The following is a 144,179-nucleotide window of genomic DNA, read 5'->3' as shown; positions in this document are numbered from 1 at the left end:
GCCTCCCCCTCTTGTGGTTTGAAGCATTATTACATTGGTGTGCAGATGCAGCTCTTATCTGTGCCCACTCATTAGCAGTTTGATCACTGAGTTCAAGCTTGAGGAATACTTCAAAATGTGTAATTTGTGATAAAAATGCATATGCAAGAAAAGAACGGCATGTTCGAGGAACACAACACATCCTTGACAATCATAGTATAATGTGGAGTTATGACTGCCTGTGATCATGTAGACAATGTTTGAGAGGGGCGAGAAAGAAATCAATGTCAGGATTGAAGTGGTTTCCTTATTTCCTTTGGAGTGCAGTGTATTGCTGATTGAGCATTCAGACCCATTCAGAACCAAGATTGCCTCTCCTTTTTATAGGCAGCTCCAGCTCCGATTGACTCTCAGTCTCATGATGCTGGTAAAAATAGCTTTATTCTCAACTGGCTCGATTTAATTTAGCAGGCCTGTGTCTCCGCTGTGATGTCTGATGGGGAGAGTAGATTCATAATAGAGCAGTCTATGGATCAGAATCTTATGAAAAATGCTGGTTTCTGTGTATGAAATGTCAAAAAAGAAGCACTTTGCAGCATCAGGGTTGTACTCAGTAGAAAGCAAATATTTGTATTGTTTGTATTTAGATGCAATGGAACAATTCCCCCTACCTTGATGTGTCATTGTGCATGACGTTTTCCTTTGACGGTGAAGACGAGTGTTCAGAGTAGCGATTGTTCCTCCATGCGTTCAGAATTTTCTCCTTTAATCTCCTCCTAGGAAGCTGCTGGGCTCGGCTGTAAAGCATGGATGACTGTGTGAGTTATGGCGTGCAAGCTTTTCAGGAGGGTTTAGGGAAAAAAGGATGAAAGAAATAGAGGATCTCACCCAAGAAAACGCTAATTGTGAAAACTTATCACATCTCTGTGCACTCCTCCCAGATACTTAGCTGATATGAAAAAGCCGTAATATAGGACAGACAGGATTGAGCACAAGGGAGCATTGGTCCCTGGGGGTGACAGTAAAAAGCCACAGGAAAGTGTTTTCTCTGCCAATGAGATGTTGAAGAAGTGAGCCTGGGTTTCTTCTTCTTTACCCTCCTAAAGGCTGAATTCATGCCTCACTTTCTCTTTTCTGTTTATCGTGCATGCTGCACTCTTATGTGTGTGGCGCGAGTGTGGCGGGGCATCATTGGGTGTGTGCCGTGTGGAATGGAATTTATCAAAGTCAGTGGAGCATTGTGATGAAAGCTTTGTGAGGGAATTTCAACCACAACTATAGCCAGGGTCCATGCAAAGTGGTTAGCTTTCTCTTGCTTTTTAATGAGAATTCTCCCAGGCTATTTTGGTCCACAGGGCCTCACCATGGCTTTAACCTTTTGCTGTTTATATAGGCAGCTGGTCTGGCCTAAGAGCAGGGTTGTGAGAATGAGAACCATCAAGTTGTTAGGTGTGCTGAGCATCTTACCAAACATCTATCTGCTCTTTCCCTGGAGACAAATTCGCCATATTCAATTTGTATTTTTTCCATTCTTTTCCCATTTAGAAGCTGATTGACTCACAGCTTCCCCAGCCGCCATAATCACCAAATAATTTACCTTGCTGTTATCAAGAGGCACATAATGGAAACGGAAATAAATCCCAATCTATACTTTGTTGCGCCAGAACGCTGAAATCAAATCCCAGAGTTGTTTGTGGGGAAATGAAAAAAGGATGAAAATGCTCTACTTGTTTACGTGATTGCTTTTCTGCTATATTACCTGTGCTCTTTGTCTTTGTGTCCAAATGATTTCACACACCTAAGGCCAGTCATTTCTTTATAATAACCCAGCACATTAGTGTAAATGGCACGGCTGAGACCAGCTATGATGTCCCCTGCTCCTCGCACAGTGAACACAGCCCATTGCCTATGCATTTACAACCTCCAGGTACAGCAGCAGCATGATATACAATTGACATTAACTCACTACCACTGTCAATGGAGCACGGTAAACACATTCATGATTGCAGCACAATAGCCTTGCGTCCGACTGTGATGGATGATTCGCCATCAAAATACCTTTTGATGACAGATTTGCTTGGATGCATTTTATGCTGTAGGTTTGACAGTGTCAGGAGGCAGACAGCAGCTAACATGAAAAACAAAGTACACATCGACCCTACTGTGAGCACCCATGTGTCAGTGTACATGATTTAGATTTGCCCTTTTTCTGCAGTATTTGATCTGTTGCTGATGCATTGCTGCTCAAAGGCAATGTCTTGTATGCACTGATGTGGAATTTAATATTCAACTGAGGAGAGTTTCAAATTATTTTCAGATTGGTAAAAGAAATGCACATCAGGACTCCAGATATAATCAATTTAAAGTAATAAAACTGCCATATGCATGTGGGGAAAAGAGCTGTCGAGAAATATCCTGGTTCCTTGCTTTGATATGGCTCTATTGTGTTATTTTGTTTTTATCAGAATTTTATGTCCTATCCTATGTTATGTTTTAAAGATGTGCCACCTTGTTTGAATGTATTAATGTGATTCACATTATCAGAGTCAATGCTAATGACAGAGGTTTTAAAATGGCTCGACAGATAAATGCAGTTGTAAAATCCAGTTTTTATCATCTTCGTCTTTTAACCAAGGTCAAGTCCTTTTTATCTTTTAATGATTTTGAGAAGGTTATGCGTGCTTTTATCAAAACTTGTCTCGATTATTGAAATGCACTTTATTTTGGTGCCAGCCAAACCTTTCTTAATCGTTTACAGCTTGTTCAAAACGCTGCAGCTCGTCTTTTAACTGATCGACGTAAATATGACCACATCTCCCCCATTTTAGCATCTCTTCACTGGCTTCCTGTGCATTTTAGGACTGATTTTAAAATTTTGATATTAACTTTTAAGTCTCTAAATGGGATGGCTCCTCCCTATCTTTCTGACCTTTTAAAACCCCATATTTTATCTCAGACTCTCGGATCCTCTGATCAGTGTCTTCTGACCGTCCCAAGGTCAAAGTTGAAGATCAGGGGTGACCGAGCCTCTCAGTAGCTGTGCCAAAGCTCTGGAACGTTCTTCCTCTTCATGTTAGACTGTCTCTGCCTGTCTTTAAATCAAACTTAAAAAGGCACTTTTAATCCTTGGCTTTCAGCTCTGCTTGAGAATGTGGCTTTTAATCCTTTCTGTTTTAATTGATCCATATATGTTCTCCAGTTTTAACATTTGTCCTGCGTCTGTGTTTTATTGTTTGTTTTATTGTTTTTAATTTTTACCGCACAACACTTTGGTCAGCATTTTGTTGTTTTTAAATGTGCTTTATAAATACATTTGGTTTGGATTGGATAATGCCAAAGTAAGAATACTTGTATTTAAAAAACATCACAGATACCATGAACTTAGCCCAGGGCCATCATATATCTCAATTTCAGACTGCACATACATTGCCTCTGAAAAGTTTTCACCCCCTTGGATGTTTTATCCTTTTGTTAATTTTATAAATCAATCACGGTCCATACAATTGATCAGGGTTAAATAAAAAAAAAAAAATTAAAGTATAAATGAAATCAGATTTCTACAACGTAATGTCAATCAAATAAAAAAATATAAGGTAAAATAAGTGACTGCATAAATATTCACCCCCTACAAGTCAGTGTTTAGTAGATGCACCTTTGGCTGCAGTCTCAGCACTGAATCTGTGTAGATAGGTCTAAATCAGGCTCACACATCTGAACACTGCAATTTTACTCCTTTCATCTTTGCAAAACTGCCAGGTTGTATGGGGACCAGGGACAGCCCTTTTCGAGTCCAGCCACAGTTCTCTTGCAGACTGAACAAGATTATCCTCCAGGATTTTCCTATATTTGCTGGATTGATTTTACGATCTACTTTTATGAACCTTTCAGGACTGACTCCCAAGAAGCATCCCCACAGCATGATGCTGCCACCAATGTACTTCACAGTGGGGATGGTTTGTTTGCATATGACTGATGATACCCAGGCAAAGATTGTTGTCTCCTCCTTGCATGGTCACTCAGTTTGTGAGGACCATTTGATCTCAGTCCTTGGATGTTTTTTGACTCCACCCCCTGACTTATACATTTCCTCTGAGTTACTGGGAGTTTTCTTTTGTCTTCATGGTGTAATGGTAGCCAGGAATACTGATTAACCAGTGACTGGACCTTCCAGACACAGGTGTCTTTACACTACAATCAATTGTAACACATTCCCTTCACTCAGCTGATCCCTGTTTCACTAATTTTGAGACTAATAGCACCAACTGGACTGGACCTCTGTTGACTTATATCAGTTTCTTTAAAGGGGGTGAATATTTATGTGACCACTTGTTTTACCTTATATATTTTTACTTTTTTGTCAAGAAAGCCAAATTATATTGACCATGACTGATTAAAAAAATGAATAAAAGGGTAAAAAAAATTTCAGGGTGTGAGTCCTTTTATACAGTAGCCACTGTATGTATGTCTGTACATATGTCAGTCATTGTTACTGCAAAGACTGCTGCTATTCAACTAAAAGACAAACATCACTAACACACCACATGTCAAAGCTAACCACCGATTTGTCCATACACCTGTCAATCAATCTTGGTGTGCTTACTGACAGGACCTGCTGCGTCACATCAAGAATGCTTTCATGCTGAGAAGGAAGTCAGTGTTTTCCTCAGAGCTCAGAGATACAACTTTCTTCAGAAAGTAGCAGGTAATGAATTTGCTGTGTTATGCACACTGCAGGTGTCCATTTTTAGTCTCCAGCTGCGGAAATGCTGTCATACAAACCACAACAAAACTCGCAAACACAAATGATGCCGAGAAGTAGTACTGTTACGACCTACAGTATTGTAGCAAATCAGTTTTCTTGCAGCTGATCACTGGTCGCCTATGAGTGAGATCAGCTGATAACCAATACAATACTAATCATATGTTGTGTTTTGGTCAGCCCATTTAGCTCTGTAATGTACTGGGACATCCTACTGGGACTTCTGAAATGAGGAGCATTAAGGTCATGCGTGTTAAGTCACAGCATGCTTTTATTGATTTTGTTCATCAGAGCAAACATTAAAACACACCCTGTGATTTTGACTTCACGTATCAGTCATTTTACCATCTAGCTCTCAAACCACGGCCTCCCATAAGGGAAGAGCTTTCTGGGCCCAGTCAAATGGGGGGGCCTATGGTGGTCAGATCATGGTCTATTGTAAAGTTAAGCTGTGATAACCATATTTTATATTTTCAACCTGAAAAATAACCACTCTTATCAAAGCAAAAACAATTTTTAAAAGGTATTCTGTAGTAAAACATGGCCTTTTTAAGAGCATAAACTCATTTTCTTAAAACATAATTACCTTTATACTGGTTATGTTAACAGTGTGGATGGGCAAGTGGGCAACCAAATGCAAGATGGATTCGCCATTGAGAAACATGGAAACGGGCAAATCATCTGCTTTGCAAGGTTAGGGAAAAGTGGTGACGGGGCAAAAATGGGCAAAGACTGGTAAAAAATAAATAACAGGGTCTGCAAGTGCAAAATAGGGCAAAAAGTTGCAAAAATGGGTAAATAGTAGAAACAAGGGTGACAATAGGCAAAAGAGGCAAAATGTAGCTCAACTTGTTTAGAAAAGGCAAAATAAGGAAAGAGGCTTCACTAAGATTAAATGTGGCAAAAAAACAGGTGACAAGTGACAAAATTGGGCAAAAAGTGGCTACAGACTGGCAAAAAAATGGTCAAAAGCAGCAATAGTGGGAAAAAGGTTGCTATTTCTGACAAAAACTCACAAAAATGGGTTAAAGGGGGCAACAGGTTGGTATAAAATTGCAAAAAAAAAAAGTGGCAAGAAATGGGAAAAAAAATTGCAAAATAGGGCTAATGGCTGCAATGGGTGGGTTTCAATGTGTGAGAAGTAGCTAAAAGAAGTGGTAAAATCAGGGAAAAGTGGTGTGAAAAGGGACAACAATGGTCAAAAAATGAGTTTAAAGTGGCAAAAATGGCTGGGAAAATTAGTGAAGGGGAGTTTAAAGTAGCACAAATAGTTTTTACATCAGAACCCCATAACACCTTCACACACTTTTCAGGTCCAAACTGAGGGGACTGTTAGCCAGGGCGAATGCTAGCACCAATGCTACTGATCTAATGTATCAAATGCATCATAGTTTTTGATATGGTAGCTAACATGCTAACAGCCATAGTAAATTATCTATGGCTTTAATCTACTGGTTCAACATGGGTCAACACAGATTTCAACAATGGATGAAACTCAGCCATGGATGGAACTCATAAAGTTTTTGGGGGGTTTAACTCAGGTGTATTACACAGGTGATCAGATTATTGACTCCAAGCTTTACAGATATTTTTGGGCATGTATTTTTGATAAACAATTGCTGATCATCACTGACTGCAAATCGTAGCCCATAGTATATTGCAGGGTGTTTTTCAGTCTCCATGGAGTGTATCCACTTCAAAATCTAATAGCCTAGGAAGGCAAAGGTAACAAAACTCATCTGAGAACACTTCTGCATTGCTTTGTAATGCAGTACACCCAACACTGCAGTGGAATTTAGATACTTTAGTGAAAATGTATAATCATTTTATTGTTTTAGCCTAAAATCTAGTGGTGATGGTTAAATCTGTTCTCTTTTAGCTGTTATAGTCATAATGATCTTTTCTCTTTTCTCTGAAGCAGCAGAAATTAAGTGACAATGTTCAAATACTGCAGCTCTGTTGTAGTTGAACTAAAAATCCAAATTGGGTTACATGCCTTTGTCTATAACAAACTATATATTCTCTTTGGTTATATTTGCCACAGTAGATTTCAAGGCATACCCTTAGTCTGTGTTGGAGAAAAAAAGCTGTTAAAGAATGTTTCACAGTGCAGGTCACTGATCACAGTCTTGTGAATCAATATGATGTAGTACACCAACACAATCCTTTTGTATCGTTCTGACTGTGATTATTAAATTACATTTTTCAAATAAAGCTGTGGTGTATATAGAGAGACATGATCTTTCATCTGCTGAGGGACTTTCCATGGTGTTTAAAGGTGCACTGATGAAAATTTAACCATGAGCTCACACATAGGAAAATATGGCCACTGTTAACCTCCTCTTACTCGAGCAGGTACAAAAAGCTGGAGGCATGTCTACAGTTTGGTGGAAGAGAAAATGATGGAATTGTTAGCCACATATGAAAATTAAATATTTCCCAAGAGCTGTTAAACAGAGCAAGGGATTTCAACATAGCATTTCCAAACATCCTAGTTTTATTCTGGATACTTACAGTATTTTACTTTGCACAAAGAAACATAATTATTTTATTGGATAACAGACTACAGTTGTAGTTTTCAACAAGTCTCAGACACATCTCCTGAGGAATCCCAGCCCATTCTTTGGCAAATCTCTCTAGCTCTTCCAGATTTGAGGGCCCTCTGGCATGGACCTTGGGTCTTCAGTTCCCCCCACAGATTTTTAATGGGATTGAAGTCGGCTTTGTGCAGGCTAGACAATAACATTTACTTTTGTCTTCTGGAGGTAGTTCTTCACCAGGAGTGATGCATGTTTTAGGTTGTTGTGTTGATTAAAAAGAGGAGGGAGAATGGGACGTTGTTCAGCTTATATTCATTACAATTGAATGTCTGTGGTAGCTTTTGAAAATGCAGCTTCATAAACATTAACATCTCTATTAACATTTTCCATCAGGATCCATCATGAGGATCCATACTGCCCATGAAACACATCATCAGGCAATAATAATCAAAATAGTTGTCACTTTTCAGCTGAAAAAGCCATTTACTGCTTACTCTCTGCTGATTTCAGTCAGCATGCTCATTCTGCACTCAGCAGCTGGAAATGCAGTGACTCATGCTGACTGTGACGTCACATGTGTACCTCACTTTAACATTTCTGATAATGAAGACAGATGTCATGCTGATGTTGTAGATAAACCATTTGTAAATGGGCAGGTCCCCAGCAGCAGGCTGTCGATGTCTATGATGACAGAATCATTGTGTTTTATAATTGCAGGAGCGACTGAGAAAACTGATCACTATTACTCTAGCATTAGCCACAGTGATGGCAATGAAGAAAAAAGGGTGTAATTATAGCAGTTTAACCTAAGCAGTTCTTAAATTCACTCTAACATTTGAAATAATAATGTATTTAATGCTAATAATCCGTTGAAGGATCCAGAGTCTGGAACAGTCCAGAGGAACCTATGAGACATTGAGGCACAGGAGCTCAGAAGATAAATGATCAATGAATGAAATGATTTGCTGTGCATTCAGAAAGTATTCAGAACCCCTCACTATTTTCAGTTTTGTTATTTTGCAGCCTGATACTACAGTAAAAACATATTTTTTTCTCATTAATCTACACTCAGTACCCCATAATATCAAAGTGAAAATAGAACTTTTGCAAATTTATTAATAACTAGAAAAGCACTCAGAGAGCGCAGACCTCCACCATTAGCCCTATCTCCCAATAGTGACGAATCTTTTAAAACACATTCCTGGATCCAGATGGTGATCCGGATCACTCCCAAAATCTAATTCGCCAATTACTCCCTCCCCCGGTGGGGTGGAGACACAGTTAGGCAAAGCATTGGCTTTGCTACATGTGGACTGTCATGGTGGAAGCATTGCCTGCCGGTGCCAACAGATGCACTGGCAGTCTAACCCATGGTGTCACTAGACGACTGAAAGTCATGGCAGAGGGTGAATATTCCTCTATTCCTCCCAGCGTTGTGAGTATTCTCTCCACAATTCACTGTCTTTCTCTCTGTTACGCTCCGACTCGTCTCCTTGACCAGGCATGCATCTTTCAAACTCTATAAACTCCAAAACTTTGAATAGAAACACACAAAAAAAAATGCTGCTGGGATTGAAGTTACTCATGTCCTCCATCTCCTGGTGTAAAGTGGTAACAGTGCAGACCTCCGCCATTAGCCCTATCTCCCAGTAGTAAAGAACCCTTTAAAAAAATTCCTGGATCCAGACGGTGATCCGGATCAGTCCCAAAATCTAATCAGTTCTTCCTTATGCCATTTCTGACATTTCCTGAAAATTTCCTGAAAATTTGTCCATGACTTTTTGAGTTATGTTGCTAACAAACAAATGAACTATCAAACGAACAAACCCTGTCGATCACATAACTTCCTTAGCGGAGGTAATAAAAAACTGAAATATCAAATTGACATAAGTATTCAGACACTTTGCAAAAACATTTGGAATTTCGCTTAGGTTCCTCCCATTTCTCTTGATCTTTGATGAGATGTTTCTACACCTTGGTTGGAGTCCACCTCTGTTAAGTTAGATTGATTGGACATGATTTGGAAAGGCAAACACCTCTCTTTAGATGGCATCACAGCTGAAAATGCATATCAGAGCAAAAACCAAGCAATGAGGTTAAACAAACCACCTGCAGAGCTCAGAAACAGGATTGTTGCAAGACACAGCTCTGGGGAAGGCTACAAAATTTCATTTGCACTGAACGTTCCCAAGAGCACAGTGGCTTCTAGAATTATTCAAAAGAAGAATTTTGGCACAACCAGGATCCTTCCAAGAGCTGGTTGTCTGACCAAACTGAGCAACAGGGGGAGAAGGGCCTTAGTTGGAGAGTTGACCAAGAATCTGATAGTCACTCTGACTGAGCTCCAGAGATCCTGTGTGGAGATGGGAAAAAGTTCCAGAAGGACAAACATCACTGCAGCCCTCCACTAGGGATGGGAATCATACATTTTTATTGAAATTGATACTGTTATCGGTACTCCTTTTTGATCCGAGTCCTTATCAATACCAGTAACAATACTTTTCAATAGTTTGGGGTAAAGACAAAATGAGGACAAAGACTTACAATAGAGGTGGTAAAAACTGAGTTGTGTAAGAGTTAAAATGTTATGATTCAGTCTGTAACATCTATTTTATATCTCCAGATACAATTTCCTCATATTCACAGCTGCGTTTATTCAAGTTTCTCATCAAAAGCTAAATTTTCCTAATTTGTATGGGACATTTGAACATATAACAGATAGGATACAGTCGTCTAATTTACTGAGGTTACCTGAATGCACCATATTTTCTGTCTTTCAGCTAGTAGAGTTCACTAATTGACTTAAATTCTGTCGATTTCAGCACAGATTTCTACCTAGGATTAATATTTTTAACAAACAGGACTTGTTGCAAAGCCTTGGAGCACTTTTCAGCATTTATCTGAGCACATGAAGAAAAAAATGTCTTAGAGCAGTGCAGGCAGAGTCTGTCTTCCTGAGGCAGACAGTTGAAGGTACATTCTGGTTTAATGTGATGCACAATACTGATGTGCTTTTAGTTTATTTTCCCTCCTTGCAAAAACTGATGTAAGTCTTTACAGCAGGCATATCTTAAAATGACATTACTTCATGGAGCCTGTTAGACTCGATAGCAGTATCGACGAGCCAAAACGTTGATTTTCAGGTTTTGAAAAATACAGAACCGGTTTCTTATGGACCCGGGTGTTGATCCACATCCATACCCTCCACTGATCTGAGCTTGGCTTTTTAATTGGAGTTTAATGCAAAATCTAAGAGGTCTTTCATGTGTTTTGCGCTGAGAGGAGGCTGTAAGTAAGTACTTGCACCTGGTTTGTAAAAATCGGCATGAATGCATCCCTAATGCATTTTTGCGTTGTCTATTTATATTAACATATTTGATACTCTCTGTTATCCATCTTCCAGTTTCTAACACACAGTACACAAACACCATCAGATCTGCAGCATGACAGTGCTACATTCTCACAGCAGGTAAATGGAACACTTTAATACCAGCATCCAGACAGATTCCACAACCCGTCACTGACTGTAAAGTGAAACCCCAGTAATATATTTATATATATTTTTTTTCAAATTTATGTAATACTTGCATAACATGATGGATTTCATTGGTAAAAATATACCTGTCAGGACTTTTTTAAAAGGTACAAAATGTACCTATCATTCCATGCAGCACTGTTGACTCTCGTAAGCATTTAAAGTTAAAGCATGATTTCAGTCCTGCAGCATATATACTTGTTGTCCTAACGGTTACAACAAACAAGCTCTGACATTCGTACTGCTTTCTCCCACTCATACCTCTGGCTATTGTATCTGTAATTGAACTCTGGTCCACTGCTACTCAACATTCCTGACCACTCTGCCTGTGACAACTTTGCATTTCAGTGCAGGGAAGGTAGGAAGGTCAGAGCAAGAACATACTGCAGTACTATCAGTGAGCTGACCGCCGTTTCTGCTGCTCCTCATGCTTATCTTTCTTATAATTACACCAAATTTCACCCACTTTAGCATATGCAAGAAGTATCAAACTCAAATTTTAAAATTTATAGGATTTAATCCAGCAAAAATGCTAATTTAATACACAGATAACAGAGCTCAAGATGCTGTTCAGGGTTCAAAAGTCCAAATAGAAAGTCTATAGGCGAACTAAGTTATTACACATTAAACTCAATGTTCTCAGGCGTACCGCAGGCCTCAATGTGTTGCCTCACTTTACTCAGTCAATACAACATGTATTTTTAATTATGCATTGTTTCAAATAACACTTGCCAAGTTAATAGCACTGCAACATAATTAATACATGATGACTCTGTAGACAGCCACACTCTGGAAAAACACAAGCCTCATGCTTCACTTACATTTACACTCAAGCACATGCATAAATTTTCATCAACAGAACTACACACAAGTGGAAAAGAGGAAATCGATTCCAATCAGCAGGAACCTGACCTTATGCTAACTATGAGGCACTGACACAGTAACTGTGTAAAGCTGTGGCTGACCACATTAGGGTGGAAATGAATACAGTTTCTAACAAGGCTTTAAAGAGATTTGCAGCTTTTCTCTCAAGTCTCATCAAAAAGACCATTCTTATTCAAGGATATACCCACCTAGCATCGATTGATATCTTTCACAGCAGTGTATAGACAAGATCTGACACACAGGATGATGTTAATCCGTATGTGTCATATGCTAGCTACGCCAAATGTCACCTCCCAGCAGGGATTGTACATAAGACCCCCGGAGTAGTCGCCACCGCGGTTATACCCTAACCATTGTGTCTTTGATCTGTGAGAGTATTGTAAAGAAAATCAGCACAGATATTGTGAGGATTTGTAGTCCTGGCACAGAAAATGCTGCAGCAACATGATAGCATAAGCACTGATTCGGTGGTGCTCTGGGTTCCTAGGACCCACAGGGAATGCTATGCATCCTTGATGCCAGCATACATGAAACACTGATATGAGCTCACCCCCAGCATTGTTAATTTAACATAATCCTAGGCTCATAAAAGCAAGAAATTATGATCAAAAACAAAGATGCCTGGCAATAATACCGTTTTCCCAGCTAACAGCTGAGAAAGACTCCAGTGTTTCTATGACTGACTGTCCCTGTAACATCCTGCTGCTCAAGAATGGTAATAGCCAATGATGCCTGTAAACTCATCCTGGTGCTAACCTTCGGAGGCAGATGGAATGACCAGGAGCCATGTCTATCATCAGGCAAATCCAAAAATGGGTCTGTCCAATCAGAATCATTTTAGGAGAACAAGGTGGTTGCTAGGGAGGGTTTATTTATTCTGTGAGCTAATAGCAATGGCTGCAGCCCTTAGCAGCCAGCAGTTAGCTCAGATGTAGCTTAGCACAGCAGCAGTTTTTTCAGACCTAGGACACATTTCTTTACAATATACAAGATCTACAAGATATACAGAATACAAGATCAAGAACCACACTGAAAGCTTCTCTTTGCACAGATGATGTTTTCGCTCTTCTCCCGACCAGCGTCTGGATCCACATCATGCTCTTCTGGTCATAAGTTACGAGACGGTTTGCCTTTCAAGCAAAGACTGGAGCTGTGCATGTCTGCTACCACCTTTCGCCTTGTTGCTCTGATTGGCCCTAATGAATGTGACAGGCAGAACGTTCATCCGGTCACCTTCTGAGAAATTTTTGAATAGCCTTGCCCTTCCCAAACACTTTCTATGGGAGCTTTCCCAGGTGAATGTGAAATGTATGTAGTGAAACAGTCTATCTGGCGTGTCTGGTTACATTGGCGCTACCATTCTTGAACATTGTTGCTATACTGAATAGTTACAAGTTGTCAAAAAATGAAGCTTAGTATAAGCTAAAGCGTGAAGCTTTCATTACCATTCATCCTGTTTTTGATTAATAATCACTCACCTACGTGTCTCCCTTTTCCCGCTCTGTTTCCTGCTCTGGTAATCAGCTGGTTTGGATGTCTGCTTACTGAAGCCAATGCTTTTCTGCCACGCCTCTCTTGATCCAATCATCCTGCTGCTGTCATATTTTAAATATTTCCTCCTCTCCTTCACAGTCAGTCTGCTGTTTTAGTGCGACTGCTGCAACCCTCCTCCACCCCAGCCATCTCCATTACATTTCATCAGTGTTCAGGTCCGGCTCCGTCCGTGATCTCATAAGTGTCTAGGTCAAGCTCCTCTGGGGGGAGTTTCCTATCCTCACTACCCCTTTAAGTTGAAAAAGACATCACAATGGTGCTTCTGACCAAAGACATTTCACATTTGAAAATGTGTAAATAAATCACTGTTAAACTAGAGCCTTGATGTCATGGCAGACCAATCCATTAAGCACACAGTTACAAAGGGAAACACTTAACTCATCAAGGATTGTTGTGTTGATGTAAGAATAACTGAATTTAACTGCTTCTGCTTTTTTCTTTTGTAATGACACTAAATGAGACAAATAATGAACCAGTAATGTTGAGGGGTTTTTATGGGTTCCAGTAACTGAGGAGCAGCACTTTTCAAGATTATTACTCAATTTATTTTCCTTTAAAAGAAAAGTAGGTGCCATCTGCACAGAGGTGTAATAAGTTAGTTAAAACAACAAATAGGTGTTAAACAAGTTATTTCTCAAAAAATGGGACTGAGGATTAAAACCAGCCCAGAAAAGTGGTTTATTGAAACACTTAACCTTTTGAACCCTGAGCCTATTTTTCTATTTTTAGGTTTCTGCTCGAAAATTGCATACACATAATAAAATGGGTATATCTCTGCAACCACAAGGTCGATTTGAATAATTTTGGTGTCATAGTAAAGGGGACACATGTGAGATTTGTTGAAATGTGTTAATATGAGTATATGTGATACTGAGTAAATGAAGATGGCACACAGCAAAAATTTAAAAAATTTAGGTTTGCCTAAAAGAAAGCATTTTCAGGATGAATATCCCTTTGAAAGTGATGCAGCTGCAGCTCTAAACCTTTATCAGACCATAGTACAACATATGAGTACAGAGTTTGATATGTCGTAATTCATTTAGTTGTTATTTGAGTTGTGTTTGAGGCATGTAAAAAAGGTTTATAAAGTCTTGTAGTCCGGGTTCTGCTGTTTAATTTGATGTGCAACATAACTTTATTATTTCATGATTAGTGCATTATTTCACACTGTGTTTGCCAATGCCACCAATTGGGGGACCTCCAGGTTCACAAGGTTAAGCCTTATTCCCATCAGGGGGGTCGGGTTTGATTGAGAACAGTTTGGTACGCTAAACCCCCAAATAGTTTGTGTTTCCAACACAAAAAATCACATGCAGCTCGAGTCAGCTGGTCCAGACGCAGCGTTATAGAAAGGATGAGTGGCAGAAATCAGTAGGGAATAAGCAGTAAACAGCTTTATTTCAGCTGAAAGTGCTTTTTTAAAAAATTACTACGTCTTAACTATGTTAACAGCGATCAGTAAAGATTCTCAGCAGATGGAATTTGTGTACAGTTTTGAGTGGTAACGGTGCATTAATATGTGAAAATATCTAGTCTAGAACAGTTTATACGACAAAAAATGAGAGTTTAGAGCTGTACAATGAGAATTCACCACATTAAAAATAAAGTAAAAGTTCAGCTGTTGTTAAAATCAAACTAGATTAAGTTAGAAATCCTGGGTGCACTGATCTCATTTTTAAAATAGGCTGCAGCCCAAAGTTTTACAAACTTTGGGCTGCAGAGCGATGTTTTCACAGGTTACCTAAAGTAAGAAGTAGATTAATAACTAGTTACAGTACAGAGAATCCACTGATTTAAAGCTTCGTATTCACAAAACATTAAGCGTTAATTTAGTTTCACATCCATCGCAGATAGACCAGGCTGATGTGAGCCTTCGAGCTCTGCTTTGTGTTCTTAAAATCAGGTCCAGACAAACGTCAAGAAACTTGATTTGTGGCCAGATATTAGTATCCACGGACTAGGAAACAGTTTGGATCTTTGTCAAGATCAAATATCACTGATTAATGCAGATTTTAGTCTGTTTAGTCCCCCGTTTTCGCTGCTCCTCACAGAGCAGACTTCCGAGCTTACAGGACCTGCAAATCTGACAGCCAACTCCAAATGTTTACAGGTGGCTATAAAACACAGATTAAAGTGTGGTCAGCTGTTTACAGTCAGTTGACTGTAAATGCTGCATTTTACACATGAAAAACAGAACTTAGCTTCTGTCAGCTCTCATTTAGCTCGCTAGCACATCAGCTACTACCAAAGCTAGCAAATAACATCCTCCAGAGAAAACAAAAACAAACTATTACAAAAAATCCCTAACCAGCAACTAACCGAGTTTTATCATCCAATTCCTCAAAAGCTCATGAACTCAACAGCAGCTTCTGTTTAAAACTATAACATTTTATAAACTTCTGGTTTATTTGGAGTGGTGGAGGAAAGAGAGAAATGCCCACTGTGGATAGTTTGGTGCTGTCCTCTGGTCGATGAGTCTTCAGCTGCAGTCAGGCTGCTTTCTGTTTATGTCTGCAGTCCTCTAGGTTTCAGCTTCATTATAGCCACCATCCATGATTAAATCAAACTCATCTATATCGTAATTTTCTTGCATGTTTTCAGTAGTTTTAAACACCAATGAAGGCAAGTTTTACAGCCTCAATCTCACAAATATTAGTGGCCTGAATTAGCCCTGTGCTACTTAGCCTACATGTATAAACCATAAGCTGGCTTAAACTGTACAAATACTCCTCCAATAACAATCTGCTTTCACAAGCAGATTGTGGACACTCCTGTACACCTCTCTGATATTTTTGAACACTTTTTTTCATATTCAATGTATTTGTACTAAATAATTTTTTGATCTTGCATTACTGAAGCATCAATAAAGTAGTTCTGGCTACATTTACTGTTTCTTTTCAGCTGTCCTATCAAATAATCATATCAAATAATCACCCCCAAAATAATCTTTTCAAAAAATTAAAAGTTGGCTGGTTGATCCACTGAGCTGACATTGAGTACAGCTCAGGAATACTCAACTCATTGCTAATGGTAAGCTTGTCACTGGTTTTCACTGGAACTTGTCCTCTGTTGTAAATAATTAAAATCTTTGGAGAAGGCGTCCAGATGGTCTGGAACTTTCAGATGTGAACTGACCACACGCTATTGCCACCAGTAGGGCTCTGCCCACATAATACATCATCACACAAAAAAAGACAAAAATGGTCCATGCTCACTACTGTCGTGGTGTAGAATTAGACATTATACAGTGCAGAACCTTGTGGAAATATTGCAGTAATTTATGCAAGTCAGTCATCACTTTTTCATCACATTAGGGCTGTCTTCTGTGATTCACAGTTTTTGATACATAATGTGACAACAGGAATTTGACACAGTTGTCTTGTGAATGATACTAACAGACATCATACTCGTAATTTTTGGAACTTTTCCAATGTTTCATGTTATGATCAAGTTTTGACAGAATTTGAAGGACAAAAATGACAAAAGAATTAACTAAGACTGGAATCTGTCAAGAGAATTAAGTGTTCATCACTTTTTTCATTAAGAGATTAGGAAACAGCTCATCTTTCTGTATAGAATGGCATCTGCTGTGGAGTGAAGGGCACTTATTATGAAGAATGTGTTGACTCAATCCACCGGCTCAAAGGACGCCCACACCAGCCTTCCCACACATTCATGAACACATGCTACAGGCATCCTCATTAAAGCTGGTCATATTTTTGAAGAAACAGTGAACATGTCAGTGTTTTTACACAGGTACTACATGTACAGTGTCACAAACACACACAAAATGTAAGCCAATAATTGAAGTGAAGAACAATAATGCTCCATCAGTATGGAGCCATTCTGGCTTCTTTTATATTTTAGTCCAATATTTGATAGACTGTTCTTGGCTCTAGCAACTCCTGAAAATAGCAGGGTATTAAGCTGATATGTGCACATATTTTTCTCTATTTTAATGACAGATATTCCCACTATACAGTGCAGAAAAAAATGTAAACTCTCATACCAAAACAAGGAGCTAAAAAAGCCTAAAACATCAAGAGCTGAGGCTTACACACAATCATTGCCTGCACCCTGGCATACAAGAAAGGCTGCCTACTGCTGTACACTGTAGAGAAGTTGGCTGCCATTGGGTACACTAACTGACGAGGAGACTGGATTTTACAGTGCCTATAAAACGTACTCACCCTCTTGGATGTTTTACCCTTTTTTTTATTTTATAAATCAATCATGGTCAGTGTAATTTGGCTGTTTTGACAATTTCAGCAAAAAAATTTCCAATATCAAAGTGAAAATAGATTCCTACAACATAATGTTAATTAAATAAAAATATGTAAAATGAAATAAGTGACTGCATAAATATTCACTCCCTTTAAGTCAGTTTTTTTGTAGATGCACCTTTGGCTGCAATCACGGCACTGAATCTGTGTGGATAGGTCTCAATCAGGCTTGCACATCCGGGCACTGGAATTTTACTCCATTTGTCTTAGCAAAACTGCTCAAGCTCTATGAGGTTGCACGGCAGGTTTACACATGTTCATTTCTTGAGGATGGATTTAATTTAACTCAGTGGGTTGTTCAGTGCCTTGGAATTTCTATGGATCCATCCCCTGACTTGCGCTTTCAGTCACCTTATGTCTGAGTTGCTTGGAGTGTTCTTTTGTCTTCATGGTGTAATGGTAGCTAGGAATATGGATTAACCAGTGACTGGACCTTCCAGACACCGGTGTCTTTACACTACAGTCACTCGAGACACATTCACTGCACTCAGGTGATCACCATTTCACTACTTGTGAGACTACTAGCACCAGCTGGCTGGACTTCTGTTGAATTTGGTCGGTCACTTTGAAAGGGGTGAATAGTTATGCAGTCAGTTATTCTACATTACATACTTTTATGTAATTGACATAGCTTTGTAGACATCTGTGTTTACTTTGACATTAAAGACTGTCATTTAACTAACATTACCAGAACACTGACAGACAGCTGACAGTGATCTGGATATGATTGCTAGTAAGTACATTTTAAATGAACATCTCAGTTTTTCTGCAGAGATGGAGAATAGAATGCTGGTGCTGCAGTGCCATGTAGTGTTTAGTGGTATCTGCCGTTGCAGATACTTTTGTTTTATTTGAAGTAACATTTATTATGTTTAAGAAATTGAAAGAATGCTTTCATTGCTTAATATTTAAAATTGCACACATGCACTATTATCGTCCATTTAGCAGTTTTGCAGCTATGAGACTGGGTAGTTTTGATACTAATGGCTTGTAATTATGCCAGAAACGATTATCTGGGAGTCAGTGCTATATTCTTCAAACGCAACTCTATGCAAGAGATAGATTGCCTTCTAATCAATTCCCTGTTGGCTTAGATGTGTGTTACATGGCAGGGGAGGCAGACCTAGACATCTGTCGGGATAAATTTTTAATAAGGAAGCCCTCCTTATGGGCATACCCCTCCAATAGTGTATGAAAAATTTACCATAATCAGTGGAATGAAGCTGAGCAATCAGCAAGAAATGAGTTGAAGGTGCACTCTGTGGTCTTACATGTGAAAAAAGGGCAGACCAAAGCTCTTTGACACACATGCAATGGGTGATCTGTTGCTGCAACACCCGGCCTGGCTGCAGATTTCTTATTCCTGTGCTTTGATCACTGCCTCTTCTTAACCAGGTCCATTTCTCACTTTATGTTTTTTCCTTTTATTCAGCACCTCAAAACCCATTTCCTCCTCCTGATTCTGTAAAAACACACAGCCAGGTCATTCTTCTCTCTCCATTTTTTCCCTCTCATCCTTCCATGCCTGGTGATGAATGGTTTCATTACACTTAAGAGAACATTAGGACACATTTTTGGATAAGCTACACAATATTTGTCACAGGATGGTTATATTTTCTCACTCTTGTCTCTTGTCGCAAGATAACCTTGGCATGTAAAATGAAGCAACAATAGCTCTTTCACAGATGAAACTGCTGTGTAGCAACATTGGCTATTATCACTTTGTCTAGTCTTCAAAGACATGTCAGAGCACGAGTCAACTGAGGTTTAACCCCAGGATTAGTTTTTGCTGCCTTGTGCTTCCTACTGCTGTGGAAATGATTTTACAGAGAGGATGTCAGCTATGCCACACAACACATTAACTGACAGGGTGTGATCAGGCTTTTTTATGGACATAAATCGTTGGCAATTGCACACATCCAAGCCTAATTGGTGCTCTTTTCTGTGAAAGTTTCCTCAATGAAAGACCACTCAGAACCATGGCATTTAACCTATCTGTATACAGTTCAACATTACATAAAAAATAATATTAGATTTGCAAATCTGAGCATTATTTACACAATTAGAATTTTGTTCAAAGACAAAAAGTATGGCTCATGGTCTGACAGATGATTTCTCTTCATCTGGAGAGCGTATCCAATTACAAGTTTGAACAAAGCACCAGCCCATCATCACCTTTCAAGTTTGTATAGAGAACTGTGTCAGTCATCAGTTGTTTATTTACACATCCATCTGATTTTCAGTCTCTTTCAGCTGGAGCTACTAACTCTTGAGGGAAATATCTGTCTCTTTAGCTCCTGAATGCTCCAGTATTTTTACAACTATGTGTTTGGCTGCTTTTTCAAACCTCAGCAGCTGTTTTACAGTGTGCTTATTGGTGAATACCGCAACCTACTTTTACCTTTAATTGACGCCAGAGAGCAGAGAGTGAAGCTGACTACACTCTAGACCAGTGATGTCCAACATTATTTCCTTGCCTAGCCCCTAACTACTCGTATCTAGGATAAGCTGAATAGGACATACAGTAACTATTAGAGTGACTTTAATGTCAAAGTGAAAACAGAGGTCTACAAAGTAATGCCAATTAGATAAAATGCACAATGTAAAATAAGCACCATATTCCTTCCATTTCTTGATGATGGATTTAACTAAACTCCAAGGGATGTTCAGTGCCTTGGAAATCTTTTTTTCCATCCCCTGACTTCTGTTTTTCAATGACCTTTTCTCTGAGTTACTTGGGGGTGTTCTTTTGTCTTCATGGTGTAATGGTAGCCAGGAACTAGACCTTCCAGACACAGGTGTCTTTATCCTACAATCACTTGAGACACATTCACTGCACTCAGGTGATATCCATTTCATTAATTGTGGGACTACTACTCATCTACCTCACCCTACCTGACCCTTGGCTAAGCCCCTCCCTAAAACAGCCACTGTCCAATCCAAGGTTAGGAGGCTGACACGCCTTCAGCAGACGTTAGTGTACCAAAGCACCGAGCTTTCAGGATCTTTAAATCTTTATAGAGAGGTGTTGATTTTTTCACTTTCACCTAGCCAAAAAACAAAAGGAGAGATGTGAGATATGAATAAAACAGTGTGGAAGACTGAGACTGCATGAACAGCAGCAGTAATCCAGTTTAGTTAGCAAAGGGCTAACATTAACACATGTAAATGCTAACTCAATGTTAGCTTAAAATATCATCAAATCTTAAGTTACTCTGCTGTTCAAGAGTTGTTTCACTATGTCCCATTGGGTCAGATATTTTTCTCATATTCTGTCTGAAAAGAAAGCCTGAATGACTCATAATGGAGAGAAAAAGACACAGAGAGGCTGTGATTTTTCCCTGTGTCACTGCAGACATGAACTGCTTTGAATAATGACTCAAATTCCCAAAAGTTCAAGAACTTTCTTTTGTAAAAATGAGAATATTTTGAAGATGTGTTTCATCATAGAAGAATACTTTTTACCTTCTTGGACCCAAAGAGTTGGGAGAACAAGTTTTGGGGGAAAACCCTTAGTCATTCATGTTTACTGCATACATAAAAATCTCTGAGTTTTAATCTCTGCTTGCTCTCTATCTTTTGTCTTCATAATCCTATAACTTTTTTAAAACTTAAGTGACATTACTGCAGCACACATATTCTTAAAGCCCAGGCTGTCCCAAAAAAGAAAGTTCAGAGCCTGTTAGTGCACCACAGGGTTGATGTTTAAAAAGCTTTTAAAAACAAAATGTCCAGGTGAGACACAATGGTTTAAAACTAGCATAAGGCTCAGAGAGTTAAAGACAGATTTTAGGCCTGATAATTTTTTTTATCACTGCTCTTGACTGAGTCAGAACCTGCTTGACATTTGAATCAAAAACTAAAAGGTCAGGCTGGCTCTGACGGCATACCTACAATAGCCAGTGAGACAGAGAAGACATCCACAACCAGATGTTGCGTACTATAACAGCTCATGCACTGAGCTGTCATCTCAGTCAGGATTTGACTCACATTCTTCTCCTTTATTTTTGGTTGTCATTGCACAATGTTACCCACACTAGAGCAGCCAGCTTACAACATCGATCACCTTTCAAATTTTTCTCCTGAAGTCACGTTCATTCATGTGAGATTCAGTGAAATATCATGTCTGTTGAATCTCCTCTGTGAAACTGTTACTACAAACAGCTGGTTTGTGATCCAGCTGAATTATTTAGAGTGTGATTTTGGATGATTACAGTGCCTATAAAATAGATTTACCCCTTTGGATATTTTACCCTTTTATTGATTTTATAAATCAATCATGGTCAACATATTTTTTTTTTGACAAAAGAACAGTTACAAAAAACAATTTCATTTCAAATTGGTACAGATTCCTACAAAGCAATGTCAATTAAACAAAAATGCATGAGGTAGAATAAGTGACTTCATAAATACCCCTTTAAACTGACCGACCTAATTCAACAGGGGTCCAGCCAAGTGTTCATAGTAGTCTCACAGTTAATGAAATGGGGATCACCTGAGTGCAGTGAATGCAACTTAAGTGATTGTAGTGTAAAGACACCGGTGTCTGGAAGGTCCAGTCACTGGTTAATCAGTATTCCTGGCTACCATTTCACCATGAAGACAAAAGAACACTCCAAGCAACTCAGACATAAGGTGATTGAAACTTTTAAAGGAGACTGACAAAGAGAAAGCCAATACTTAAGTATGTTTAAATTAAATCTGGGCTACTGTTCACCAAAAGGCATTTGGTCGACTCCATGGTTAAATTTGGAGATAGTTCTTCGGTCTGATGAGACCAAAATTATGCTTTTTGGCCATCAGACAAGACATGATGTTTTGTGAACACATCACCACAAACAAATTGCCCCCCCTGGAAAGCATGGTGGTGTTGGCAACGTGCTGTGGGGATGCTCCCTGGCAGCCAGCCCTAAGGCTTGCAAAGGTAGAGGGCAAAATGAATGTAGCAGAACATGTGAAATCCTAGAGGGCAATCTTATTCTCACTGCAAGAGAACTACAGCTTGAGAGAAAATTAATTTTCCAGCAAGACTATGATCTGAAGCATACAGAGCTTGAGCAGTTCTGCAAAGAAGAATGGAATAAGTGTTCAGATGTGTAAGCCTGACTGAGACATATCCACACAGACTCAGTGCTGTGATTGCAGAGAAAGGTGCATCTACTAAAAACTGACTTAAGGGGTTGAATGTTTATGCATTCACTTATTTTATATGACATCTTTTTCTTTGATTGACATTACTTAATAGAAATCTGTTTTCACTTTGACATTTAAGAGGGGTTTTTGCCAAAAAAAAAAGCCAAATTATATTGACCATGATTGATTAATAATACCAAAAAGGGGTAAAACATCAAAGACTTTTTAAAGGCACTGTATAATTTTGAAAAATGGCTTAAACCATTATGCATGTGGTCTCTCAATTTTCTTTTGCAATAGGTTAAGATTTGAGAATCATCTAGTAAATGGACAGCCTTAACAAAAACACCATCTCAGGTTTAGCCAGACAGCTGATCAGTGAGCCAAAATAGATTATTAGGCTCTATAAAGTGATGAGAGCTGCAAATTTGGAGGATGTTTCTTTGCAGTAAGCATTTTTATTGTTACATTCTAATCTGAAGCATTATGCAAGATTAATTATTGACCAAGGACTGTTTAAAGTATCCCAGTAGCTGTTGTGCCTCCGTCTCTGTGCCTTACATGCATCTGAATTGAATCAATTAGTCAATCAAGAGGAAAAAAGACCAAAAAATGATCAGCAAGTTTCTGATTAATTAATCATTTCATTTTTCATTTCCAGGCGAGTGGAAAAAATTATCATTGTTTGAAATAATAAAAAATCTTCCTTGATCAAAAATGAATAGCTTGAGGGTTTGCATGATTGTGCAAAACAAGACGTTTAGGATTTCAATTATCTTAAATCCTTAAGAAGATTTAAAACGTCATAAACATTTAAGACCTCACTGCAGGCTCTTCAGGCTTTTTATGGGCAATTTATGCTTTTTTCTGCATAAACCAAGGGATAAGTGCAGAAAATGAAGCCTTTTTTTAGATAAAAAATAACTCTTCATTGCAGTAGGTAAGAAGGAGAAAACAAACAAGTGGCAAACCTTATCACTTTTACTTGGTTGATCAAATAAGGAAATCTTGTGTTTAAATTCAGTGAATTCAATGTGTTCAGTCTTAGAAACCAGCCCATTGATTTTATGCTTTAACAGAATATATCCCCTCTTATGAAATATTGTGAAATTTTGATAATAGACGCATGGGATTCCCTGTTATTGGCAACATTGACGTGTCAAAATAGAAATCCATAAACCTCTCTTGACAGTGCATTAAAGTGGACACATCCTCATGATTGATTGGACATCGAGCTGACAGATCCCCAGCGATTGTTTACTGTGGTGGACCCTGGCAACGACTGGGCGTTTATTGCTGTCTGGTCCTGCAGTATTTCAACATTGCATCTCACTCCTCAGAGCCATCAGCATGCAGCTTCTCTGCAAGCACACACCTCCAAGTAAGCAGCTTCCACAGAGCTGATTTGACTCACAGGTACAGATAAAGTGGAGATAATTAATGTGTAATTATCCATCACACTTTGATCAACAGTTTTCTGAATTCCCTTTAGGTTTGGAAGTACTCTAGAGGAGGAAAAAAGGCCTGTTTACCATGAAGGTAATGGGAAATGGATCATCACTTCAGTAGCACTTGTAGTTTGTGTATTTTTTATTGCGTACAAGATTTTTGCATATCAGTGGATCAGCTTTTCTTCAATGTCGTATCCATTATTCAAAACACAGCTATTTTTGCAAGAAAGGTCTCTTGAATTTTAAAGCCCTGAAGGGTGGAAGATGCCTTTTGCTGCAATCAGGTGCTGCCAAAGAAACTTTTCTCCCCACTCCTAAAGCTTTATTATCTATTCTAATCACAGCCACACTTCAGGTATGAGTGACTGACAAGAGCTCAGGATTGAAACCATAAATAAACGGGAACACTGGTGACATCCTCCCCACCAGGAGTCCTTACATCGGAAAGAATCAATGTCAGACTTGAAGGAGCATCGTTTTCTCTCGCTACATTTTCTCTGATGTGCAAAGATTTCATGCTTTCAATGACCCATGCTTTGCACCGTATCAAAAGCGAGGCATGACCGAATGCACAGAAGGAACAACATCACTCTCCTTTTTTGCTCCTCTGCTGTCTGGAGAAGGAGGAAGAAGTGGTTAAATTTGCAGCAATTTTGATTCTGCATTGTGTGGTGGATCTTTTTTATGCAGGCCAGTAAACAAACAAGTGTTTTGGGAGTATCAATTCTGCTTGAACTATAGAAAAGAGAATAAAAAGGAAAGAGCATTTGAAAAAGCTATCATCAGCTGTGTGACGAGTGGGAGGATGTGCTCATTGAATTACTACACTTGTGCTTCTGCATTAGAGTGACTCAAGCTCACAGAGTGGTAGTTGGTTTGAGGACGTTTTTATTAAAGTAAATATGATGTATGTGGAGATGTGGGTGAGCTGGTAATCTGTTCACCGTCACTTTTATTCATTTTCTTTGATTCACATGGACAGAAACAGGCCCTGATGATGTCACCGCTCTCTGCGTCATTAATATTGAAAGGTCATTTCCCCTACTTGGAAGTCGTGTCCATCACGTGCTGGGCTCAATTTCAAATTTGCCACAAGACTGCCTGGGTCAGCCCTACTATTCATCATTGTACAAACTACCTAAAAGTGTTATATAATTCCTCTGGAAATTAGCTGACTACGTGCTTCTTCTGTCTTTTCTGATGAGCCTCTAATGAGTTGCGTAATGTATCAACTAATGAGACCATTTTCAGAGAGCAGAGCTTTGAAATTGAAAAAATACTTTGAATATCTAATTCATAAGACAAGCAAGTAAGGGGCAGGGAGGATTTTACCCAGGCACAGACTCTGATTCATAAAAAGGCACTTGTTTTTTTTTTCAAAGCTGAATAAATGTATGCCTGCATGACAACTTTTATAGCACTATTAAATCACCATTAATGTATACAGTGTAAACACACAGTCCCAGGATCAGACACCAGGATCATTTTTAAGCCTGTGTACAGGTGATAGCCAAGGCTGGAGACAATCTGTTTTTGGGTTGCCCATATATACGTCCAGACTATTCTTGTGAACACGATATCTCAAGAACCCTTCAAGGGATTTTCTTTGAACTTTCACAAATGTCCACTCAGACTTGACTCCACTCAGATAAACTGATTAGATTTGAGAAGTCAAAGGTCAAGGCCTGCCCTGAAGCCTCACTTTCATCCCTTCCTTGTAATCATGATATCAGAAGAACACTGATAGAGTGTCTTTAGACTTTACACTGATGTCCACTCTGCCTCAAGGATGAGCAAATTAGGATGAACAAGGATGTACCTTGTAATGCCAATAGATTTACCAGATTTCATGTCTATCATCAGGCAGGTCCATCTTCCAAAATGCTAAGCTGAAACTCCTTCGTTGATGACGTACAATGAAGAGATTAGTACAGATGCAGCTGGGCAACTTTTCTTTATCAAAAGAAGTGCAAAGAACTACACTAAAAACTTCTCTTTGCCACTCTCATAAAAGCTTTGACTGGCGAAGAACCAGGGAAACAATTGTTGTATGAAGAGTCTCTACCATCTCAGTTGTTGAAGCTTGTAATTTCCTCAGAGTAGTCATAGGTGTCTTGGTGGCCTCTCCCACTAGTCTCCTTCTTGCACAGTCACTCAGTTTGTGTAGGCAGATTTACCCATGTGCCATACTCTTACTCCTCCTATATATCCCCTACATCCTCTTTCTACCAGACGATCAAAAACTTTCCATCACTGTTCAGCTTCTACCCCCAAATCTCCAAATCTAACCTTTTTCCTTTTATATGCTTTCCCCAAAGGAACTGTTTGTTCTAAATTTAGCACAAAAAGTAAGAAAATTTGTGTGTGGTAGATAATTTTTTGTTGGATGATTGACGTCTGAAGAAACAAGGCATGTTGGCAATTTAACAGTTTAACTGTTTAACAAACAGAAGCCTCAGTAGTGTGTGGAAGGAGAGTACACAGCCACAACAGCCTGGCACCTCCTCATGCTGGTCACCAACCTGGTCACACACTGCTGTGGGATGGCATCCCATTCCTTAATCAGCATTTGTAGCAAGTCAGCCAGCGTGGTTGTGTTGGTCACTCTGGCACAGGGATGGCCAAGCTAATACCACAAGAGTTCAATGGTGTTGAGGTCGGGGCTGCTGGCAGGCCATTCCATCCTCTCTACTCCCAAATTCTGGAGGAAGCCTCTGTTAAAGCCCACTCTGAGTTTGTCCTAGACTGTGGAGATATAGGATTGCTGCTGGTTGCAGAATCTCATCTTGATATTTCTGTATTGAAATTGCCTCCAATGATGACAATCTGGCACCTGACTGACAGCACCTGGGGTTACCAGAAGCTCAAACAAGAGTCGGTAGCAACAGCAGAATAAGCTGTTTGGCTTTGACAGAGAAGATTTGGCAAATTTTTCATGGGCGAAACCCACATACTCAGTTTGGCTGACCCACATTTGCATGTTTCTTACAAAGGTGGCACTATTTAAAGGTGAAATAAACGAGCTTTCCAATGGTATACAATATATTGCCAAGACACATTGTTACAACAAAGAAATAATCTACCAAACACAAATATCTTATGCAGATATGTGTCTGATGTATAAGTTGATTCATGATCAGGCCCTACCACCACTTAAACAATGTGTGTTACTCTGCAAGAACAATCTTAGGAAGACCAGGGCATCAGCAAGAGGAGAGTGTTTGGCTAAACTTACGAAAACTGCATTTGGACAGTCTGCATTTTCAGTCAGAGCAGCAGAAAAGTGGGACTCAATTCCTACCCATATCAGAGACTGCTCAAGCTGTAGTGCTTTTAAAAGTAACCTGCAATCATGGCTAAAGGAAAAACAATCATGTGATCACTCATTTAATCATCTGAAGGCATCAATCTTAAAGACAATGAAATGTAATTCTAAATATGTTGTTTTTGTGATGGACTGTTGTTGAGCTTGTATTGTTTTAGGTGCTAGTTTGCTTGTTTTTTATCATTTGTATTGTATATTCTTTCACATCTTCCTGCCCAGGGACCACAGATGTGAATTAACTTTATAGCTAACTCAGGCTTAACAGTTTTGTTTTGCATGGACCCTGTCAAATAAAGTAATAAACTAAACTAAGCTTAACTTTTGTGCTAAGTTTATCAAAAAAACAAAAATATTGGATGGCCTGCAGACCATAACATTATGCCAGGCCTCTGATAAATGTAAATCAATGTGAAGGATGTTTAAGTCGAGTTTAGGCTTCAGCTCATAAATTACAAGTCATGAACTCTGAAGTTTCACTTGTTTGATTTCTTATGTAAGTGTCATCGTCTGCTTCAGCTGTTTTAGCACAATAGCACAAGTCTCAGCCAACAACACTCTGAAAACTTTCAGAAAGAACCAACTCCAAAAATAATATTTTTTCCTGCAGCTGCTTTGTAATGTTCTAATTAGGAACCTGAGGCTACAGCGGTACTGTTTTAGGCATAATTAGTTCTGAATCCTAAAAGAAGTCTATCCCTCCAATGCTTCTATGTATTCAGTCTTATTCTATTTGCAGAAAGGTTTTACTTGAAAATGTGTCCTGACTTTATGACACTCCTTAAAAGTCTGAGGACATAAGATGATGTAATGTGTTGAAAAAAAGCTCCACAGAGACATTTATGTCAACACATGTGCTCTCTATGTGTAAAAATGTACCCAGCTTCAGATATTAAAACATTTAAAAAGCCTGTGGCTTACACATGTCCTCAGAGCTACTTATTAAAAAATGAAAGCCATGGAGTAATGTAGTGCCTGATGTTATATAAGCTGTCTTCAGCTTCTTATTTTTGAAGCACACAAGCATTGCTTCCATACAATTTAAACAGGCTTTGGACCTGTGAGTCATTACAGATTTAAAATGCATTATGTTTCATTTCAGGGCTTCCTTCACATTCTTCACCTTGGATTTAGCCTGAATCCCACTCGGAAATCAGGAAATTGGGGCAGTAGCTCCCAGTAGAATTTAGGAATAAAACAAGGTTTCTGGAATAGTGTGTGCACTGTGAATGACAGGGTGTTTGCAGCCGGTAGTCTGCTGGTAATTGCTTTTCTGTATTCAGTTATAATTGTATATGTAGAAATGATTATGAACATGCTTTTGTCTCTCCATCTGTGAAATGTATCCACCAACAGCCGAGGTAATACGATCACAAAGAGCTCCACAGGCAGAGAAATGAAAGCAAATCTTCCACGCTTAATATTGTCAGTATCACTTCTTCAAATAGAAATCCTTCTCTGCACAAACACTGGTGTGATTTTGAAGCTCTAAAAATACCAAACTTGAGATAGGCTCCTCCAGATTGAAGTTTCATAATCTTCACTCACTAAAAATAGCTCATCTGGGGGAAATGATTCACCATCATAGGTAGCTGTGATGTCCAGCAGAAGCATGACACTAACTTCCTGCTTTTCAAACCAAGGAGAGGAACTATCTGTACATGAGTAGAACATAAATGTCTGATACAAAAGTCCGAACCAGCAGGTGGAGCTAAACAGACTACATGTTAGAAGCAGCTGAGTTATAAAAGCTGTGACCTTCTCCACAGCCCAATCAGAGAGAGAAGCTGCCATGTGAAGTCATATCATCACTGTCCTAACACCTAACTGTGAACATGTGTGAGGTGTCCTCCCAAGGGACTTTTGATAATTCACTCTGATAATGTATGTTTCTTTTCACCTCTGGAGGAAAGTCACACTGAATGACTGCTATGGAGGATAATCATTAGCGTTACTAGCCTGTTGACTCTCCTTTCCTCCCCTTGAGTACTGCTGTGGAGGAGCGACGCCTACATGGCAGCACCACACTTGTCTCTAATCAGGGAGGTACAAGGTCTTTTATCAGGAAGGGAGAGCCTGAAGATGACATCATGCAGCTCTATGGACAGCTGTCAAGATGAGTCAGGTGAATGTAGGCAGACTGAAAGTCGCTGTGTTCCTTATGTCAGGAAAAAAAATCCCCCCGCTTTGAGGGACCTTCCAATTCAGTCAGCATCAAAGTATGAGTAAATGCTTTGACAGGATGCTTTAAAATACAGTAACGGCCATGACTGCAAAACAATGCATGACAAGAGGATTGTGAAAGAAGCTTATCTAGGGCTGCAATCAGGAGTGTATTACTTATCAGCATGGAGCAGAGCCAGGATCGTGATTCGATGAGATCAGCTCTGTAAATAAAAACCTAAAATAAAACTGAGCAGAAATCAAAAGATTGAATTCAATACCTTGAACACAATTCTCACATTCAAATAAACTGATTCTCTTCTTTGAAAAACAATGCAAAAACTCCTGTAATATCACTTATCTTTATTTGGAAATGGACAGTGTAAAAAAACAATTCTAACAGAACTGGGACATTGTGTAAAATGTGAATACGGAACAGAGTGATTTGTACAGTACATATATTCAGTTAAATGTGACACCAAGACAAGATAGTTCAATCTCATAATCCTCATCGTTTAGCATCCCGACAGCATGATGCTGCCACCACCATGCTTCACGGTAGGGATGGTGTGTTTGTGGTGATGTGCACTGATTGCTGTCCACCAAACATAGCCTCTTGCATGATAGCCCAAAAGCACAATTTCTGTCTCATCAGACCACAGAAATTTCTTCCACTTGACCACGGAGTCTAACACGTGCCTTTTGTTGTATGCAGTGTTTCTCCCATCTCAGCTGCTAAAATTGTAACTCCTTCAGAATAGTCATAGATGTCTTAGTAGCTTCTCTCACTAGTCTCCTTCTTGCACAGTCAGCCAGTTGTGAGGGTGGCCTGATCTAGGCAGATTTACATATATGCCAATCCTTCCATTTCTTGATGGATTTAACTGAGCTCTGGGGGATGCTGAGTGCCTTGGAAATATTTTTTGTATCCATCCCCTGACTTATACTTTTCAATAACCTTTTCTCTGAGTTGCATGGATTGTTCCTTTGTCTTCATGGTGTAATGGCAGCCAGGAATACTGATTAACCAATGACTGGATCTTCAAGATGCAGGTGTCTTTATAGTACAACCACTTGAGACACATTCACTGCACCTTTGGTGATCTCCAGTTCACTAGCTGTGAGCCTACTAACACCAACTAGCTGGACCTCTGTTGAATTAGGTCACTCTGCAGGGGCTGTAATGTATTTCTGCATGTTATTTAATCATACGACAGCGTTTAATTCATTTCAGCAAAAACTGTTAAATATAATTTCAAATCATATTTCATTGTTTCAGGCTTAATCTAGCACATCTGAGTTCTGCTGAGTGCAGAATTAAAAATTTTATCCTGGCATATATTCAGTGCTCTGGATTTGCTACGAACAAATCAGAGATGAAAACACTTTGCTGAATGTTAAAATCTTCTTAAAAGTGCATGTGTGTTTTAAGAACAGTTAGTGAATGAGTCCAGTTATTTACAAAAACAGCAGATCACAGCACACCATGATCACTTCAGGTCAGTCCATCTCAGATGAACTCGGGCCCAAAGAAGTCAGCGATGCTTGTGGATGTTGCAGGTGTGTGTCTTTTGCTTTGCATGGTAGAGTCTTAACTCACATTTGTCATTGCAGAGACATACTGTGTTAACTCATAATGGTTTTCTGTAGTGTTCCTGAATCCATGCTGTGATTTCCATCACAGAATAATGTTGGTTTCAAAAGCAGCACCATCTGAGTGATCAAAGCTCATAGGCATTCAGTGTTGGTTTTCAGCCTTACTCCTTATGTGCAGATTTCTCCAGGATCTCTGAATCTCTTGATAATATTGTTGACTGTAGATGGTGAAATCCTTACAACTGCATGAGGCTATTTTCCCATGCAGTCTTCCAAGAAAAGAATAAGCTCACACTGATTTTGACTTTGAACAACTGAGCTTTTCAAGAGTGCTTTCCCAGTGTTGTCTTGCTCCTGTCCCATGTTTTTTGAATGTATTGCAAAGATCAAAATAAATACAATAAAGTTTGTCAGTTTGAACATCAAATGTTTTAGGTTTGTGTTGCATTTAATTAAATATAGACTGAAGGGGTTTTCAATTACTGAACCCTGTTTTCATTCTCATTTAACGCAGCATCCCAACTTTTTTAGAATTAGGGTTTGCAAATGAACTGCACTAGAACACGACTAGATTGTGCCAGATTTTAGTTGAAGGCTATTTACCATCTTTTTCCCACTGTAGACGTTGCTTAAAAACATGAAGAAAACACATTCAAAGAGGCAAACTGCAAATTTCTCAGAAACAGTCACATGATCTTACTGCTGTAATTGGAGGTGTGTCTGTCTGTCTTGATTTGCACGCCAAACCGTTGCTCTAATTATCCCTGATACCTCCAGGAGACTTCTTGGGTGTACTTGTTTGAAACTTGTGCCATAAAAAAAATCGTTACGTACAATTTAAAATGAAATCCAAAATCGTTGTGCCTTTTGCTTCAGTTTGCCCTCCTCCCTTCCCCCATTACATGCCCTGATCTCTTCATTCTGACGTGCCGGCACATGGTGAACATATTACATCACTTCCTGTTCGAACACTCGCTGTGTTCCTTGTAATGTTAATCAAGCTTAAGTTAAATTAGTGACTCTTTTCTACTTATAATTACGGTTTTTTTAAAGCTGGTGTGCATTTAAAAGTACATATATTTAAAGGGGACATATTATGCAAATTTCACTTTTCAGACTTTTCTAACAAAAATATGTGCCTCTGGCCTCTCCACAATCCCCTCAGGTACCAGAAAAATCCATCCCTGCCCCCCTCCCTTTCTCCACCTTTAAGAAAATGTGTGCTGAAACAAGCCATTCTCAGATTTTCCCTTCATGATGTCACGTTGGGAGTTAGCCCCGTCCCCAGGTTCGGATGGCCCTCCCTGCTTGGAAGAAAGTTCTGCCCTCCTGATCCTCCACCTAGCTGCCAGCTGAGAGAAGGATCATCCATGAAGGCACATCCATTTCCTGAGAGGGGTGTGGTTGGGGAGTCAGACAGCTCAGTTACATTTAAAGCCGCAGACACAGAAACAGCTTGTTCTGAGCAGGGCTTGAACGGATGGGTTTTTAGACATGCACAAATCCAATACTGGAGTGTTTTTTTCAGCGACAAACTTCAGAGGCCTGTTTTGGGGACATCTGAGACCAATGTAAACTTGTCTTAAAAGGGTAAAATATGTCCCCTTTAACAAAAAGCACCCTCACTGTAGCGGCTTTGCTCTTAGCCTCCTTTTCCTTTTTGATGCAACTTGACATTGCCTAGCTGAGCTTCAGCTTAGCACTTAGCCCAGCGATGGCTTTTCACTCTGCCCCTCCTGTGCTCTCTTGCCAAATGTTTCATTTTTACCCAACATCCTTTACTGATAATGGTATACTTGTCTCATGAATACATGCAATCTTACAGTAAGCATAACAAATAAATCATCAATTACCATGAAACAAATCTTAAAAAGTAACACTGCACAAAACATGCAAGTTATTGTGTGTGCAAGTCTGGTTTGACTTTAGCCACCCTTTTAACAGAGCTTTAAAAGTGCTTTATGTACTATTATTTTTCATCCACTGTGCCACACACATTTGCATGTGCTCAATTATACATTCAGTGTGTGACAAACATGTGCACTTTCCTATAATGAGAAGGAATTATTTATAGCATGCTGTGCTCTTATCATTTGTCGGACCCAACAGGTACAAAAAAGAGTGAAGGTCAAGGACACCCAAAACTTGTCCCCCCTAGCAAGCTGTTACTCGAAAAACATTCATCATTCAAGCACACAACTGCAGCAACATGCAATTCCTTTTTGGCATTAATTGAATAAACAAACCTCTCTCACACCATGTAAGTGGCAGGTCATCCTGTTCTTGACTGAAATTAATATTATACACTTCACTGTTACGTCTTCATTTGCAGGGATTTTATATGCCCATTGAATGCATGACCCTTTCGTTTTACCGTGGTCAAAACTCCACAATGAAACAATTACTTTGCAATTTATTCCTGCACACAAAAAAATCTTAAGGAGTGTCTTTCTTGAAGATAATAATATTCTGAGGCCTTCATTAAGAGCCTTCTAGGCACATTTGTAAGCTCATTCTCTTCAGGAGTATAATTCATGCTGCACTGGTGGAGCTTCTTAATTAACACCTACTTCAGCCAACAAATAGAAGTGTGTTTGTTGTACTTGCCTGCAGAACAAAACACCATTGTTGTTTGTAATTTTGTCTGTGGCCACCTCCTTGAATTGCTGAAGATTGTCTCTCTATTTTTCTTTTTTTAAAGGATTTTGCACCCTTTATATAATTGAAATCGTGACCTATCCGCTCATAGTGCTTTGTCATATTTGATTACGTCGTTTCTTTTTAGAAACAGACTTATCTTTGGCCAATGAGGTTTTTAGCACACACTCTAGCTGAAAGGTGTAAAGAAAAAGGCTGTAAAAAATGTAATTACCTAATTACCAACTGTCAGACCCACTTACTTTTTACCACCATGAGGAAATTTGGTTGGTATGATACCTCTCTTTAAACACACAGTGTGTATGTGTATGTGTGCATGGATAAGGCTGAACAGTGAGACAGGAGGGGTGGCACCTGGCCTCTTTAGATAATCTATTTATGGCTTTCACACTTGATTAGGCCCAAACTAAAATACTTGGCTCTTGAATATGTTTATCAAATGTCTCAGTGTTATCAGTCACAGCTGCAACAAACCATAAAAAGTGTGACTCCTGCATACTGATTGGATCCTGTATGGGTTTTCTTGACCTTGAAATTGCAGAATTTGTGACATCTGCAAGCGATCTCTAGCTCTCTGAATAAAAGCCTCATCTTAAATGTCAGTGCTGCTGTAGTTGGATGTTTATTATCTATAAATAAAATATGAGCAACTGAATATACAACCTGCTTATTGAGTGTGCACCTGGTGCTGCAATTGCTGACTGTGGAGCACTAACTGTCTCTGGTGTTCTCTGTTGAATCTTTTAATACAACATTTGAACCCAATGACCTACAACAAACAAATATATATTGTTTAGGATCAATGCATCTAAAAATGTATAACTGCTTGAAAGGTTTGAAACAATCAATATGTTTTTTACGATGTAGCTCCAGCAAAAGTTCAGGAAGGACCGCTATATTTTGCATGCTGGTTTAATCTTTATTCTCACTCAATATTACATGCACACCTGCATGCATGCTCTCTATTCATGCAATCTTAAGCTCATGGGTTTCCAACCTTTTCTCCTATATGTATCTAAGAAAATCTGAGTAGCCTCAGGACTGAGCAGGAAATATTGTAACACAACTGTGGTCAAAATCAACATCAACTTTAAGTCTTCCAAACAAAATAGCCCTAAACACAAACGTCCCTACCCAAATCTGTTGTATGAATTTTGTATAAGTGCTACATCATGATTTTAGTTAACATGTGTAAATCTGATTTCAATAGCAGACAGAGCCTCATGTCCCTCTTGAAATCTCTGGCACCCCTAAGGGGTCCAGGACCCCAGGTTGGGAACCAAGGTTTTGGTTGTTCAAATCCCCTGGTCACATCCATTAGCATTGCTTGACTCTTTTAAACCATACTGTTTTTAATTATGCTCTCTCTTCTCCACCAGTATCAGCCTTAAAATACATCTTTATACTTTTAATAAACTTTTCATCTCATCAGCATCAGATAACATCAACTCACCCAACTCATCAAGAGGGGTCTGGCTGCAGACCATACATCTCCGATGACCACTCTCACAGAACCTTCATCTGACACGCCTTATATCTCAGAATGGAAATACATTAACCTTGCAAAGCAGATGGATAAGCCCGTTTTCATGTTTCTCACTGGCGAATCCATCTTGCAAAGCTCCCATCTGAACCGTTTGGGCCCGTTTGAAAGTGAAAGGACCAATCAGTGACGAGGGGCAGTACTTTCAGGCGCAGCAGAGTCGTGACATAAACAAGCAGCAGCAAGAGCGTGGATGCTGCTAAAGCGCAGTTTTATCAGAATTTGACAACATTTCTCCGTTAAAAAAAGAACAGCAGTGAGTGGTTTTCTTTTCAAAACGACAAAAGTCGAGTACTTACATGTCTATAGTCGCCATGTTTCGTGTTATTCGTCAGTAGCTGCGCAAACGCAACTCCTTAGCAGCTACGTCACGTGTTTTGTTGCTCTGATTGACCCGTAGAGATGTGACAGACAGAACGTTCACCCAGTCACACTCTGAGTTATTTTCAAAGCCTCTGCCTTTTCTCAAATGTTTCCTACTGAAGCTTTCCCAGATGGATGTGTGAAACACATCCATCTGGTGTGTCAGGTTAGAAATACATGTGAAAACTTTCAAAATAAAATTGCATTAAACTTCTGTTTAGGGTTAGGGTTAGGGTAAGTGCTAGGATACCAGAGTTAAAAGTTAAAACCTGACCTATATGTAATAATAAATAATAAACAGTCTGCTTACAGGAAAAAAAAGAGCTTATCCTCCATAAAAACATAATAGTGCAATAAGTGTAGCATACTTAATCATAGCCCAGACACCATTCCAATAGAGCATTTGTGGCTGGACTTGTAAAGGGCTGGTCAGGCCCAGTCCCCATGCAGCCTGACAGAGCCTGAGCCGTTTTGCAAAGAAGAATGAGGTTAAAACTGCGATGTCTAGATGTGCAAGCCTGAATGACACTCAATGCTGTGGTTGCAGCCAAAGCTGTATCTACTAAATACTGACTTGAAGGGGGTGAATATTTATGCAGTCACGTATTTTACATTGCATATTTCAATTGACATTACTTTAGAGAATATGTTTTCATTTTTACATTTAAGAGTTCTTTATTTAGGTTTTGTTGTTTAAAAAGCCACATTATGTTTACCACATTTGATTTATAAAATCAATAAAAGTGTAAAGCATCCAAAGAGGTGATTATTCCTCATAGACACTGTTTGTATACTATATATGGGGTGGGTGGGGTGTATTTGTTTTTAACTGGAAATAAGAAAATTGATCAACTAATCAAATATGCATGATGTTTTTTTAAATAACCAGGAAATAGTAATCTTATTTCTATTTATTTTTGAATACTGCAGACAAATGTCATTTGAAGAAAAGACAATTCTGGATACAAAATGCTTTCCTGATGAGACTGTAATGTTTTTTTGTCATAGTAGTGAACCAAAATACTGCCCAGGGAGATAAATTTGCATAATTGTGTTGGTAAGATTCCAGTTATATGGTAATTTAAGATTGATTTTGGTTGTGTGTGTTAACAAGCTTGGCTACAGCAGGGGAAAACTACAACAGAAAACTGAAAAGAAGGAACAGAGGCACATTCGGATTTCCCTAGTTTAAACAAACAACAGAAATCCCATGGACTTATTAAATAGCAATATGGTGCTCGTTAGGATTAGTGAGCTATGGGTTTATTAACAGAGCAGTTTCCTCTGTGGTAACGCACTGAATGGAGATAAAGTGAATGCTGCCACGAGGATTAGACGCACTGTTCAGTTGTATTAGTCTTGAAGAGAACATACTCTGTTTGCTACTTTCTCCTTCAGACTAACCGTTAAGAGGTAAAACTGGAATCCCACAACTTGGCCCGGTAACACACTAGTTTCATGTAAGTGGTAATTAATCCATATATGGGCATATGCAGTTAGCGCCACGCCCGAAATACCTCCTCCTTTTGCGGGCCTGCTGTGTCCTGTGGTCGCCCTGCCCCGCTTCCAGGAAGTTCAGGAACTCGGTCACCGCCCCAGCCCCCTCCGCTTGATCCATTGTTGGGCGAAGGACTGCGACACAGAAACAATCGCGACCGAAACTTTACAGGTATCTCTCCACGGAGGAACTTGCTGTCGTGTAAACTTGTCTATATTTTTTTCGAGAGGATATACTTTGTAAGCTCAGCAGTTAGGAGGAACACTTAATCGGGTCAGCGAGGGGAGGAAACGGGAGGAAAACTTTTGAGGCAAGGAACTCCGTAATTCCCATTCCTCCATTTTGAACTTTTAAACTCTAGTTTTCGAGTGGGCTACTTTCGGTAAGTCTTGGACGCTTTCTTAACATTCAGCTTAAGACAAATACTTGAACTGTAATGAGACAATAGTAACTAATTTGACAGCGAGTGTGGAAGAAAGTTGAAGTTTGTCGCAGAGTAGTTAGCGTCAGTGTTTGTTGTGTCGGTTAGCATTAGCGTTAGCAAGGTGCCGTGTTTGGCACATAATACGTTAGCAGGTAACACCGACCGTTAAGCTAAGTTGGCTTGAACGTTAACGGGAAGTTGTTATTAGAAAAAAAAAGCCAACAAAGACCGTCTGCTTCTTCAATAGCAGCTTCAAGTGCTGCCTTTTTTTTTTTAGCGTTTATTAATGCTAGTTTACTCAGTTAACTAGCACTTAAGTTAGGTAAAGTTAGCCTCAACAGGTGTAACTGAATTTAAGCTTCTTAACGTTAGCACGAGAGCACTTAGGCGTGTTAAGTAAAATTACTCCACTTAACGTATTGCACGAGAACTCATTTTGATAAGTTGTTTGGATTTGGCATTTAAATGAGATAAAAGTCTATTACTGGCAAATCTAAAGTCAAATCTTTTAGTATGTTGAGGCTTAGAAGTTGTGTTATAGCCAACGCAATCACACGTAGGTATATTTAGTGGTATATAACGTTAGCTATTCAGTGTGTTTTGGTTTAGTTGGAAACCATTGTGAAATGCCTGTCCCTGAGAGCACTACTGCCACACCCATAGACATGAGGTGAATGGAGAATCACGTCAACTGGCAGAGTCAGTCTGAACAACCCATGATGCAAGTATTTCTTATATCTAGGATGATTCAAAGGAAGCTGGCATTAACACAAAGAATTTACTGTAAATGCTTTGTAGAGAATCTCTTAACTCTGTCTAATGATGTTTTAAATGAACTGTGAAATACTCGAAGGTGTATGATTTATCAGTGTGGCCTTAGATGTTTCTGCACTGGAGACCTAAAACCTCAAGCAAATGAAACCAGTATTATCTGCATAGTTCAATAGCACCAGGGACAGTGATTTCTTTGAAGTGACCTTTTGATAGTATATCTGATGAAAAACATCACCATAGTTAAGTACTGGTATATTAAATCCCCTAAGAGTAAGAAGGCAGGGCCTTGAGATTTTTTTCCATGATAAAATGAGTTACAACTGGCCCAGGCAATCTGCCTCCATCTATACTGCCAGGCTTTTTTAAATTAAAAGTTAAGAGGGGCAATAGATCTTGAGCATACCCCATCCAAATGTAAACATTAGTCAGGATGTTTGACAATAAAATTGAAAGCACACTCACCCAGTAGTTGAATATAACATTAGAAAATCATTCCTCAAATACTTCCTTGTTTTGATATTAAAGCTGTTTGTAGTCTTGTTTTGCTGTCGTTGTAGGGTAGTAGCACTCTGTCATTGTTGTCATTGTACATCTGACCAAGTTTTCAGCTAAAGCCCCTCAGCCCTCAGGGTCTGCTGATTATCCCTGCCCATCCATGTTAGATGTTTAATCAATGGAGTTGCAGTGAGTGCTTGAAAAGAGGAATTGAAATTGGGCCACAGTGTCATCGTTTGAGGGATGGAGCATTGCTGGCTCAAACTAGGACTGTAATATTTTGACTGTCATACAAACGTGTAGAGGTAAACTTCTCTGTAAACCAGAAGGGAAGCTTCATTTAGTTTGCAAAGTTCCATTTCTTTTGCTTGCTGCATCTGTGTTTTTCCCCAGTGAAGCTGTAGCCTCTCACTAGGGGTTGGCGAGATGGAAAAAAAATCAATTTTTTTCTGACCAGATCAGGACCTCAATTTTATCATGATATTTTTTCATTCAATTGTTAAGACAAGTTTTGTAATTTAACAAAAATAAAATTGAATACTGTGTCAACAAGTCAGGTTTTTCTTTTCCGTCTGCATCAACCTGTTGGCCAATGCATTAGGCTAAGTGTTTTAATTTTTTTCAGTTGTTTTATCGTCAGGGGGTCTGGAGATCTTCTCCAACAATATATTTAGCTTAAGTTCCAAACATTTGTTTTCCTGCATTCTGATGTATTTTCTGGAACCAATTTCTAATTTTTTTGCACCACTCTAGAATTATTATGTGTCCTCTTCTGTGTTTTTTAATATACTTTAGTTTTTTTTTCAGGAACTTTTTAACATCTTGATTTTCATTTTAACCCTACAGAACCCAGCGTAGCACCAGCACTATGATTAGCATATTCATTTTTGATTGGTAGTAGATTTGAAACCGGATAAGATAGCTCGATCTTTCTTTTTGCATATAAAATCTGGGGAGTTGCACTAACATTTCACACATTAACCATGTTTCAGAGTGCTTTTTTTTTTTTTGCAGTGATGGGTTTGTAAAAGTACATAATAAAGCGTGCATAAAAAATCTTAATAAATGAGACCGTGGATATTTGCAGCACTTTCTACACTTCCTATGTTGAAATAAACATCATCATGTTGTGGGCATGACATGTCACATGATTCTTACCGCTTGGCCTGCCTATGGAGTCCCACAGGCCATAAAGGCCCGATAGGACTCCTTCTTCAGCTTGACAGCTGGACACCACCCTGGTGTCCACCAGCAGGTTTGGGGGATTACCGCCACGACAGGCACTGACCACCTTACAGCCACAGCTCCTATCAGCTGCCCTGACAATAGAGGCACGGAACATGGCCCACTCAGACTCAATGTCCCCTGCCTCCCCCTTAACATGGTTGAAGCTCTGTCGGAGGTGAGAGTTGAAACGTCTTCTGACAGGGGACTCTGCCAGATGTTCCCAGCAGATCTGACCAGCGGAGCCAACTCACCACCAGGTGGTGATCAGTTGACAGCTCCGCCCCTCTCTTTGCCCGAGGGTCCAGGGCATGTGGCCGCAAGTCCGATGATACGACTACAAAGTCGATCATCGAGCTGCAACCTAGGGTGTCCTGGTGCCAAGTGCACACGTGGACACCTTTATGCAGTGTTTCCCACAGGACTGGAATCTATTTGTGGTGGTGGGTTGCTGGGGGGGAGGGGGGCACTTTGGATTTGAATATAAACCTTTCATTTAATGTCAAATGTAAACAAACACCAAATAAACTTTTCTTAACATAAATACATTTATACACCTTTTCTCGAGGCATGTTATTTTACGGGGCTTCCAAAAAAAAATGGCCTAAAATTGATATCCCAATATATTTTTACTATATCCCGATACAATATACATATCGCGATATTTTGAAATAGCCTCACAGCAGCTGTATTTAATTCAGCCCCAAATTACACTAGTTTGGTGATTAAAATAGACTGTTCTATTGGATTATTAACAAAATTGTATGCAGAAAGTAAAAATCAATATAAAGTCAAATTTAGCACTTTTATTTTGAAATGGACTTTACTCAATATTTTACTTTTACTTTTTACTTTTAATAAATCAAAACGTTACCTCTCTGGGCTGTGCCTGACCGTGCCCCATGGGTGTAGGCCCGGTCACCAGACGCTCACCACTGAGCCCCACTCCCAGGCTTGGCTCCAGGAGGGGGCCCTGGTGACCTTTGTCCGGGCGAGGGAAATCTGAGTCCACGTTTTTCTTCCATGTGAGGTTTAGAGCTGCACTTTGTCTGGTCCTTCACCAAGAACCTGTTTACCTTGGGAGACCCTACCAGGTGCATAAAGCCCCCGACAACTTAGCTCCTAGGGATCATCGGGACGCACAAACCCCTCCACCGCGATAAGGTGGCAGCTCAAGGAGCTGTCCTGTTTGTCAAAAGTTTTAATCCAGTATTAATCCAGTGTAGAGATCCACGGTGGAATAGGGAGAATTAAAGTTAACCAGCGATCTTAACAGCTGAAAGATGGATAATATGATGTGTTCAGGTAACCTCAGTAAATTGGACGACTGTATTCTATATGTTACGGTGTGTTCAAATGTCCCATAAAAATGGGAAAATTTAGTTTTGGACAAGAAACCTTAATAAATACAGTTGTGAATATGAAGATTTGTTTATTTGAGGGATATAAATAGACGTTACAAACTGAATTATAGCTTTTAACTCAAGCACTACTCAGTTAAGACCACTTGAGTTAAATATTTGTCTCCATTTTGTATTTTCCACCAAACTAGAGAAAAATAACGATAGTGGTATCAAGTGGTATAAGGACATGGATCAATAAGGAGTTTCGATAAAGTTATCAATATCAATGAAAATGAACGATCCCCATCCCTAGCTATAAAGGACGAAGTCTTTAGTTTCACTTTCATTTCCAGCGCCAATCAGTGCTGCATCGTGAAGCAAACTTCTCACTAAAACATACTGTTGCACTTATATGAACTGACAATAGCTGCTCTACTTTTTAAGATACAACTTTTTTGTGTTTGATGCAATGTAAACTTAATTTCAGACATTCATCAGCAAAATGAAATAGACTGATTCCTGGTTAACGGTTTAATTTGTTTTTTTCCTGTTTTTGCCTTTTCTTGTTTCCCACCTCCAGACTTCCAGACATCATGACAAACATCAACACACCCAACATCAACTTTAAATGGGATCCAAAGAGTCTGGAGATTCGTACATTGGCTGTAGAGAGGCTGCTGGAGCCCCTTGTCACTCAGGTAGCCAAGTTTTATTAGAATAAACAGAAAATGGTTTTACAGCTCTTTTCTAGAAACCAAGATTCTTTTGGTTGAAAATGAATATGTAAAGTCATTAAATGTGAATATAGTGAGTTAAAACTTAAAATGTTAAATACATTATAATTTAAAGAAAAAATTTGAATCTATATATTTTCTTAAACAATAACAAGTGTTATATTGGGTCATTTTAGATGATTGACAAATTAACCTGTTCCCACCTTCTCTGGATTTTTAAAATTATAAATCCTACAAAAAATTGTTGGATGCTGAAAGATATGTCTAGCAATGTTTGAAGTTAATATAGCAATGTCACATGGTATACCCAAGAAAAGCAATGTTGGCAGAAGTGTAACCTGACAAATATATATCTAAGCTCTCAAAGTAGCTTCTTTTGTAGTAGAAACCCTATGTATCCTTGCCACAGGTCACTACTTTGGTAAACTCCAGCAACAAAGGACCTTCCAACAAGAAGAAAGGACGCTCCAAGAAAGCCCATGTCTTGGCAGCATCAGTGGAGACCGCAACCCAGAACTTCCTAGAGAAAGGAGAAAAGATTGCAAAGGAAAGTCAGTTCCTCAAGGATGAGTTGACTGCTGCTGTGGAAGATGTCCGCAAGCAAGGTATATTGAAAACACATACAGTGACATTGTGTGGTTTGTATCTTGTTCCAAGTGCTTCTGAAGATAGGAGGGATGATAAATAAGTCATGAGCTATATACATATCATCTGCTCCAGTGGAAGACCTTGAACTAAGAAAATATTCTGAGCTCTGTATATCTTTCTGTGACCCTGTTTTCATGGCTGCTCATTGACAGAGACTTTTCATGTAAGCATACAGACAGTTCACATTGACATTCAGTACTTTGTATTTTACATAAAACAAAATCACACTCACAGTTTGAGTTGAAGCATTTGGCCTAAGAAAATAGGCTGTAAAGTAGTGGAAGGCCTAGAGTACTTGGGTGTTATGCCGGATTCCCGGTGTAAGCCTGCGAGGGGCAAAATGATAATAAATACACATGGGAGTTTGTTTTGAATGTAATTTGTCACATTACAATTGGTTTAAGTTAAAGTTCACCAACCAATGGTTTGAGAGTAACATAGCTGGAAGTGTTGGATCTAGCGGTGCTTGAATGTTATTCTGATCTCAAGGTGGGAAATATTCATAAAACCACAGGAAAGACATTCTAATAGTTGACCAAGCATGTTGATACAGAAGATATTGAACACTGATTGAAGAAACTGGAAAAAATGAGAAACATTTATGGGGCTTTTCCACTACATGTCATGGCTCGGCTCTACTTGGTTTGACTCGGCGTGGCAGTCCAGCGTGGCAGGGGATTTGCTTTTCCAGAACAAGTGAGCTATCCGTTTGATGGTTCGCCTAGAGCTGATGACGCAGTGTTCTGAGTCGTCCTCTATCTCTCTACACTGTCTGATCTGATTGACTTTACATTGTTTTAAAGCAAAAATCAAACTGTAGACCAACAGCGCTGCATGCCACTCTTCACGTTCTCGCTTTCTCTCCCTCTCTCTTTTCCCAATCAATAAACAAACAATAATTCATGCTTGTCATCAAAAAGTGAGATTTCCTGCATAGTAGTTAAAAAACAGACTTCTGAGTATTGATTTATGGGTCTCTAGTTAGCAGAAAATGAACACAATCATATTTTTGGATTCGGCAGTAAGAACTGCATGCTTTGGTAGCGCTGGTTAATAAATTTAAAACTGACTCTGCCATGGGCTGAATGTAAAACAGCTTGGTTTGGCTCGGCATGGCCAAAAGTCATAGCGGAAAAGACCAATTAGGCAGTTTGTGACACAAACTGAAGGAACTGGCGCTCGATTAGTTGTTAGTTTAATTCATTAGTTTTTTTGTTGTATAAAGCCCTCCCATGCCTTGGTTACAGCTTGTTATTTCAAGGCTTCAACATGCCACAGTATTAAAGAATGATGCATGTTGATAATAAACCAATAAAACTAAAGTAAAACCTTGTTATTGCTGCAGACGCTGTCTGAGGCAGAGAGAGACAAGAAGTAAACATACATTATGATACAGTCAGGATTTAACAGGTCATGAAAACAGATTAACGTTTAAAAAATAAGTTATGCTGTTCTGATAAAAAATGTCATTATATAGTGGACCAACTAGGTAATTCATAATTCTACAATAATAGTACAGCTTCCATAGGAATCATAACACAATTATGTAAATGATGAAACTTTATTTCTTGATTGAAAGTAGATTTTTTTAATTCATCCAAGTGCCTGTTATATGTATTATTTAAACAAAACAGTTTAGCCTTTACAAAAATTGGTCTATTTCATGACAGGATTTGCATGAAACTACTCTAGGATATAAATGATCATAGAAATAATAAAGCATTTGGTGCTCAAAATTTTCTGGAGGAGGATGTAGGAGAGTTGTCCAGTTAGATTTCATAATTCAGCTATAACTGTACATGTAAGTGCACTGAATGACAGATCATTCACAGCTTTTTTTTGTTTTTTAACTTTTATTACATTGTGTTTACCATATGGTCAAATCTGACATTTATTAGAGATTTGCAAGTTTTTATCTTTACATCAAGAAAATAAAATGGTTCAAGGCTCATTTATATATATATGCGAGTCCCTTTTTCTTCACATTAAAATTACCAAGAAGCGGCGCGCCGGTAGTCGAGTGGTTAAGGCGCACGCCATATACGCAGGCGACCCGGGTTCGAATCCGGCCCGTGGCACCATTTCCTGCATGTCTCTCCCCGCTCTCCTCCCTGTTTCCGACTCTATCCACTGTCCTATCTAAAAAAGGCCAAAAAATAAATCTTTAGAAAAAAAAAAATTACCAAGAAGCTCAGAAGTTACTTTCACTTTGCAAATGTTGTACTATTAAGATTTACATGAACAGTAGTTCCAGTTCATGTTGCAGAAAAGTGAATCTGCCCCTCCAAAAAAAAAAAAAAGAAAACAAAAAACAAAATCAGGCGTAATATTTTTCTTTTTTATCTTAAGCCCTGAGTAATGCTATGTAAAAACCAAATAGTATTATAGATAGAGACATTGTAGGGTTATTTCTTTACACAAATTCAGAGTTTAAGTAAGAGTTGTTAGTGATTAAAGAAATGCTCAAACGCTGTTATTAAAAACTTTGTACGTTTTTTTTTCCTTTTTTTTTTTTTGGGCCGGGTATGGTTTCAGTCAGAAAGATCCATTGTCATTGAGATTCAGGATAGTAACACATTCCAGCTAATAGTTTAGCCCCAATTTCAACATATGATGCAGTCCTGTGGTTTATAGTAGTAGTAGTAGTAGTAGTAGTAGTAAGAACTTTTGTACAGCACCAGGGAGTTTCTTTGATTTTGCTATGAACATTATTTGCACTGTTTTGTAGTAATACAAGTCATAAAATTTCATTACATGGGAAATTAGAAAAGTTGATGTGTGTGAGCATAGTACTCAGCCTTATTGTCACCCAGCTCTGCAATACAACTCCACCATATTCATGTATGTAATAGAAATTTGCCAGTTTTACCTTTGTCTTAGTAGTATCAACACAGTAATAAACCTTGATCAGGAGTTAGACCATATAGTCAGCATGATAATGTTACCTACGTTTTTTAAACCAGCAGCAAAAATTGTTATATTCTGGATCTTTTTGTCAGCTTTTATGATATGGTAGTTTGTTTCCTTTTTTGATGCTGACTGAGTTTAAAATGAATTATCACACACCAGAGGGCTAATCTTGTCTCTGTAAATTATCTCGGAAGCATAGTAGTCAGGGCTGTGGTTTGTTTAAAAGGTTAATGCTGAGCAGGGTTTCTTAAACCCTGGGTCATTGACAGATGCTACATACTGCTTCCCACCAACTTGTCCTAAATCTTCCCTGGTTTAACATTGACAATAGTCTGGCCAGTGGCTACAGAGAAGTTGGCCACCATATATTTAATTGGAGTTCACCCAAAATGGCCTTTACATTTTTATCTCCTACTATAACATCTAACCCGCTCCAGAGCAATCTGTGTACTTGATAAGAGTTTAGCCTACATTAGCTTTGCCCACTGACCAATTAGATGTCTTAGATATCTTGACACTCCAAGAGCTGATCCAGATAGCCCAGTGAGTACCTGGCTACCATTGGAAAGACATTCATAATGAGAAAAAAGCTTAGAGAAAACTATTAATGTAAGAAAAGCAGCTAGTTATTATGTTCATATCTAAGGTGCGCTAAAAAGGGTAAAGACACTTAAGCCTTTATTTACACAGATCTTCTTGTTTATGTTGAGGTTTGTCTGAAGTAGCTTATCTTAAGCTTTTTTCTAATATTGCTTACTCTGAGTTTGTTAAATGTGGAGATCAGCTAACAACAGAATTGTTCTTTATTGTGATAGGTTGTATGAAGCTAAAATGTCCCGTTTTATTTGAGTGAGCTCATTAAAAAACATCTGGGTTTACATAGGTTGATAACCCTCATGCTTCATGTGATCATTTTGGCTGATCTCCTTTGTCCGGGTTAGAAGTAACAGGTAACCAAAAGATACCTTGGGTATGACAACTTTGATTTGTAGATCCCACCAGCAAAAGGGCTAAGACAGACAGCTATATACAACTCACTCATACAGCAGTTGAAAATTGCAACCTCTTGTTTTGTTGCTGTTTACTTTTTGGGGCCAAAAATATCAACTACTTTTAGAGTTTTTTTTACCTGCCCAGCTGTTGACATATTTAACCTGCTTAGCTCCTAACTGATAGAGTTAATCATGACAGCATGCCTGAGCATTGCAAGACAGCTTCCTCTCTGAACTGCTGTGGACTGTAGAGCCATGCTGTTCACACCAATGTTGCCAATCTGCTGCTGTCATCTACAGCTCTAAGCACTGAAATTTGCCTTTAATGATGGCTGTCAAAAATAATCTTGTTATCACAGATACCACACAGAAGAAAACACAGGCAGATTTGTGCTGAGTTTTGACTTTTCATTGACACAATCTAAAGATATGGATGCCAAAAGTGTAGTGAAAGGTGTTTTATTCTTGTTATTGTGGCAGCATTACTATCCAAATATCATTTCAGTCTATTTTGGCTTACAGCAGAGCAGTAAGTGTTAAAAATAGGCAAGCCTCCTCTAGATCTTTGGAGCTGCTGCTCGATCAGTGCCAAAGCCAAGTTATGCAGGTGGTGTCTGCTTAAACCTGTGAACATGCTCGCACAAAATTAAAAATTACTGAGTTCTGCTACAGACATGCACAACTCAGGATTGCTGTGTAAGTCCATTGTTTTACTTGTTAGAAAGTGAAAACGTCTTGCAATCCAGATGACAGAAATTAATTAAACAAGCACGTTTTGATAAAAAAAAAAAACATAAGTTGTTTAAAATTTTAATTGCATTTAAACTAAGGCTGCAACAAATTATTTCAATTGTCAATTCATGGGATGATTATTTTCTCGACTTATCAATAAATCGCGTGCTTTCTTTCCTCTGGGGAAGGAGTTTAATTAAAGATTGAACATAGATTTTCCAAAGCTGTCAAAATAATTCTAGAGTTTAAATGTCTATACTCTAAAAACTTAAAGAAAACTAAATTTTTGTGAGTTTTGTTAAATCAAATAACTTGAACACGCCACAGAATAAACACAAAGAAAATATGATTTAAAAAACTGATAGTGATATTTTGTATGTTTTTACCTTGCCTCCCTCCTTACAGACATACATAAACACTTTAAGATCATACTAATGACAACAGCCTAAATGAAAGACTCTTATAGTGGCATAATGCTTTTATTACATCCTCTTGCAATTGTTTTATCCCAGAGGAGCAACAGGTAAGCCTCAGCCTCTTAAAGGTTTAACTTATAAACATTTGTCACTCACTTATTCAACAAGCCAATGTTAGTTTGTTAATGCTTGTTGTCAGAATGACCTGCACTCTTTGACAGACACACAAGCTATCGCTCCTCTCACACATATATAGAGAGACACACACACTCATACACACACACACTCACACACACACACACACACCCAACTGCTCCTCTTGCCCTGTGACTGCAGCTCACACTTTTCCATCCTTGCTCCTGTTAAAATTTTAGCAAACATTTAGAACATAAAGTGAGGCAAATATCATGAATTACATGAACACTGACAGTCCATCGCTATTGTTTTTATGCAGTCTTGTATCGTAAAAGAAAGCAAACTAAAATTTGCTTGAGTTTTTACGACAACAAACTATTTTTTAGATCGCTAGCGTCTCATCTCCATCATGAGACACGGTTGATGATGAATATATCTATTCAGTTTTTCCACTAATCATCAGATTGTAATCAGAGCAGTACTAAACTAAGCGAAAGTAAAGTTTATCAGCCATTTGTGTGTGGCGTAAACAGCTCCGCACCACACCCAGTGATGCTATAATGGCGCAACACAGCGAATCGATAAATACATTTGTTGGCAACACTTTTAAATATCGATTTTTATGGATTTTATTGATTTGTTGTTGCAGCTCTAATTTAAATCCACTCATGCACATCTCTGGGACACATGGAGTGAATGAGAAGAGATTGGAAATAGTTGTTTGAAGCCATATTGAAAGAAACTTTTAGTTCCCTTTTTGCTACCATCCGTGCCAGAAATGTTGTCATGCGTTATTAAATTACCAGTCAGTTAAATGACATATTTCTGTTTAATATTTAGTCAGCTAACAATCAGACATTCGAGTCTGATTTATTCATTTTTTCTTTCTATCTGACTTTCTTGTGACACAGCAGACCATCGAGACCAGGGCGCTATGACTTGAGGGTGGCTGTTATCACCTTTTGAAGTGACATCTGTGTCACTGTGTCTTTTTCTCCCCAGATGCCCAGCCAGTTAGAAGTCCCCTGCTCGAGCTCTGCTCTGAGTAGTTGGGAGGTAAATGACATGTCGCCAGATAGCTTGTGCAGCACTCGATGTCCAGGAATGTTACTGTAGTTGTGGTAAGCTGTCACAGGGCTGGAATCCAGTGACTGTTGTTAGCTGGTGCCTAGGCCTGGCTGTCAGCTATGCCATGCTGCTCAGCGGAGCGTGCCTAGACTTATAATACAGCTATTGAGTAGGGCACAACACCCCCACACACCCCTGGATTTAGAAAGCGTTTTCTACCCAGCTGTGGCTTACCAGCTGTTTTTTTTAAATGAAGGAAAAAAAAAAATAGACTTTAACATAAAAGCTAATCCTGCGTACAATGTGTGTTGAAGTGTCCATTCGACCAAGTTTTTCTTCCAAGATATAAAGATACGTGTAGTGTGTTATTGTCTGTAGGCATCCTTAAACTGAGAAGGCATTTCTCACCCTGTTAAAGACTTTAGCCAGCCATGCTGCCTGCTTGTGTCCTTGTTCTCTCTGTCTTGCCCTTCCCTCCCTGTGTGCATCATTGTTGTCCTGCTGTTTAGTGTATTCCTGTGTGATATACATTTTAATCATTTCATTGTTCTCTTGGTAGGCTGCAGGTAAGGGTTAGATGGATGGAAGTTTATTAAAGGAGTACTGATCACTATCTGCCCTCTGAAAATGGCCTTATTGATTTTGATCATGAGGGGAATAACAGCCTGAAGGTGTGGACTGTGTTTGAGGTCTGTTTTGTCGATCATTTGCACAAACTGCTTTAGTTGTCTTTTTGGATGAAATGGTCTGACTCTGTGTGATATTTTTGTACTGCAGGTAGGTTAGTGCAACATTTAAGATATTTTGCTCTAGAAGATATTGCTATCAGGTACTTGACCAGATATTCTTGTGAGCCCATTTGGCAATACAGTTTCAAGGCAGAAGACCCCGGTGTGTCATTTGAGTAGCCAGTCAAAATAAAGGTGCAGTTAATTCTTTTGTTTCAGGTTGATTGTTTCAGTAATTCTAGATGCATCAGTGCAATGCAGATCCATTCATTGCATAGTGTGGGGTTGATACTTATTTGTCATGGATTTTTTTCTAATATAACAAAATCTATGAGCATATCCTTATTACAAAATTGGAGGTTGTTTTGAGTTTTGGTATTTGTTTGATGGTTTCACAATGCTAATAGCATTCAATGGTCACATTAAGAAGTGATAAAATGTAAAAAAATATATACAAACTTTTTAGTACTGGGTAGGTTTTGTCTTCTAAATGCTGAACATGATAAAAGGATTACAGTTACTGCTGATGTGGTGCATCTAAAGCCACCATCACCTCTGTTTCACACTCATTTTACAGCTTTGTTTTTCTGTTTGTCTGTTTAGTAAACTTAGTGAGATTCATTATAACTTAGAGCACAGTTAACAGTGTCTCTGTAAAAAGTATTTCAAACCTCTAGACTGTTCGTTTTTAAACTTGTCCGGGGTATCACATTGATTTTGTACTGAGCTGTGAACATTGTCCAAACTCCTCAGAGCATGCTGCACAGCAATGGTATAAGCTGTGGTTTAACTTAATGATAGGCTGAGCACTGGGGGCGGGGGCAGCTACTGTCAACCATCCTTAAATATTACCCGGGTACATGGTATTAATGCCAGATGTTTAAAAACCCACATTTACCAATAGGGGTGGGAGAAAAAATCAATACAGCAATCGATTTTTTCACATTAATTGCCAATATGATCTGAAGTCTATGATAATGGGAAAATAAATTGTTTAGACAATTGTTTGTCCAGTGAGGTCGGCAGAGGTGACGGTCATAGAGTAGAAGAAAGTCAGTACAACTAACATGGCAGCACCATGGAAGGGACATTAAGAATCCTAGCAGGGCACGATTGAGATGGACATAAAACATGAGGTTTGCAAGAAATGCTACATGAAAAAAGAATACTGTGGAAATATGACAGACATGAGGGCAAGACTAATGCTAAATAAGCTGAACAGTTGAAAAAATGTTAGAGATCGCAATATATGGTATCGCAATATTCACTGTATTGCAAAATGTTTAAAATAGCAATATATTGAATCGTGACTGAAGTATTATGATAATATGATGTTGGTACAGAACCCAATTTCAATACTCATCCCTAGGTGCATTTGCACTTGACTTTGCTGCTGCAGCATGCAGGACCCATGGTTATCAATAGCCTTAACTTCATTATTTCTAATGTCTCATCTACACACAGAAAGAAGAACTGTTGTATTATTTAAACTCACAGTGCCGTCAATTACTTTACAACCAGTGGTACAGTATAACTGTATGGTCTCCCATTCCTATGGAGCACTTATTCGTACTAAGCCTGCAGCGCTATGAAGATGACTCTCACTGCCGGGCTTTAACACCTGTACCATGAGCTGGGAGGGACACATCTCATTTACCTAATATATCACAGCAATTTGTTAATTTTAGGGCTGAAACAATTCCTCGAATGATCGGAGTGATTCAATTAAAAAAATTCCTCGAGGCAAATTATCTGCCTTGAGACTTCGCTTAAATCAGTCATGTATCCAAATACGTCCATGCTGTAAGCTTGGTGCTGTGTTTTGCATGGATGGCTATTTGTGTGGCACAATGCACTTGTTTGCTTCTACTATAATGTAACATGCATGATTTGAGGCCTGAAAATCACAAGAGGAGAGAAGTTGATGCATTGATTTTTACAGGCGCATGTCATGCATTTTTACACATCTACTGGCTGTGGCTTCATGGCAGATATGGCACTATGCCTGCACCAGTGAACTTATGGAGAGCTACGAGTTTACACGCTGTCTGCATCTCTCGCCGGTGTGAGACAGCACCCAGTTTGTGTCTGCAGACTTCAGGGAATTTCATAAACATTTCCGACTAACCTGGCGGTTTCACAGAAGACAGTCAGGCTTCGAGATTCAAGTCTTGCTTTGATGCTTTACCCTCTCTCTCTTGCTTCCGCGTGCGCACGTTAAAAATGTAATTATAAATTCAGTGCACTGAAGTCTTGATTCCAGCATATTTTTCAAAATGTTTAAGCATCCCAAATGATTTGATAAGACTTATATTGATAATAAATTCACACCAATTAAATAGAAACATCTTATTGTCAGAGACAGTGAGTGAGAGAGACTAAATAGGTTAAAGTTCATCATCATACAGTCAGAATTCAACAGGTCATAGAAACAGCGTTATCCCTTAAAATGTGTTCTCCATGTCAGTGGATGGTCTTAAAGGTCAGATTATTATGGCGGATGAACTCACAAACTAAAATGTGCAAAATTAAAAGTGAACACCCTTTAAAAAATGGAGCATAGTCCTGTAATCTAAAGGTTCACCTTTCAGACTTCAACAGGCCGCTGTGTGAATGATGAAACTCTATTCTTGCTAGAAAGTGAAGTATTACATTCATGCATAAAGTAGAGGATATTAAAATGGTTAAGTATCCCTTTAATTTAATGGCAAATTGGAAAATAAATATAAACTACAATGAAAGAAATACAGTGTTGGCACCAAAAATTTGCTGGGAGAGGATCCCTAAAACCCCCAAATATGGCATAATCTTATGTAATTATTTAACTTCCTTTCCTTGTAACTTTAAGAAATGTAAATTGTCATCAGAACTTCATCACACTTTGTAAAATATGTTTACTTTAGAGAACCTGTTAATACCAATTTTTGATATAGAAGTAGTTCATTGATGGGACCAGTCTTCTTTTCTCATTTGTCTAGTAGTACTTCTCTTGAAAAAAGCAAAAGTGACGGATTCAAATCAAGCAATATTTCTTATTAGAGTACTCGATTAATCATCAGAAGAATCGATAGAGTACTCGACTACAAAAAGAATCTGTTACTGCAGCCCTAGTTTGTTTTATCTTTTAGTGTAAGCATTTAAAGTGTCTGCAAAATATGAAGAGCATTATGGATATGTTGACAAGCTAAATAAAAAATGCAGAAGACATGCCAGTCATACAGCAGTGTATTAACAAAGATTTAGAATTGCACCATGAAATGATTGTAAAAAGTGGAAGTTTTCCTTCAAACATATGAAGAGCTATTTACTTGATGCTTTCAGGCATTAAGAAACTTTACTTCCTGAAATTTTGGTACCTCTTGAGTTTAAAGTGCATCATCCATAGATTAGATGAAGTGCATCACTGCAGCCAAAGATTTATGTCTCATTCTTGCATGCAGAGCTCACTGGTCAGTGTTGACACATTGAAAACCCAGCTTCTGTATGCAGTTGTTGACATGTGCATGAATTAAAATTGCTGCAGGCATAGATGTTGCTGGGATTAGAAAAAGGTTAGGGCATGTGTAAAACGGGCATGTGTAAAACTGGCATGTGTACATTTCTGTCAGTTCACTAACTACCACGTGTTGACTCTGCTGACGCCTTGTCGTTGATATTGAGGAGTTACCCACATTTTATCACGCACTGAAGTTTCTCAGTCCAGTCAAGCTTGTAGCTTGGCAACATTAACTTACAGTTGTGCTGATCTGGGAGGCTGCATTTCTAACTCTTCAGCTTGTTGCTATGGATTCACAGTGGCTGGAAGAATAGAGAGAAGTACACGTTTGATTTAGTGAACAATCAATCTTGAATACATTTTGAGGCTTTTTTAAAACAGTGACCACAATTTTTGTGCAGGTTTGGGCTTTTAAATAAGTAAACGGTTAAAAACTGTAACTAATGTTATTCTTCCACAAAATATTGCCTGACAATATGTTGTTTTTTTAAGTAAATTGCTTTAACAATACATGATTCACATAATAGCAGTTTACAAGGGGACTATTTAAAATGTTTTTTTTTTAACAAGTGCATTTTCGAGCCTTTCCTCATATCAGCCTCTACTTTTGCTGCATTTATGTGTATAACAAATATCTGTTATGTGTTTGGACAAAATGAGGATGATATTTGGAGGAAAAATGTTCAAGATATTAAAGCATAAAAATAATTTTAATAAGTGTGATGAGGATTTTTACCAGTCTGCCTTGCAAATAGGAATGATGACTAATCTGAACATTTAAAGTTTCTTATAAAGGTTCAGAACAAGTGTATGAACTCAGTTGGACTAATGTTACTGAAGCATTACATATAAGCCCAAATCTCTAAAGCAAATGTTGACTTTTAATAGGATACTATTTATGCACAGCAAGAAAGTCATGCCAACTTAACCCAGGCGGCATCATTGCACTCTGCAAATCATATCTGCTCAAGTTGGAACCATTTCAGCTCACATGAAACATGAAGATATTCTCAGCTGCATTTCTCAAGGACTGTAGAGACTAAAGACAGGCCATAAAGGAGATGGTCTGGAGGAAAATAAGAAGAATTAGAGTTGGTGATAAATTTGGAAATCAGTCCATCTGATCTGTCACACATACAGTTGCCTTTTATTCTCAAAGCCAGCAACACTCAGGGAATTCTTTCATTTCAATTTGCTTGTGTTTGGAACACAGAAAACATTCCTTTGGTCATAGCCAACAAATCACATTTGTGTGTATCTAAATACAGCTCACTACTGTAAGTCAGTGAGAGAGTACTCTATGAAAAACACTACATTAAATTTAGGGGTGCGTGATAGAATGGTCCCAGATTGTGAAGACATAGAATGTATCGGCGATCTGCTAAAGCTGTTTTATCATAGAATAAGCTCTATTACTTCTAGCTCTTTGCTCCCTTCCTCTCCCGTTCTCAGTGTGCGAAAAAAAAATATTTGCACAATCTGCACGTAGCTATGAACATTTTTGATGGGCTCTAAAGACTGTGTTCTTAAAGGTTTGGCAGTCTGCAAACCAGACTGAAGTGAAATACAAATGCATATGAACAGGCTACTTGTTTAAAGCTTCAGCTGTAGGGATTCGATTTGAAGTCCACATGCTTTAAAATGAAAATCAAGGTGTTAAAATGTGCCTGTTAAACACTAAAGAAGAATTAAAAACACAGAAGAGGACACACAGATAATTTTAGAGTGGCGCAGTGAAATGCAGAAATTGGTTCCAGAAAATAGAGCAGAATGCAGGAATATAAAGGTTTGCAACTTAAATATATTGATTGTATTCTAAAATAAAATAATTACTATTTTTAAAAATAATGTATTGGCCCACAGGTTGGTGCAGAAGAAAAGAGAAAAACTTGACTTGCTGACACAGTATTTGAAAAACTAATGAAATGAATTTAAAAAATTGTGATAAAATTGTGGTCTGACCATAGAAAAATCGTGATATATATATATTTTTTTCCCATATTGCCCACCCCTAATTAAATTCAGCATTGAGTTTGCCCTGCTGACATGAACTGCTAATGAAAGCTAAGTTTTTATTTCAATCCATTTTTAAGTTCCCTCATTTGTAACATGAAATATTTTGCCACAGCATTCTGGTAAACTCCTACTTATACCCCATTGTTGTCTCTGAAAGCATCCACTATTGTCTAAACTGCTTACCCTGTTTAGTTTCTTGGTGTCTGGAGTCAGTCCCAGCACACAGATGGTGAAAGGGAAAGTACACCCTCTGTGTAAGCACATTTGTGTAAGCAGAAAAATAGAGCTTCTCTCCACTGTCATAGAGAAAGTATTTAGCAAGAAGGTAACAACTGGTTAGCCTGAACTGCTGCTAAATTAGTGTTCACTTGTCTTTTTTTCTATGGCACACTTCATCACTGTTAGAAAAGTATTCATGTTGCTGCTTGTCATCTGTTGTTTTCTCAGCCTCAATAGAGCTGAACTACACTGAAGGAAAGTGGACAGGATAAGTGCTTGTCTTCTTGTTTGCTCTAGATCTTTAATGTAGACACACTATTGCTGTTATAGAGAATTTTTTAAAGTTTTTTTTGGCTGTGCCTCGACTGAAGTAAGCTATTTACGGATTTACTGTCTTGTTCATAATGTGAGCCTACAAAGTCCATTTGTGTGCTCAGTCAACTGTGCAGACCCATCCAATGCAGGACAAAGAATGGTGCTGGACAAACCAGACAGTGAGCCCTTTGTAGTGGCTCTGACCTCTTTTTTTCTTTCTTTTTTAAAGTGTGTTCATGTCAGTGTGCAAGCACACATTATTACCAGACATTGTTAAGTGTGTGTGTGTCTTGTCACTTTGTGTGACACGTGCTGACCTCTAGTGTGCAGAGAAAAATGTCTCAGACTGTTGATGCACTCATGCACACTCCACTTGTCTGAAATGAAAGCTTCCGCTATTACGTTTACACACTATGCACTATGAAAATATCCATTATTTTACAACAACAAGAACTACTACAACTACTATTACTATTACTTGACATCTTGATCAAAAGTCACATATTATTTGGGCCTGGTGGCCTGAGGGGCTCATTCCCGGTAAACCCTAGGGATGACTGTGCGTGAAACTCCTATCAGATCAGCAGTTTCTGTAATACTCAAATCAGCCTGTCTGGCAACTACCATCATGCCACATTAAAAATAGGGCTGAACGATTTAAGAAAATAATCCAATTGCAATTTTTGTTTTTTTTTTTACCCAATATTGCGATTGCGATTTAATATGCAATTATTTCTTAAGTTCCTCATTTCATGTATTTTTCAACAAAACAAGCAATAATTCATTCTTAACTGTAACCAACACAATATTAGATTAAACTAAGGCCGAACAATTTTGAAAAATATCAAATTGTCATGATTTTGACTCAAAATGAAAAATATGAAAAAAGTGAAGAAAATTTGATTGTTTTTGTACACTGTTCTAAAAATATACCACTAGAATGATTGCATATGTAATGCATGACGTCTCTGCTGCAAAAAGTTTTAGGCTAAACTGAAATGTGGACACTAATTTCAGGTTAAAGAAAAATTTCACCTTCTGCGATTTGAAATTTGCAGCAGGCTAAATTACGATTTAATCTAAATTGCGATTAATTTTCCAGCCCTAATTAAAAGTCACATAGGGTAACTAACTACAAGACTAGAGCACAATTCCTTTGAGAAAATTTCCCATCTTGCATCTGGGGGAAATTCACAACAGCAAGTTTTTAGCAGAGAACAAGATGTAGAAGTAGATCATTTGCATTGAGTAGAAACAAGCTGATCTGGCTTTTACTTTGAAAATCCCAGTGGAGGTTTACCGTACCTGTCATGTCAGCCTGGAAGTCAAGAGGCTGTATAGACCAGAGTTCCACTTGACTTTTTTTTGTCTCTGTACAAAATGGTAGACAGCGGTAAAGACTTCTGGCTGTTTTAAAACAACTACCTGGCATATACTTTTGAATAGATTTAATAGACTGTTATGGAAACTCGAGTTATGATACTGTAAACAAATGTTTTAACCATCTGTGTTCCAAACTCTATGAAATATTTTAGCTCTTGGTTTGTTGTGACTGTTTGATTTAATTGACTTTTCCTGTATCTTGATACTGTTTGTATATTCGTGTGATTTGTGTGTATTGTCATGTCTCTTGTGGCCCCCAGGAAAAATGGTTGTTTCTGCAGTAACAACTAATAGGGATCCAGTGTAAATAAATAAATAGCCATGAGACTAATAACCTTCATTTAACAGCAATAAACAGCAGGACTGGGGAAACATGTTTGTTTCTAAACCTGATCCAAGTTCAGCACAGTAGAAACTGAGCCTCAGTTGTTGTTACCCTGCTATAACAGCCTGCTTGACTCATATTACACATGACCAGACCTTGGAAATGACTGCAAAAGACATTTTTTCATATGTCTTTGTGTGAGTTGTTTAAACAAACATAATGAATGTTGTGAGCTGTTCTTATGCACATGTAGTCAGTTAGTTCCATTAGCTTTGAGTTAGCCTGTTGGCACATTAGCTGCTACCATAACTTAGCAGCTTACAACAGCCAAATAACATCCTTGACTGGAGACACAAATTATCCCAACAAATGACTAACCAGCACTCCATTAACTAGACACACCCTTAAAAGTCAGATGTACAAATGAAACTGAGCCTTACCGCCAATTGTCCCGTATTAGTCCTTATAAACTCAGCTGTAACCTCCACTAAAACAGAAAATCCACCCATCATGGTTTCTTTGGAGTTTTGCCAAGGAAAGACAAAAGCATCCACCGTGTATAGCTCGGTACAGTCCTCCTCTCATCAATGGCTTCTCCCTGCCACTGAAGTCACATTTGCTGCTGCTGCTAGATTAGCCAAAAAACCTAGAGCTAGTACTCCCAGCCAAGTGAAGTGAGATGGTGCTCTTGCCACCAGCCCAAGTGACCCACGCTTTTCTGCATGACATGATTCTTTGCTGAAAACAGTTCTGCTTTGTCTGAGAACTGTTAGATTTACCCACTCACCAAGTCTTGTTCTGCCCTGGTCTGTCCTTGTCCTGGACACTGCATCAGTGTTTGTGCCACTCAGCTATCTACTAACCTAAAATCCTTCCATAACACCAATTTTCCAGCATAGTTTTAAGTAGCGCTAAAGTCCTCCAGAGACTACCTTTACTTGACACTAACTGCGTTGATCAGATGACTATTCATCGCCTCAATTTTTCACTAGTTACTTATTTGGTAATTGGCATATATTTCAGAATCAAAATCAAATAGTGTCATACTGAAAGATTCTCTCCCCTGAAGACTAGTAGATATTTTTGAACTGCTAACTTATTAGTTAAAAACCAAATTAAGTTTAGAAGTTAGAGTTGCATTGTAGTTGTAAAAAAAATGTTTTCCTTCTGTGTCATCCTCAGGTGAGTCCATGCGTCAGGCTTCAGGAGAGTTTGCAGAAGACCCCTGCTCATCTGTGAAGAGGGGCAATATGGTTCGTGCTGCCAGAGCCCTCCTGTCGGCAGTCACACATCTGCTGGTGCTGGCAGACATGTCGGATGTCTACAAACTTCTAGTACAGCTCAAACTGGTGAGTGTTAGTGTTTGAAGTGACATTACAAACAAACAAGATCTTAATTCAAGAGTGTATCAGGAAAACAATACTGTTTTGGCTCCTTTTAGATCAGTTTGATCAGTAGATTATTTTAACATTGATACTAAATGGTTGTCTATTCACATGCTATAATATGGTAGTGTTGTTTGTCATACTAAGGTATTTATTTGCTTAAAGATTTAACAAGGACTATATTATCCCTTTACACTGCTTGATTAAAAAATATGTGCCCAGTGGTGTCCAGCAAATCTTTAACCTTGTCTTGTATTTTGGGCCATTGCTGTTGTGGAATTTATATGTACTGTTTGCTGTGCAGTTATCAGGAAACACTTGTGATCTCTCTGTCAGTTGCTTACTCAAAGACATCTGAGGACCAGGGTAAGCTGAGCACAAGCACTGAGCGTAGATAATCAAGTAAAACCAAATGGACCAGATTTTGGAATAGCGTTTTCGTGTTACCATGTCACAGCAATTAGCCTATGCTTGCCTTGGTAGAAGAAGAGGGGGACATTATCTAAAATAGCTGCTTCCCTTTGTTACTTTTTTTACACATTAAACTAATATTGTAAAACTTTATTTGTTTGAAAACTGGGTCTCTATGGCCTCATTTAAATTTTGACTCCTATCCAAACTGATATAATTTCTACTGAGCAAAATGGGTTTTTTTGAGATTTTATAGCTAAGACTAATTTAAATCACATTTTAGGTGATTGGCTTGCTTTGATTGCAATTTTGATTGTTCTTATAAAAACTGATATGCTCAGTTTGACAGGGCACAGCTGCTTATTATCAACAAAACAATATTTCAGTAAAGACCTGATCTTGTGTTGAATATTGTCTAACTTCTGTAATCTGTCCGGCCCAGGTGGAGGACAATCTGGTGAAAGTGCGCAATGCAGGAACAGAGCAGGACCTTGGAATCCAATATAAGGCCTTAAAACCAGAGGTGGACAAGCTTAACCTCATGGCTGCCAAACGACAACAGGTACTGAACAATAAGCACAATAGTGGGACAAAACAAGGTTAAGGTAGAAAAGCACAGGACATTGAAATACTTAAAAGAACACAAACTAAACAAAAAATGATAATCAAACAGACATTAGAGCTTGAACCTCTTTCTGACAAATTAAGCTTAAAACACACTGGTGCTGCAGCAGCGTTACTTGTCAAATGATGCGCATGAAGTTTCAGCCCCTAGCACACACCAACAGTATCAGGTCAACAGTCAAACTCCATACCAGTTAGCAATGAGCCAGGCACTAGACACCTGTAGTTAGAGCCCGCTTGGGGCTCGCCCTCCTGGAAAAAAAATGATTACAGCAGTGATACTTCCCAATGACTATAGCCTCCCACTTATTCTACACCTGGAATTGAATATGTAGCAAAATTTCTTCCTCTGCGCTCTCAAACAGAGCCTCTAGTATGGAAGGCGAGATGGCCAAAAACCTTTTCTTACAGGAAAACAATTTGTCACCAATAGTCAGCTGCGCTGGAAATGGTGTACACTGCTGCTGGTGTGGGTTTGTACATTGAAAATAATGGGGGATGGGTTTTCAGATGTGCATCTGTGTGTTATGGGCTTTCATCTACCACTTACACTGCAAAGCCATTCCCTGTATTCCACATCTACAAGCAGTGTTATGACCTAGCTTTGTTTGGGAAATTTGTCTCACCACTCCTTTTCCACCTGGAACAGTGGTGGTATCAATCTTTTAAACTAGTTTTAACCAAGATGTTTTTTAGATGGCAGAAAGTTACTACTGCATTACAAGTTGTAGCAATATAAAGAAAGAGCTTTATGATATTAAAGTAGCAACATCTACATTTCCACCACCCCTGTAAATGGCTAACTTGCCTAATAGTCACTGACGATTTTGCAAAGGGCATTACTTTTGCCTGTAATTTTGTGGGTTGCAAAATGTGTTTAACCAAAGTAATGCTGGAAATAATGGGGCATTAAGGTTTTTTAGTAAATGTCAGAAGAAATAGAGGGAAAAAGCCTTGGGAGTTTTCCGTTTGGAAGGGAAGCTTTGGTCTTGTGTATGCAAGGCTTTTTTATGCCATAAATCTATGCCAGCGATCACTATCTCCCCTCCTCCATACTATGAAGATGTAATTGCAATATAATACAGAGGTCTGAATAGCAACGCATTAAATTGCAAAGGCATATTATAATAGCCTGATTATGAGTGTGTGTTGTGTTACCGCAGGGGAAAGAAATAAATCTGGGTCATCCAGAACAAACTCTGTCGCACTTAGTGCCTCCGTAAGGGTATGACTGGCCCATTCTGAATCCAAAGTAGATTACCACCCAGCCCCTATGAGCATTCCATCTTCCAGTTAACCTTTTTTCATCCTAATGTTCCTTTTCATCTCATCCTGCTAGGAGCTAAAAGACGTCCACCACAAGGACCAAATGGCTGCCGCTCGCGGGGTTCTACAGAGGAACATCCCCATGCTGTACACAGCGTCCCGTGCGTGCCTGCAGCATCCTGACGTGGCAGCCTACAAGGCTAACCGTGACCTGATCTACAAGCAGCTGCAGCATGCTGTCTCAGGCATCTCCAATGCTGCCCAGGCCACTGCCACCGAAGATTCAGCACTCAGTCAGCCAGCAGGGGGTGGAGAGCTTGCCTTTGCCCTCAACAATTTTGATGTAAGTCAAATGAGTGGTTAGCAAGTACAGGGCACAATTTCCTTTTTGTTTGTTCATCCAGACATCTGGATATCTGACACATTAATAGATGCCACAAACTCTGTGAACATCTTTTGTAGAACAACACAGCTCTGTCCCAAACATATGATAAAGTATGATAAATTTGAGTAAAAGCAAAATGAGGACAGGCCCTGGAAGGTTAGCTTAGGTCAGATTTGAGTTTGCGTAACTAAACTAACTGAATCATAAAATGACAAACCCTGAAAGGGCTTAGGGAAGAGGTGGAAATTAGGACAAGATATGTGAACAAATTGGGACATGGCTTTGGGATACTTTGAATAAGTTCTTGAGTCATTGCTCCATCATTTCTTGATAACTTGAAGTCAAACGAAAGAGATTTAACCCACTCCAGCCTTCAGAAGGACCTAAATATGGCTGTCCTCCCTTTCTTCTACCCACTAAGCTCTGCTCTGCAGCTGGTAGTTTCATTAGAAAAATAAATACAGTGGAAGTACATTTAAAAGTCACTGCATTAAGTAAAACATGGCTTTATAACAGGAGGTTAAAACTGTACTAAGTCTTAGGTTACACACAAATGTGTACTTTTGTCTTTTGACCAAGGAAGAAACATATTCTACTTAACCCCTTTCTACCACTCTAGTATTAATGAGTGAAACCTTTGTCTTGAGGTCGGAGTGCTTTGTATATCTGATGTCTCTGTATGCAAGTTGGCTAAGCCAAAATAGATTTGAGTGTTTTTTTGTTCATTCATCAGACTTTAATCATTTTACTTCTAAATTATCTTATTGTCTTAGATCCACAATAAGTGCATTCATCTTTTTTAATTGCAGTTAATTGCATGCTTTATTGTCCCTTTCAGTACACTTTGGTAAAGCCATGTCAGAAACCCCCCTGCAGTCACAGTTATGGGACTTAAGTCACCACTGCTCCTTACTGTCTCATTAAGATTAAAAAAAAAACAAAAAACAACAAAACCTCTCAGACAGCTCAGTAGGCGAGTCAAAAATCATCTGCACCTCGTGTTATCAACTGGTTACGATTTTACTGTTCTCCTGTCCTTTTCAATCCATAACTTCCCTTTGCTGTGGTTAAGTTTATTTTACACTCTTTGATTTGCCTTTAAAAGCAGGACCGTAACCAAACAGGAAGTGAATTACCTTTAGTTCAACTGTAGAAAAATCCAAAGTGACACAAAAAGAGTTTTGAATGCTAAATAGTGGAATTTTGCTAAAAAGAATGTGATAAATTGCAATAAGCTTGAGAAATGTTGAGATTAAACACTGTGAATAATTTTAATCTTTAGACAGCTCTAAAAATAATGTGTAATAAAGATTTAACTCGAAAGGTTTATATCGAATATATTATATTAATGTTGACATAAAGCAACATTAAGAAAACAGTTAGATGAAACATGAAATAATCATCTTGATGGAGCATGGGGTGATAAAAGCATGAATAATTATTCTTTTTAAAAATTTTTTCTTTTTCCCCTTGCAACAACCTCTGTCAGACCTGCAGAGCAACACTTTTACAGGAGATTTGTTCATAGCTACAAAAGGCACTGAACCCAGCCACAGTGACAAATTAGACCTTTTCATGGTACTCTGTAGAAGTTCTGGTTTTCATTGTTCCTCTGTAGGCTGCACATTACTCATCCTGTGTTGATGAGTAATTTTGTCATTTACAAAGCAGCAATGTGTTACTGAATGATTAACTCATGCAGTGACATTGTTTGCTCAAGTGATTGATGAAATCTGCATGCTCATGATATACCTGCCCTCGGCCATATGGCACTGTTTAATTAGTAGTCGCTTTTTGCAGAGATCTTAAGGGTGGTTATTACACACAAAAATATTCTGTTGGAGATGGAATGGAAGCAAGTACTTTTCATGGTTTGCAAAACATAGGATAGAATTTTTGGGTAAAAATGTGTAAACTGCAATAACCTATGAATTTGAACCAGTTAAACCAGATGTCTTGTTTCACTGTTTATTTTTTTTCTCTTTGGAGTAATTCCTTTGTAGACAATAGCTGCGTTTCCATTGCCCTTAGAAATATGCAAAATCTAAATAGCGCAATTAAAAACTGGTAATGGAAACATCCTAATTTTGAAAAACCTCTCAAATATTGCTTAAAAATTATTACACTCATGAGGAGGTTTTTCAGACGTTTCGACATAGAAATATATCACGAAAGTGCAATTCTCACACTTTTTCTGCATTTACACATCACAGGACGTAACGTAGGGTGTCACATGACCAGGTCACTCTGAGACAACATGGTCTTTGCCATACATACAGACTTTGCCTCGGAACTATCATCCATTGCCCTCGTCTTTTGTTCAAAATTGTCAAGGCAACTGCTGTAGATGTAATCATAACCGTACCAACACGCAGCAGGTCTGGAGCACCCAGCTTCCTTGCAGCGGAGTCTCGCAAGATGAGATTTTACGAGAGTTACGAGGCTCATGCCCAAAACCCCTTTCGATGGAAACACATTTAAAGCGCAATAGTACTTAGACAAAATTTAAGAAATATCACTGTTATTTTGCGAAAAACTGTAATTGAAATGCAGGTAATGACAACGTGGTCTATTATGATGTGGGTGACTGTAATTTCCCAGCCGCCTGCACTTTGAAAGTATAAGCAATGAGATATAATGAATGCACATTTCTTTCTTTCCTTCTCTGGAATTCATGATGTCTTGGTTTGATGTTAAATGAGGCCGTGTAAGAAAAAATTGAGACCATGGCCCTTTAAAGAGCCATTTTTCTTTCTTAAGCTAAACTTGAGATGGTTTTGAGGGTCAGTGACAAAGAGGACTGCTGCTCAGTTTCTCCTGCCTGCTATATGCATAATACTTCAACACTACACTTACAAGGATTTCTTTTCCTTGCCTCTTTTTAACGTTTAGGTTTTGAAATCTCAATGATTAATAAATGTAAAAAAAATCCTATTCAAACAGTAAATGGATAATTTTTTAAGAGTGCAACAGAATGGATCAGTAAAATGGGATCTACTCTGTAGCTGCATTCCAATCTACTTCACCGTATTTCTGTCAGAAAATATGCAACCAATCAGAAGCTTGTAGCAAAAGCGGTTAATAGTCATCACTTTTAAAACAGCCATTTTCAAGTGGCGCAGATGGCCTTGCTGCTATGTCTCGCCCCATGTCCTCACATTCAGCCTGCTGCTTCTTTCCCCCATGTCCTATCCCCACTCTCTCTTATCCCCATTTCCTTATCTATCCACTATCCTCCTCTAAAGATACAAAACAACCATTTTCAAATAAATCTTAACTTTGCTGCAGTGCTGATACTGTGTATTAAAAGCATACAATTTCTGCCCTATATCTGTTTGTTAACAATACTAACCTGATAGCTACAGCAAGAGAAAGGTTGTAAACTTAATTTTATAGGTTACTTTTCTCACAAGACCTATGCAGGCTTTGCAGACTGAGTGGATTACAGTCATGAAAATTTATGTTAAACTGTTTGAAACTATAAAAGCATCTGTCTCTTATGACAGCTGGTGAGCCAAAAGATTAATCTACATAAAATAAGTGTCAACAATGCAGTCTCTCTGATGTTTTGTATTAGTGATTATCTTACAGGCAGCCATGCAGAAAGTCACTCCCCCAAAGACTGCTACATAGGCCTTTCTAGAGTAGATGTTTTGTGATGCCTAATTTCAAGTGCATAGCAAAATTAGTAAATGAGTCAACCCCCAATTCTCTCCGTCTCTTTCTATCTCTTTGGCTCTGTGTTTCCTCCTCCGTGTCTCTCTCTCGTGTGCCTGTTGCCATGGTAATATGACACGCAAGCAGAGGAGGTCAGATGAGACGGAATGGAGGGGGCTGGAGGTGGCTGTGATAGAGGGCGGGCTGCCTAATAAACCACTCTTCTGACAGCTGAATTGTGGAATATTTTGTAGCAATAAAGGCCTCTGTGGGAGGGCAGAGTACGTTTGTCATTTGGGAAGTTGGCTTTCTTTCTGTAGCTGCCACAACCGTCACGGTGATACCTTAACCCTCTGCAGTTCCTCTCCAGCATGTCAACTAGTTGCCTCTCACAGCGGGTTTGCCCCTGTGAAATCAGACATTTAAGTGTTCTCTCTCATCCTGCAGATATAAAAGAGAGGAGAGTGGGTTAATGTAGCACTTTCTGTGACTCAAACCAAAGGTAGCAAAGGCTATGGTATCAAGTCCATTCACAAAAGGGGTTATATGTGTATGTATATAATTTATTACATATTCAAAGGGTCATACGTTGTATGAAAAGGATCTTGTCTGCATTTCACTACTGATTCCTTATTTTGACTCTTTGACAGTATTCATCAGTCTTTGGTGCCTAGAAGAACTATGGTGTTGGTGGTGTTGGTATCTCTGCAGTCATGGCACTGAGCAAGTGTCTTTTGAAGCTTTATTCATAAGTTATTTAACTGTTTAATCACAGCAGAAGAGTAGGCCCAGTGTTTAAGACGATACAGAACAAGGGACCTCGACAGTAGAAACTCTGGCTTTGTGAATCAGACTTTCAGACTGACTTGAGGGTTGCCTGCAGGAAATATCTTAATACAGTGCACAGGATTCCTCATGTGCTGAAGGATGAGCTTTTATGATTTAAATTTCAAGATCTCTATGACCTTATGCCCATCCAGTTTAAAGCAGTGTTTCATTCCAGTAACATCTTGAAGTAGTCTTGTATCGTCTCGTTAATTTTTTTTTTTTGCTTTCTAATTCTTGGTCATCTAGTGCTTTCTCATTTTTAGAGGGATGAATTATTTTGATATGTTACTTTTGATGTATAAACTCATCCCTTATTCTCCAGCTTGGCCACTATCACTCTGTCATTCTGTAAAAACAAATAGTTGGATGTAAACTGTATCCTGAGAATGCAAGGCAGTAGTTTTAGTTTTAAATCTGTTGCCTTCTATGTCTCTTTTGTGGAGCCTTACTCCTTTTGACTGTTAACAAAAATAACTTGAACTTGTTATTAAAGTCAGTCATACTTCACCTTACCACCACCATAGTTTTGTCAACCATTTTTAAATAAATACCATAAAACTTTTAAAATTCAAACTGAAAGAACTGCACACTGCTCCTACTTAAACGCTCATTTCTTTACAGGTTTAGAAGTTCTTTTTATGCATTGACACACACACAAAAGCTAGTTAATCACATACTTTCTGCTCAATCGGCTTGTCTGTCAGTCAGATCCACCCTCCCCCTGTCCGTATTTTTCTCTGTGGTAATTGAGAGGGAGAGTAAGGTGATGACTGTAAGCATTGCATTCTACCTTTGTAATATCCCCTCTCACCCTTCTGTTACAGAAACAAATCATTGTGGACCCTCTGGCGTTTACCGAGGAACGCTTCCGTCCATCCCTTGAGGAGCGTCTTGAGAGCATCATCAGCGGCGCTGCCCTCATGGCTGATTCATCGTGCACACGTGATGACCGCAGGGAGCGCATTGTGGCGGAATGCAACTCTGTGCGCCAAGCTCTCCAGGATCTTCTGTCTGAGTACATGGGCAATGTAAGTGTCTTACCTTTCTGTTCCCTCCATCACTGACCTGTCTTTTAAATTGATAGATCAAATAATTACATAAACTAATAAAACCCATTATCTAGCGAAATTGTAAGGGTGAACCCAATTAATCGTTTGTATAGTTACATTGATTTTTTTGTGTGTATACTTCTGAAACAAATAGCTGAAAATTGTCCTTGCAACTACTTAAACATGCCATCTGAAATCAGTTGACATGGTATGATTAGCTTGATTTCAGATGAAATTATTACTTTATGTAAATATTACATATCAAAACACTTTCTACTCATTTTACTGTTACTTTCCATGGTTCAGGATATAGTGGACATTGATCTTTATGTAATACCTATCTTCAACAGCTTATAGGCAAAAAAATATACACAAGACACACATAGTAGAACCTTTCAGTTTATACCAGATTGTGTGCTGCCCTTCAGAGGCTTTATCTTTCAAATACTTAAAGCTACAGATTGTAAGGTTAGGACCGTGGCTGGGGTTAGCCTCTGCAAATTCCTCACAAAGCAGATCAGGTGTGTACATGGAGGAAGGTTTCCATGAGATTCTTAACCAAGGGCTTGATATTCTCCTGGGGGGCTCTGTGGAGAACAGAAGCCCCCTGCACATGACTTAATTGCCTCTATGACTAGATGGCTATGTGACTTGCCTGCTTTGTGAGTTTTCTTTTTCTTTTTTTTTTTACTGGAGTAGGAGTTTGGAGGTTTTGATGTAGACTAAACTGTGCTCTCTGGTTTGACAGAGCTACAGTATGGTAGTACTTGACAGACTGATGTTTATGCTGCTAATGCAGCTTTACACAGTGGTTGTGTAGTGCTCCTGTAAAACTGCCTAGCTAGTTGGATATAATCTGAATACAAAATCCTAATCAGACCTCACATAGCAAAACCTGGAGTATTAAAATCTTAGTGTTAAACATTTCAGAGATGATTGTAAGCCTAAAGTGTAATTTTATTTTTATTCTGAGTGAAGGGGTCTTTAGTGTTGGAGTTACTTGAAATGGTTAATATTCAGTGTAAGAGAGTCAGTTGATCCAAGCACCGCACACTCTGGGTGGTGGAGTTTTCCCATCATGCCTTGTGTGTTAAGATGTGTTTTAGATGTGTCTATTTATGTTTTAGATGTTTTTAGATGTGTTTTAATGTGTCCAGATGTGTTGAAAGGTTGCCTGTTGTACACAGATCCCTGCTGTGATTCCTTTGCTCATGTATCTGGTGGATTGGTGTTGTTTTTGATGTCAAACCCGTCTTCACCATGAATGAAATTATCCTCAGATGAGCTGATGATTGTTAAAGAATGATTGTCAACTCTGTATTTATATATCTGCTCCATTGTTACCAGAATACACCTGACTTTGCCACAGGTGTCCAATTTAAAATGGAGATCTATAGTAATTAGGAAAAGTACATTGCAATATGAAAATAATCAAAAGTTTTAACAGCTTCAAATTTACACCCAAAATTGAAGGGAAATCTTTCACCTTTCTGAAGGTGTTTCCCAGGGAGAGTCAATTTCTAACACTACAAAGACGTGTTGAACTAGTAACACTGGTTAGTGTTAAGAGGAGTCAATACTGTCATTTTATTCCTGTTAAGGTACCACCTTTCCAAAAAGAGTCTGCTGCTTTGTAGAGTAAAAGACATTAAAGGATATAGTGTGCTGGCTTATCCATTTTCTTGTAAGATTCTTTGTGACTGTGCATCTGAAGAGTTTTAATTGTTTGAGCTTGCTCCTTTTGTTCTTCTTAAACTTTACAGCCAAGGTATGCTGCTTCGCCTGTACACGTGAGTTCTGTCAACCACTGAACTGATGATTGAAGGGACCACTACATCAGATTGGTGCCTTTCGTCTTTAATCAGATTTGTTAAAAACACTCCACTCCACTCAACCAATGTGTATGAAGCCTAAGTTGCTGTGCAGAGAAAGTGTAAATGGGATCTAAGTAATTCTGGAAACGCAGTCTGTTCTATTACCTTTGTTCAACAAATGATTAGCTGTTATGCCATTGAATTCACCATCACTTTGAAGGGGTGAGAGCTGCAGTTGGGCAAATGTCCAACAACAAAAAAAGCCTTTTTGTTACAACAAAAGTATGAACTTGGATGCAGTCCTACCTGTTAAAGGCTTCATTTTCAAAACCATTCAGCCTAAGTCATCAGTGGCTGTTGTCTCCAGATGTCAGTAATGCAAATACCACAGTTTTTTTTTGTTTTGAGAAAGAACCCTTCAAATTTGCATATTTTCCAATGCTAAGCAAGTAACAAATTGATGTTTCTTTCTATACATGTCTTAATTTTCAACATACATAGCATATAACGCTAAAAATATTAGATCGGGTGTTATGGGAGGAAAATTCCTGGCAGCTCTTGTGTAAATAATGTGACAGAAATAAGTAATTGAGTTGAACTTGCAAATAATACTGAGTGTGAATTGGTGCTATGCTCATAACGCCACTTAAACTCCAACTAGATTTGCTATCAGTTGTTGCTCTCTTTATAATCTTGTCTTAATTAAACCCTCTTAATAAAATTAATAGCCTACAAAGTCAATATGTATTCAAAGGCTTTTTCAAAGTCTGAACTTGTAACCATCAGGGTAACAACAGGATTCACCTGAGTTTTTTCTGCGATTAAAGCATTACACTTTATGTCAGGCCTTCCGTAAATGCCTGTTTTTTTACTTGAAATACTGTTATCTTTGCAGTTATTTTTAATTTAGGAAAGATTTTTTGGGAATTACAGTCACTTTATGAGCACTGTCATTCACTCAAACTCTCCCAAACTGTCAGATCTGTATAACCTTGTTTTGCATGTTGGAACTTTTGTCAAGACAGAGAGCAGTGACAAAAATAATGATTTATCCATTCTATTCACCAGCTCGTTCACATTGTGCTCCTAGTCACATTTGTGTTTCCTCTGTTTGGTAACAGCTCTGTTTAATCACCTTCTGAATATCTAACAGTATCTAACAGCCCGTTTTCAGTGTGTCAGGGATTCAGAGAAATGTTGGAGCCATGGCATTGCATTGTTTATTGCCATCTAGGATTTCAAACTTTATGTGTCATCTTCTATTCTTGCTGGCTTAGAGAGGTAAAATCATAGACCTCACAGCTTGCCCATTTCATTTGTAAAGTGTTATCGTGGTTCTGTGGATGTACTGGATGTATGGTTAGGCAGGATGTGATAACAGCACAAGTTTGAACACTTACACACGCACTCTGCGGTAATTCTGCCAGGGCAGACATCTAAGGATGCAACTGCTGCAAGCTGCTCTCCAATTTGTTCAAATGTCCTTTAGCAGCTTACGGTGACAGAGAATTTTAAAATGCCTCACCTGTCTCAATAACTATGCTAATAACCTTCTTAGCAAAGAGAGATAACCTTACATTATTTAAGCAGAGCATTCTGTTGATCTGTAGATCACTTAATAATTAGGTATGTTTAGTAGTGGCACTTCTATTGCATGGCTGCTGGACCACTGGTTTCATTTTGGCAGAGTTGGGCAAAGCTTGCCTGCTTTCTAAAAGGGTAAGTGCATTTTCTATGTTGACCTAGCAGTAATCTTTATCTTTCCAGCTCTTTGACAATCTCTCCATCCACTGCCACAAAAATCTTTTAAGTAGTTTTTGATGGATTATGTAGAGTAAACATAAGGGATTAAACACATCCCCCCTGGCAGATATGATAACGGCTTATGTCACTGGCTGAACATTATTAATTTTTTCTTTATTTTAGAATGAGGAGCCTTACTTAGAAGTAGTGTGATTTCTTTCTTTCCTTCTTTCTTTATTAGGATCCCCATTAGCACTAGCAAAAGCGTGATTTGATAGCAGTATATTTACATATTTTACCCTTTATATTTTTTCACTGGACATCCACAGACAGGATAAGAGGCAGTCAGATTTCTGCCAAGTTTATACTGTATGTCATTTTCCCTGAATACTGTCCCATTCGTGCTCCGGAGATGTATATCATGGTTTGCGCTCATTGCTCACCGAGAACACTGCCAGTTTATTTTAAGGTTTCAGCCCGTTCATGCAACATTTCTGTTTTGCTTCAAACCAAGTTTTCTACTTCACTGGACTTGTCCACGCCACTCATGTAACCTTCAATGAGTTGAGAACTTAGGGTTATGGAGGAAGACATCTCATCACGGCTGTGATGATGAGTAGCAATGACAGCAATTTTGCCACTCATTTGACCAGATGAAAAAAGATATGACAAACATTACATATTACTGTCCATAGTGTGCATATGATTGCATTGTATAGCCTCTGAAACACATGGCTTACATAAGGTTAGCACTGGGAAATGCCTGTATTTCATCATGATGTTTTTAATGAATAAGAGATAGTGTGACATCAAACCTTACACTGTCTGTTATAAGGCTATATGGACTAAACAAACCTCACTTCACCTCAATAAGGACAGGTGGGTTGTTTTTTTTTAAGCTTAGCTGCAGAGGTGAGATGAAATATGTAGGGGTGTGACGAGATGCTTGTCTGACAAGACGAGATTTAGGCCCATGAGACCTGAGACGAGATTTTGCACTTGTTTTTATTTTGAAAAAAATACATGGGTGGATAATATGTCCTTTATGCAGCTGAAAGTCATAATTACAAAACATTCAAGTCTATTCAGAAGTGTTTTAACTAACTTGTCTTATACTGAATAGGCTATTAATGCTTACACGCAATTTATCTTGTCTAACTCTGACTAAAACTGTACATTTTAATGCTCTTCTAATCAAACCTTTCATTTTAATAGTCTACCACATCTTTATTTTACTACACTATGCACTCATTGCTACAGCTACAATAATAATAAAATCCTTTGGATGATTTTGAAAGTACTTTAAACACTGTTTACAACAGACTGAAATAAAAAGAGCTGCATCAGTAAAATCAAACTATTTTTCATCCTCTTTAAGTAAATCTATATTAAAATCACTCAATGAAGTATTTCTGTCAACAAGTCATTTGCTGTAATGTACAGAAACAGATTATTTCATCGTTTTGTTGTCTTTTTTTTCCCTCATGAGCTCTGACAGTGTTGAACATGAGGCACAGATGAGCGTGTGTGATAATGTGTGTGCGTTGGTGAGCAAGTGTGTGTCTCTGCTCTGTCTGCTGTCAGACAACAAACAGGGCACATTTAACTGGGGCTATAACTTTGGTTTTTGGAGCTAACAGTGGACCCTGGCGCTTAAACGGAGTTTGTTTTGCTAAGTTTACCACTGCAGTATACAACGACCCGTTGTGCTACACATGTCAAGCTTCTGATTGATGATACGCACAGCCAACAGCTGACGGATGTGTGACTGACACACAGTGAGATGAGAAGGAGATATGACGAAGCAGCGATTTAACCAAAGTTACGAAGATAGCGGCACCATGAGCGAGTCTGTGCGCATGAACTAAATAAACACTGTATTCTCCACATGGATACTCCACAGGTTTCCAGAAGCAGCAATTCATCATTTCGGACCATTATGATGAACGTATCATGCATTGGTGGATCACGTGCGGCCCCAAGCAGCACATGCGGATGAGGGAGTGGGGGTTGGAGCGGTGATCACAGATCAGCTCCGTTTCTTCATCAGCTGTCAAACCAACAGTTTTAAAGAGTCCAGGGCATCTTTCTGATCGTTCATATTTTTTTGCAGTTTGGTATTGTTTTTAGTATGGAGAGCTGCTGCTCCAAGTGTCTGCGCAATATTGATCTTGCGAGATGGATTTTTCCTTGACGAGAAATCTTGTGACGTTTTGATCTCGTCACACCCCTAGAAAAATGTAATTCCTGCAATGTGAAAATGACCTCCTTGTGCATGTGACACCATATAACCCTGTGCTCAACAATGATTTTGTTGAGGGTATACTGTATGTGGCATATTGTGATTGTAGATGGGCCACTGCAAGTTGTTAAACAGTATGTTGCCATTACAGCATATGGGTTTACACTCTCAGCTGAGGCTGTTGGATGGACTCCTAACTCATTCTCTTTCTTCCTCCCGTCCCTTCTGCTTCTTCATTCCCCCGGGCTACAAGTTGTGTTTACCCCTCTTCTCTGCTTTTCTTCCTCTCCTTCAAACTCGTTGAAAGAAATTCTGTCAGGCATCCTAACGTTGCCATCTTTTTATTTAGGAATTTCAAAGATGGAAACTTTAAAGCTTTGTTTGAAACTCTTGACTAAAGCTGCTGTATAGTCTGACATACTGCAAATCTGCATTTCAAGTTTTCTTCTAAATAATGTATGTCTCCTTAATAGCTGCAGGAAAATGGAATACCTAACCTTAGCTGTAATTTTTACAAAGAAATTTTACTTATTTTAAAAATATTGAAGCGACCAAATGTGCCTGTTTTTGATATGATTACAATTGTTCAATATCTTTGCATGAATTTATTCCAAGATGATTATCAGATCATCAAGTCACACACAAAATTAATACACACTGTAAAGCTTTAATTTTAGAAGTTAAATCCCAGGGCTAATCAAAGAATAGAAAAATTTTTGAATTAAAAAATCTCTATGCTAAAAGGGAATGATCAGATTATTCCAAAGCCATTATTTGTGTGATTTTACAGTGCTTTATGCTTTTGTCCTATAACAACAAATGACACATTGTTTGTTGGTGTTTGAATGGCGAGTATACGCTCACTGCCCATGCTATTGGGTACACCCGTTTAGTTACTTGTTAAAACTAAAACTAGCAGGAAGTGTACGGCTGACATTGAGAGTGTGAATTAGGAGTTTTGACTGATTATATAGAAACGTTTTTGTTTGTATTACTTGGGTAAAGTGTTTTCCTTTTATTCCTGGGGTGGAACTCTGTACTCTTTAATGCAGATCATTAACAAGACTGCCTTGTCTACTTGACCAGTGAGGGGTAAAGATGGGTGAGGGAATTGTGTCTCCACCACTGCCACTTTGTGTGACCTCAATTATTCTACATTGTCATGGCAGTTTGGCATAGCACATGTGGAGCATAACTAGTTCTGCCATTTTTAAATTAATAATGCATCTGCAGTTCCCAGCATCTGTAATGGTTTTGTTTCGTTATAGAGAATGATGCTAGGTTGCTTTGACATCTTAAGCTACTGACATTTGGATTCTTTTGACTTTAAATGATGCATTATCATTTGGACTTTGATGAAAAGGACATTCCTTGACTGCAGTGGAACCCCTGTGCCTCCCCTCTTTCTCTGTATCATAGCAGCCTTTCCAATGCATGCATTTCCCTCACATTTTACTTACTTACTGATTTTTTCTGTTTTCTACAAGTATGAAATCATTTTCCTTCTTCTTGTGACTCTTTCACTCATGACAGCTCATTCTTACTGACTCACTGTCTTTTGCCTCAGGTATCCACACAATAATACTTTATAGAGGTGTAACGATATATTGATATATCGATTGGTTGATTGATGATCCAATCAGATCGATGGAAAGTCAAAACATTGATCTAAATCAATGCTTCAAGCTACGCTGTTATTTTGAAAAGTCCATATTGGTGCTAGAGTGAGCCGAAGATTTGAAGAAATAAAAACATTTGGCATTGAAAATGTTTGCTGTTTTAAATCAACATGTCTTAACACACATGTTCATAGTTGTGTTCCTAATTTAAAGGTAATTAGATCTTTTTAGGTCTGTTTTTGTTAAAAAGATATTTTTATTAATACTGAGACCTGTCTATAATTTAATTGCAGAAATGCTTTTTTTCTGTAACTGTGTGAAATTTTTGCAATAAATTGCATTATATCGATCCTGGGCCCCATATTGAATTGAATGGAAATCCTATCGTGGCAGATATTGTGATATCTGAAAATATCGTGTCATTGTCCAAAATATCTATATCGTATTGTATTGGGATGAAACTGGTGATTTACACCCCTGGTATTTATCCTTATTCCTCTATGAATGCACAGCTGCCCCTTATGAAACTTATTTTAGTTTGATTGGATTTTGGACCTACTCAGTCTGTCTGGTCCATCTGAACACTAAGATACCTTACCTTATCTCAGGCAAAGTGTGTAAATTACCTGCAATGACTTCATGATTGTTTTAGTTCACAAACCCTGGACGCAACCCTGTTTAAAATAACAGTACCTCAAATGCAAGACCTTTGTGAAAGCAGTTCAATTTATCTAACAGTAATCTCATCTAAATGCATAATTAAAACAAATTACTCTCCATACAATGTACAGGGAAAAGATTTAATGTCCCCAAGGCTTTTTCCTATATTTACAGCCTCTATAAAACACTGTCTGTCAGTAACAGCCCGTCAAGGCGATGTTTCCCAGACCTGGCCCTTGATCTTTTGCTGCTGGATTCTCTGCTTTTTGATTGGTCCTGCTGGCAGGTAGATTAGATGGGTGTTTTTTTTCTGCAGTAGTTTAACAGGATAAAGAGGGCCATGGCCTCTCAAATGGACATTTTGAGATGCTACTACAGTAGTCCAGCTTTATCTCTTTTCACAGTTGTGTGGTTGAATAAACTCTACGCAAGGGAGACATCCCTACTGTTTTTAAAAGCTTGTCTGTGGCTTTAGTACAGGATGATTTCCTCAAAAATATGACAGTCTGTGTCTCTACAGGTTTATACCTAATATATTTCCTCACATTAATATTTAATTGTTTGCCTGTCTTTTTGTTTTTGTTGCACAGTCCGAGGCACATTGTGCTGTCACAGTGTAAAGTTGCAGTAGTGATATTAGTATGCATATTGCCTCCCATCCTAAAAAGCTCCCATGTTTTGGCCCTTGGGATCACTTAATGCCTTCAGATTTCCCCTTTGTGCATAAACAGCAGATGTTGTGCTGTAAAACAGTCTCATTTGTCTTTCACTCTTGTTTTGAGTTCATAATCGTTCTGCCATAGAGTAAACCTGATATAAAGAAAATATAAGGAGGCGATACATACTCACCAGCAGTTCTATCGGTGAAAATGCATCGGGTCAGACTGTGAAACAGATGATAAATGCAAAACAAGCCATCAGTTTATCACACAGGAGCTAATGAACTCAATTTAACACTACATTGTTCCCTGTAACTTCTACCATCCATCACAGAAGGCCTTTTCTGTTGTCAAGGTGTGAAGTGCTTTTAAGATATGAAAAGTGGCGAATTTTGCTTACTGTAGTTTGATGAATTATGCCTTCTTACCTTTTGTGAGACTAAAGGTTTACACTGTGACAGCACAATGTACCCTCACACCTTATGTTTGACAAGAAGTAAGAAGATAAGAGTGCACTTGTATTTGTATATCGTATGGTTGAATAAGTTCCAGTGCATTTTTTATGATGCAGATGTGTTGAGCATCCTGTCTAGTTGGTTCCTGGTTGCATTTCCACTTTAAACTGTAATATGGAGCCTTAAGAGCTTTTGAAGTTCTGTAAAGCTAAGGAAAATCATGTCGTTGATTCATTTTTTTACATTTAAGTTGTTAAATAGTTAACAAGAATGATAGTCTCTTTCTGATGGAGAAGTATATCCAGTGGCATTTTACCTTGCTGTCTTAGAATCATCGATTATTTATTGGATTATGACCTGCACAAACCAAATAAAGTTGACAAAAGCATTTTTACTTGAAATAACACATTTAGAGTCTGTTTCTTTGTCTGAAAAGTCTGATAAGCAATTGTCCTCCAGCTAGCTGCACAAACATTGTTAAAAATGACAAGAAAACCAGAGTTGGAATCCACTGTGAGCAGGTGTGTTTAGCTAGAAAAAAACATTGGCTTGAAGGCGAGGTAGACTGAATTGAAGTGAATTGAGTTGTGATAAATGTGCCTCTCAATTGGAGGCAACACATGCACACACATTGGCACAGATACTCAGCTGCAGTAAGTCCCTTTGTTTTCATCAGACATGCAGCTGACCTTGGCAACAGGAAATTACAGCTCATCACTGAGATATTAAATCACAAAGCATATTGGGAATATCTTAACTTTATTATATTAAGCTTATAGTTCAGTTAAATTCTGCACATTTATAACCTGCCTTTCAACGGGAATGCCTTTGCATATATTTCGCGTGTTTAAATGTATGTATCCCATTATATTTAAAAGTATCCAGATATCTGTTATGTGTGCCTTGTATCCTGTTCAGGTACCAATAGACTGCTGTTTATACAAACACACTGTGAGAGATGCGTTGTGCAAACCAAAGAGAGGTCACCACTTTATCTCAGGGCTATCATAAAAAACATAAACCCAGACTAACACGTTTGCACTCAGGTTCACAATGAGGGTTTGCAGTTCATCTGTCAGGCATGTCTTCTAACTATAGTGGAACTGAATCACTGTGAGACTCTGCTCTAAAAACGTCCCAGGCTGGCTTCTATCAAAGGCTCTTCTACCTGTCAGAAGCAATGATAACCACTAGTGTTTGTAATCTGGCAGTGTGGAGAGATATTCAGGATAAAGTATAGCTTTTTTTTCTCATTTTCTATAATGATTTGATATAAAAGAAAATAGGGCTTGTCTAAGCTTGAGGTGGAGATGTCAGTGCTGTTGTTAAAAGCAATTGCTTTCAGTAACATATTTTATTTAATGATGGATCACATTTTTGAAGCATTTGCTCATAACTTTAAAACATTGCTTTCTGGTTTGGAAGGATTTGCCGGCTTGAGTTATGAATCTTTTCTTATTTGGCTGCTATAGAACCAAGCCAATGGATCAAAAAGAGGGAAAGCAAAACTAAAATAAATCTAAATAACTTGGACAGACAGCTGACTTGAGTGAGAGCCAGTGGCTGATGCCATAAATCATTGAGCTCATCAGTGTGGATGTAGTCTTTATGGGAAATAGCAGTAGTCTTCTAAGTAATGGTTATTAGTTTTGTTAATGCTCATATGTTTGTTGATGTATGTGTGCACCTTTTCAGTTTAGGATTTTATACTTGAAAGTTACACAAGTGTTTTATGGTTTGAAATATATTGCAAATGCCACTACGTTGATCCTGGCTTCAACTAAGTCAAAAGTGTTTGCATTGTCAGGTAAGGTTGCAGTTTAGTTTTTTGTCAAAGAAAGCTTTAATGTGGTCCCTTTTTCCTTAAAAATCCCTCCTCACCTGCATAATTGTCTTCATGAAATGATCGAATCTGTCCTTGACTCCTGTCTTTGGACTTACAATGGGAAGGTTTGTGAAAGATGAGCTCTGTTCATGATCCATAAAAAAATGAAACTTCTCAGTTGCTCATTTCATTATTGTTTTTTCTTTTTTTTTATTTGTTGCTCTTGAATCCCCCCAAAATGCCACGATTGTGAAATGACTTTGGATAAGTTATTATATAGATAAACTTGTGAGGCATTTGCTAATGAATAGGTCCTTTCGTAAGCATTTCCTGGATGTATAAAAGTCCTCATGTACCATGCAAGTACTGAGTCCTTGAACCTTGCAGACTGAAGAGGCTCTGCATTCAGACTCATCACTTTAGTCCCCCCCATTGAGTGAACTCTGCAGGTTAATTACTGGAGCTTTCTTTCTGTAGGACTCATCAAAAGAGCCTGTGGATTAGAAGCGTCTCTTGCAGTTGAATACTCCTCATGATGTGTGCCTCTTTAAAACTCCTACTCTGTGAAACACAGAGATGACTTCAGATAAAGTATACATCTCTGTAAACTGGGACACAAACTTCAAAAACCCTCTATTCTCTTTCTTTAAGCACAGTTGGGGTTTTGCTGTAAAGACAAAAAAGAAATGCATGGATTAGATTTCCTGATAAGATCCACAACCAGCAATAAGTAACCAGTTCAGTAATACAGTATCCCACTCACAGCCTAAAATAACATTTCTCTTCGTCCTAGATTCTACTTTTACTTGTGATGAGTAGAGTATGATATTCTCTGTCACAGATTTATGACAAAAAAGATCAGAACAGAAATAGATTTTGTCATTGTGGGAACACAAATTTTAACAAGTGTTGCATGGTTTGTTCCATGTTTCCTGTCATAGCTTTAATGCATTTAAAAACCAAAAAAACCCCAAAACTGAAGTAAGATTGGCTGGTGGGCATTATTGGTTGAACTCAGGTAAACAAGCTGCTTATCAGCCTTCTTAGATTATGCATCCATGAAAAATGTCTCACTCTAAAATAATATAAAAACACATTTGTCTGTTAATGTTTAAATAATTACTTTGTATCACCAAAAATGATGTAGGTGTTGTTACTGCTTTAGCTGTTTCATCTTTGCAGACGTAAGATGTTTTACAGCAAAATCTCTCTTTATAGCATACACAGAGATTACTTTCACCCTTATTTTGATACAAATACTTTACCCAGCATGTTAGAAAGACAAAATTTACTCTGTAGTCAGAATAATACCCATATCTGTTGCACAGAATACTCCTGGCCACCTGGATAGCTCATCTGATAAAGTATTAAGTTAGCGTCCTTGTGATCCAGTGATCCAGGTTCAATCATGACCCTGGCTGGTAACCAGTAGTATCCCATTTCTCTTTCCTGCCTTTCTAATCAATTCAAGTCTCAAACTGCTAAGTTGAAAATCTGGGTAGCTTTCTGGGTTTCCCATATTATCTTTACTATAGCTTAAATAACCATTGCCTTTGGTACTCATTGTAAATATTTTAGCATAACATTGTGGTTTCCTAAACAAAATTCCCAATTTACAAGTGTTGCTGTGATGATTAATTTGTCTTGGATGCTACATTTTTACATTGTTGTACAGCTTGTTTGTTTATTTATCCTAGATATAATTTATTAAGAAAATAAGTTGTTTCAGTGCAACAGAAAAATAGCAAAAAATATTGTATATTCACAACTTAGCAAGCATTGTGATGTCTGATTTTCAAGGGTTTGTCTCCTCTCTTAAAATGTTTTAGATAAGATGCACCCTTGGAACAAACTTGTAGTTAAAAAAAATCTCCATTGTGTTCTCAGAATGTACAATTCATTTGTTTCCTGACACTGAAACTTAAATGCCTAACCACTCAATTCAAAATCACAACACCTAATTAAAAGTTGTTGATAGATTTATGTAGACGACATTTGCAGCCTTCTCTTCATAAAGCTTCCAAGGCCAAATGGGTTCATACTGGCTATGTTCACACTGCAGCCCTTAATGCTGATCTTCTCTTAGATCTGAATTTTTGTTCACCTGTTTACACTGCAGTTGAATTCCAAAAGGTCAGATATGTATCAGATTTAGAGCCACGCATGAAAATGGCCTACATCCAATCATAAAGATCAGATTCACTTTGACTTACGTTGTCCTCACTGTCAGAGAGAAATCAGACAGGAGTCACATATGAGCAAAACAATCAGATTTTGGTCGCTTTTAACTGCACTGTGAACATAATTTTTTTTCCATTTTTTTGTTTAATGACAGATGGGACTGCAGGAAGTAAGCACTGGAAACAAAACGGTAATAAACTTTACTTGTCTGTCAGTAAGAAAACACAAGGAAAAACTTGATGGACCACTTTCCCCAAAATGCATCAGAACAGAAGGGACCAAGTAAATACCCACATTTACCACCACTCCATCTTACAGCAGCAGTTTCCACCTTTTTCTTCCATTGTAGACCCAAAATAGGAAGATTTTGTTTGGCAGTGTAGATTAGAATTGACTACCATTTACTGAAGGCAACATTAATTGAATCGGTTCTTTCACCTTTAATGCTTTAAATTTGTCTGGCAAGGGGATTTTAATAGACAGCTTGAAGGAGTTGGGTTTTATTGATGCCCTATAAAATGTGTCCCTAATTTTTTTTACTGGTGTGTATCAGCTTAAACCAGCATGTAATAAAAGACCAAACCCAGTTTTGAGCATCCATCAGTTAACCAACACTCTGTAAATTATAACCATTTTATTTAAAAAATATATGTTTTGAGGGGAAAATGTTTTTTTTTTCAGTTTGGCACATCTTATCCACTATACAGATATGAAATTGTACATAATACAATACAAAAGGAAAATGGGAAGAGAAAAGCATTCATTTTGCACAAAGAGGTTGGGTAAGAGAGAGGGGAGTGGATTACTTGTTTTTTCTTTTTTTTATTTTTTGGCAGGGTGGGGACCAGGGCCAAAGGATGACAAGAGGAAACAAAAACAGTTTACAAAGAGCCAAAGTGCAAAGGGATGCATATTTCTACAAATTTTGTGGATTTTCAGTCACTTAGTACAACCGTAGTCTTAAACAGTGAAATTTCAAATGATTGACAGAACTTTATAGGAATTCGACATACATCCCCATCTGTGGTGTAATCAAAAAGAAGTTTCTCAATAATGTTTGCTGAATGACAAGAAGTATTCAACTCAATTTTGACTTTTGAACATGCAAGACAGATTAGAAGGGCAATAGTAAAAGCAGTGCGAAGCTGGAAATAAACAAAATTGGAAACACAGTGGAGGTGCTTGGCTTTGGAAAATCAATATAAGTCTATGTATGTTTTCATTGAATTCAAATGTGTGAAGTGTAACAATTTTTGGTTTACACAAACACTTTCTTAAACGCTGCTGTAGGCATCCTGTGAGCATGTGCAGAGAGACATTGACACAAGCATTCATTTTGAAAATTGAAGCCAATTATTGGCAGGCTCAATCAAGAGTCAATGTTTAGGATGGTGCTTCCAAGAAACCTCTAGATGGTACCAGCCAACGATCTGTATCCGAATTGCTCAAACCCATGTTTTTTCTCTTCAGGGTGCAGTGCTCAAAGATGCAACTTTCTCTATTAATCTCTGACTGCATTAAACATAGCCAAAAGCTTAATTATGGTGAAAATCCTATATTTTCTAATGGTGTGTTAAAAATGGAGAAGTTAATGCTCTCATATTCCAGTGTTAAGAATCTGACTTTAGTTTTTCAGCACTGGTTAGCTCTCATATTTATCTGGACTGAGTTTGTTGCTGTTGTATGGTCACTGTGCATTTCAAGCCCAAGGAGCTGTCAGTATTTATTTTTCAATTCTCCTCTACCTTTAGAAAGAGATTTAGTTTTAATATAAATATTACCCCATAGTTGCCCCTCTCCATCGTCCCATCAATTCCTCTCAATCCCTCTCTCTCTCTTTCACCCTGCCCCCACCACAAAACTGAACACAAAGAAGTGCGGAGCTGCGGCAGCAGCTTTAGTCTGATGCTAATGCACATCCTCTCCCTGCTGCATACAAATGTGTCCTGACCCAGGCTGGCTGTTTGCTTATCACTGGATCTCCATTTGCTTTCAGGCTATTGACTGCAGTTTAGCTTGACACTTGTGACTACGACCAAGAAATTGCTATAATATTTATTTTTCACCATACCCACATTTAAGACTTTGAATGACAACTTTGTATCCCTCTCAATAGCAATGTCTTAAGAGTAAAAGGCTCTGTGATGTTTTTGTGGGTCTAAGGATGAGTCTGTTTGAAACAATTTTGAGTGGCTGAACAAGCTAAATGTTGCTGGATCACTGGCGTGGGTGACAGAATATTAGATTCTTTTTGCCTTGCCTTAATTGGTTCAATCTTGAGCCTGTCAGTCCTGATTAGTGTGTAAGCAGTAAAGAGCCTGGGCTACTGGGGAAAGGTTTTATCCTCAGAATGAAATGTTCTCCTGTTTGGCATTTTCGCTGTTCATTTCACTTTCACTTGGTACCCTCACACCTCACACTAGGTCCCTGTATATTGATCCTGGTATACAATAGCAAATCAACAAACTGTACTTACTAGGGCAAGCTGTTGGAGATATAATGATCACAGTGTGTATGGCGTTTGGGAGTTAGAAAATCCATGTTCAGGTCATTGTACATTTAAAGGTCTTATAATTTTGTTCTTTATGTCTAAGGTGACATCTATGTGTTGGCCAAGCAGTGTAGAATATTGGAGATGAACCACAGATAAACAGTATTTTGTGTGTCCCACAGAGTTTATTTGTGGCAGTTGGCCCTTCTGGGCAGGAAAAATAGCAAAATTTCCAAATACACACAAAAAACGAATCCATTTGCCTTTTGGTGGGCATTTTTGGGGTTAGCCACACGTATAAATCCTGTAAACAGGAAACACTCAGAAACTGTTGATCTGATAATAGATTTTAGATTTACCTAATATCTGATTTGGTTAAAGTCATAGCATTACAGGAGATTTATTTTTGATATGTTAACTGTCGCAATATTATTTTCAGTAATAATTCAGGGCTACATTTTGGTCTGAGTATCCTTAAAGGTATGGTTTTCTCCCAAACATTGGTATTACAAAACAAAAAACGTCCTGATAATTTATCCAATTCATTCCCCCATTATTTTAGGGATTGACTTACACTGCCTATGGTGCAGTTAAAAAAAACGTTCAAATATCTACTCTTTAAAAGAAATTAAGACATAAATCACATTTCTCCACTTAATGTATTTTGTTAGCAGAGGGCCATTTGGCTAAGTGTTTTGTCTGTGCTGCAGAATATAGAGACAATGTGGAGACAAATCTCACAGTTTACAATTTTCTTGTTTAAAATGATTGCCCCTGCCTGATATTAACAACTTTGCATTCATAGAAAAATAAATTTGTGACTATCTCTACATCATCCTTTTACTGTCATGTCCAACATCTGTCATTGTAGCATTCGCATTTCTCACATTTTCTCAGATCTCACTTGTAGAAATTATGCTTTTTACAGAAACTGGAAAAAAATCAACAAAGCAAACCCTGTATCATCTGAAATGGTCAAATGGCAAACCATATGCTCTAGGAATAAATAAGAGTTCATACTTCACACTCTTTGTAAGGCAGTTGCTGACACTTGCACTGCCCATAGCCATTGATGATCACGAGTGCCCCTTCTTCATGGCTGGGCTCATACTCATTATAGGGTACCTGTGTAGCTAGATCTGCCATAGGCTGCCTCTGCTGGGTCCTCATCTGTCTGCGGTTCTGAATTGCCGAACAATGGCGTATCCGGCGCAGGGTGGGAGGGCAGCACTTCCGTGAGATATAGACAACAAAAATGATGAAAAAGAATGAAAATAAAAGGGCCATAGTTCCAATGATAACCCTATGAGTCATAACAGTGTTGTCCATTGCCGAGAAGTCATCAGTTACAGCTGCCTCTTCCCAAGTAGCAGTGGTTGCTTGAGCAGTGCGTGGTGCTTGTGTCGTGGTTGTCGTCGTAGTGACAGTGGTAAAGCTCCCAAAATCCTCTGCATAGTCCTGCGTGGGGGTTGGCTGCATAATCCCAAACAAGGAGCTTGTGATCTCTGCAGCAATAGTAGCGTCTGTGGTTGTACTAATGGTCTGTACAACTGGCGCTGAAAAATTCTGGCAAAGCTGGAATCCATAAACAGCATCGAGTATCTCCTCGCCTTGGGCATATTCAGGACTGTGGCAGAGAATGGAATGTTCCCACCTTCCCTTAAAGGTGCTTAGCCACGTGGCCAGAGAGCAAATCCTTTTGGTACATTCCCAAAGGTTGCTAGACAGCCCAATGGTACCCAGAGACTGCCACATATTCATTACCTGGGGATCCAGACTGCTTAGTTTGTTGTTATCCAGCAGCAAAATCTTTAAATTTGGCAGCGTTTGAAACACATCAGCTGTAAGGACACGGATTTCATTTCCTGTAAGGTCCAGCTTTTCTAAAGTGGTCCAGGTCCACTCCATGCCACATGTTAGGTTGCTGATCTTATTCCATTGCAGATATAGAAACTGGAGGGCAACAAGTCGAGGAAAATGGGCCAAGTTGATCTTGGTCAACTGATTGTGTTCCAAGTGGAGCTCTTTAAGCTTAATGAGTCCAGCAAATCCATTTCGGGCCAGACTCCGTAGCCGGTTGCTACTCAGGCCAAGATATTCCAGGCTGCGGCAGTCCCAGAATGCGCGAACAGGTGTGGTGCGAAGTAAATTGGAGCGGAGGTGGAGTATCTGGAGTTTCCTCAGTCCATGAAACAGCTCTGGTTCCAGTGCTGTCATCTGATTGAAGGACAGGTCCAGGATCTGGAGATTGATGAGGTGGATGAAGGTTGTGTTGGGCAACTTGGTGATACGATTGGAGCTTAGATTGAGGTCCTTCAACTTGTAGAGTCCTTGAAAAGCGTCCTCTTGTACTGTGGTAATCTGGTTATGGTCTAGATGGAGCCAAGTGAGCTGACTGAAGCCATAGAATTGATCAGGGCTGAGCTCAGAGATGCTATTGTGGCGTAGTGACAACCCCAGGGCCCCCTTGTCCACACCATCTGGGGGTGCCTGAAGCCCCTGGGTGTCGCAGTAGAACTGCAGATCCTCACAGCGGCATTTTTGAGGGCAGGTTGTGCACGATGCAGGAGGCAGCAGGCACACTAGGAGCATGCTGATCACACACAGACACAGAGCCGCTGGTGCAGGTCCCACCAATGGCCACCTTGAATGGAAACCTGGGTGGGTTCAAAGATAAGAACATGAACTTTGGGGCGGGAAAGCTTATCTCTGCAGAACACTTATCAATAATTCATAATGGTGTTTATGCTTTTTGCGTGTGCTCTCTCATTTTCCTCATATATATACTAGAAAGAAAATTTGCCATTGGCAACTTCCAAAATGTAGGTAAACACAATTTCATCAGCTGAGGACTGCTGACATTTCCTTTACTAAAGAATAATGATGAATTAGATTCATTAGCTGGACTTTGTCCCTTCTTTTTTCTGTTTATAGATTGTTCTCATTTTACTCTGTGATTTGGCTTGAATTTGAATTTCTTCAGAAAATTGGCATTAAGATTCCTGTTGTAGTTTTTTCTGTTTTTATGTGCTTATATATCCCATTTCCCATTTGAGTGCTTCTTTTCTTAAAAACTCATATTTTTTCTCTTTTTCACTTAAGGGTTGTTCTGACTACAATTGGCATTAAATAATGTATAGATTCACAACTGTTGTGTCGTTGAGAAAGGAAAAATGAAGGACAATTGCAGTAAACAGGCACGGCTGAGGAGCTTTTAGTCCTTAGCCTCCCTTGCTCTTACTTGTATTCCTATTCATGTCCAGATCTGCCGTATAAAGGGGCTAACTTACCCATTCTTTTGTGCACATCGGAGGCTGCATTCAACTGTCCTTTTCCGCAGACTCTTGGAGCAACCAGATGGAAGAAAAATCCAAAGGGAAAAAACCCTTTTGAGTGAGCACAAAAGGAATCAGCCTCTTTGGAAATAAAGCAATTCTGAACCCACCCAAATGAAACAAAATATGAAATTCCATGTCCAAATATGATGCTTATTCCTCTTGTTTTGCTTAGAGTCCTTTAAAATCCAAGCTCAAAGATGAGGTTGAATCTTTTCGTCATCCAACGAATCCTCCTTTATATATTTTTAAAGTTGATCAGTTGCTTCCAGAGTGACTCCGGTGAAAAGATCCCCCTCCTCTCCTTTTTTTCTTTTTTCTTTTTTTCCCCTTTTGTTTCCCTTCCACCGCAATGATGTCAGCTCAGACGGTTAATTGAGGATCAAGCGTTCCTCTTTCATGGCTGTGGTCGTCCAACCCTAACTTGTTGATGGCAGCCAGAGATCCTGCTTCCGACGCCGGCTCAGCCTCAGCATAGCCTCTGCAGAGCTGTGTGCGGAGCCCCTCGTCTGCTAGCTGAGACGCAGGGAGAGAGAAAAAAGCAGAGCAGGGAGTCAGGGATGTTATTCTGTGCTTTTTGTTGCAGCCACTCACTGCTACAGAGTGGTGGCAGCCTGGCGTCGATCATCACTACTGTTTCTCTCTCTCTTTTTCTCTCCCACACTCACAAACACCCTCTCACTCTCTCACTCAGTCACTTGCTCTCTGCCTCATACACACTGCTTGTGCACCTCAGCCTTCCTCCACCTCCCTCATGCGACCCCCCTCTTCCCTCCCACTGACTCGTCACCATCAGAATATTGATATCTTGAACGTGTTGCGGCAGCTTGCTGTTGAAATTAACCACAGCTGTAAATCTCAGCCTCGCCTTGCTGTTGTTCTGCATAAGCTATGTATGAATGAATACGCATGCATAAACAAAGTAGCACAACAAAGCTTAATATAGTTTGTAACGTGGCAACACAAACATGGGCAAATGACAGGCAAAGGTATGCTGCAATGCCATATCTGTGTACTGGAGCAAGTATGCTAAAGGAATGCTAACATAGGTCATCTGTCTTCTATTCATAATTTACATATCCTGAGTGCAGTGCTTTAATTTTTGAACATTGAAATGTGATGTATGGCCAGCTGCTCTGAAGTTAAATTAAGCCAGCTTTTAACATGTAATTGACAAGGCTGAATACTTGCTTTATGATGTGAACCACAAGCTGATATCAGAGTAAAATGTTAACATGATTTAGTTTTTTTTGACAATGAGAGAATGAGTTTGATTCATCAATTGTTAAGAGGTTTATTTTCAGCATTACTTAGAATACTGAGCAGAATTTGATGTATGAGCATGAAAGCTCATATTTCTTAATTAATAAAGGCAAGAGATCAGTGTAAGGGCAGTTGCACTGAACTAGATTTAATGCAGTGAATTGCTAGATATTAGAGAAGTTAAGAAACATGGCTCTGTTGTCTTTAACAACACACTGTCAACTGTTGATACACTCAAGTGCTTCTAACTTGATGATGGACTTTAACTCTTGTTGCATCCTTCTTACACAATAAGTCATAATTAATTCATCCAACCATTCTTTCTGCAGTAGACAATGGTGAAAGAGTATCTCAAATAAGTTTTTTGTTTTTCAAATTTGAATTTTACTTGGTCCAAATTATTGTCTAGTTGCATAACTTTAAGGTCTTAAGACAAAACGCATCTGGCTGTGACTTTCCAGGTCACTTGACCTGCATACTGTCATTCTGCACATTTTGTGCTAGACTACATCTCCCTCTGGGACTCCTGCTGTATTTGTGAGCTGAAAACAGGATAAAAATGATTGTGCATAAGAAGGAATGATGGGTATTTTTTTTTACAAAGGGGTGTTTAAGCAAAAAAGGAAAAAAAAAACAATTAAAGTTAAAAGTCCAAAGGAGAAAACTTGAATCTGAAAACACTGTCCTAAACATATGGGATCATTGGTCTCTTGGAGCATACTTGACTCTTCATTGAATTTTTCCATAATCCAGTAGACCAGTGGTTTTGTTGAAACGGGATGTTCCTAAATCTGTCCTCAAGGAGACGGATAGAGACTCACTTGAGTATCATAAAAGATGCTGCAGAGAAACTGCCTCCATAATAAGCACCTGAAGAAGTGCTTTAGAAGCCTCTGGTGTGGAAATGAAATATAGGCTAGGCATGAATGAAATAGGATTGAGAGAGTATGGGCAGTGCAGACTAAAGCCCTACCACAGCACTGCATCCAACCGGCACAAAAGCACAGGGGATTAGTGCCGTTGAAGCTCCCAGGCCCCTAACTATGTACACAACCCCCCATTGGGCAAAGGGTAGTGGGGGATGGGGTAGGTCAATGCCACCACCAACCATGGTGTTGTGTCGCAGTTGATTTAAGCGTCATAAGGGGGATGAACAGCCCTGAGTCCAAGGGGTTCTTTGCCTTTTCTCTTTTGCCCTTTCCTGTTCATTTAATTTTGCTGTAATTTCATTATTGGCCAATATCTGTCCATTTATCTCGTGTGTCTGTTTTCCACTCTTCTCGCCATCATTCCACCTTCCTGGTACTTTTATTTTTTTTTACGTTATTCCTTGAGCAGTTTGCAAAAATAACGGAAAATCACTCTGCTTAGTATGGTGATCTGTGATCAGAGCGTTCACTACTGTGAAACACTAAGCTTTGTGACTGCTGCTAGAGATGCACAGCTACAGATGTTTAGTAAAACCTTAAAAACCTTAACCTTTTAAACAGCTCAAATTCCTCATTTTGGATTGATAAAATACATATGGTGAAGAGATAAGGGCACTGCATCCACTAGGGCTGAACGATGTGGCAGAATAATCTAATTGCAATTAGTTTTTTTCCCTAATGTTGCAACTGTGATTTGATATGTGATTATTCCTAAAGTTCATCATCTTATGTTTTTTCCAGCAAACACAAACAATTAACCATTCCATATTATAACCAACACAATATTAGATTTGACAAAGGCTGAACAATTAAAAAAAATGTAATTGTGATGATTGTAAGTTCTATCACAAATAAGAAATGGATTGTAGTATTGAAGGGTGGGATAATTTTTGTCATTCTCATATTTGATGAGAAAAAAGTACAAAAATGAAGATAAAGGGATATTTCATAGACTATTCTAAAAAAAATTTTCAGTAGTTTAAAGTAGCCACAGTCCTTTTTTCTAAACATGGAGCTGAATCTTAGCCTGATTCTTGAAATTAGAGATTTAGAATCTGACAACACTCAGTGGGTTCTTTAATTCCTGAGTCTGACAGCTTTTGCTTAGCATCAGGACTCTGAAGCCTGCAACATAGGCTGACTTCATTGGTGTAGTGTAATATATTTTATTTTGTCTTATACAACACATGGAGAGAGTTGTTCTGGCAGGAAGGCTAAACAGGATTGGGATCTCTTAATCCTTGCATGAATAAAATTTCTGATTTAAATCTTTCTGCAGTTTGCAACAGCAGCACTTAGAGGGTGCGGTGCACATGAATTGCAACACTGATAAAGATGCAAATCAGCTTTTTTTGGGAGTGGGGGGGTTTGGTCTTCAACCAAAAGCAGCTGTTTCTTTTATTGAAGCGGGCTTCTGCTCTTGTTTATTATTAATTGAAACTGTTGGTGATTGTTTGTTCCATGATTCACCACTTGCAGTATGAAGAGTTAGAAAATAATTCCAGTGTTTTAACAGGAGGCAATTGGGTGCTTTTGACAGCTGGTCTACACAGAGCACAATGGTGTTTGATAAATAAAAGGATCAGTGATGGATCAGGCTGGGTATCTGCAGAGTACCAGCTGTGGTAATTACACTAATATTACTGTCAGTGGTTCTTACATAAAAAAAGATGAATGAATGAACAGTTTTATGTCATGTCATCTACATGACTCATCCCTCATGGGATTATTCATACATTCATATTAATAAACAAAACATTCTGGTATGCATGTTTAACATAACAATTTATTGGTTCCATGCAAAAACGCGTTAGTGCCACCCAATTCTGGCGCTGGAAGCCTTACGGTTCTGTCGTTCTGTCTATATTCTCGTGTGACCACAATATCTCAAAAGTGCCAGCAGGGGATACTTCCAAATTTGGTACAAATACTCATTCTGACTTAAGAATGAACTGATGAAATTTGGTCATAAAAGGTCTACATGACCTGAAGGAAAAACATCCAGAAGGAATTTTACCATATTTAGTGAATGCTTCCCCTGATGGTCTGAAAGTACAACAATAAAAAAAGTGTCTTTATTTGAAACAATATGGCTCTTGTTTGAAGTCCCTCTAGATGGAAATGTGCTGCCATCTCTCCTGTGAAATTATGGCCACCCTGTGCTGAGTTTTGTTGTTTAGGTAATAAATCTTCAAAAGTTGAAAGTGTAAATATATCCCTTAACAATTTAAAATCTGTTCTCACGTTTAACAAAAGTGGTCTGGCTGCAGCCCTTACATCTTTGACAGCCACTCTCACAGATCGTTCATCTGAGACGCCTTCTATTGACTCTTAAAACCTAATCACAGAAGGTTTAATAAGCCGAATTAACAGTCTGCTTACAGGGAAAAAGCCTGTCCTTCATGAAGACATTCTAATGCAGCAAGTACAGCTTACTTGCTAGCTCCATTGGCTTTGTAGCTAATACTAAGCTCACAAAGTAGCTTTGTCATATGCATAACTACGTTAGCTTTAGCTATGTGTGCTTAAGCTCATGTTGCTAAAGTAAATTTGGCCACAGTGGCCAATGTTGTAATGTAACTAGTGTAGCTATGTTAGCTAAAGCTAACAAGCTAAAGTGAGCCACCGTTCAGGTAACTACTTCTAAAATGGCCCTAGACATAATTTAATCTTGGATTAGACCTCTGATCTTTTTCTGTTTTATTTATGAATTGTTCCTTAGTCTGAAATGTTTGCAATATGCTTATTTCATGAATGTAACCACCAGACTTTATGTATAAAGTTGAAATTGAAAAAAAAAAAAAAAAAAATCTAAAACTGGAAATGTGTTGTACAGTGCTTCTGTTCTGAAAAGGACAGCGTCTGAGATGAACACTCTCTTAGAGAGCTTGTCAGAGCCCATCAGAGATGCACAGGCTGCAGCCAGGCAGTCCTGCATTTAACACTCTTTCCTTGTACAATAAATTTATAATGTACAAAAAATGCTTTCAAAAATTACTTCAAATTCTGTTGTTTTAGATGGAAAAATATTTAGAACATCTTTGTGACTCCAACATACTCACATTTTTTCCTTTTTTCATGTTTCAGGCAGGAAGAAAAGACAGGAGTGATGCTCTGAACACTGCTATTGACAGGATGACAAAAAAGACCAGAGACCTTCGCAGACAGGTTTGTTTTTCTTCTTATTGTCTCCATATTCCATATGCTATGAATGTTTTTACTCACTAATACTTAACTGTGAAGTATGATTTATTTTTGGCCCAAAAATTTAAAAAAGTGTCAATAGTGCAGTTAAGATACCTAATGGTTAGCGATGTTGAATGTAAGGGGAAGAGTTCTTTGCAGAGTGGTCACTTGCTCTACTGAATGTATCAGTGCATATTCACAGGGGGATGTGTTTTTTTTAACCGTGCCTTTTTCTTTTCTTGAAATATCTTTCTTCACAGCTGCGTAAAGCTGTAATGGACCATGTCTCTGACTCTTTCCTGGAGACCAATGTTCCCCTCCTAGTCCTCATTGAAGCTGCCAAGAATGGCAACGAGAAAGAAGTCAAGGAATATGCCCAGGTGTTTCGTGAACATGCCAACAAACTGATTGAGGTAATGTAGAGTTTTTATTCTTTCACTGTCAAAATGTGGCATGACCCAAATACAGAACACTTTTATTTTGTGTTCCACTCATTCGGTTCTGGACATTTTAGCATGGCTTATAGCAATCATCAGGCTTCATCCAGCATCTCTTTTTTTCTGACTGTGGCTCTGTTCTCAGATGTTCCCATGTGCAATAAAACTTTGGGATTACAGTGCCTCAGAAAACAGCAATCTGGGATCTTTTGTCCCAAATGAAAACAAAGCAGTAAACATTGAAATTATTTTCTGTTATTTCTGTACTTGTCTTTCACTCTGTGTATGTGTATGTCCGCCTGTCTCTCACACACAGAAACAGGCGCACACATTGTAACCGCATTTTTTCAATTGAAGGCGATGCTGATTCTAATCTTAAGTTGCAATGCTGTAGAGAGCAGACAAACAGAACACTGCTTTGTGTGGTTATAGCAACAGATCAGATTTTTAAGCAAGTCTAAGAACCACAACTCAAGCAGAAGTGCTACCGCTGGGAAAATGCTGTCCTTGCCACAACAGATTGATGTACCACTTCTTATTGACCAACAACACATGCTTACAAAGATAAATATCTTTAAGTGTTCTTTCTTTGCAGCCTGCATCCTCCGCTTTTGTTGCTTCTCCCAAGTCTTAGGAGAGGCAGACTGAGATTTTACGTGTCTCATGTAAGGGTGTACAATAGGACGATCTTAGATTGTGAAGGATTAAAATGTGTTGATTATCTGCCAAATCAGAGAGTTCATAGTATTGGGCGATCTGTTTCTTTGCTCTTACATGGATGCATGTTAAGTTTTTTGTTTGCTCAGCTGCTTCACACATCAGACCCTGTTTGCAAGGTTTGAGCGCCTATTGACCAAAAAAAAAAAAGAAAAAAACTAAAATTGATCATGGACCTGAAAATAACAGGCTCTGTGTGCAAAGACCTTAATCCTTTAAAAGACCTCTTACTCAGTTGCATGGAACTGCTTTGGATTTTCCAAACTGGCAGGGCACATGTAATAAATGTTAAATTGTGTCAGATAAGGTTTGTATTTTGGATGGCAACACTGGAAGCCTTTTAACAGGCTCAAAAATCAGTACCAGAAAAAGTATGCTGAGAATCAGACAGTGAGGAGATTAGCCTCACCACAGTCAGCAGAGGTAAGCCTTATCCTGCTGTTTTAATTGTTGCTGCCCATGCTATTCTGCCTCTCTTAGTTAGCCAAGTTAATAACAAGCCTCTGCTCATGAGGCTCACCTGGAGTGATGATGTTTGGAAGACATTACAAAAAAGAAGGGAGACAATGATGTCAACAAGGTCCAGACCTTGTTTATTTTTAAGATATTTCTGTTTTTAACCAGAAAATAATCAGTTTACCCTCCATGTTTCTAAAAATGACATCAGGCCACATCCATCCCTCTTGCTCCTTGTCCAGTGTGTAGCAAGCAGATATAGATGTGTCACTACAGTCATAAGGCTGATGTCAATAAACGTTTTCCTAACAGCTTTTTGAATAAAAACAGGTAAACAGAAATCTCTTCATGTAAGTAATAACGAGCAGCAAGAAAACATTAGCTGTCCCTGTAAGTGGCCGTTACTTCAGTTTCTTGAACGTCTGTGTCAGAGCATCATATGCTGACATTTGAAAGTGGCTTCTCCCTGTGGGCAGATGACCACAAATGAGGCTTGATCGGTTGGTCCAGTGTAGCAGAGCAGCATAAGCCTTCACTTGGGAAACTGCTGAAGCGTCCAAGGGAAAAGGGGACTACACTTGGGAGTAGACCCTTAAGTAGCTCCTAAAGGCCTGAGTGTCAGATGTGACGTTAGCTATGACCTTTGTGGACTCCCTGAATGCCTGGATACTACATCAACTCATAGTAGCTCAATGGAAAAATGAAAGAACACAACTTTGATGGATATTTCTCATGGATGAAAGTGAAAATGTTTGAAAAATGTTTTTGAAACACAGCTGTATGGAATAGAGATACACTCATAATAGACATGATGACTAGGGGAGGGGATTTTTTTTTTTTATAACGATAGCATTATCTCCACTACTACCCTTATCACTTCTTTTTAGTTTCAATAGAAAAGTAGTTTTATTTGGCCATAGAATGTGCCTTTTGGTTCTATTGATAACAGAATACGTAGGCTGTAGTAGCTCTGTTTTTGAGAGTTTTTAACAGAATTGGAATATCTGTAGATAGTATCTTTAATTTATTATCTTCAATTCATTTAAATACAGAACAGTTTGATTTAATTTGGTTCAGTTCAATCCAGGAAAAACTGATGGAATCAAAATAACTTTTTGCTTTAACACAAATGAGAAAAAAGGAGAAAACGAGATCATTTCATAATAGTCTAGTGTCTTTGACCTTATTTATAAAAGAGGCTAATAGAGGCATATAGAGATGCAGAGCTAAAGCATGGTGGATCAAGCTATGATAACAAACTGCAGAGCCTCAGGGAACCAACCTCCAACATTAAATCCTGTGCAAAGATGATTCAGGTTACATTTTTACCAAACCAGGACTTCACGGACCAGTGAACTTGGGCCTTTGATTGGTTAACAGGTCCAGATCAGTCTATCTTTACATCACCAGTAGCGAGCCAACTAGCTTTTATCCTGCCAGTTCGAACAACTATTTGAAGTTTGGGGGTTTTAACTTTAACTGCTTTGAGTATAGGTGGATGCCTAACCTGCAGCAGCAGATGAGTTGACACAAGTCTTTTTTTTATATATACTGGCAGTTGAATGCTTTTTTCAGTTTAAATGGATTCAAAATGCTGATATGCTTCATACTTACTGGCTAGCTATTCAAATATTTTTAAAAACTTTATTAAACGTTCATTTGTGCTGTAGTAGTTCAAGTGACTTAACTGGCCATGTCACAGGACCTTCAAGATTTAATTGCAGTAGTGATAAGCTAAATGGTTATAGATTTTCAGCTTTTTGAAAATGTTGAACAGGGTCCATTTGGAATTGGATTTTGACCTCTATCTTTGTTAGTGGCATAAGTATTGAACTAGTTTTCCGTTGGTTTTTTTTTTCCAGGTAGATAGACTGTTGGGAGGCTTGAAAATGAAATCCCACACACATAGCAACCCTTTTTTATGTGTAGTGATAGTTTTAGTGCCTGACACATCTTTAATCCTAATTATTTCATTACCTGCCCAGTCTCCATGTATATAAAGTGTTTTTTAATGCAGACTTGCTAAAACATTCATACACTTGAAGAAGTTTTGTCACACATAAATAATGATAGCCACCTATCTGTGGACCAGTATTTAATAACATTTGAGCCCTCTACAGCATCAAATAACATATGAGCCATCTGCAGTATCAATAAAGCATGACAAATCCATGATCTGAAGTCTAAATATGATTCATAAAAACAGCATGCATGCTCAGTGACATTTTAACTAAAACCAACGAAGAAAACATTTTCAAAGATGATTGAACCAAAAGGTGGCATTTCAGACACTGCTGTGCTAAAACTGGTTAGTTTAATCAAATTAACACCACAAATAACTGATTTAATTACAGCAATTCTTTTAATTTGGCAAGATTCAGACACAGCCAAATCAAGAATTTTTCTACCTTGCATTATAACATACCTTTATTAGGGCTGGGACTTTATTGTGTTAATTAAGATTAATTATAACTCAGCTTTCATTTTGATACTTTAAACCACTTACACAAAAACACAAGAGAGAGATTAATGCTTTTTGCTGCTGTTAATTCAGCAAATAATTTTAAAGCAAATGTCTGGCAGTTGTTCTAAATGGCCAGAATTCTTGAGGACTGCCGGTCATTTTGGCCAGGGACAAAAAAAGTCTAGCGGAAACGCTGCTGTCGACCACTCTCGGTGGTAGAAGATAAGGGGCTAGAAGCGCTGCTACAGATTGCATCATCTGACCAAAATTATGAACTGCCATGCAGAAAGAAAATTTCAAACAGTGCAATCACAATATTCCTTATTCATATTGCACTTTATGTTAACTTTCAATGATGAAAATCAACACAATTTTGTTGTTTAAGCTCATTTATGTGTCTATTTATTGATTCAGTCATATACAAAAATCCATTTCAATTGAAAAATGTTGCTTCTTGTGTCAAATATTGATATGCGATTAATTGAGATTAATTAGTTACAAAGCCTCTAATTAATTAGATTAATTTTTTTAATCAAGTCCCACCACTAACCTTTATTTAAGTGCTTACTTTAGATTATGAATGTTACTAAGGTAATTTATCTTAAAGTATGCCTAAATGCTGAGTCAGGTGTTGTGCTGTCATTACATGGAAAATATAGAGACAGCTTGAACCATGAGGTCATTAGTTGTTTTAACTGTGAAAAGAAAACAGAGGGTATATGTGTGTGTGTGTGTGTGTATATGTCAGAGAGCGAGAGTAAGAAAGAGATTTCAAAGTTGTTTTGTGATTTGTCAATGAAGGGGTTTTTATGTGATGAAAGTATCAAGGTTTCACCACACGTGCCTCATATAATTAACCTTGCAAAGCAGATGGATACACCCGTTTCCTTGTTTTTCACTGGCGAATCCATCTTGCAAAGCTCCCGTCTGAACCGTTTGGGCCTGGTTAGAAAGTGACAGGACCAATCAGCGACGAAGGGCAGTACTTTCAGGCTCAGCAGGGTCGTGACATAAACAAGCAGCAGCAAGAGGCCAGTGCAATTATGGTGGAAGAGCTTAGCGTGAATGCTGCTAAAGCTATGCTAAAGCACCAGTTTTATCAGAACTTGACGACATTTCTTTGTTAAAAGAAGACCAAAGAACAGCAGTGAGTTGTTTTCTTTTCAACAACGACAAACGTCGTGTACTTACATGTCTAGTTGTCATGTTTCGCGTTATTCCTCGATAGCGGCTACGTCACATGTTTTGTTGCTCTGATTGGCCAGTAGAGATGTGACAGACAAAACGTTCATCCAGTCAAACTCCGAGTTTTTTTCAAAGCCTCTGCCTTTTCTCAAACGTGTCCTATTGAAGCTTTCCCAGATGGATGTGTGAAACAAATCCATCTGGCGTTATCATATAATAGTATTACATCGAAATCATATTCTATTGTTTATAATGAGGATGTTGTGCACCAAAAGGCCTTCATAATGGTAAAGAAATCAATTGCTAATGCCATGTTTTCATTCTTTTATAAGCTTTTGCCACCACTAGCTGCAAGTGCTAAAAGAACACAGCTAAATATATTACTTTTCGTGGAATACACGCCTGTAGAGCAATTCAACATCAGTGCAACAGCAGAAGGTGAGTCACAGCAGGACTCCAGGTTTTCAACTCTCACTGAAATTGCTTAACATTTCCCTGCAAATGCATCGTGTAAAATAAATATTGAATGATATTATAAGAAGCCCTGGAATAGGGCCTCCCTCAAACAGCATGGATGTAAGTGTTGCAGTTACCGTATTCGCAGTATAAAATGTTTTGTGCCATGTCACACAAAGAATATGCTTTAAATGCAATATGTCCCTGATTCAGGGTCAGAGAAAGCAAAATGTCACCAATCTCTGACTGTTGATATGACATCATAAGTAGTGCATGTGCAGGCCGCCTCCAGGCAAATGGTGCATTAGTTCACACACGTTTAAAAGCAACATGACGACTGACCCACATTTCGGCCCTTTAAACAGCTCACCTACTCTCTTATTTGTCAAATGTCATCATCGAGAAGACAGCATTTGTATCATTACATAAGGCAAAGAATGTATGTATTGTGCTGTGATTTACCTAACCCATTAAATCCCTCTCTATAGATGTTAAGTGCAGGCTAATAAACAGCCTGTTAACCGATTATGATAAAATACAACCTGCTTCTAAAAGACTAAACACATATTTTTTTCAAACATGACCTTTAAGCATGACTTAATTTCTAACATGCTTGAACCTCATATGTGGAGCAGCAATAAAAAGGAAAGACAGCTTCAGATTTAACCTTAACTTTCAAAATGTTTTCTCACCTTCTCTCATCATGCCTGGATATCTGCTACTTTCCCTGTTTGGCTTTACTTCCTTGAGCTTTCTGACTGCCTTTTCTCTTTTTTAAGTGTGTTCATAAAGACTGAATGTTTTCATTCTCATGGTAATTATGGCAAAGTTTGAATTATTTCTGTTACTGACTGTTGTTAATGAGCCACTACAGGGTAGCCTTTGATAACTCTATTGTTCCCTTTTTAAAATCTAGACGGTATCCATCACATGAAGCTCAGACTTTTACACACAGCATTTCAGTTAGTTAAAGAGGTGGTATGATAAAATCGGCACTTTGTGATGAAGCCATGAGGATAAAATTTATTGGATAGTCTCCTATATGTCTATGCAGCACAATTGTGTTTCATGGGATTGGGGGATGTGTGTATACCTTTGCTACCCGACGAACCTGTAATTGTGTACTTGTATGGAAAGAAGATACATTTTTGATTATGTTTGCACTGACTGGGTAAACTCTGACTCCCCTGACACTTAAGAGTATGGTACAGTGTGGCAAGCAAAATACTGTTAGTTGACTTAAGTGTAGAATTTCCTTCTTTGGCTTCCTTCGCAGTCCCTTTATGCTGAAAACGCTGTTTTCCCGGAGGTATCACGGTGAGAGCAAAAGAACGCTTTTGTGAAAGATCATGAAAGTAAAAACACAGGTCTAAAGTGCCGTTTTCTCTTTTTGCACCCGCTCTCTCTCACCCCTCCTCTCAGGATACTGAATGTTCTCCCTGTGGTCCCTGCATGTGTTTGCATAGTGATGCAGAATGTGTTTATATCAATGTTTCAGTGCCTCACCAGAGCGCTGGAATAAGTGCTTCTCATCAGCAAAATTGCACAGAAATTTCTTGGTGGGGGCAGGTTTCCTCTTGTAGAAATGACTGAAGAGGAGAGGATCCTTCACACTCAGTGATTCATTCCACTACCCGTGCTTCAATGGAAAATTCTTTTTCACAGATATGCCCCACAGTTCTGTGCTTTTATCATAGCTTTGGATCAACTAGCTTGAATCTTGAAATCCCAAAACCCAACACAGCTCATTAGGGCAAGCATTTGCAATCAGATAGAAAAACAGAGAGTTAACCTTTTCTTTCTTCTTATTTTTCTGAGAAAAGAATTATAAATATTATAAAGTGGAAATCCAAGCTTTCCATTATTAATCCCTCACTTAGTTTTTAGACTGTCTCTATGCTTGTTTTTCTCCTTTTCTTTTCCTACAGCTGTAAAAGCTATCATGTCTAAGTCTTTTTATAGTATAGTTGGCTGTTCAGCGCTACTAAAATCTTGATGTTATAGTAAAAATAGGTTTTGGTTAACAGCATACTTATCATTTTGCTGTGTGACCCAGATCTCAGCAATTAAATGAATGGGTAAAATATAACTGATTGATTGGCTACAAAAATAAGACACAGGTTGTTAAAAATCCCTTTCAGTCTTGTTCCTGCTTTAGTGAAGTCAGAAGCGTGTTTTTGTCTTTGTAATTGATTATGTTTAGCACATTCTCTGTCGATTGGATAATCCCACTTTGGCACTGTTCCCCATATCCCAGGCATTCTGTTTTAGCATTGTTGCCAGTACATCCCTACCAATAAATGGGATTCTTCACAGACTCTGACCCAATTTTTTTGTGAATATGAGGAGAAGCATAATGTTGCTCTGAAAGACACATGAATATTTAAAAATAATCACGGCAGGGATGATTTGTTGGTCAATACAAGAAAATATACTCACACACCATAAATGTTGGCAGCCTGGAGCAGGACCTGCTGAGCTCAGCACTCCAGTTCTCACTCGTTTTTGAAAGTGTCAGGAATATTTTGCCTCTCTTATTCCAGGAACGTAATGGCAGTCTGGCAGCCTCATGTTATGGCCACGTCCTCAATTCACCAGCACCAACTTCTACTAGCATTTGTGGAAATTTAGCTTTTTGTACAGAACAAATGCAGAACTTTTATTTTATCTATTCGCTCTACAGCTTAGCTTTTGTTTTCCCTCCCACTTGTCCCTTTTTCCCCTCTGTGTCATCATATTGTATCATTTTAGCAGCTTTATAAATTAATCCTCAGCAGTGGATTTGTATTCCGCTGGGATTACTTGTATTTCAGCGCTGCTCCATTTCTGATAGAGAAGAATTCCGAACCCAGGCTACCATAATGAACTTATCTGAGTTTAATTATATATTTATGTGTTGCTCTTTCTGTGTTTCCCTGAAGATAAGACTGTTTCAGAGTTCTTGTCTGTGGCTAAAAGGGAGATATGTGTGTTTTCTGTTTAGGTGGCCAATCTGGCATGCTCTATCTCCAACAATGAAGAGGGAGTGAAGCTGGTCCGCATGGCAGCATCTCAACTGGAAAGTCTTTGCCCCCAGGTATGTGGCTGTTTTGCCCCCTTCTTCTATTCAACACTCTGATTCAGCTTCTTGAGAGGCTGCCATGTTGCCTTTTAATACAAGCACGAGGAGTTGCCAATATGAAATGCTGGTTTTTTATATTTGTAGTTTGTACATCATAACAAAACGATAACATGTTCCCTGAAAAAATAAGTGAGTATAGCACAGAACGAAAAACTCTTATCACAATATTTAAAAAGTTTGTTGCATCTTCAAAACCAACCACTAACTGAACAACTTGCTTATTAAGTGAATGTACTTAAATTAAACAAAGAATTTTTAAAAATCACAGCAGTCTATGAATGGCTAATGAAGCAAACAGCCAATCATTATTAAAGATTTTGGGATGCAGTTGAGAAGAATGACACAGGCGGCTCATCTCCATATTCAGTCATAAAGCAAGAGCAAACTGCAGGAAGCTGACTAACCTTATAGGAGTGTTGGTGCTTGAAAATTGTTAGAGTGATAGGATTTGGAAATCAGACCTTGCTGCTGTAGTCTTTTTTTTTTTTTGATCAATTTTTTTTAGGCTGGAACAACAGACATTGGCCAAAATGAATATGTAACTATCACAATATTTCATAAACTCTAATATTGTGCATCCCTGGTCAAAATTAAGACATAAAATTAAGTACATGTTTTATTTTCTGAAATTTAAAGTCTGAAATTTAGGGACTTACAGTTAAGCCTAAAGTCATATCTGCATGCTTAGCATGCACACACTCCTCTGCCACTCTGTCACGTCATCACACCTGTGCGATGAGGTAAGAAAACCTTGTTGCAAAGACCAATTTTCTTGTGGTACGTGCGACATATATGTCACACCTTACAGCCCTGTAAAATAAAAAATGCATTTAATAAAAGAAGAAATATGGACACAATCACACCTTCCATGACAAGACTGCAACTATTTCTTGATATCACTTGCAGCCATGCTGTTTCACATCCCTGTGAGCAAATTGATTCACTCACTTTCTGTGCCCTCATATAACCTCTCCCACCAGTGCTGAACTCTCAGAGCATTTTTAGGTCTGTATTCCCCAAGATTCAGCATTTCCTCATGTCAAAACTGTAAATGGTTTGAACTAACTCTGGGGTTGCAGTTTGTCTCTTGTATAACGGACAAAGAAAATAAGTTTGGTTTTTGTGATGAAAATAAACAAAGCAAATGATACTTAACGGTTTATTGTATATCAGCCATTGTCTTCTAGTCCTTATCTATACACAAAAGATCTAGCAGTTTTTTTCTATGCTACAGTTGCTTCTTTTAGTGTCATCTAATAACTCCCCTTTACACTGAGCCCTTATATTCACAGTTGTCTCTCCCCCCAAAACAAGCAGCAAGTAGTGCATTTCATTCAGTCTTTCAGAATGTTTCGTCTCTGTAATCACTCCCAGGAATGAACTGGTTTTGTGCTGCAGTCCCAACATTGGGGTGGGAGTGTGGGGGGCTTTATGCAATCAACCTATGCTAATGTTGTGGCTGAGGGCTATGCTTTAATGGAGCTTTAATGGTTGTAATTGGGTGATTACAGGTGATTAATGCAGCGTTAGCCCTTGCTGCCAAACCCAACAGTAAGGTGGCCCAGGACAATATGGATTTGTTCAAGGAGCAATGGGAGAAGCAGGTCCGCGTCCTCACTGATGCTGTTGATGACATAACATCTATTGATGACTTCCTTTCTGTGTCAGGTGAGTGGTGCTTATTCATTACAAGAAATGAGTTGTTCTGTTGGAGGATCATTGATGAGAACATTTGCAATGCACTGTTTGTCACATGACGCTCTTGCTCAGTGTTGAAATGGACTGACACAAAGCAGTTAGAGCCATTCTTAAGAGAGTGTGAATAACTGTGAAGAATGTGAAATATTAGTCTTTTCCATAGAGAGTCATACATACCAAGGCTGACTGGACTCCACGGAGGAAGGTACTGAAGCATCAGCAGCAGTACATCTACAATTGACATCCTGTCACATGTGTTAAACCACACAAATGGTTTGTCAGGCATACCCTTACAGAGTTCTCGTTAAGCATTAAGCAGAGTGACTTCTCTCACCTCCAGCCAAGGACAGGCTGTAATTTACGCAGTGGACATTTGCATTTAACAGGCTCCCATTAATAAGCAGTCTGAGAATTTGTCTTTATTCCTCTCCATCCTATATGAGAGTTTCCCAGTGGCCCTTTTAATTTCAGGACCATTCAGCTTCAAATGTGCACTGAGAGTTTCCTGACTAGAGGTATTCTCTCATTATGACACGTAACCTTTTCCTCCTCAGATTATCATGTGACTTGAATGGGGGAAAAAATGTAGAGTATGTGTTGAGGTCAAATTTAATTCTAACATTTGGTAGCATGTTAGGGGAAAAATGGTTCTGAGTTTACACTAATAACTGCATCATTGTTTTTAATCCCCAGAGAACCACATCCTGGAGGATGTGAATAAATGTGTCATCGCACTGCAGGAGAAGGATGTTGATGGTTTGGATCGCACTGCTGGAGCTATTCGAGGACGTGCTGCCAGAGTTGTCCATGTCGTCACGTCTGAAATGGACAATTACGAGCCTGGAGTCTACACAGAAAAAGTACTGGAAGCCACCAAGCTCCTTACTGACACAGGTACAGAAGAAACATGGTTATTTTCCAATTTGATTTAACAATTCTTGTTACTTTTGTCAGTGGAGTGCATTAATAAACATTGAGATTTTAAAGTCACATGGCTTAAATTTAAAGAGACACATAGCAGAATACATTGGAAGATGTGTTCTGCCTATTGACTGTGGCTTTATGTCTACAAAGGCAAAAAAAACATTTATTGACATTTTGGAAAAGAGAGCGCTAACTTTTTTTTTTTTTTTTAAAGATTTATTTTGGGCATTTTTGTGCCTTTATTAGATAGAGGAGGACAGTTGATAGAGTCGGAAACAGGGTCAAGAGTGGGGGAGAGACATGCGGTAAAGGGCCTCAGGCCAGATTTGAACCCGGGCCACCCACGTACATGGGGAGCACCTTTAACCACTAGGCCACTTGCTCCCCCAAGAGAGCACTAACTTTAAATTCATTTTTAACTTGTAACTGGTAAGTGGTAACCTTGCAAAGCAGATGGATACGCCTGTTTCTGTGTTTCTCACTGGTGAATCCATCTCGCAAAGCTTCCGTCTGAACCGTTTGGGCCCGGTTAGAAAGTGACAGGACCAATCAGCGACAAGGGGCAGTACTTTCAGACGCAGCAGAGTTGTGATGTAAGCAAGCAGCAACAAGAGGCCAGTGCCATTAAGGCGGAAGACATTAGCGTGGATGCTGCTAAAGCGCCAGTTTTATCAGAACTTAACATTTCTTTGTTAAAAGAAGAACAAAGAATTGCAGTGAGTTGTTTTCTTTTCAAAAGCAACAAAAGTTGTGTACTGACATGTCTATAGTCGCCATGCTGCGCCACATGGTTGATGTTTTACAAACTTTTTAAGTCAGTAAGGTGAAACAAAATGGTAGAAATACCTTAGGGCTCAGAGTAAAATATTCCACCCTTTTTTTTATTTCATTCCTTAAATTGTTCGGTCACTAGGGCGTACATAGTGAAAATGCCAAGCCCCCTCATTTTTTTTGTTTATTTATTTTTTTGGTAAAAGATAGACTATTAATTGTAATACATTACCTGAGCTAATTGACTTTGTATTGGCATGATTTTACGTCAACTTTAACGTGGATAAAGGTTTGTGTCATATATGGTCATTCTTCTAATGTCTGCTCTTTAATGTTTTCATGGCTTTCATTGTGGATACTAATTTAAGCTTGATTTTTTTATGGCATTTAGAAAGCTTAACATTCAAGTAGCATCAGAATTGTCTTAGAAAATGCAATTTTCTGATTACACCCAATCCCGTATTTGTTATGAATTTGACATTTGAGAATATAAGCACTTCAACTCAGCTTTTACTACTTATATCCACATCAGACATTGTTTAGTTGCCAGCTAGGCCTGAATCTTTCACCCTGAGTTATGTTGTAAAAGATGTTTCTGTCCTTATACTCCACTGTATCATTATTAGACAGTGTATATGAGACGTGTTAGCTTCCATCACTAACAAGCTAACAAGATGGTAGAACAATTTATCAGTTGTCAGATTTTGGAGCAGTCTGGCTCTCTTGAGGTTGGGCCCATTAAAAGTCAGAATATGTGGAGTGCTCTAATTCAGGCTGGATTTCTGCCGCGGCTGAGACACTGTCTGTAGAATTGGTCTGCTTTTTTTTTCCATACAGTTAATAGAAGGAAAATAATAGTGCATAAAACTGAAAATATTTTTTTATGTGTGTACATTAAAATGTTTGAGAGATTTTGATTTATGAGAAGAATCTAGATTTACTCAGCGTCTTCTGCTAGTTTTACTTTTGACATAGAGCCTGTAACCAAAGTCCGCCTCCTCCTCCTTGTGTCAGAGCATTTGTTTTCAAGGATAACATAAGTTTTGAAATGATTTGGCTCGACGCCACGTTAAGGCCGGCCACACACTACAGGATTTTAAGCCCGATTTTAGGCAAGATTTGACCGCCCCGACGATTGTGGGGACATATACTGACTGGAGCCTCATCGCAAACAATTATTTGTCTGAGTAGTCTGCATGTGGGTGGTGTCAACACAATTGATTTACTGCTCCAAATTGCATTGTAGCCTCCCAGACCCTGAATTTTAAATATCAAACATGTTTGATATTTACGATTCTATGTCATAGTGCCGCTGACGGAGAACCCACAACAACCAATGAGAGCGAGCACACTGGGTAGCGTCACCAGACGGATCATACGTACTTTCACCTCTCACAACCATGAACACAACTGTACCTTAATTCCAGCCAGAATTTCGTCCTGAGTCTAACGCATGCCAGAGCAGCCTGTTCTGGAGAGACAACAAGTCGGTATCGACACACATCCATGTTTGTGTGTTTTTTCTGAAGTCACGTGATCACATGAGGTCGTAGGCAGGTCGGCAGGTGTGTGGTCTCCAGTGATCTGACAATCTAGCTGAGTCGTCTAGTGTATGCATTCAGAGGATTAAAATGAAAAATCGTTTAAAACTTTCCTCATGTCTGTAGTGTTGTCCTCACCTCTCTAGTGTATGGCCAGCCTAACACAGGGCAGCAGGACCAGAATCTCTGTAGAATGTGCTTTTAATACTGGTATCATGCTTATCTTCAGCCCAATAGTTAAAAAAAAAAAAATATATATGTATATACACACACACAGTGCTTAACAAATTTATTAGACCACCTGTCATATTTGTCTCAAAGACCATACAGCATCATGAAGTGCTTTAATGCAGACTCTTTCATTTTCAGTGAGCTCTCCACGTTTTACCATTTTGAACAGGAATGGGGGATTTCAAACTGAATTCACCCAAATTTGAGCTGGCTCACTGGGCTTCTCTGAGAAGTCAGAAAATTAATCAAGCATAACATTCAAGCACTAAAACTCATTTTTCTGTTCAGGAATGCAAGTAAATAACTATAATTTGACATATTAATCAAGAAATATTAATGTGCTTTACTATTTTTTCAGATTTTTGTAAATCAGTAAATTTGAAAATTCATGGATAACAATAATAATTATATTTTAGCATTAAAAATATCATTTGGGTGAAAGAGCTTCTACATATTGGTGTATTAACCATTGCAGAAACATCAAAAATGGTTTTGGTAATTACCAATTGTGTTAATTTAGGGCAGCTGCGGCATAAACCTTACTTTGGTCAGGGTTAGGGTGGTCTAATAAATTTGTTGAGCACTGTATATATATGTATATATATAAAAGCAAGCAGGTTGAACTGTTCTAAATTTTATTTTTAAATATGAGATAATTCTAGTTCTAAGTCTTGGAGAACATGGCTTTAATGGAGACTCCAGCTAGCCTCATATTAATAACTAAATTTTTTTTTTTTGGTTCCTGTAAATGAACAAGACAAAGAACATGTCAGCACTTTTTCTCATATTTTCAACATATATCTTCTTAAAATTGCCTATTTCTTTAATAGTATATGACTAGATTGTACATTAAAGGTCATTTCACAATGCTGCCAGTTCTATAAAGGAGCAGGTAGATTTTTGAAACAACTGGCAGCAGTGGCAGGTTGACCCAAAAATTAATTTCCTATTCAGGACTGGACTGAGCTCAAAAGCTGTCCACTAGACATCATAATACTTCTTTCTGCTTTTTGTCTTTAATGTGAAATTATTTAAAACTCCTCTGTGCTGGAAGGGAATTCTGATCAGTGTACCCACAACACACAAAATGCTTCCTAATGTTTTTTTCTTAAGTATTTGATTTTTCAGCACCTTTATCTCAGGACTGTGCATAGGTCAAATATGGTCCACAAACACAGAGAAAAACCTTTACTTTTCTCACTGTTCTTGCCCCCTACATCTGCATCCTGACATCCACTTCTTTACCATATAGCTAAAGCTGAATCCTAAATACAGGATGTGAAATACTATTAATGCAGATGTGCTGAAAAGCCCTCCGGAGCTGTTATATCGTCACTGGGGCAAAGTACATGCCTGCTGGGAGAGCTTTGTGAAACCTTCTACTGTAAAACTCTGTTACGCCCATTATGGGATCCGTTCCCCTCAGCACTTTTCCCTATTTCTCATGCTAGAGTAGATGGCAGCACATTGAATAAGAAGACCGACAGTCCAAACTGTTAAATCATACTGGGGCAGTAAGAATTTTTTCTGTAAAAGAAAATGGAAATGGAAAAGAATAAGGACTCACTAGAAGGACTGGACAATTAATCGAGTTTCAGTTTCAATCAGGATTTTGGCACCCAAGGATTATAAAACAAGATAATCTTGCCATATCATGTTCTTGTTTAGTCCATAGGTTTTTTTGATGTGGTAATTGTTTTAGTCTTTGTCCTTCAATTTTTTTTGTTTCTTCATTGTTATTTTTACCTCGGCCAAGGAGGCTATGTGATTGGGTGGGTTTGTTCATGTATTGGTTAGTTTGTTTGTTAGTTTGCTTATTAGCAACATAACTCAACAAGTTGTGGATGGATTTTGATGAAATTTTCAGGAAATGTCAGAAATGGTATAAGGAAGAACTGATTAGATTAGATCCAGGATTTTTTTTTTTTTAAGTGCGGGTATTTTGCCTTTGTTCAAGGCTTTACACCATCTCTCTGATACCCATGTAGTAGCTTTACATGGTTTACAGCTCAAAAAACTCGTCATGTTTCTCACACTGGCATCCTGAAAAACCCTTATTTTAACTTCCGTCTGAAACGCTTCATTTTTCGCTGCTGTCTCTTTAACATCCCCCCGCTCCACGGACCTGCTTTCCTCCGATTGGCCGATTTTCCGGAGGCTGGCCGGCAGCAGGACTTAATGTTTTGTGCCCGCCTCCTCCGATGTGGCTAATGTTGTTATGCTAGTAGTTGAAAACTTTGAATGAACTGATCCGACTGAGTAAAATATGGTGAATTTTGATATACGTCCGCACGTGTTAGACCCAGAGTATGATCCTTATAGTTTGGAGAGAGGGGGGAAGAAAAGCAGCAACAGCGAAGGATAGAGCAGGACATATCTGTTTGGTAAGTGTTTAATTACTGTGTTGCTAAATGGCTAAATGGCTAAAAGGCCTTGTAGGGCGGTCTGTTCTGCTTTGCCGGCAGTACGGACGAACCACGAACCAGTCAGGAGATCCTATTGCGATGACCTCATCAGTTCGCTCCATCAAAATCTCGTCTCGGGAGAATCTCGTAGAAATTTTCAACAAATCGTTTTCATCAGTTTACACACTAATTACAAGATTACTGCCGCATACGTTTATCTTGTGGTTTGAAAATTTGCATACGTGGAGTATGGACACCCAATATTGTGACTTTATATTTATGTTTTAAAAAAATCAGAAAAGTATAATACCCCTTCTTTAAAGGATTCTGTACTATTGGGAGATCGGGCTAATTGCGGAGGTCTTTGTTCTCCAAGTGCTTTTCTAGTATAGCATTATTTTTTACATATTGATGATTGCTACTAGAATTTACTGTCCTGTTTTGCTTATTTTTAAAGTGTTAAAAGTGTTTAGGTTGGGTATGTGCCAATGTTGTTAAATTGCATTTAATAATTGTGATTTTAAGGCCAATCAAAATAATAGTTCTCATGGTTTTTGCTGTGATCGAGCAGCCCTACTTACTAGTATATTTTTGCTTTATTTTTATCATTATGATTTTTATTTTTTGTTTTATGATTGTCTCATGCAAAATGTTTTCAACACTCCCTAGGTGTTAGATTAAGCCAAGTCCCATTGTGCCCTTATTTGTGTTCCAGTCACTTTGGCTGTGTGCTTCTCTTTGTGTTTTTATTGGAGTGAATCTTCATTGATGTTGTTCTTCTCTTCCTCCCACCTTTGTCTCACCTTCCACAGTCATGCCACGGTTCACAGAGCAAGTAGAGTCTGCAGTGGAGGCCTTGAGTGCAAACCCCTCGCTGCCCGTGGATGAGAATGAGTTCATTGACGCGTCCCGTCTGGTCTATGATGGCATTCGTGACATTCGCAAGGCTGTGCTCATGATCAGAGTAAGTTGGGTGGTTTTTCTGCCCATTCAAAATAAAATAAAACCACCCCCCCCCCCAAAAAAAAAAAAAAAAAAAACAGCGAGAGCTATTTTTAAACTTCAATGATGGCATTTCCTCTTCCTGTTCTGCATTTAATCTGGACCTGATCTTCCCTAGAGCATGGACTAAGTTGTCAGGACTAAATAAATGCTGTTTTCTACAGGACATTTTCACTTACATAGAAAGGTTTACCTTTGACCACATTAAGAAGCTGTAATCTTTTAAAAACCACACAAGCTCTGTGTAAAGGTCAAAATTCATCTACCATGGAGAGGATTTATGGTGACGGTTCAAGGTTTATTTGATGTTCTTGGATTTAAAACATTTCAACCAAAGTCATCCAATCCACAGCATTGTAAGAGGCCTTGGTTATTGTAGTGTGATGTAATTGTATATATATAGCCATTGATGTGTGCACCAGATGCTGATTTTAATGGAACGTGAGAAACTGTGTATGCGTGCAATCCTAGAAGCCAGTGATTAACTTGTCTCATGCAAGAGCAGACCTAATTGACCAGACTTGCAATCTAGTGTAACAGCAGACTTGGTTGTCTGTGGGTTAATGGCCTTTGCTTGAGTAGAACTATAACTGAGACAGATGGTAGTTGGGTACCTAATTGACTGACTATGTGCCGACAACAAAAGCCACTCCAGCTGTAAAGAGAAATGGATAGTTCTTACAGTATATAACTACATTAACTACTTAAGACTGCTGAATGGGATTTTTATATATTAAGAAGAAAGTGGATTTGTTTAAAATGCTTCTTGTGTGTAACAGTATCTAATTATATATTTGCTATGTAGAGCTACAATGAGCTGGTTGGTTGTATTATGTCATCTTCCATTATTTTCAACACTTTAATGGTCTGAATTAGAATCATTAGTCTTGACAGCACATTTTGTGTTGACAGTGGTGTTCAAAAGCTCCGCCCGGGCTCCCATGAATAATGCTGCTCAGACATAGACAAACCCAAATGAGTGAGGGACATTCATGCGGTATTTGCATTATAATAAGCGATTGATTTAAGATGGAGGTTTTAATTAGCATTCTTTAGTCGGACTGCAAGCCAGAGAGCTACATTCAATTTCCATCTGCCCCAGCTCCACTCCTGTTATCCAGATTGATTAAGCTGTTAACACTGGGCCTGTGGGGCAAGCTGAACACTGGCAGGTGGGTGTGTGTGTAGGTGGGCAGGTGTGTTAAAAATAACAGAGGATTTATGAGAAATCTTTCATACTTATAATTAATCCGTCAGAATGAATCTGCCTCTCTGACTAGTAGATAATGGTGAGAATCAACTCAAACTTCATCTGTTATCATAAAATGGAAATTATGTAGTTCCCCATGGGGTTGCCAGGATTTTTTTTGATTAGGCATTTAGGGTAATCATCACAGGTTTGGTGGTCATTATTCAGCAGGGAATATTTCAGCTGCTTTACACATCTATAGAGCAGCCTCTTTAAGATCACTATCACAGTTTATTCATTTTTCATACAAAGAAATGGTGAAATGCACTTCTCTGAAAACTTAAAGCTCATGTATGAACAGCATGACTCCAAACTAGTAAATTCTGTCCACCAGGTCTCACTCAAATACTATTCTTAACAGCTGAACAAATAACTGAACACAAATGGCTTAATTGAGCGCAGCTTGTTCGTTTAAAACCCTGGTCGCCGATAGGGATTTCACGATTACAGATTTTCTTGGTGTGATTGTTGTCAGAGAAATAATTGCGATTTTACGATTATCACGATTATTTTTGCATTAATTAATTTCACACTACCATGAATGAGTAAAATCACATGAACGCTCCTTATAGGTGTTGTATTTTAATTTATTTCCATCTTAGGATGCTCTCATAACAAAATAATATATCAACAATGTCAAGTAACCAATAATTACCAGTAAAATGTTAATAATCCCATTTGGATGGACCACTCGAGTGATCTTAGCTGAGTAGTGTTTGAGCTAAAAAGCTATAATTCAGTCAGTCACATCTATTTTATATCCCTCAAATATAAACACATTATTCATATTCACAACTGTATTTATTAAAGTTTCTCGTCAAAAACTAAATTTTCCCATTTTTATGGGGCATTTGAACACATCATAACATATAGACTACAGTTGGCTAATTTACTGAGGTTACGTGAACGCATCATATTTTCTGTCTTCAGCTCGTAAAGTTTGCTAATTAACTTCAATTCTGCCGATTCCACCGCAGATTTCTACACTGGATTAATATTGTTAACAAACAGGACTTGCTCAAAGTTTTGGAGCACTTTTCAGCATTTATCTGAGCAGCTGAAGAAAAAACTGTCCTGAAGCAGCCGAAGTGAGGGATACCTTACTCCCAGCACTGGATAGCAGCAGGATACCGTATTATAGCATGCAACTCACGGGAAGCGTCTTTTTTTCCTCAAGCCGACAGTTTAAGGTACATTCTTGTTTGATGTGATGCATGACTCTTCTAGTTTATGTTTCCCTTGAAAGAACTGATATATGTTTTCACACCAGTCTTATCTTAAAATGATGTTACATCACAGAGCCTGTGAGACTCGATAGCAGTATTGATAAGCTAAAACGTCTTGATTTCGGGTGTTTAAAAACCACAGAACCGGGTCCTTATAGACCTGGGTTTTGATCCCCATCCCTAACATTGACATGACTTAACCCAGTTACTATTTTCCTGTACTTTGGCATACAACGCTGGGTGGTTATCCCACAGGTGCTGAAGTATTGCCTGATTTCATGGCAATTTTTTTGTGGCATGTTTTAAATTTAGGCTGGCCGTCTTCCACAATGACACCCTGGTCATTTTTTTGTATCCAAAAAATTCTTCACAGCTGACTTGAACCGTTTATTTGGAGGGAATAGCTTTTCCTCTTCCATGCTGTAGTTTGTTTGGGACTGTGACACGCCTCCACCTGCAACTGCAGGCAGCAACAGGAGGCGGTGACACGCGGTTGTTGTGTAACTTTGATTTCGTTCTGGGCGAGTTGCGCTGACGTACCAATATGGTTCCCGGCATAATATTTTCTGGAAATTGACGGTATTTAGGAAACGTTACAATGAACTAGTCTTAAAATTTAATACCGCTCTTAATTGTGAAAATGGGTAACCGTGCCATCCCTAGTCACTGATTAGTCTCACTGTTGTTACTCCTGTGCAGTCTCAATTAGAAGGACACTTCTGTCGAAAAGGTGGAGCTACATACAGTAGAGGGTCTGCACTGACGTAACTTTCAGTGTTTGACACGACTGCTCAGCTGAGCAGCAAACACAGCCATCTGCAATATCAGACAGCTGCCCCCCACAAACACACACACATGTGAAATTACATACTATGTGAAATAGGTAGCATTTGTCTTGCATACACATGCCGTACTTGAAATGCAGTTCCAAGACAACAAAACTAAACTTCACCAGAACAATAAAATGGAAACTTAATTCTACACACTTGCATCTGAATATATGACATGGCCTCATGAAGTTAAATAAGTTAAATACTTGACGTTTTGAATCAATCACGTCAGTGCTTCGAACGAAGCATGCATAGCTGTATGTATTGTTTAGTGGGAGGAATCAGGTTTGAAAAAAGGAAACAAAGCTATAAGTCTGGTGTTTCATTTTGCAAGACAGTTGTGCCACCGTTTCTGGGGATGTGTTTTATGTTTTGGTAAAAAGTATCAATCATGTTTCTTGTAATTAGTTTAGGCAAATTTTTAAAAAACATGAATGTCTATGTCAAAGAATAGTTTCCGTGGCTGAACTGCTCTACAGTGGCACAGTTTCTTATGTGAAACTACTAGGCATGTTCAGCCAGTCTACAGAACAATATGAGAAATGAGTGTAGCAAGACTGCTCTAGAGGGCATGTACTCACAGACACACAAAAACACACAAGCTTGCATTCTTTCTGTAACCCGCCACATGCATGCCCTTCACAATCTTAAATCAGAGCAGACAAGTGTGGGGTTGGGGCTACCAAAGATGGACAAGTGTTTAACCCCTGTAAGTGGTGCCCTGTGTTGGACATCCCTCAGTGGTTTGACAGGCGGACAGAGCCTTCTCCCACCTACAGCGACATTAAAGAAAACGCCTCCCGGACATCAAACTGTCTCAAAGTCAGGGAGCTTTTGACAGCCAGATACAGGGGCAGCTGTCGCTACCTTATGATTCTTGCAGGTTGCCACAGCTCAAGGTGATTTGGCTGGCCCTGTCCTCAAAAAGCTGAGGGGGATTTTACTTTTGGGCTGCCCTGTTCATATCTACAGCAGCAGACAGAAATACAAGATAAGACCAAGGCCTATCGTTGTTAGGGTACTTTGATTTCAGCTCCCATACTGTCCTTTGTCTCTTAACCGTTGCACTTCAGATACCATCTGCTCAAATGTGACAGAAAGAGGTGAATCAGGTGGAATATTTCTGTTTCCAGACACAGCATTGGCCATTCAAAATTAAATATTGATTTACACATTTTGCCACAGCATAAAATACAGTATTAAATTTTTATTTTCTGTGACAATAACAGTGCTACGTTGACAAAATCTTTTTTTAAATTTATCTGCAGACTATTGTTGTCACTTCTCTACAGTTATGTCCCATCAGGCACTCACTATGAGCTATCTTCTCTGAGCAGGTCCCACATTCACAGGTTATCTGTTGCTCAGGCCACAGCAGGTGATATCTCTGCCCCACTGAACAGCATTGTTTGGGTTGAAAGAGATGCCTGTGAGTCACTACAGCTTTGAAACCCCTATTCCCCTGAGAACAAGAGCATCTCTACATCCCATAAAGCAGTGTAAGGTTATTCAGAGACCTTCAGCTATTTTTAGACATGGGGGCTCCAAATCCATTACAGAAGGGAGGTATTGAGACAGCTGGATAAGCACAAGTAGCGGCAGAGGCGTGATAATGCCCCTTTATCTGTCCACATCATCTTTTCTGGGCCTATATCACTACCAAATACATTTCCCTGTCAGTCAGTATTGTATTTTGCCTCAAGCATGACCTGTTGAGATAGAAATTCTTTTGAATATTAATATTTATGGAAGAATACTTGCTTGTAGCTTGTTTTGCATTCAAAGCAAAGGAAGAGGTGAGGGATCAGAGATGAAGTAGAAACACTCAAGAAGAACACAACTCATGCCTCACACGCCTCTTTACAGACAGCAGCGACAGATGGGACTGAAGAGTTTTTCTCCCAATATGTTTCATACCAGCTTGTACCTTCATTTTCCTCTCTCAGAATGCACAGGCAGCACATTACACTTGATTTACAAATTCATCTAGAGTTTACAGTTTCTTGTACTAAGCTGTTGGGAAGAAGACATTTATCTGAGGCCGCCCTCACCGGCAGTGCCAAGGCATTTCTCACACATAGTAAGCAGGTTGGTTATTTAATACAGCTCAGAAGCCTGTAGTATGCCAATATTATTTTATTCCTTCCATTCATATCTTACTTCTTTTTCTTACCTTTTCCTTCTCTTGTCTCTTGTTTCTTCTGCTGCTGTGTTGATGAATGCGTCCTGGTTGGCCCTTCCTTCACCCCTCTCTCACTGTGTGTTGTCCTGCTGCAGACTCCAGAGGAGCTGGATGACTCTGACTTTGAGACTGAAGACTTTGATGTTCGCAGCAGGACCAGCGTACAGACCGAGGATGACCAGCTTATTGCCGGCCAGAGTGCAAGGGTAAGTTGTCCATCATTTCTTGTTGTATATACTTCAGTACCTGACATACTCCTGCCTGCCTTTGAAATGTTCACTTGTTAGATTTCATCAGCGGTATCCTTTGAGAAGTTGAATATGTCTGTTTATAAAAGGCATTAAAAGTTTATAAATCCATTAAGCAAAAGTTAAGGCTCTTAAAAATATTTAAATGCAAGTCCATGAGGTCTTAAATTTAGTTTTTGTATTTTTATGTTTATGTTGATCCAAAGAGGTTAAAGGCTAGTATTTCTGGGTTTGTTATATAGATTTAATCAAATGTGAGATTTGAGCATTTCCAGTCCACTCAGATTTATGGAAATGACCTCTTGAAGTGAATTTAACGCAAACTGAGTTATGGCTGAGATCAGCTGCAACAGTAAAGTGATCAGTGACACATTAATGCTGTAAAATCTGAATTAAAGAGTACTATAGATATACTAAAATGGGAAATTCTACCTTTTTTCTGTCTTAAAAAAACATAGGTGCTGTTCTACTTTTAGTGTTACTGCATTGCAAAACTTGACTAAAACAGACTTCTAAATTGTGGTGTAACTACTTTTAGGCCACTTAAGAAAAAAGTTCAGAACTTTCATTTAGCTACTTAATGGTTTAAGTTTTTTGTCTTCTAGTCTCAAAAATCTCAAAGAAAGCTCAGTTTGAAAATTAGAAATACTACTGGCATTTTCTTTTTGTCTTACTATCGGCAGAAATATATAACTGTGTTATTGTAACAGAGAAAAACTGAAGTCACAACAGTCTTATAATGCATGACGAGGGTCTTGAAAAGGGTCTGAAAAGCATTAGATTTAATGTAAAATTTTCTGTTTATATTTACACACAGTGTGGAGGAAGAATATTCCGCTTGTATTGACTACGCACCAGATCTAAAGGATAAAATGTTTGGACATTAGTTTCAAACCTTGACTCAGAGTCTGAAGGCTTCCAGAGGCGAACGCAGGTGTTAAGCATTTTATGAGCGATGTAAATCCGTGACTGGTTGCGCAAGGGGCCGCCAGGAGAATGCTTATATTTAAAGATTATTCTCTGGATTATAGGAATTGATAACTGATCAAAAACGGAGAATCAATCTGAATTGGCGAATCGTTTTTTTTAGCCTTGTCCAATTGCTGATAATTACTTAAAATGCTTGTATGTGTGGAAAGTGTCTTACTTCCACATCTCTTGCTGATAAGAATGTCATTTTTGTGTGGTTAGTTATTAAACATAATTCAAAAACATGCATAAAGACCTCAGTCCTCAAACCAATTGTTCATCTTTCCATTCTGTCTTCCTGCCTTAATCTAATTATTCATGCGCTGACAGGCTTCAAAATAAATGACGCATAAAAGTAAACACTCAGTGAAATAGTATGTTTAATATGATATCCTCCCATCAATAGGGATTTTTCAAATTGTAATTATCTGTGCCATCTGTTTGAATTATTTTCATTTTAACATTATGTCTTTAAAATGCATCTAGTGTTTAGATACGACTGAGGCATATGTGATCTTAGTTGGCTCCTCTGTCAGTCCTGTTACTTTAAGTCAACTTAAACACTCAAAAGCCACCTTTGTCTTTCTGTTGGTATGAGCATCTGCTCCTATACCAAACAGCTTTGTCTGTTTTGACATTGTATATTTTTGTACCTTGAGAGGCTTAGTGCATTAATGATTTAAAGAAAACAAGGTAATAAGTTAATCTCTCAAATCCCTGTAGGTAGTGATCCATCAGTACAGTTGCATGCTATTTGTTATGCTCATTAAAGATTATCAGACTGTTTTGTCAGGTAGGTGTTTCTCATCTCTGCACCGCCCTGAACAGCTTTGTTCAAGCTTGGATGACTCTAGAGAGTCAGTCCTATTTACCAGTAATGGAATGAATGTTCTTGTAATGATATTAGATTTCCTGCTCTTAAGTGTCTGCCCACTTTGGCCTCGTAAGCTCATTCATTGAAAGTCTTGATTGCCTGTTTGGTGGCTGCCCTTTAACCATCCTACGCAAAGTCAGGCTAGAGATGATATGAAGCACCTGTAAGAAAAGCCTTAAAATTGATCTCCTTCTGTAGCAAGAGGCATGGAGTTCAATAAATGTATTTCCTCAGAATGATGTCAACTGATATTACTTTGTGGCTGTGAACCTGTATTGAACCAAGCTTTTGTAGCTAAAAAATTACAGTCCCCACTTAACCTAGGACAATCAGTGAAAAGTCCATCTAGAGCATGGGTCTTGGTTACATTTATTTGGAGAAAAAAAAAAAAAACTTTTATGGAAGCCACAAAGTATAAAAATCAAGTGAGTATATTAATCCAAATAAAAAAGATATAAATTTTGGCTACAAACGGCAAAAAAAATCTGAGTCTACCAAATATACTAACTTGGTTTCATGAAATACTTGATTAAGATTGCAGTATTATAGTGCATCCTACCAGTATTTCTGTGCCCTGACCTCATACAGTGCTGTGTTCCTCTGTGGTAAGGAAACTCCTGAGCATCCCTGAAAACAATAAAGATGACATAAAGTCAAATGCTCTGGAGACAGAAACCTCCTCTATAACAGTATGTTGAGGTCTTGTGCTAACCCTTTATGCTCTCCATAAATCCTCCTTCAGGCTATCATGGCACAGTTGCCCCAGGAGCAGAAGGCAAAGATCGCTGAACAGGTGGCTAGCTTCCAGGAAGAGAAGAGCAAGCTGGATGCTGAAGTATCTAAGTGGGATGACAGTGGCAATGACATCATTGTGTTGGCTAAGCAGATGTGCATGATCATGATGGAGATGACAGATTTCACCAGGTGAGTTTGACTAACATTTGGATCATATCCACAGTGTCCTCTCTAGCAGAGTAAATGAATGCCTAGTTTTAATTGACAAGATACTTCTGGGCTCATGAGATGAGAATGAATTATTTGAGGTTTGTCAGCACATTTAAAGTGAACAGAAATTGTTTTTATCTTCTTGGTATTTTTGGGTGCTTCAGGAGTACTGGTATGTATGTGTCCTCTTGCATATCTCACATTAATATTCTTATAGTGCAATTCAAGCAAAATGCCCCCAGGATAGAGCACATGTTTAAGTTAAGCCGAATGCAATCACTCAGTAAGCCTACATTTGTTTCCCAACATTGGTTCATATCTGCACAATACTATGCACCCAGTTTAACACTACTCTTCATGCATCAGTGCTCTCCATTTTCCTAAAGCGGCATTGTAGGTAGGATTTTCTTCATGATTTTCCCACCCTCCCCCAGTCCTAATATGCAAAAGCTAAATCTCCCTCTCTCTGGTGCACCTAAAAAGCTGGCTACTCTGTAAATCTCAAATGGACAGTCCCCCTCAACAGAGCCTCTTCAGGTTGGCTTTATTTACACTTGTCAATGAGTTGCTGAGACACTAATTATAGCAGGGAGTGGTTGGATTCAAAGTTTTATATCAAAGCAGTTATGATGGGAAATTATGAAACATTAATATAATAATACTGCTTAAAGGCACATTATGTAGATTTTCTTTGCTCTGAAATGTCTAAAATGACTAATCCTATATTATGTATATTTTCAGTTGAGTACTTGCATGACAAGATATTTCCAACTGTTTTCAAAGACCGAGAACTCCTTCGTTTTTGATAGTTATGGTATAACTGGATATGTCTTGCTATGACAGCCACTATAATGGAGCTGCCATGCCTGATACAAAATGTTGTGGAAACACTGGATGAAACATCAGAGACTGCTACAGAAGGAAGTGTGAACAGATGCTGGAAGCTGCCATTCTGTTGCTGTATCTCATTCATGTTTTTTACTGTTTACATGTCATAGGCTAAAATTATTCTCTGCCATCAGCTCCACATTCTGTCACCCAAGCTCCCCCAGTAACTGCAATGCCATCCTCTCACCCCTGAGCCCCATAATGTTGTGGTCCCACTGGACATTTCCAAGTGAAGAGGAAACACAATACTAATCTCTGCCCAGCCCTGTTGCTTACTTCTGGTTTTGAAATCATGACTCTGTTCAATAAAAAATGCTCTTCATAGAGTTTTCTTATTAGACAGTAAACCAATTGTTCATTTCATGGATTAATTTCTATAATTAGAGAGGGAGGCGTTAAAGTGGCCTTCCTGGCTTGCATTGCAAGCTACTTGCAAAGCATTCTGGAACCTTTGCAGAATGTGAATTATATGAAAACCAAAGTAAAACCCACTAGAATTTATATATAACTCCAGGATGAATATTCTGCCCTAGAGAAAGTCCTTAAATAATTTTCTATATTCTTTTGGGATCTGCATTTTACTGTACAACACAAGAGGCCTGCAGTACACTTGCAATTGAAGACAAATATAATAAACAGACCTTGGGCTTACTTAAGCATGCTGAGTACTTGGACTACCTTACCAGGCAGAACATTGGCTTTACAAGCTTTGTTTAGTGCTGTGTTGCTCCATGCGACACCTTCAACACTAGCCAAGCAGAATAAAATCTTCCCGTGTTTAAATATGCAAAGGCTTCCACAATTAAACTTGTTACGTTTAAGAGCAAACCTTTGCCATTTGTGTGTGTCTCCTGGTGTGCATGCCTTTATGTACATGCTACTGGAATTTGTATGTAATTTGGTAACATTGATACCCTCTAATCCATGAGAGCCATAATTTCTGTCTCTGCATTCTCGTCTCACTCATCCAGTGGGAGTGCATTTGGGTGTTTGTGTATGTCTGTTTGTGTGGAGGATGTGAGGAATCATTTTGACTGACTGATTTTGTTTGTGCCTGACTGTTTTTGTATGACTGTGTCTTGTTGAATTTTCAAGTGAATTAGTCAGAAGACATTTTGTGCCTAACTCTGAGTCACATCCATAATCACGATGAAATGCAGCCTCTCCATCGTCTGAATGGGTCAAAGATCCTGTCTCTTTGGCCAGCAGTACAATACTGGAAAGCTGCAGCAGAGTTCAAAATAAGAGCACAGACAGTGATCTCACTGAGGTTACAACAAGTCCTTAAAAAAATCTGTTTGCTCTTATTCATTCAAAGGGTCAAGGAAGGAGAGAAGTAAATGCCTCCTTTTGCATTACATGCACTGTACACACTGTAAACGCATTAAAATGAAATGCAAAAACTGAGCTCATGTCATGTATTTTTAAGCTATGCTCTTCTATTCCCTTTATCAGCTCAGAAACCAAAAGAAAGCTGCCTGAAAGGTTGCTGGCCCTGTTTTGTTAGTAGCATAGTTACTGAGTAAGTTTGTCAGCTTAATATTTTGACTTCCTAATTTGATTTAAGATTGCACACTGTATCTGCCAGTGCTTGCATCTGACAGAGCACACACAGATGTTTGTCAGGCTGAATATACATCCTCACATTCTGCCTTGACTCAGGCATGCAGCAGTAGCACAGGGAAGGTCAGTAGCTGGCTAATTCAGCCTGCACCCAAATTATTGCCCCCTCAACCTTGAGCTGGCATAAAGCCCTGCCAAGGTTAATGCTGTAAGAGGTAATTGTTTTGGACCTCCCTCCTGACAAATCTACAGAGAGTGAGATGCTTGTTGACTCCTGAATTGCTTATGGCTGTATGACAGCTCTCATGAATAAGGCATGTGTGGCTCGGAAACATGCGACATATTTGGGTGCCACCTATCTCGGAGCATTGTGCTGTGGAGTGCTCAGCCCTATGTGGCTTGCACCCATCTGGAGGCACGTAGCTGTCACCAAACCTGAAGTCTCTTAGTCCCTTCTCCAGGTATAATTCCATTGTAAAAAATCTTAGAGGGTCCTTATGTCAGGAGCTCTCTTGTCCTGCTCTTCAGCCTCTTTTGCACTTTCCTTATTGTTATTTGGCCACTGAGGCAGATCTGAAGATAACGAGGAAATGTATCAGCCGGCCTTCATTTCTCAGGGCAACAGCAAAGGACATTTTAAAGGAAATCGGTGGTTAGGGAGCAATCTGTTTTATCTGCTTCTCTTATGCAGTCATGGTACATGTTTTTAAATTTGAACAACTAAAACATAACACTATTAACTCTATTCAAAATGCTTAACAAAGGCCTTTTCCCTCAGAGCCCATTACACTGCCTCTAGCAGCATCTCCAGGGGATTGTGTCTCCAGAGAGCTGCCAGTCTGTGCTCTGATGCATGGCCTCCTCCAGGAGGACCCTGACTTGTTTTACAGTGGAGCAGCAGAGGGAGCAAACAAGAGGGGAAGGGTTGGAGATGGGAGCGGAGGGAAGAGGGGGCAAGAGAACAGAACACAAAATTCCATCTGTTCTGGGTTGGATGGCTCATTTTTTTAGCCTGGAGAGAGCAGCTTTGAATCCAGTTTGCGCCTCTTGCCAACTGTGTCCCAGAGTCCCTTGTGGGGGCAGACAAAACAGCGAATGGCTGACAAGCTTACAGTGGGTCAGGTCAGGGCTAGCCTGACCCACGTTGGGACAGGCTTTATGTGGCTCATCAAAGGTCAAGAATGGATATTTAGCCTTGGGACAATGACCAAAGACTTTAAACAGAATATTTCTTTCAGCTACTGCCTTTTTTCCTTTGGCTGCTTTCCTTTATCATATACCTGGATGAATAAGACCATACTAATGAAGAGCTGGTGCATTTTTTAGTTTATAAAGCTTTGATACCAACCAAAATATATAAACCAATCCTATTTGTGTCTTAGCCTTCAGATAAAACCCTTAAAGCAGCATGAATGAAAGGTGCCAAACAGATAGAAAGCATTTGGTAACTGTTATAATATAATGGGTTTCTAAATCACAGTTACCTCAGATTTACAGAGTGTGATGATGCTGACAATTTCTTAAAAAGATATTCCACTATTTTGTTGATCATATACTTAAACTAATAAAAAGAAATGGGCTTAATCTCCTTTTTAAGTGAGGTCATAGTCCATTGAAAGAGTATGGTTGTATAGGAGTCCTATTTAAAGAATGAAAGCAGCTTCTTTACATTTAATGGCTCTGAAAATGTTGTTTTCTCCAACTGAACAATATGATGCTAGCATCTCTAAACACTGTGTCAACATCTGTGCACCAGCATACACATGTATCTCCGTGTTGTCTCCCTGAACTATTCCCACAAGTCACGCTTTTCTATCCACACTTGCCTCTGCCCGAAAAACAACCTTCCAAAACAAACAGACGCTCTATGACTGAGATACTGCAGCTGCATATTAAATGAGGCTGTAGAAGATCAGAAACAGTGACTGATCTTTCCACTTTCTTTCCCCAGGGGGAAAGGGCCACTGAAGAATACGTCTGATGTCATCAGTGCTGCAAAGAAAATTGCGGAGGCAGGATCAAGAATGGACAAGCTGGGCCGCACCATTGCTGACAATGTAAGTCGCTAATGAACCTCCATCCCAAAGGGTTTGCTGTAGACTACACCTTTTGTGCTAGAGACCCCAATACATAATTAGAATTGTATCAATGTACCATATCGACTCTGTCAGGGTCCAATTAGTTAGCAACAAGTGCAGCGACACAAAGGACAAATACAGGGAAATTAGCTGCCTGCTTGGCAGAAAAAAAGATCACCAACTTTGTAACATAATGAAAATGTGTGATTTGCAAAATAAGTTGTTTTAGGCAGAGAAATGAAAAGACAGAAGTTACAAAATGATAAGCTAGGAATTAAGTAATTTCTTCCTCAAACCATTCTCCAGTATTACATTTACTTCACTGACTCAAAACCTAAAGAAATCTGACCTATATGTTTTCATTATATTTTGGTTAGATCACACTTCTCTATTCCTACTCTCTCAAGCACCAGTGTCCCTTTTATAATGCAGAAACTTAAGAATGTATAAATGTGCAAAGGTTGTTACTCTGCCCAGTATATTCCACAGCAAACATTTGCACAGTTGAGTACAGGGAAGAAAGGGGCAGATGAATTAGTAGCAGAATTAGCAATGTAAATCTGGATTACCTGGGTCCACCCAGGTATAGTTGCTAACCATTTAAGTATTTTAAATTTTTTTATCGATATAAGATCACCTTCCAGGATCGAGTATCTTGTGCATAATCTCTTTCTTTCCCCACAATCCTTGCATACATTTTGCATTAGTGCGTGCATTTCTGAAGTGAAGCAGTAAAAAGATGCATCAGGCTGATCAGATCAGGAATGACTGTAACATACAGTATGTATGATGCTAATTTACATACAGCATATATTATGTTTGATGCTAATTTGCAGAAGTGAGAAAATGCAATTGCAGGTCAAATTCATTGGTTAAACCAATAATTAAAGCTACTGTCAGATACTCTAATTTTGTGTTTATTTTGCAATCCCTGGTGTCTCATACTGTACTTGCTCACTTTTTTATGCACAAGTAGTGTTCCAAAAATTATTGAAAAACGTCCTGCTGACTCTAAATCAATTATATTGCTTACTCCGAATCTTGTCTATAAAAATATAAAGAAATGCTTGCTGTAAAACCTCAATCTGACTCTGCCCCAGTGGCAATAACGACAAGCGAGTCAAATGGAGGCATCAGCATTCATTTTTGTATGTTTCTTTACTAGATAAGCTCATATTATGTCTAAGCTTCTGAAAACAGTCCCCAACGTTATGAATCCTCTCCATGTTAAGAATCAAGATAGGGAAATAACCCCTTTGAAAATGATATTCAGGCCTTGTAAGTCCTGAATATTCAACTAAAAATCACAACCTTTTTAATTTTTTGTAACAGCATAGCTTTTTTATTCAACAAATTCACTGCTTGTGTTGCTGAAGGAACTGTCACTGCAGTGAGCTTTTGTACTCAGTGAGTTTGATAAAGCTAAGCTTTAATACAGACTGCATCTTGAAACTCCCTCCTTTTATTTCTAAATGTTACACTCTGCAGTGCTGCATGTAAGGCAGTTATAAAGACTACTATCACCAGGGAAACTTTTCTTAAAGACTATTTTCTGTGCTTATTGCTTTAAGCCCATGTCTACCAAAACCCAGCACTCTGGACAGTCTCTGTGCTTCTCTTTATTGTTTTATATTTTTTCTCATTCAGTCATTTTTAAAGAAATTAAAGTAAAAGGTTCACTCTGCAGAGTTCTTTAGAGCCTCTATGATTTGTGTTATTCATGACACAGCCCCTATCAGTCTTAACCGATTTCTTTCAGGATCAAACACTCCCTCCTCTTTCTCTCGGTCTTCCATCTCCCACTCCCCAATTCCCAGTTCCATCATCTCTCGGCGTCTATCCCTTCCCCAAGAGACTATGGTCCTTGACATAGGGAAACACACATTCAATTATCCATGGCCCCATATTTCACTTAAATACTTGCACTATACCACACCTCAGGGAGACACTGTACATGATTTATCCCCCAACTTATTCATGTGCCATCTCTTAGCCAGAGATGCATCGCCTCTGTGTCTGCAATATGTATACATTTTGTTGTTAAATCATGGAAGAGTTTAGTTTTGATGTTTGCAACAAGACATAGTTGTCAGATTGAGGTTTTCTGCTTTAAAGATGGTGCTTGGCTCTGAGGTTTAGATGCACCAGCTGTGGGTTTCTTCTCTTAAATCCAAGAACACGCTCAGCAGGGCACATGCTGGCTCTGGATGTTTGCAGTAGGATTTCAATTTCGATAACATTGGAGGCATTTGGAAGTCTCTCTTTTACTGGTGTTGTTGACATCTCTACTGATATGTTGGCAAACAACACAACAACAGAAAGCCTCTTTGTTAAGTAATGAGATGTTTTAAATTGAATGATTCATGGCCAACTACAACACATGCATATCAATGATTTTCATTGGTCATTAACAAATCTGTTTGAATCCATTGTGCACCATTAGCCTCGTAACAGACTAGGTATGCCTACACAAGGCATTGTTTAATTATAGATTGAAGGCTTATGTTTATTTCATAGCCTTTTCCCAACAAAAGAGTAATGTTAGGGCTGATGTTGCGCTTAAAAGAAATACCCTCATTATTTCTCTGAATAATTTTCCCTAGGGCTAAAGGATGCATCGTTTTTCTACCGCCATATCAATGTGCAAATGCACACCAGTTACATCACTTGGACATGCGACTGTCGGGCTGCCACTTCTGTGCTTTTGGATTTCAGCCAAAACATGCGTTTTCTTGTTTCTGTGGCTTACCTACATTTAAATCTGCCTGAAGTCACCTTCAGGGACCAGAGAACTGATCAGCAGCAGTGTGTCCCTCCTGTATGACAGGCTACAGATGACGCTGCTGCCATTTTTTAAGGTACACAGGCAGATGTACACTTAGGTGAGAATGATCTTAGTTGAGTGGATTCCTGCTGTAAACAGCAACTTGTCCCAGTGCTGGTTAATTTACAGTCTGGTCCCAGCATTGTTTATTTTACAGCAGCAGTGTGTGCGCTGCTGTGTGACAATAACAGCACCTTGACCCTGTGAGTGTAGTTTAACTATCAGGTGCACTGAAAGGCCTGGTCATGTCAGCATAAGTAACTGAATGTGGTCAGAAATGGTTGATGACATTCAAGGAAGACAGGCTAATATTGTAAAGATCATGAAAAAACAAGGCTGTACAGTGTTTTATTCAAAATCCAAAAATTACAATCATCCAATAAAAATAATATTAGAATTAATAATTAAGATTTAATAAATGCACATATAAAAGGCACTTAATTTATATGATTTAATTTCCTTTATTTGGAAAAAAAAACCCAATAATGCCATACATCTCAAGTCTGTTTCTTCCAATATCGTTTAGCCCTAATTCTTAAATTATTAAAGAACATCAGAGGTACAGTGCTTAACAAATTTATTGGACCACCACCCAAAGTAAGGTTTATGCCACAGCTGCCCAAAATTAATAGCATTGGTAATTACCAAAATTATTTTTTATGTTTCTGCAATGGTTAATACACCAATATGTAAGAGCTCTTTAACCCAAATGATATTTCTAATGCTAAAATATAATTATTATTGTTATCCATGAATTTTCAAATTTACTGATTTACAAAAAAACTGAAAAAATAGTAAAGCACATTAATATTTCTTGATTATTATGTCAAATTATAGTTATTTACTTGCATTCCTGAACAGAAAAATGAGTTTTAGTGCTTGAATGTTATGCTTGATTCATTTCTGACTTCTCAGAGAAACCCAGTGAGCCAGCTCAATTTTGGGTGAATTCAGTGTGAAATCCCTCATTCTTGTTCAAAATGGTAAAACGTGGAGAGCTGAAAATGAAAGAGTCTGCATTAAAGCACTTCATGATGCTGGATGGTCTTTGAGACAAATATGACAGGTGGTCTAATAAATTTGTTAAGCACTGTTTATCAAGGGGTATCAAAGTAGCTTTATGTTCTTGGTGCCAGACTGGGGTCTGAAACATGCCGCACATATCGGAACATCTGCTTTTAGCTCTCAGCAGATCTCCCTTATAGTCTGACATAATGAGCTGCTGGCCGCCAAGAGCCCAGCATGCCTGATGTTTTATTTAAGGTGCCCTCAGATCCTTCATGTTACCGGTCCACGTCAGTCACAAAGTAAAAGTCAGAACTGTTCTGACCTAATTGCATCCAAATCATCTGAATTGGGAATAAGCCGTTCTGGAAAGTGACTTTTTATGCTTCACTGCTGCTTTTGAAGATGCTTATTCACTTTAATGAAAACAGTGTTATCCCCCAAAGATAACAGATGGGCAACTGTGCAGGTGTGTGAGCGTGCGTTTGTGTGTGGCTGTGCCTACATCTGAACAGCGCTGTTGACTGGCCTGCCTCTCTTTAAGCACGTGTTTGGATGTTGGGGATTATGTTATCCTCCCATCCTTAAGTGCTTGTAAGTTCTGGTTTCTTTATCTTTATGCTGTGCATATGTATGTTTATGTTAGTGTATGTGTACACTGTTACAGGATTTTGGGGGTTGAAGCACTCAGAGTATGAATAAATGAAGAGCTTTGGCTGTTGGAATGGCAGTCTTTGCCAGGAGTGTGGACCCCTCCAGCCTCTGAACCCATCCAGCTGTCCCTCTTAGCCTTTCTCTCTCAGCTGAGACCAAAACACTAGCAGTCCAGGCGACATTCACCCGTAACACATCAGCCAGGGCTTGCAGGGATGGACACAGGGTAGAGGAGAGGAGAATGATGGAGAGATAGAAGAGGTAGAAAAAAGGGAGAGTGAATTTGTGTGGAGAGAGGAACATCCCTCCTGAGAGATGAATCCATTAAGAGTGCTTCGCCTTTTAATTAGCAGTATAATTGCCAGGTGGCAGTTTTTTTTAAATCTATTTATTAATTTATTTACACAGACAATTTATATTTAGGGCAGTAACTCTAACCAAGCAGGAGATGCCACAGGCCCACCTTAAGCAAAGGTATGGCATGTTGGGATGGCTTCCATACTCCAGCAGCAATAGGAAAGTGATTCACCACCAAGATGCACACATACTGACAGTAGACAGAGAGCAAAGGCAATGCTGGGACTGCTCATTAACCTAGGCATATTAATCACTTGCGCTCTGTGCCTCTGGCCCGCAGGGCCTGTGAGGGTTTACTCCTCATATAAAACACATTGGCAGATGGTCCCAGACTGATAGCACAGCATCTCACCCCACATTTTCCTTTGCAGGACCGTGTCAAGCCATGTTGTAGTTCGTGAGTATTGTGTTCAACAGAGGGGTGGGCAGGTGGACATGGATTAGTTTGGGGTTTTTGAAAAACAGTTAAATATGTGTAATAGAGCCTCATTAAATTTTAAAGAAATGAGTGTAGTGCAGAGATGAGCTGCAGGATTTAGGTCAGTGCTGTACAAAGGTCTGCACTGCAGTTTATTAAGAATTTATGACCCTCCTCTGCAGGGCACCTTATGAGAATTCCATCTGAGCCGGCTGGTAAACAAATAATGCTATGTAATTGAGATTTATAATGTAAATGTGTTAGCCACTATGTAGCCCATAAATTTCTGCTGCTTGCCTACTCGCCACGCAAACACTTGCATGTACACATACAAACACATGCACATAAAATAAGGCTTGCATATTTAGAGAATGGGCATGTGCAAGCTGTGTGCATGTAAGCTTTATTCTCATGATGTATACTGACATACAAAGTGTACTTTTCCAATTTGCATTCAATCAGTGGAGATTTATAGTGATCCATGGGCTCTGTTGCTGGTCACAGTCTAATCCCAGCTCTGGCCCTAGACGCTTTACAGCAGACAGGGTTGTAAATTACCTACTGCAGTGGAGAAGCAAAATCACCCAGAGAGTCAACAAATTCTCAGCTCAGCAGTTCAAGGGTCAGCCCTTAGCCAACTGCAGTTCAACCCAACTGAGTGAAGCACACCTTATTCGCTGGCTGGGAAAATGTATCAATACCCAATCGATTGGTTTGAAAGCAATTTACCCATGACATTTCAATATTTGATGTTGTTTGTCAATCCTGAATGTCTTATAAAAACAATATGGCCCTGAAAGAGCTGTTGGCAATCGGAGTGGGACAAAATATCAATATGGCTATATATTGCCATTCTGACTCATGTGATGCATTTAAAGAATTACTGTTGCCAAATACCTATAATATAATTAAAAAATATCATCCAGTTCCTCTGACTGTGTCGCAACTTTTTGACTTCTTGATGTGTTGCTTATGATGTGAATGAGGTTAACAGGAAAAATAGTTAAAAAAAAAAAAAAACAAGATAAAGTTGACATGCTAAGAGATGACTCTGGCTCCAAATGTGATGTATCTTCATATGATTGTCTTGGGATCTATCAATTATCACCAAATTGCTGGGTTGTTCTTGTATCATATTCTGTTGTAAGATACTGTGAAGTAACCTTGGATTGCTGCAGATAAGCTGTGGTACAAAAGAATAATCTCCCTAAAATAAACAGCCAAACACTGTGCTGTGATTGTTCAGAAATGTGCGTTGTTGTTTTATTAAACTTGTTAATTAATAGTGAATGTCCATGATCTGGGCAGGTTAAATAGTTTATAGCTTGAATACCTATAGTATTTGGAAAGATTTCATATCCTGAAGTGAAGCCTTTGTTCACTGGAAACCTGAGGATTTGAGGCAGTCGCTTATCAAGTGAGCTGAAAAAAAGGAGCTAAATGTCTGGCCAAATAAAAGTCAAAGTCTGGAGATTAAAAAGTAAAATTATAAATGTTTCAACATGCCTTTTTGTACTTTACTCTTCTGTGGCAGCTGTGCTCTATGTTATCAGTTTTGCTTACAAGTACAAGAGTAAAATGCCTGACTGACAGGTGCAGCATGGACATTAAAAATTGATGAGGGCCATTTAATTGGTCCCTGTGGTCACCTCTAAAGTTGGTCTTTTTGGCTCGCCCCCAGCTTGATGTTCTCCTGTCACACCCAGACGCCCTGTCTGCTTCAATGTCACATTAACATTCCCATTTGCCAGCATGATTGAATTGGCCTCACACAAATGTGGATCATCTTTTTAGCAGGTGCACTGGAGAGAAAGGGGAGATCTGGTTATCTCATTCTGTTTTTAAATTGATCTTGATTGATAAAGCTAGACCATGGCAGATTTATATTTAGCCATCAACAGTAACAGAATCAGCAGTAGAGGGGTGAAATCTAATAAACAGCATATTAACAGGGAATCCCGTTAACACCATTTGAAGTCTCTAAACTGGTCCATTTTTGGAAACCTACAGACCTGGTTTAAAGCATAGACCATATATATAAACATGGACATTGTTTCGGTGACATCACCTGTTGGTTTCTGGAGCAGATTTTTGCAGCTCATCTATGGTGATAGACATTTTGGGAATTCTGCCTAGTCCCAGGCTAAGAGGTGGAGATGAGGCAAGTGTTAGGCCTCTTGTTAAAAAACTACAAAATCAAAAGTTAGAATTCAAAAGGATTAGAGCCCTGTACATTGTATGAAGAACAGGAATATTAAGTGTGTTAATATTAGTGTGTTTGTGGTGATGTACAGAGTTTGGTGTCTGCCAAACATAGTGTCTTGTCTAATGGCCAAAAAGCATTTTGGTCTCATCAGGCCAAAGAGGTTTCTTCTACCATTTCCACTTTTGCATTAAGAGTTTTTTTTTGTCTGTTTTTTGGTCAAAAAAGCCAGATTATATTGACCATGATTAATTTAAAAAAAATCAATAAAAGGGTTAAACATCCAAGGGGGTGAATACTTTTTATAGTCACTGTAAAATAAACTGAAGTGGAGAAAATATCATAGATTTTGAACATCTAAGAATCCAGCAATAACATTTTACTCCAGTTTTAGTCTACTTAACATAAATGTAGCAGATAGAATGAACCCCGCTGTAGACATGTTTGATGTCCAAGTTAAATATGGAGGTTGTTAAATGGTTATGTGGCCTTGGGGCCTTCGCGGCCTGTGTTTAGTTGACACTTGAAGAATTTTAGCTTTCTGTACTTGTTCACTGGCGTAATTGTTCTGTTGTCAAGGTTGTCGCTTGGGTTATGGCCCTCTCATTTTCCACTACTGTAGCTTTTTATTGTTTTTCTCGATTTACCATCAGACATTAAACATTCCCTATCCTGTTCTTTATTCATCTTTAAACGTCTACAAATTAGAGTATGGAATTAATCATTTTGTGTTGCTTTTTGGCCCTGTCTTCTACATCAGCTTCCTCCTGAAGTAACTGAATGGTCCTTGCAGTGCTTTGTCTTCTGTATCTCCTTAAACTTTGCCATTGATCTCAGGCACACTGTTATTCCCAGTGGCAGTCTGCACACTGTAACCTATATATCTCTGATCCCTGCCTCCCCCCTGGCAGTTTTGAGGTGTAATGGCAGATAAAGCGTCCCGTTGGCTTCTTTTCCTGAAGGTCTTTTCTGAGGTTAGGCAGAGCTAATTATCCACAACCCTTCACAGCACATACAGTCACACAGATGTCTGATTTATTTTATCATTTTTCCATCCCTGTTCAATGTTTTATTTGTCAGAGCTTTAAGGCTGCATGGTGAAAAGAGCCTGCTGGTCTAAGGTTTGTTTCCCTCTGAGTTAATGAAATCCGACCACAACACCACGCCTCAGTAAAGGGTTTTGTCTTTGTTTGAGCTTTTCTTCTAACCTAAGCAAGATAACAAATTGGGCTGCTTGTATGATATGTTGTTGGGTGGTTTTATAAATTTGGGACATTATTATCAGAATGCTTTGGAAGCAGACACATTATTTAAAGCTGTGTAGCAGTTCATTCTTTGGCTCCAGAAAACAAGGAAATGACAGCAGGCACTGACCTAATAAAGACACTCAGGAAATCCACTCCAACCACCAGTTAGTCTTGACAGCAGTAGAAGTATCAATTTACTCACTACATGAAGTGACTGAAAATCAAAACATATCAGAAAATACTTTTGTGTTCATGGCCCTGTGGCACATGCCAACAGGTTGCTGGCAGCAGCGCATTAGGATGCGATGCTGCCTGTAAATATTGGAAATTGGCATTTCCTCTGGGTGATGCGTCCTGAAAGGTCAATGCTGGGCGGCAGCAGCACTGTGGCTCTGACTCTGTCTCTGCTCTGTATAATGGAATTCAGTGAAACTGCATGGCATTTCCAATAATGGGACCTGACCTTCCTGATCATCATTTATATCATGGACATTACCAACACGCAGCACAGTGAAAGCCTTCTGTTAAGCATCCTACTCTGTTATTGTCATTGCCTTATTTTCTTTTCTTATTTGTGGGCTGAGTTGGTATGGAGGAGAAGATTTTTACTTTTGTTTTAGACTCTGCCGTGAACCTCCTCTGGAGCAGCCGTTTAAATGCTAAGCAATTCAAAATCAAGGGAGAGCTACCCACACACTCACAAAGTGAGAGCCTCATGAATATGGAACAAACCAAAAGTCATGAAAGCCATTGTTACTGAAGAGAAACAATTAGAAAATTAGAACAATGATCAACTACTCTTTGATCCAACTTTGATGGTCCCCTTTTATTTTTCCGAGAAGGCACTTAAAGCCAGCAGAGAGGAGACAAGAACATCTTTACAAGAATCATTGACATTTCTACATGTAGTGCTGGCTCCTTTTGAAAGGTGGTGACTCACCTTTTTTATTAGTTTGCCTTGAGAGATATCCCAAGCTGTGTGATGAGGTCTCTAGTGCCCCTCACTTTACTTTGCCATCTCTCAGTTGTAGCTGACCCAGCAAGGTTCACTGTCCCAGTCCATAACTGACCTCACAGCATGAGAAAAAGATAAAGGCTATATCATCAGACTGGAGGAATTTCAGCAGCACAGAAACATGAAAAGAGAAAAAGAAATGCAATGAGCTCTAATGACTGAAGTCATTGTTAAAGAGAGACTTTACTCAGAGGTGATACCTTCCTTCTCTCCCTGAAATACCTTAAACTGAAATTTGAAACTATAAAATGTCTTCAAGTTTATATTGTTGGTAAATAAATAAAAAAAACTTTGCGGAGAAGGCTCTGTTTAAAAGATGCTCCCTGGGTTAGTCAAGCAGCAGGCTTTGACTTTGCAGAGAGCGCATGGCTAGAAACCCCTGTATGGATGGATACATAAATGACAATGCATACTGACTATTGCATGTTTTTACCAGCTTGCAAATGTATCAGCAGGTTTGCTGATCAGATTTATGTCATGGATGATGCAATGCTACCCCCTGGCCTCTATTGTTTAAGACTTTTGGGGGGTGATAGTGTTTTCAGAACTTGTAGATATATTAACCTTTAAATCAAAATGATTACTTTACCACTTTATGTGTCTCTTACAGTTGAGTGTTATAGCAAAAGCCTTAATGTTTATTTTTGTTTGTTTTAATCTAAGTTTCCTACTGCTGCATGTTGTTTTAAGATCATTCATACAGCACAGTGGATGCAGCATGTGAGGTTCTTTAATTAGTGAATCACTGATCCGCTTGTGAAAACCATTGAGTAAATCACACACTGTGCTTCTGTTTGAATTACCAAAACAATCCAAGGTGTTCTTGTCTCTTCTCTGTGCAGCTTATGTATTCACATGTCACAGTGGGAGCAGCCTTGCTGAGTTTCCTGAGTGCTGAGTGAAGCCAGCAGCTGAGCTGAGTATGAGCACAAGTGATGCTTTCACAGCGCCCTGCTCTCAGCCGTCTGAATACTTCCCCGAGCCCTCATTAGCATGGCTGCTGCATTCAGCCTCATCCCAGGTCTTTGCTTTTGCATGCGAGTGTCTATGCACACACACTCACATCCACACAGTTTCTTACTTACTTCTACCCCCCTCCCATCTGCAGTTGAATCCTCATGTCTGCGTCCCGTTTCCCCAGTTGGATTTCTCCCCCTTATTTACTCCTCCATACTGTTCACCCTCTGGCTTACTATTCATCCTCCTCTTTTCGCCAACGACTTATTTTTCTTCTTCTCTCCTCCTTTTTTAACCTTCCCTCCCTCTCCTCTTTTATCCAGTCTCTCAGCCATGTATTAGTCCTCTCCTGTATGATGATCATCCCCTCCAGCTCTTTCTCCCCTCATCTCCTCTTGCATACCCTTCTTTAATAGAATGTCAACTCGTACATTTCCCTCCTCTTCACTTAGCCCGTCTTCGATTAATCAGAAGGGGATGGTAGCAGGAAAAGGCTCCATTTTATTAATATTGTCACAGGACATCTATAGTGCTCTTAGTGAGGAGGGATGTAAGTGTAACAGTCCCACTTTTATTTGTTTTGATTTGTATATACGTATGTAGATAGGGAGGCTGTCTCTGAACATGGTGATAGGAAGTGCTTGGTGTCCTTGTTCTACTCTAGCAGCACATTACTCTGCTGTCTGCAGTGTATGAATGAGCAGAGTTGTGTTGGCTGGGATGGTGTGGAAATGCATGCATGCTTAGTTGTATGTAGGAGAGAGTGTGTTATATTCAGCAGAGCGCTCTGCACTCTCACTAGGGATATTGTCGTACTCCCCAGGATTAGACATGTCCCAGTCTGTTTGACATGTCCAAAAAGCTTTGTATGGAGAGAACAAAACAGGGATTTCTCTACCCTCTGTGGGTAAGTCTGATTAAATAGTGGTAATGATCAATAAGAGTCCACTCTCTGTTATCTGCTCTCACAGCCAGACAAAAATCCTCCTCGTTTAGTCTAGACTCATGCAAACACTCTTGCACACTTCAGCACTGACCTCACCAGCTCCGTCCTACAGATGCCATCAATTAAAAGATTGGCCGCTATTACCTCCAGTTCACCTTTTCCCCCCGCGCTCAGAATTAACAGCTGCCAGAGGACTCCTCCTTCACACAGTCGAGCACCTGCAAATCCTGATGTTTCAGCCAGTCTTTTTTTTCCCTTCCTCCTGGCTTACTCTCTCACATGGCCATCTCGATGTTTTTCACAGGAACAGTTAGTTTAGCAGGTTAGGTGGTACACTGCCAGCCCTCTGGTTATCTAACAAGAGTGGGTCTCACTGTGTCGTGATGTCAGACATACTGTTTGTGTGTCAGGTCATTCTCCAGAGATCCACACTCTGATGTTGAGCATCAGTATGCCAGCAGGGTGTTTACATCCTTCACTTGATGAGCAGCTAAGAAGAGTTCTGTGGCCTAATTACCACACTGGTAGGGGCCTTATTTAGTGAACTAAGAAAGTGTATAGAAATTTGTTCCAAGGTACCAACCAGGTCTAATTATGATGAGATGAAATAATTCAAAGAGGCTGCCAATGCTAAATGAGATGCATTCGTTGGGCTCTTCACATACTGTCACTCTTAAGTGGGTTTTATGATAATTTATTGGTTTTCTTGGAGTTGATGATTTTTTTATGGCTCCAATGCAATTTGCTTTGTGTTCCTAGCTCACTTTTGACAGTATACTTAATGCCTTGTTGGAAAGAATAATTGGCTTTTTCAATTATGTATAGAACTATGGTCCTAAAATTGTTTTGCCAAACATTTTAAAGTTAGTCTCATATAATGCAGATATAGAGCTGCATCAATTAGTAAATGAATTAATTAGTTGTCAGCTGTTTGATGTATCATCATCTATATTGATGAACGGTGAAGTTTTAAGTTATTTTTAAGTATAAACTTTGTTTGTTTGTTCTTTCTTTCTTTCTGTCTTTCTTAAAAAACAAAGCTCTACACTAGGGATCATCAACTGGTGGCCTAGGGTCACATCAGGCCTCCATATCTTCCTATCTGGCTCCCAGAAGATTTAGAGAAATAAAGCATGTTATTGTTTAGCTTTTTTTGTCTTAAAGTTTAAGTGAAAACCTTCAACCTATATCAACTTGTTAACCCTCTGAGACTGGCATTCTCATATACAACAAGGAAAGACGTGTTGTTCAAAGTTAAATAACTATTGAATGCTAAATTGTAGACACTTATTTTTTCCTGTGAAAGCCTTCTGTTGTGCCATTATAATGACACTACCAGTGCCTTTGTAGCATTTGCAGAATGTTTTCTAGTGAGCCTGGAACTTAGGTGACTTTCTGGGGTCCTTACAGATTAAATCAACACCAATAAGCCTGATATCGAACGTCTTTTTTCCATTTATAATCAATTTTTTGATTGTTCTGCCAGCTAGCGAATTAGTTCACAGCTGTATTGTTTTTTTGTATCCCAGAATGCATTGTGACTGCACTGTGACTACCAATGGAAGACTATTCTGTTGTCATGCCATGCTTTGCCAAACAGTGCATGTACACAGACTTAGAAACTGAAGAAGAGAGCCTGAATGACACATGATAGCAAGAGCGACAGAGAGAGGCTATTATGTGGCCCTCAGAGTCTCTGTAGACGGGAACTGCTTTGAATAATGGCTAATGAGTTTTAATTTCAGTTTTTTCTTTTGACTTTATAGTTCAGTTACTTTTTAAAATTCAAGTGACATTACTACAGCACACATATTCTTAAAGCCCAGGGTGTCTTAAAATAAGAATGTTTATAGCTTGACTGTGCACCACAGGGTTGATTTTTTTTTATTTTTTCAAAAAACTTTTTAAGGCAAAAAGTCCAGGTGAGCTACAATGTTTAAAAAACAAACAACATGGGCATAGAAGGTTAATTAACAAGAAGTACACAGGTATAGTATTTCACAAAGCTGGTGTGGTCAGCACATATCAGTCTAATCTTGGTTAAACTTGCAGTTTTTTACATCAATTTTCCACTTAAGGCGCTTCAAGTGCAGTGTCCCTTCCTGAGAAACAAACAAAAGATCTGCTTTCTGCATGTGTTTTTGGCCAATCACAGCACAGCATATTAGCATCAAGCACAGTGACAGTTATCATGAGAGCTCCAGGAATATGTAACTAAAATATCTCAATCACCCCCAAGTGGCTGTCTGCAGTTTAAGGCTAAACGTTAAGTTATTTTTGGAAGGAAATAACATTCATACAAGAACATGTTAATACAACCAAAATATTGATATCATTTTAATCTCTGACCCTCAAAATGTCAATCCAGAAAAAAGCTGGTCCTTGTAGAAATAGAGTTGATGGCCCCTGTGCTACACATTCATTATTCTGTGTTGTAGATGCAGATTCTTCTATTAAAAGGTTTATTTTTGGGCTTTTATTTTGAGAGGAGAGAGCAGTGAAGGAAATCAGAGATAGAATGGGAAATGTCATGCAGGAAAGGGGTCACTTGTTTGACTTGAACCTGGGCTGCCTGCTAGGAGAGCAGCTTCAGTACAAGGCATGACCTTACCACTAGGCCATCAGCTTTTTTAAACTCCAGTGCTGTGAAGTCGGAACTCATATCTCCTTCAAATCTTACTCCAATCTTTAAGTTGCCGAGATGGAAAGAACAGATACTGACAGCTGAGATAGATACCTTTTTCACTTTGAAAACACTTGTAACCATCAAACAGAGGCATAGTTTACTTTTCAGCTGAAGTATTTTTGTTTCCAAAAAGGACTTCACACAGAATTATGGCCAGCACTGAAGGTAATTGATTGACAGCTGTACTGGGCTCTTAATAGAATTTGCATTCCGTGTGACTTGATCGTGCCTAACCCTGTGAAGATGGGTTATCAATCTAGCAGGTTGTGGGCGTGCGTTTGTCATTTTGGCTCTGAGCACATCCCTAATGTGGGTGTCTACCTTACCTGTCACACTGCTACTAACTCATCTTGATAAAGTGCGAGATCATTGCCTCTGTGGAATCACATAAATATTCAGATTGAGTAGTGCCAGCAAACGCCTCAAGTGACAAAAATTGATTCATTATTCAACCTGCAGACAGGTAGTATTAAAACTACAAACCTGTTAATGCTTGTTTTACTGACGTGCACATAAGCTGACACGTTGTCTTTGTCTTTTATAGTGCCCTGACTCAACCTGTAAGCAGGACCTGCTGGCCTACCTGCAGCGGATCGCTTTGTACTGTCACCAGCTGAACATCTGCAGCAAAGTCAAAGCTGAGGTGCAGAACCTGGGAGGAGAGCTGGTCGTCTCTGGGGTAAGTTCAACATGACATCAAACGCTGAAACACTGCCAGTACTTTACAGGCTTCATTGTGGAACAGGCTGCTCAGTACCTAAAGAGGAATAGAGCTGTTTATATGGGGTGTTAAATGAAACTAGTTTATCTGGACATCAAGTATTTTGAGGTTTGCAGTGGGCAGCCAAAGTTTGTGGGGTCAGAGAGAGAACAGTGCTTTTAGAGAAGAAAAGAACAGCACTGAGAATGGATGTTTGCTTAACAAGCTTCAGAACACAAAAAAAGGAGTGCAAAAAATTTTTGAAGCCTTAAGGATAAACACAATGTTCTTTGGATAGAAACTGATTGTTCACAGAACTGCATGTGTTTACAAAGAAATATCCACAGAGCACCTTTTCAGCTCAAGAGATAATTAAATCAATAGAATTCATTGGCTTCTTTCAGAAGTTTTATTATCTAATGTTGCCCAAATAAATTAAAGATACTCCTACCTAGCGGCATTGGCTGTTGGTTGTCATTAGTTTATGATTCATTCTCTGCACTGTAATTTGCAGCCTATATTTCATAAAAAGATTATCAGATAACAGGAATAATGGCCTTTCTCTGCTAGTAAGGACTAATGTAGCCCAAATGTTCTCCAACCTTTATACTACTTATGATAACATTGTAAAAGGCAAATGTTTACAGACCCTATTTAAGCATTAATTAACCTATTACTTGCCAGTCAAAGTAATTAAAAGAGGCAGCCTCTGTGTGCAGGAAGTAATGAATTCTTTGCTCTTTTCTGTAGGGCTGAAATGAGCCAATGCCTTTAACACATCCAGTCAAGTGTCACCAGAGTCTCTGAGGCTATTAAAGTGTGGAGATTAAATGAATGTGACCTTTTCCCATATTCTAAAATTTTCTACATCTGTTTGTGTGCAGGACAAACTCTGAAAGGTTGTTAATCATTCTATGCAAACACTTGAATCTTAAGCCAGGAACTCACTAAAAGAATTTTAAAATCTTAACAGATGTTGAAAATGCGAAAGGCCCCACACTAGTGACAAAGAATGACAGCTGTAAGAGTTTTGTTCTTGTGTGCAACAAGTTGACCAACACAGGACACCACACACTAACAGATTCATTCACCAAGAACCAGGTTCCACTCTCAAAACTCCAAATCTTTGCAGTCAAATGAGACTAAGGCCAGCCACACACTACAGGATTGTAAGCCCAATTTGGGGCAAGATTTGCTTCCCCCGACGATCGTGGGGGCGTATCCCAAGAGGAGCCTCATCGCAAATGACTGTTTGTCTAAGTAGTCTGCATGTGTGTGGTGTCAACATGATTGTTTTACTGCTCCAAATTGCGTTGTAGCCTCCAGAAACCCGAAGGTTTTGAAACATCAAACGTTTGATATTTATGGTTTTAGGTCATAGTTCCACTGACAGAGTACCCACAACAACCAATGAGAGCAAGCAGACCGGGTAGCGTCACAGCCAGATTATACGTACTTTTATGACTCACAACCATGAACACAACTTTAACTTAACTTCAGCCATGATTTCATTCCTAGTCTTTCCCTTGTATTATGATATTTGCTGCACCTGTAACACATGCCAGGACAGCCTGTTGTGGAGAGACAGAAAGCCGGTATCAACAGACATCCGTGTTTTTGTTTTTTTGTTTTTTTCCTGAAGTCACGTGATTAGGCAGGTCGGCAGGTGTGTGGTCTCCAATGATCTGACAGTCTGGCTGAGTTGTCTAGTATGTGCGTTCAGAAAATTAAAGATGGAAAATCTTTGGAAATTGTCCTGAAGTCTGTGGTCTCCCACAGTTTGAAAATCATTCCAGATTTAAAAAATCATCTAGTGTGTGGCCGGCCTTAAGAGTTAACAAGCTAAATGTTGGTAGCTGTTAGCTATCTGCTACATTCATTGCAGTTTTAATTTTGGTCCAGCTCCACTCCTTTTCGGTTAATGTGTGTGTTTTTTATTGGGCAGGTTTGTTTTGTTGTGTTGTGTTGTTGCAACAAATCAAGAAGTTTGTCTTCCATTTCTCATGTCCATTTTACTTCATGTTTACTATCACTGCCATGGCTGTGTTTGTTGTGCTTCCTTCACTGGTCACCTTGCTTGTTGATTGACCTCTGGTCTGTTTCATGCCCAAACAACAGAAATTCTAATAATAAAAATTGAACATGTGTATTATTTATGTAAAATATTTATATTATATCATAGCTACACCAGTTTTCTTGTATGGAAATTAGGGAGGGTAAAATCCTTCTTAACACTCATACTACAAGGAAACTCTGTATATGGCATGATCATTTTTAGACCCATTAGGATTAGATCGTCAGGCATTTGCTGAGAGGGGAATTGGGCCCAAAATCGTCCTGATTATCTTGTACCATGTTCCCCAGTGTAGTTTATTGTTTTTAAGCTAGCATTTGATGGATTTCTCATACTCCTAACATAATTTGACTATGAATAGTAAATAAACAAGCAGATCTGCTTTGACTATTTAGCAAAGCTAACTGTTTCTCTCTCTCCTTCCTCTTCCATGTGTTCAGTTGGACAGCGCCATGTCCCTCATCCAGGCTGCCAAGAATCTCATGAACACTGTGGTGTCCACCGTCAAGGCCTCCTACGTTGCATCCACCAAGTACCAGAAGAACAAAGGCATGGAGGCTCTCAATATGCCAGCCATCTCCTGGAGGATGAAAGCTCCTGAGAAGAAGCCTCTGGTGAAGAGAGAGAAGCAGGACGATGGCCAAACCAACCGAGTGAAGAGATCCTCTCAAAAGAAGCACGTGAACCCAGTGCAGGCTTTGAGCGAGTTTAAAGCCATGGATAGTATCTAGACTGGCCTGTTTCTGAGAACACACATTTATTGACCAATGAGTTTATGCTTGGATTAATCTTTTCATTCTGTCAGAAAAGAAAGTTTTATTATATTTGATCCACCTTTACATAGACATCTTTCCTGTTTGATCATTATCCTTTTACACTCATCTCGATTCCATACATTCACATTTGATCTAGTCTGTAGCATTAACTGTGTCTTTAAGAAGCAGTCAGAGGGAAATCAACTGGATAGGGATGTTTTTTGTGTGTTCCCTTGTTTATGCGGGGATGTGTGAATTTCATAGGTATTATCAGAACTAATTCCACAAGGCTTTTGATAATTTTGTATTCTAACCAGTTTCATAGTTTATACTGTGGGGTCTCTGGTGTTTTCACAGAGATGTTTTAGGATTCCAAGGTTGCTTCTGTTCTGCAATTATCATCTATGCAAAATCTCAACTGCCTTATTTTAACCAGAGAATAACTGTAGATGATGTGGATGCGCTGGGCTAACTGGTAAGATTTTAAACATGTTTGGTTGAACTCAAAGTAACCAAAGTTAGTATATTCCATGTGTGCCTGTACTTTTATAGCTGTATGCTTACTTTGTTATGCCACTACAAAGAGTTTAAATGTTTAGACTGACTTAAAATGCTATTTTCTGAGCTGAATGGGGAAACTTGTCACACCTATTCAGGTTGTCTGATAAATGTCATATCTCCATAATTTAAGCATCTAAAGTTTTATTTCTTTGCTTTTTTCATGTTCACACAATTGGCTAATAGAAAGTGTCTCTTCCTCATTCTCTGTTTGCTGCATAGTTGGCACCTTTGTATCAACAATGAGTCACACAGATCCACCAAGACTAGTCAAACAATAAATCCTCAGAGTCTGGAAGAATCAGGTGGGTTTATCAATGAGTAGAACCTGTGTCTGTGTTCCTAAAGCTAACAAAGCTTCATTAACTGATAATGTGACCAAACACCTTCACAATCCAAGGCCGTTTCCAAATCGAGGGATCAATATGTTTTCTTTACACAGCTCAAGTGAGAGAGGATTTAGTTCATCTTCATTGTTTCTATCTCTTGTCTCTAAGTTTGAACACTAATCAAGATTTTACTTGTGAACAATCTTTATATTAAGTAGAAATAAGTTGCCAGGTGTTGGAGCTTTAAAATTAAAGGTGAGATTTTGTGTTTTTACTTCTGGTAACAGTAGAGGGATTTAGCAGCTCTGACATTGATAGTTTTGTCCTGCAGAGGTGATGCATTGGATTTGAAAATCTGCTGCTCTTAACACTGATAAACTACAGCAGGGAGGGCATATTTGATAGTTATGATTTTACTGTAGAATCGAGCATTTCCATTGTTTTTGCAGGAAGATTTTTCTCTCTTTTTTTTTTTTTTTTTTGAGTTTTGATTTTGAGTGATATCAGATAACTTTGCTGTGTATTTTTTTGTTATTGAGAGCTGACTTATTATTGCACACGTTTCTTGTATTCATGTGCCTGCTTTATATCAAAATAAACACCTGAAAATAAATGGCTTAATTCTCTTGTTTTGTTTACTGCACACTGAATTAGGTTTCACCCAAACTTGAACCCCTGTTGTCCTTGCATGCCCTTTTTCCATTATATCAGATTTATGTTCTAAAAACAAGGTTTAGTACTTGAAAAGTGCTTTAAACAAAGCCCACAAGGCTCATTTTTGCCTTCCGAAGTAAAATGAGGTTCCTCACATCCCTAAATATGCTGCTGTGCATAATTAAAGCATTATATCATGTATACATACCCCCCATACAGTCTGCATTACTGACTGGAGGGCTATATACAGCATGCGCTTGTTACCTCAGTAATTAGGTTCCTCTGCTGTTGTGGTTTTATTTTCTTTGGAAAGAAAAAAAACAGAAAAGTGCAGCTTTTAACATCAAAACCCATTCTTCTGGTGCTTTTTTTAAACAATAATTTGTGGGGAAACGCATTAGGAGACCAAAGAAAGCACATAACGCAAAGATAAATTTATCTGAAAAACACTATATGTGGCAAGAAAATGGTCTATTTTTCCCTGAGTGCAGTAGTAATCATACGACTGAGCCGGTATGAGTCATGGCTGAGGAGAAACTCACTTTGTATTCAAACACAAGCAGGTCAGTGTCGGTATCCTTATCCACCAGGATGTGATGACTGGTGCACACTGGGTTGGTTCATAGATCCATCATTTACCTGTCCCTATTACATCCATGTAAGAGTCATATTTCTGAACTTAAAAGAATATGTTTCATGAGTAGATGTAGGAAACTACAGTAGTTTTGGATGACAAGATGTGCTCTGATTGCTCACTTTAAAATGAAAACTGGAATTATAATAGGCCTGTTGATGACTATTACCTTCAGGTTGTAATAAAAGTTTATCAAAGCATCATTTGGGAAAATGTTTTAAGAGATGTAGAGGTGCCAGCAGCCAAGTGTAGTGCTTTTCTAACCTTTTTTTGTTGATGGCACACCTTATTCATCAAAGAACTGAAAGGATGTAGCACATGTGAGTGATGGTGCCAGGAGTCTAGTAAGAGAGGCCACCAAGACATCTATGACTACTCTGAAGGAGTTACAAGCTTCAGCAGCTGAGATTGAAGAGACTGCAAACAAACTGTTCCCCGGGTTCTTCACCAGTCCCAACTTTATGAAAGAGTGGCACAGAGAAAGTCACTGTTGAAGAAAACGTATTAAATCTGAACTAAAGTTTGCCAGAAGGCATGTGGGAGACTTCATGTTCAAGTGGGAGAAAACTAGGTCTGATGAGACCACAATGGTATTTTTTTGGCCATCAGACAGGATGGTGGACACCAAACACTGCACATCACCAAAAACACACCGCTGTGAAACACGATAGCGGCAGCATCATGTTGTGGGGAGGCCTTAGCAGCCAGCCCTGGAAAGCTTGTAAAGGTAGAGGGTAAACCTAAAGCAGAAAATAGTGGAAAATCCTCTGTTTCAGTCTGCAAGTGAAGTACAGCTTGGGAGAAGATTTTTCAGCAAGACAGTGACCCGAAGCTTTCAGCGAAAGCTCCACAGATATGGTTTAAAGACAACAAGGTGAATGTTCTGAAGTGGCCGAGTCAAAGCCCAGACCTCAGTCCAAGTGAGAATCTGTGGCTAGACTTGAAAAGGGCTTTTTAGGCCTGATCCCTGTGCAACCTAACAGAGCTTGAGCAGTTTTGCTATGACAAATGGAGAATAATAGCAGTGTTTAGATGTGCAAGCCTGATTGAGAGGTATTCACACAGAGTCAGTGCTGTGATTGCATCCAAAGATACATCTATTAAATACTGACTTGAAGAGGGTGAATATTTATGCAGTCATTTATTTTACATTACATATTTTTATTTAATTGACATTACTTTGTATATATCTGTTTCACTTTGACGTTAAAGAGATTTTTTTGTATTTTATGTCTAAATATCGAAATTACACTGATCATGACTGATTTATAACATGGATAAAAAGACTTATTAAAGAAATAGATCTCTCTCATTTAGACTCGCAAATAAGTAAATAGAATGGACTTGGTTATTGGTTGTTGGCAACTTTGCTATACAGTAAAGTAAGCCATGGAATATTTTTATTACAATTTTTACTAAATCCACTAAAAACCCCTTTTGAACAGTATGATAAACAAGAAGTCAGAATGTTTTTTCTTTCTTTATGTTTTTAAAGGTTTATTTCACATTCACTGACTTAAAACCTTTTTGGTGTGCCAGATAGGGGCATGTCTCCTGTGCACTGATAAATTATTCATATCAGGTTGTCTTTATCAGATTTGTAAAGAAAATATACCACAGTGCAGATGCAAAGGTCTTGAAAAGTTTGCTCTAATGTTTTGTTTTATTCTTACATCATTTCATCTCCTAATATGCCATCTCCTATTTTATTGAGTGAGCATGTGCAGCAGCAAACTCCTCGAGTTAGCCCACTTCAACTGAGTTTTTCTACCTTGTGCCATAAGAGGGAGACCGGTAAAAGTGAGAAACCATGAAACTTAACTTTTTCAGTACCAACATATACTATGTGGACAAGAAGGAAGGCTCATTTCTGTAGCAGCAGGGGAAAAAAATAGGGTTAAAACGACGTTGAGCTACCTTCAAGCTAATTAAATTAAGCTAACATCTCTGTGGTTAGCTTGCTCTAGTGAAGTGCTGCAGTCAGCTCCCCTTTCCTGTTTGGATGTGTTTTTTTATGAGGAACATTTAGACAACAGAAAAGCTAAAAAATTAAACGT

General features: G+C 38.7%; 2 protein-coding genes across 4 annotated transcripts; one reads left to right on the top strand and one right to left on the bottom strand.

The window, feature by feature from the left end:
• Positions 1-37,319: 37,319 nt before the first annotated feature.
• On the top strand, positions 37,320-141,447 carry ctnna1 (catenin (cadherin-associated protein), alpha 1). 3 transcript variants are annotated; one of them, XM_041798009.1, is made up of 18 exons: positions 37,320-37,433; positions 42,103-42,220; positions 42,666-42,861; positions 58,822-58,988; positions 59,878-59,997; positions 61,399-61,668; positions 67,020-67,223; positions 91,548-91,628; positions 91,907-92,059; positions 100,345-100,437; positions 101,994-102,150; positions 102,874-103,074; positions 108,865-109,016; positions 114,637-114,747; positions 117,375-117,556; positions 121,980-122,085; positions 136,963-137,097; positions 139,633-141,447. In XM_041798009.1, the coding sequence occupies exons 2-18, from the start codon at positions 42,116-42,118 to the stop codon at positions 139,921-139,923; spliced, it is 2,724 nt and encodes a 907-aa protein (XP_041653943.1). In that variant the 5' UTR covers positions 37,320-37,433; positions 42,103-42,115; the 3' UTR covers positions 139,924-141,447. The 3 variants fall into 3 exon arrangements, with proteins under 3 accessions (XP_041653943.1, XP_041653942.1, XP_041653941.1); XM_041798008.1 differs by having other exon boundaries at positions 37,364-37,572; XM_041798007.1 differs by having other exon boundaries at positions 37,365-37,644.
• Positions 81,103-87,467, bottom strand: lrrtm2 (leucine rich repeat transmembrane neuronal 2). Its single transcript, XM_041798010.1, has 2 exons — positions 86,224-87,467; positions 81,103-85,590 (listed from the first exon to the last, which is right to left on the bottom strand). Exons 1-2 carry the CDS (start codon positions 86,225-86,227, stop codon positions 83,948-83,950), a joined length of 1,647 nt encoding a protein of 548 aa, XP_041653944.1. The 5' UTR covers positions 86,228-87,467; the 3' UTR covers positions 81,103-83,947.
• Positions 141,448-144,179: the final 2,732 nt, after the last annotated feature.

Source organism: Cheilinus undulatus, linkage group 10, assembly GCF_018320785.1.
Source record: "Cheilinus undulatus linkage group 10, ASM1832078v1, whole genome shotgun sequence".
In the NCBI taxonomy this organism is placed as follows: Eukaryota; Metazoa; Chordata; class Actinopteri; order Labriformes; family Labridae; genus Cheilinus; species Cheilinus undulatus.
Note: the sequence above shows the minus strand (reverse complement) of the source record. Positions and strands in the feature narration are given on the sequence as shown.

What these genes read in the sequence shown, in the direction of transcription:
- ctnna1 (XM_041798009.1), top strand. Translation starts at nt 42,116, where the DNA reads ATGACAAACATCAACACACCCAACATCAACTTTAAATGGGATCCAAAG. An exon ending in GGAAGATGTCCGCAAGCAAG is followed by an intron (nt 42,862 to 58,821) that starts GTATATTGAAAA and finishes TGTCATCCTCAG; the next exon opens with GTGAGTCCATGCGTCAGGCT. An exon ending in TGGAAAGTCTTTGCCCCCAG is followed by an intron (nt 100,438 to 101,993) that starts GTATGTGGCTGT and finishes GGGTGATTACAG; the next exon opens with GTGATTAATGCAGCGTTAGC.